This window comes from Hemitrygon akajei, chromosome 15, assembly GCF_048418815.1.
Source record: "Hemitrygon akajei chromosome 15, sHemAka1.3, whole genome shotgun sequence".
In the NCBI taxonomy this organism is placed as follows: Eukaryota; Metazoa; Chordata; class Chondrichthyes; order Myliobatiformes; family Dasyatidae; genus Hemitrygon; species Hemitrygon akajei.
Window position 1 is genome coordinate 56,034,588 of NC_133138.1, and position 144,179 is coordinate 56,178,766.

Here is a 144,179-nt window from a genome sequence, read left to right on the forward strand (position 1 = left end):
GACTGTCTGTTTAAATCTGTTTTTAATATTGCAGTTGCAATAACTTTCTCGATGATAAGTATTTTGAATGTTTATTTTAGTCATTTAAACTAATTTTTGTCAGATAAAGTCTAGGCAAAATATTAGGAGCTCTTTTTTTACACAAAAGATTTTGAAAAGCCCGGGGCAACAATGCTATTTATGAATTGTTTTTTTAAATCCAAATTTTGGTTTAATCGCACCCCCGGATGCTAAGAACATTGATTTAACATAAATGGTGTGATTAGCGTGTACGTTCATGCCGACCGCCGTAGGGAAAGGAGTATTACCGTGTTCCTGCCGATACCCGCGGCAAATAATGGAAAGCCGCAGAATCTTTTCTCCCCTTATACAAGCACCTGCAAGTGTATATCATTTCTACTAAATCATGGCATCATTCAGTTTATGTCTAAATAACAACGGTAGGCAAATTCCCTTCACCTCCCCCCGTTCGACCTAACCACTCGCAGGCGCGCCCGCACGGACACGCTGTTATTTAAAGGATTGTCAGTCACTTGCAGTGATTTAACTTTTACTGTTTGTGCAAAAACAGAAATGCTGGAAGCACTCATGCAATTAAGTAGCATCTGTGAAAAGAAAAAAACAGTTGAAGTTTAGGATCAGTGACTCTTCTGGTAATTACTCAGCTGGTAATGAGAAATAATGAGGATTGCCAAGTCCCTAGATAGAATATAGTGTCCTACTCTACGTTGGGCCTCCTTCCCCCACCCACCGGTAGTGGAGACCTTCCTGTAAAACTACTAAATACTATAAACTTTTATAACTCTATCAAAGACACATAACTGTAGTCCTCATATTGTTCCGAGATTAGATTTGTGGTTGAAACGGGTAGTACAGTGCCGATAAAAAGTATTCACCCCTTTGGAAGTCTTCATGTTTTATTGTTTTACAACATTGAATCACAGTGGATTTAATTTGTTTTTTTTTATACTGATTAACAGACTCTCGTGTCAAAGTAAAAACAGATCTCTACAAAGTGATCTATATTAATTACAAATATAAAACACAAAATAATTGCATAAGTATTCACCCCCTTCAAGTCAGGATTTAGTAGATGCACCTTTGACAGCAATTACAGCCTTCAGTCTGTGTGGATAGGTCTCTTATCAGCTTTGCACATCTGCAGTTTTCCTCATTCTCCTTTATAAAACTGCTCAGCTGTCAGATTGCATGGGGATTGTGAGTGAATGGACCCTTTCAAGTCCAGCCACAAATTCTCAGTTGTACTGAGGTCTTCCGGACTCTGACTTGGCCACTTCAGGACATTAACTTTGTTGTTGTTAAGCCATTCCTGCATAGATTTGGCTTTATGGCTTGGGTCATTGTCTTGTTGAAAAGCAAATCTTCTTCTAAGTTGCAGTTCTCTTGTAGACTGCATCAGGTTTTCCTCCAGGATGTCCCTGTATTTTGCTGCATTCATTTTATCCTCTACCTTCACAAGACTTCCAGGGCCCGCTGCAGTGAAGCATCCCCACGGTATTATGCAGCCACCACCCTGCTTCATGGTAGGGATAGTGTGTTTTTGATAATATTTAGTCAAAAGCTCAATTTTGGTTTCATTAGACCATAGAACCTTCTTCCAACTGACTTCAGAATCTCCCAGCAACACACACAAAATGCTGGAGGAACTCAGCAGTCTAGGAAGCATCTATGGAAAAAAGTAGAGTCAACATTTCAGGCCAAAACCATTCGGCATCCTGCATTTTGTGTGTGTTGCTCGGATTTCCAGCATCTGCAGATTTTCTCTTGTTTAGAATCTTCCACATGCTTCTGGCAAACTCTAGCAGAGATTTCATGAGAGTTTTTTCAACAGTGGCTCTCTGTTTGCCAGTCTCTTTTAAAGCTGTAACTGGTGAAGCACCTGGGCAACAGTTGTTGTATGCATAGTCTCTCCCATCTCAGCCACTGAAGCTTGTAACTTCTCCAGAGTTGTCAAAGGTCTCTTAGTGGTGTCCCTCACTAGTCCCCTTCTTGCATGATCACTCAGTTTTTGAAGACGGTCTGCTCTAGGCAGATGTGCAGCTGTGCCATATTCTTTCCATTTCTTTATGATTGACTTAACTGTACTCCAAGGGATATTCAGGAACTTGGAAATTTTCTGGTATCCGTCTGCTGACTTGTGCTTTGCAATAACTTTTTCACAGAGTTGCTTCGAGTGCTCTTTTGTCTTCATGGTGTATTTTTTACCAGGATACTGACTCCTCAGCAGTTAGACCATCCAGATACAGATGTATTTTTTACTGCAATCAATTGAAACATCTTGACTGCACACAGGTCTTCAAAATCAGATCTCTATTTAACTAATTATGACTTCTAAAACCAATTGGCTGCACCTGTGATGATTTGGTGTGTCGTATTGGGGGGGGGGGGTGAATACTTATGCAATCAATTATTTTGTGTTTTAAATCCACTGTGATTAAATGTTGTAAAATAATGAAACATGAAAACTTTCGGGGGGGGGATACCTTTTATAGGCACTGTATCTTTCAATAAAAAGGTTCTAAAAAAGCACAGAGGCTTCATATATCTGATATTTTGGTGGATGAAAACTATGGCTAAATGTGTGTTTCTGTTGGGATTCCTATGCCTCTTGTAATTTTTTGAACTGAGCAACTTGCTCTGTGTGCTGCCAATTTATTCTCCTAGACATAATAAGGAAAATGTTCCCGTGTCTGCCAGCAATTGGTTTGTGCAAAAGCATTGAAGTCAATTCAAAGTACTTCAGCAGCTGCTGGATCATAGCTCACAGAATTTAGCAACTGCAAAGATCTCCAGAAAGTATTTATTAAATTGTATCAACAGTTAATGAAAAACAAATAGAACTGCAGATGTTGGAATCTGAAGCAAAAGCAGAAATGTTGAAAGAATTTACCCAGTCAAACAGCATCTCTGGAAGAAGAAACCAGTTAACATTTAGGTTCTGTGACTTCCTCAGAACTGTTAGGGGAAGCAGGAATTATGGTTTTCAAAGCAAAGCTGGAGTTCAAGTGAGGTGTAAAACAATAGCATAATTGGAGAGAGGTTAATCTGTATCCAGGGATAAGCATGAATGCAGACATTTCAAAGAAATGGTGAGAAAGGGACAAAAGCATAACAATGGGAAAGGATAGCAGTTTACTGAAGCTGGAATATTCAAAGATCATTTCAAAGGATTGTAAAGTGCCTTGAGAAAAGATAATTTTATTTTAGAGATACAGCACAGTAACAGGCTCTTCCAGCTCAATGAGCTAGTGCTACAGTTACATCCATGTGACCAATTAATCTACTAACCCGTGCATCTTTGGAATGTGGGCTGCACTGTGGCGGTGAAGATATCATCAAACAGACAGTTCAGAATGGAAGTAGGATTGAGGTTTAAGATTGAATATTTATTACTTATTTACTATAATTATTATTTTGTTTCCTTTTCTTTTTTGTATTTAAACAATTTGTTGTCATTTACACATTGTGGTTTGTCCATTTTTATTTGTGTGCAGTGATTTATTGATTTTATTGTGTTTCTTAGCATTTCCTGTAAATGCCTGAATGAATCTCAGAAGAATATATGGTGACATATGCTGTATGTACATTGATAATAAATTTGAACTTTAAAGGGTATTTCATTGGCTTTTCACTTAGCTCTGAAACAATTAGACAATGAAGATACATACATCATGATGTTCCTCACTGACTACAGTTCAGGATTCAAAAGTATCACCCCCTCAAAACTCATCACTAATTTCTGAGTTCCTGGGCCTCAGTACCTCCCTATGAAATTGGATTCTCAATTTCCACACTGGTAGACTCCAGTTGGTAAGGATTGGCGACAATGCCTCCCGCACACTCACTCTCAGATCAGACTTTGATTGTTTTGTAAGTGCTCTGCCATACTGTCTTTTGAGAATAGCTACAACTGTTTGTCCCTATGAAAGATGTTAAGCCAACTGGTTTGTAGATTCATGATTTTCATATTTTTTGGCTGAAGGGATTTCTAGTGTTATTTTTCCATTTGATAGAATCCTCTCCATCTCCCTGAGTTCACTCCTCCTTTCCAATTTCAGATAATACAGCTATTCTGGGATATTACTTGTATCCTCTATAGTGAAGGTTCCTGCTTTAATTCATCCGCCAATTCCTTGTTTTCCATTATTGATTCCCCAGTCTTGAAATCAGTGGAATAAATATACTCTAACTTTCCTTTCTTACTAATTATTACATACAGTTTAATTTTTTTCCCATCCTAGCTGTCTACATAATAATTTTCTTTACTAATAAGTTTTCTTTAGGTTTGATCTCTTTTAAGTACAGATGGTGGATTCTCTACTTGAAGGGCTTATTCTTGTTGGTGAGCTTTCTTGGCTGTGGCATCTACGTGATTGGACCAGGACCAGATGATTTATGATGTTCGCTCCTGGAAACTTGAAGCTCTCAACCCTCTTAGCCTCCATACCGCTGATGAAGAGAGCAGCTTGAGCACCAACCTTCCTGAAGTCAATGAACAGTGGAGGGTGTCTGGAAGGCTGGAGTTACTGCCATGACTAGCCTCTCATAGCACTTCATGATGGTAAATATCACAGCCACTGGGCGATGATCATTTAGGAGTATTATTTTGTCTTGGTCACTCTGTAATAGGAAAGATGCAGTTAAACTAGAAAGAGTACATAAAGATTTATGAGGATGTTGCCAGGGCTAGAGGGCCTGAGTTATATGAAGAGATTGACTAGACTGATAGAGGTGTATAAGATGATGAGAGGCATTAATCTTGTGGATAGTCAGAGGCTTTTTCCCAGGGCTGAAAAGGTTGCCACAAGAGGACACAGGTTTAAGGTGCTGTGGAGTAGGTACAGAGGAGATGTCAGAGGTGTGGTGAACTACATATACCTGTCTGGACTGCTCCTGTGGCTCCTCCCACAGACCCCTGCTGACTGCTCCTGTGGCTCCTCCCACAGACCCCTGTATAAAGGCGATTGAGGCCTGGGTCCGGCCTCATTTCTCCAGGATGTAGTGTTGTTCATTCTTCCAGTCAATAAAAGCCGATATCTCGCTTCTTATGTCTCAGAGTGAGTTATTGATGGTGCATCAAGAGGTAAGTTTTTTACTCAGACACTGGTGAGTGCGTGGAATGGGCTGCCGGCAACAGTGGTGAAGGCTGATAAAATAGGGTCTTTTTAAGAGACTTTTGGATAGGTACATGGAGTTTAGAAAAACAGAGGGTTATAGGTAAGCCTAGTAATTTCTAAGGCGGGGACATGTTTGGTACAATATTGTGGGCCGAAGGGCCTGTATTGTGCTGCAGGTTTTCTATGTTTCTATGTATCTGTGTTTTTTAGTATATAGGGGAATGAAGGCAACCTCATAAAAATGTGTAAAATTATGAGAGGCATAGATAAGATGGATTGTATCAGTCTTTTCCCAGCGCAGGGAGAGACCAAGAAAAGGAGACCTAGATTGAGGGTCAAATGGAACATGAGGAGCAACTTTTTCACATAGAAGGTGTAGAATATATGGAACAAACTACCAGATGAAGTGGCTGAGGCAGGTACAATAGTATCATTCAAGAAGCACTTGGATAGGCACATGGAGTGACAGAGGGATATTAGGATGAATGCAAGAAATTGGGACTAGTTGGGTGGAACCATTGTTGTCATGGACTCACTGGGCTGACAGGCCTGTGTCCATGACTCTATGTGTGAGTGAATAGTCTGCCAGGAAATAATTGTGGCAATGGGATTAATGGAATTGCTTTGAGAAACAGCACGATTGCTTTGAGATACATTTCTGGTGGATTCTGCATGCCTGCAGCTCTCGTCCTCCCAGGTTATTGATTTGAGAACCACTGTCAGCGTTACCTCAATGAGTACTGTCGTTTATTTTGCTGATAGCACACACTGTAGCCAGTGATGGAGGAAATGAATGTTTAGTGTTGGAACAGTCTAGTAAGTCACTTTGTCCCGGATGGTGATGAGCTTCTTGGGAGTTGTGGGAACTGCATCTGGGAAAGTGCCTTTATGGAAAGGCTGGAACATTTCTGGGGATGAGTTCCTTACAGCCAGGTACTGATTTGCCCTCCTAGCCGCGATACTTGTGTGGCTTGTCTAGTTTGAGATGTTAATGCTGGTTCACTTGGGCAGTGGTAATCTACTGAATAGCATGGGTATGTTGTTAGACTCCCTCATATTGGAGATGATCATTTCCTTTCATTTGTGTGATGGGTATCAGCCCCTGCATGGATGTTGTTTAGGTCTTTAGGAAACTAGATTAATTTATTTTCTGAGGAACTAGAATGCTGGGAGTTTTGCAGATTCTGCAACTAGAAAATTCAGGCTAAAGGTGCCTACGTGGAACTTGTAGGCAGGCTGTCTGCAAGATGAACAGAACATTAAGTTAGCCTCAAAAGGCCAGATGTCCTTGAGGTGAAGGTTGGACATCAAGCCTATAGGGTGAGTGAGCAATTGATGTTAAGTAGAAAACATCATATAAATCATTTCCAAAGCATTACAAAAGGTCTCTTTTGTAATGAAAGTGAACATAATTACAAAAATTATTACCTGCTATTATGCAGTAGTATTTTTATAGCGTGGACTCAGAGAGGATACAACATGGAAGACGGATCCTTCAGCCCAATTTATCCATGCCAGCCAAATTGCCTAACTGAACTACTCCCATTTGCTTGCATTGGCTGCAGTCCCTCCAAATCTTTCACATTGATACTCCTGTCCAAATGTTCTCTTTTGAATGTCATAATTGTACCACTCTCCACCACGTAACTCATTCCATATACATAACATCTTCTCCATTTTAAAAAAAAATGCCCTTTAAGTCCCTTTTAAATCATCTCAACTCACCTTAAACCTATACGCTTTAATTTTGGTCTCCCATTTCCTGGGGGGAGACTATCAGTATTCGCCTTATCTATACCTCTCACGATTTTATAAACTTCTATAAGGTCACCCTTCAGTTTCCAATACTCCAGGGTGAAAAGTCCTAGCTTATCCAGCCACTTTTTGTAAGTTAATCCCTCCAGTCCCGGTAACATTGTTGTAATTTTTTTTTTTGCACTTTTCCAGTTTAATAATGTCCTTTCAATAAGCAGAACAATAAACAGTACGTAGTTCAAATTAGCCTTACCAATGTTTTGTACAGCTGTAACATGGTGTTCCAGCTCCTGTACTCAGTACCCTAAAAAAAAGGGTACTGAAGGCAAGCAGGCAAATGCCACCTTCTCCACCCTGTCTACCTGTATCTGCACTTTCGAGAAACTGTGTCTGTACCCATGGATCTCTCTGTTCCACAACACTCCCCAAGGCCTTATAGTTTAGAGTGTAAGTCCTAACTTGGTGTTCGTTGTCACAATGCAAGCAACATCTCATGCTTATCTGAATTAAATGCCAACTACCACTGCTTGACCTACTTGCCCAGTTGATCATAATCTTATTGTAATCTTGGATGACCTTATTCTCTGTCTATTATATAACCAACTGATTGGAGGTTCATGACCAGCACATTCCTGTGAGAACAAAAGATACATCCCTTGACATTCAGTGGCATCACCAACTCTCAATCCCCCTACTATCAACATCCTGAGGGTTACCATTGACAGGAAACTGAACTGGTTTAGCCATATAAACACTGTGGCTACCAGAGCAGGTCAAAGGCTAGGAATCCTGCTGCATGTAACTCACCTCCTGACTCCCCAAAAACTGTCCATCCACAAGGCTCAGGTCAGGAGTGTAATGGAATACTCGCCACTCCATCGATAGCTCCATCAACACTCAAGAAGCTTGACACCACCCAGTACAAGCCAGCCCACTTGACTGGTACCCCTTACACAAGCGTCCAATCCCTCCACCATCGACGAACAGTTGCAACAATGTGTATTATCTACAAGACGCACTGTATTAACACAAGTTCCTCAGGTAGCACCTTCAAGACTCACGATCACTACCATCTAGAAGGACGAGAACAGCAGATACTTGGGAACACTACTACTTGGAAAACCCCCTCCAAGTCACTCACCATCCTGATTGGAAACATATCACTGTTCTTTCACTGTCACTGGGTCAAAATCATGCAATTCTGTCCCCAACAGCACTGTGGGCATACCTACAGCAGTTCATGGACTGCAGCAGTTCAGGAAGACAGCTCATCACCACCTTCTGAAGGGCAACTAGTGATGGGCAATAAATGCTGGCTTAGCTGGCCTCATCCCATAAATGCATAAATAAAAAAAATAATAAAAATAAGGATAGCAAGGTTTGTGTACCTTGATGACAATATATATTTGTAAGTTTAGTCAAAATGAGAAAGAATGCATACTTAAGTTTAGGAAGCTCAATTCATACAAGGTCCTTGGAAAAAAAATAAAGGAAGCAGAAAAGAAGTTAAGCCAAAAATTAGGAGGGCTAAAAGGGGTCACAGCAAGTAGGATTAAGCAGAATCCCAAGGCATTGTATATCTGTATTAAGAGCAAAAGGGTATCTAAGGAAAGGGTATGTAAAGCCAAGGACAAGGAAGGAAATTTACAGTATATGTGAAGCTAAAGGGAGTGCATGGAAACTTTAATGAGTATTTCAATTTAGTATTTGCGCAGGAGAAGGACATGGTGAAATGAGGAACTGGGTATGTTCGTACTGGAGTATTTTGCAGATCTTCAGTGCTTTAAAAAAGGCATTAAGCTTGATAATTCTGTAGGGCTTAAGGAATCTATTCTAAAATACTGTGGGAAGCAAAGGAAAAGATTGCTGGAGCTTTGACAGAGATCTTTTTATCCTCTTTAGACACAGGTGAAATGCCAGAAGACTGGCGAATAGCCAGTGGTGTCACTTTGTTTAAAAAGAGCAACAGAGACAAACCGGGTAATTTTATGCCTATCAGCTTTACATCGGTAGTAGGGAAATGATTGTGGCAGGTTCTTAGGGACAGGAAAATAATGAACTTATTAGGGATGGTCAGTGTTGCTTTTGTGGGATGTGTCCTGTCTCACAAATTTGTTTGACTTTTTGAGGAAGTCATGAAAAGGAGGGTAAGGCTGTGGGTGTTATTTTCAGGGAATTTAGTGAACATTTGACAAGGGTCCCTCATGGTGTGTCGATCCAGATGATTAAGTCACATGGGATCCACTGTGGGTTGTAAACTGGATCCAAATTTGGCTTGGTCAAAGAAGGAATAGGGGTGTTTTCTGACTGGAGGTTTGAGACCATTGGTGTTCAATAAGAATCAGTGCTAGGACCTCTGTTATTTGGAACGTACAGCATATTCACAGCTTAGATGAAAACATAGGTGACTTGATTAATAAAATTGTTGGAGTTGTGGATGGCAAAGAAGGTTGTTAAGGAATGCAGCAGAACATAAATCAGTGGGAAATTTGGACAGAGAAATGGTAAATGAACTTTAAGGACCATCAATAAGGACTCTCACCATCCGGGATATACCCTCTTCTCATTACTACCTTCAGGGAGGAGGTACATGAACCTGAAGACTCACACTGAATATTTAAGAAACAGCTTCTTCCCCTCTGCCATCAGATTTCTGAATGGTCCATGAATACGAGATCACTATTCCTCTTCAGCATTATCTATTTATTTATTATTGTCATTTAAACTCAGTGGCCACCTTATTAGGTACCTCCTATAATTAGTGTCCTTCTGCTGCTATGGCCTATCCACTTTAAGGTTTGATGTGTTGTATTATCAGAAATGCTGTTCTCTGCACACCCCTGCTGTAACACGTGGTTACTTGAGTTACTGTCGCCTTCCCATCAGTTTAAACATTCTAGTCGTGCTCCTCTGACCTCTCTCAATAACAAGGTATTTTCACCCACAAATCTGTCACTTACTGGATTTTGTTTTGTTCCTTGCACCGTTCTTTGTAAACTCTTAAAGACTGTTGCATATGTAAATCCCAGAAGATCAATTGTTTCTGATACACCCAAATCACCTTATCTGGCACCCAAAATCATTCCACAGTCGAAGTTACTTAGATCGCATTTCTTCCTTACTCTGATGTCTGATCTAAACAAAAACTGAACCTTTTGACTATGTCTACGTGCTTTCATGCATTGAGTTGTTGCCACATGATTGGCTGACTAGATATTTGCATTAATAAGCAGGTGTACAGGTGTACCTAACGAAGTAGCCACTGAATGTATAGTAATTTGTTACGCCTGTGTGGTGCTGCTACAACTAAACAACAGATTTCACAACTGATATCAGTGACAATAAACCTGATGCTGTTTCTGATTCTGATTTAGACAAAGGTGATGTGATGCATTTCAGGAGATCAAATGCAAGAGTAAAAGATACTGTATTTGGCAAGACTCTTAAGAGCTTTGATGTGCAGAGGGAAATTGAAATGCAAGTCCATATTTCCCTGCAAGTGGCAACACATGTAGATCGTCATCATCATTATGTGTTGCATGACGTGGACGATCATGGTCTTCTATCTGCTGACTATGATTTTTCTTGGCAAATGTTTCTACAGAGGTAGTTTGCCATTGCCTTCTTCTGAGCAGTGTCTTTACAAGATGGGTGACTCCAGCTACTACCAATACCCTTTGGAGATTGTCTGCCTAATATCAGTTGCCACATAATCAGAAACTGTGAGATGCACCAGCTGCTCATATGACCTTCCTCCGCCTGCTCCCATGACTTCACATGACCTTGATCGAGAGGCTAAGCAGGTGCAACACCTTGGCCAAGGGTGACCTGCAGGCTAGTGGAGGTAAGGAGCATCTTACATCTCCTTTGGTTGGCCCCCACCAACCTACATGTAGACGATGATGATGGCTAGTTCCTTGCTTGCGATGATCAGGAGGGAATATGTCCATTGCTGTAGGACTTTTCTTCCCACCAGGTTCATGGTGTGGATCGGTGCACATGGACCGGTTCCACTCTTTAGGCCGGGGTTGTTCCACAATGGCACAGTGAGCTGCGACAGCTACGGTGACCACAAGGCTGTAGGTTGAGTATCGGCGTTTTTCTTCTCCTAGGCAGACTGCCTGGCAAGGCTAACAAGTCCCATTTACCCAAGACGTACAAAAAAGCTGGATGAACTCAGCAGGTCGGGCAGCATCCATTGAAAGGAGCAGTCAACGTTTCGGGTCGGGACCCTTGGTCAGGACCCAGGCTTGGAATCAGAGCTGTCCTTTTCAGAGGCTGACTGCTAACCAAGGCTGATAAGCCCAGCCTGCCTTCCCAGTTATACCGCTGGACACTCGGTTGTGCCATGACATAGCAAAATCAGTAAGATCAGGAACACCAAGTAAGAGCGTTCCTATGGCACAGTAGTGTAGGAGAGGCCATATGCAAGTGATCTCCTTCAGGGCAAACCTGACAGTGGTCCTGCAGCGATCACTACACCTATAAAGGAGAGGCCATGGAAGACACTTCACCTTTCTTAAGTGAGCAGGGTGTCCAGCCCAGGACTCAACACCTAGATAAAGTGGTACAAAGGCATATAACAGGCTTGCCTTTATAGGTGGGAGCATTGAGTATGAAAGTTGGGAAGTCATATTTCAGCTGTATAAGACTTTCCTTAAGCTACATTGGGAGTATTGTATGCAGTTCTCCAGAATGTTGGAGGCTGAGGGGTGATATGCTAAAAATATATAAACTTATGAGAAACATGGATAAGGTAGATTGTCAGAGTCTTTTTCCCAGGTTCAAATGTCATGTACAGGAGTACATAAGTTTAAGGTGAGAGGAGGGAAGTTAAAAGGAAATTTGCCAGGCAGATTTTACCCCTCAGAGTGGTAGGTGAGAGAAGTCCACATGATAGCAGTGATTAAGGGGTATTTAGGCAGCTAGACGACCATGCAAGGAAAAGAAACATGTTGATCACGTGCAGGCAGAAGGGATCAATTTAGATTGGCATCATGGCGGGCGAAATGCCTGTTCCTGTGCTGTCCTGATTTTCATAAACTATGTAATTTACCAACAAGTTGCAAGCATTTGTTGGAAAAATAAGTAAGGCATTAAAGTTCCCTAAGTTCCACAGGTTCAACGTAGAGTCTTTCTCCACAAATGCTGCCCGACCTGCTGATTATTTTCTGCATGTTATTTTCTTACTTTCCACGGGCGTTTAATCTTAAAGTATAAGCGTGTTCTTTATGTCACCCAAGCATTGTTATCATAATGCTTTACAGAACTAGCTCCGTTAACCAATAGGTGTTTCGCACACTTCAGAATCCTTGTGTGCGAAATGTCGTCGGGGTGGAGAGAGGAACATTTTCAAATATGTTTTAAAAAAAGGAAACTAAAGGTTGCTCAACCGTTACACCGCAATCCCGTTCGACACATTGGGGGGGGGGGGGGTATTGAAGTCGTGGTAACGGCAAAGACGCGAGATCTTCGGTGAAAATGATGTATTCCCTCTTAGGGGAATTACATTCCTCGAAAGGGGAGGATGTGTGAGTGAGTGTCCGTGTGTGGTTACACGGCACTTTGATGAAATCACAGGCGCTTTCCGAAGAGCGATAGATACGGAGAAGACGGGAGCTTTGAGGGAGCAGTCTGCAGACAGCACCACAGGAGCAGTAAGCTGACAGGTCAGTCTATCGGTGGCATCATCGCGGCGGAGCAGGATGCTCTCTCTCCTCATTTAATCTGAAAGCACCCCCCTCTTCATGGTGTTTTGATAAAAATCTGTCCCAATCCATTATTATCCAGTCTGACAGAGGTCAGTATGTTTGTAAAAATTTGTTTGTCGATGCCTATTACCTTCTATGTTTAGGGGTGATTAAATCAGATTTAGTTGATGTTTATTCTGCAGTGCTCCGCTGATCGAGGACCAAAATGGATGTTTTTATGAAAGGATTGTCCAAAGCGAAGGAAGGAGTGGCTGCCGCGGCTGAGAAAACCAAGCAGGGAGTAGCGGAGGCAGCAGAGAAAACTAAAGAGGGGGTTCTTTACGTCGGTATGTACAGACTGGGAACTGTCAATTTTAACCCAGCCGGTGTGTTTAGTAAGGTAATATCTTCACAACGAAACCTTCCTTTCGACAGTAACTGATAAGTGACTTCTATAGTTGGGATATGTATGATATACTAAAGCGTGTTTAATTAATACTCCAAATTCAAATTAATAGGAGCAGTTGCAAAAAAAAACCGTTTATATTTATTCTCCAGAGAATATTGTATTCTTCCAAAGCTGCTCTCGTTATTTGCTGCAGTCTGATTCAGTCTCAAAGGTCTTATTTCCGCTGAGCAGATGGACCAGCCATATGGCACTCTCTATAACCCTGCAAAGTATATCCTTTTTCCAAGGATATATTCTGTATACATCCATGAATATATATTTCTATGTATACATCCAACACATTTACTTCAGTGTCACTGCCTATAAAGCTAACAATATCATGGAGGCATGTAGCAATAAATATTAGTAAATAAAATAATCTGAGAAAACAATGATGGTTTCACAAAAACTCATAAAAGTAATGATATTTATATTCAATCTTCTCTCAGGGTCCAAAACCAAAGAAGGTGTTTCAAGCGTCGTTTCAGGTAAATTCAGCAGAATTTTGATGAATTTTATCAAATTCATAGAAGAGTTAAAATGTATAACAATCCAGAAGTTAAATTTTTGAACCAGCATCAAAAGCATAATGCTTCCTTCCTCGACATCAAGGACTGTAGATTGGCTTTAGTTCTACCTTAGGTAGGTTGTTAATGTTGATAATGTGATTAATCTATCAATGTGACCATGGAGTAATGTCAATAATTTTTATAGTTCAACAGAGCATGTGTGAAAATAATCTCTTGCCAGCAGCATGGCTTAGTTACAATGTACCTGTAGCTGAATAACTTGTTCTCCTGTACATTGTTAACAATGATTATTGTGTTGCAAACAGTGAAGTTAAATGCATGACTGAATTTCACTGCAATCAGGCAAAGCATTCCACTAAAAGGTTGTCTTCCAAATAAATGTGTTGGTGATTTAGTTTTTGCAAAAAGTGAAATTATTAACAAGTAGAAGCATGATACACTCGTGTGATTTTTGACATATGATATCTTAATATATTCATGAAGTATTATCTTATCCACTACCTTTTAAAATAAGTTAAAGTCTTGGACTTTATAAAGAATATGAAGTATTCAATTGACTTTTGTTGAAACAACACAGCAGTTTATAGACTCATTTGCAGGACCAATTTGAATTTGACTAATATCATAGAAACATAGAAAACCTACAACGTAATACAGGCCGTTCAGCCCAAAAAGTTGTGCCGAACATGTCTCTACCTTAGAAATTACTAGGCTTACCAATAGCTCTCTATTTTTTTTAAGCTCCATGTACTTACCCAAAAGTCTCTTAAAAGACCGTATCGTATCCGCCTCCACCATTGTTGCTGGCAGCCCATTCCACACACTTACCACTCTCTGAGTAAAACACTTACCCCTGATATCTCCTCTGTACCTACTCTCCAGCACCGTAAACCTGTGTTCTTTTGTGGCAACCATTTCAGCCCTGGAAAAAAGCTTCTGACTATCCATATGATCAATGCCTCTCATCATCTTATACATCTCTATCAGGTCACCTTTCATCTTCCATCGCTCCAAGGAGAAAAGTCCAAGTTCACTCAACCTATTTTCATAAAGCATGCTCCCCAATCCAGACAACATCCTTGTAAATCTCCTCTGCACCCTTTCTATAGTTTCCATGTCCTTCCTATAGTGAGGTGACCAGAACTGAGCACAGTACTCCAAGTGGGGTCTGACCAGGGTCCTATATAGCTGCAACATTACCTCTCAGTTCCTAAATTCTATTCCACAATAGATGAAGGCCAATACACCGTACGCCTTCTTAACCACAGAGTCAACCTGCGCAGCTGCTTTGAGTGTCCTATGGACTCAGACCCCAAGATTCCCTTGATCGTCCACACTGCCAAGAGTCTTACCATTAATACCATATTTTGCCATCATATTTGACATATCAAAATGAACCACTTCACACTTATCTGGGTTGAACTCCATCTGCCACTTCTCAGCCCAGTTTTGCATCCTATTAATGTCCCACTGTAACCTCAGACAGCCCTCCACACTATCCACAACATCTCCAACCTTTGTGTCATCAGCAAAACTTACTCACCCATCCCTCTACTTCCTCATCCAGGTCATTTATAAAAGTCACAAAGAGTAAGGGTCCCAGAACAGATCCCTGAGGCACTCCACTGGTGGCTGACCGACTGATAGACCAGACTGATGAAAAATCAATTAAATTTAGATTGCATTTACATTGTACATATCATTCTGTGTTCAAATTATTGTAGAAATAAGAGATATGAACAACATATTCTCAGTGTTTCCTCAACCAGATCAGGATGTATAAATCAAATTACATGTATAATTATGTGGAAGATGGAATAGATACATTTGTTGAGCACATGCTGAATGAAAGATAAAATTAAGGATACCAGTTCAAGATTTGGAATCTTTCCAGTACACTTCATTGCTAATTTATGATTTTGAGATGCCTACACAATGTCAGGAGACCATAGTTAAAAACATATTTCATATTCACAAGTATCGAGCCCTTTAACTGCCCAGGTTTTTGTTTCTACCACTCTAATGCAGTACTAGATTAGATTAGACTCTGCAACTTTTCTTTTACAAAGTGCTTAACATAAAGGTATAGCTGCAAACTAAAATGACTATACAAGTTAACAGCATGCTTTTAATGAGGGAAAAGATTCCAAATTGCTAATTTCTTTATTTTATTTCTCAGCTGAACATTTTGAACGGTGTATAAATCTTTGGGAGTTAAATTAGATGGCACTGGAAAATGAGACCTAGAATCCAAATAGAATTTTTACTGCCTGCTCATTATTATGGTTTCTGCTATAGTAGACAAAGCTAATTATATTTTTGAATGTCTTTGTGTTTCATCATGTGTCTTGGTGCTGTGTTTGAAATGCACAGAGTTGATATAAGCCTAATTCGTACTTTTTAAAGACAAAATAAATTATGGTTGGTATTATTGGTGGTAGTCATTCCAGAGATCTTCACAGTATATACCAGCATGTGTGTAGCTAGAATAAGCACTCACATTTTCAGATGTAGTAACAAGTTTTTGGTAGATGAGGAAGAGATGGCGACTGATTCTCTAACCATAGTGGACCTATATTCCTTCAAAGCAAATGATAGAGCAGCAGTGGTAAAATTGTAGTGTTGGCCAGAAAGAATGACAATCTTCAAATCAGTGAATTCAAATGAATCAAGGACAGTGGAAACAGTCTTTGTTCTTGCCGTGTGCTTGGGGAATGGAGGCTGCCATTTTGTGAAGACACTCGATTCTCCATTTTGTGAGCTTGACATGCTGGACTTGATTAGTGTTTTAAAGAGGACACAAAGACTCCTCAGGTAATCTGCTGGACTGCATTTCTGCATTTCCAAATAAGGAGTTGTTTGTGAGGTGTTCTTTGGTTGGCTATAACATGCAGACTTGTGAATGCCTGAGGTGATTCAAGCTCATTGCTGACTGAGAGCAAAGAGCCATGAGTCAGCAACCGTCCTTTGATGAGGAGAGGACAATAGATGGATGCTGCTTTGGACCAGAGCCAATGACCAGGTGTTAAAGGCCAGACACATGACCTGCGGCCAATGACATGGGAATTCAACATTTGAATTGATAAGCAATGGATATAAAAGTGGATGCTTTGCGCCGGTGGCGGTAACTTCGAAGAATAACCGTCGCAGACACAAGCGAGAAGAACCCTGTGTGAACACGTGGAGAGTGAGTCGGGACCACGAGGAACAAGGAGTGCCTGGCCAGCGTAAATTCCTCCGCCCGGGTAATACCTTTGCTATTCTTTGACTATCCAGGAGAGTCAGGGGTACTTAGCAGTTGTGCGCACAAGGTATTTAATGTATGAATTCACGTATTTGTTAGTTTGAACAATAAAGGTAATAGTCAGTAAATACCGATCTCTCTGTGCCTCACTCAGAATCGTTGGAAGAGGTAGAAGCGGTATCTCTCTCTCCTCTCCTTTCCAACAGTAGTATTGGGTTATGTGGGTAGAGCAGCTCCAAGCACATGAATGTGGTGAGACAAAATATGCAATGATCACACAAGCATTGTCAAGATCATTGAACAAATCTTCAAATGCCATATCTCCCCAAAGGAACCACTAGCCTTGCTCAATGCACATGGCCTTATCATTCACTACCAATAATCTCTATCATCTAGGGGCCTAAATTTCATTTGGTACATCATTTCCTCATGTGCTGCACCGCTTTCCAAGCATTATTTGCCAATCTCACAACTTTTTAGACTGCTAGGAATTCTCCCAGGACAGACACATAATCTAAACAACACATATTAACATATTTCCCTCTTTTATTTAAGAGAAGGCACCTTTCAATGAGCAGAAGCAAAAACTAGACAGAACTTGCTACCGAGAGGAGAGAATCCAAATCATAATTAGAGCTGTCAATAAAATGTCCATAACTAAAATTGATGATTATACCTAATCCTTCCCACTGTTCGCTTCTTGATGATTTCAAACTCTCCGATGATTAACAAGTGGTGCACCCAGCAACTTCATCTCAGTACTGCCCGTTCGGTTAGCCAGGAAGTCAAACCAGGGCAATCATTGACTCATACCAAGACAGGAAAATGAGTGCACTCCAACACTAGACCTAAAACTTGTCAGTAGTTCAGATACAAACTCTTCATAGCATTACCATAGAGATCAGCTTAGGAGTAGACAACTTCAAATAGTGAGTCACTGTACATAAATAGCCTACGGAGAGTGTATTTTGTAAATTTAAAAAGGTTTCAATTCTTCATTAGCCATGGCCATACACAGGTAAAAACAGTGGGCAAACAATCTTCTGAAGCAAGCTCATGAGTTTCCGTAATGAAATGCTTGATGCATTGCTAAGCTTGATCAAAAGTATGTATGTGATATCTTTGAGCTGCAGGGAGTCCAGTGATAACCTTGTAAAGGGCTTTGTATTGAGATTGGGGCCCTTCTTTCCTCTTGTGAAAGTGACAGAAACCCCACTTCAAAGCTAGCACACCCAATCACTATGTCTGGCTGGATGACTGGTATTTCAGTTACCCATTAAACAGAAGCAGAAGTCATCCATTACAAGACCACAAGACATAGGAGCAGAATTGGGCATTTCAGTTCATTGAGTCTGCTCTGCCATTCCATTGTGGCAGAGTTCTTAACCCTTTCAACCCCACTCTCCTGCCTTTTCTCCATAACCCTAGACATCTGGACTAATCGAGAACCTAGCAACGGCCACTTTAAATATAGTCAATATTTAGTCTCTACAGACATCTGCAGAAACAAATTTCATAGACTCACTACCCTCTAGGTAATGAAATTCCTCCTCATCTTCCTTATAAGTGGATATCCCTCTGTTCTGAGGCTTGCCCTCCAGTCTTGGACTTCCCCACTATAGGAAACAATATTTCTGGATCCATTCTATCTAGGCCTTTCAATATTTGATAGGTTTCAATGAGATTCTACCCTCATTCTTCTAAATGTCATCAAATGCTCCACATACATTAACCCTTTCTTTCCTGGAATCATTCTCATGAACATCTCTGGACCCTCTCCAATGCAAGCACATTTTCTTAGATAAGGGGCCCAAAACTGCTCACAGTACTCCAGGTATGGTCTGACCGATGCCTTATAAAGCAATACATCTTTGCTCTTACATTCTAGTCCTTTCCAAATGAATGCTAACATTTCATTTGCTTTCCTTACCGTCAACTCAACCTGCAAGTTATCCTTTAGAGAATCCTGCACAAGGACTCCCAAGTCCTTTGGCATCTGTTATTTTTTATTTTTTCCCCATTTAGAAAATAGTCCATGCCTTTATCCCTTTTACCAAAGTGCACTACCATACACTTCCATGCAGTGTTTTCCATCTACCACTTCTTTGCCCATTCCCTCATTCTGTCTAAGTCCTTCTGCAGACTCCCTGATTCCTCAGCACAACCTGCCTCTCCACCCATCTTCATATTGTCCGCAAACTTCACTACAAAGTTATCAATTCCAAACTCCAAATCATTGACATATTATCTGAATTTTGTAGTAGAAATTCAGATATTAACCATGCAAGCTCAAACTGGTACCATCATGGCCCTAGATGCAAGTGTTTAAAAGATTTTGTAGAATTCACAGCACTTCTACTGTCTGTTCTTGAGAATTGCTGAGACTTGCCTTGGGAAGTTGACAGTGAGTCTATGGAGCATGAATCTGTTGGTGCCTGCAGAACAGCAGTATACATGATTTCACTGCTGTCTTCTCTAATGACTGCTGTTTCTCATCTACCAGCCAGTTTGGGTACTACTGTTTGTGAGGAGAGGTGCAATCTCTCACTGAGCCTACTGGACATTCTCCCTACTGAAAGTCCGCAGTCTTCCCGGCTGCAGTCTGCAGACATGCCGTAGCTATTGGTAGAACACGAGGTCAAGGGAAGATGCACAGGGCATGAACTGGGACAAATTGCACAGTGATTAATTAAAGTTTGTATACAGTAGATTTGTCTCTGGATGGATGTCTAAATATAGTTTGAAAAGTTGATAGCATTGTCTTTTATTCTGTCAGTGCTCTCAAGCAAGCACTGATGTTCAGCAACAAAGAAAACAAGATGAAAACTGAATGCATGGTATAATCAGCTGTTCTCTGATTGCTCAGCTGGAATAAACTCCTATATATTGCCTTTTTTTTCTTCCTGTGTCTTTTTCTTCTCTTCCCATTTTACTTCTAATCCTGTGATTGTCAGGAAAAGTTGAGCTTATCTGATTGCCCAGCATTGTGCAAACTGATTAGGAGACCTACGAAATGCAGATTATGGATGACTTCTGCTCTGTTTAAAGGGAAGCTGAAATATTATCATCCAACCGTGTATTGTTTTTGGGTGTACTAGCTATTTGGTATATCACAAGGCTTCTTCATGATGGTTCAGTGAGCACTAGCATCATTTGAGGATGCCAGCAGTCTGTTTGATTAGTTAGCAGCTGGTTGGTTCTTGTTAAGGCACTTGTTGCTCTTATGCATTGATTTCATTCTGGACAGTGAAAAGATATCCATTGTTGTGACTGGCATAGTGGCTGAAAGATAAAGGTGTAACAGTAAAATCTGGCAATTGTAATGTTATATTTTTTATTTAGAGATACAGTACAGAACAGGTGCTTCTGGCCCACCGAGCCACACCACCCAGCAACCCTTTGACTTAACCTTAGCCTAACCACTGGATAATTTACAATGACTAATTAACCTACTAAGTGGCATGTCTTTGGACTGTGGGAGGAAAGCAGAGCTCCTGGAGGAAACCCATGGTCTTAGTTTATTGTGGAGGATGCCATAATTGAACTTTGAACTCCAGTGCTCCAAACTGTAATAGCATCATGCTAGCTGTTATTCTACCATGGCTATGTGTTGTATATAGTCACAGACGGGTTGCACTCTCCAGGAGTTGAAGTTTTTATGGTTAAGGATTATATCTGAATCTCTGACTTGGCTCCTTCAGGAAGTTCATGGTCTTCGGGAAGTTCATGCCGTGCATTGCTTTTTGACAAAGGAAGAAGTCAATTGTTATGCAGCACAAGCTAACTGTGACCCCTGTGATACCGCAGTGTTTATCTAACAGTGAAATGTAGCTGTTGTTTCTTGTTCTAGCTTGGAAGCAGCCTCAGCAATTTTTTAAAAAAGTGACAGTCATTCAGACCTTAACAGCTTCTTCAACATTGTCCGGCCCTAAATGTTACTGTTCTCAAACCACAGCAGAACCTTGAGGATGATGACTATCTTGTTGTGATATCCTTACCAACTCATAATGCTCTTGAAAATCTTGAAGGATGCAATCTGATCAGTTTCTACTGTTAACGATATTGAATTGCTCATGATACTCCTTTGTTAAAACTCTTCAAATAATAAATTCATTTTAGAATTGTTTCAGACACAAAAATCATTAAGAGGTATGAGAGATATTGGGAATGTAGTTACAAGTTAGATGATCAGCCATGATCTTTTTGTGTGGTGGAGCTGAATGGCCTTTTCTGCTCTTACTTTCTATGTTTCTATGTTTTATAACTCTTTCTTACAGGCTATCACATAAGTTGGGCTTTAGTTCTTTCTGTTTTCTCAAACAAAATCAATATTGCATAACCAGCTAAGGGCAGGCAGTCCATTTAACAATTTCCAGCATCTATAAATAAAAATTACATTTCTATTCCAAAATGATTTTTTCTTGAAATAAAACATCGATAAATGGACATAAACATTTAAAAGATCCTAAAAAGATAAACAGTTTAAGCAGTTCATTTCAAATTGATTAAAACAGTGTCATTTAGGAACTGAAATAAGATATGTTTTTTTAAATATGTATTAAAGCAATCTTGCTTGCTTTATAGTGGCTGAGAAGACAAAGGAGCAGGCCTCTTTGGTGGGTGGTGCAGTTATCACAGGAGTCTCAGCTGTGGCTCAGAAGACAGTGGATGGAGCTGGAAACATTGCTGCAGCCACAGGTCTAGTGAAAAGGGATGATTTCCCATCGGAAATAAAGGTCAGCCTTCATTAAGCATGTACACCCAACCCTCTACAGCTGCAATTACACATCAAAACCATTCATTATAGCTTTACATATGCTAAAAATAATAATGATGAACACCCAGCTTCCAAAGATTACACTACATATAAAACTAAAAATCTGTTATTTGGATGATAATAATATCCATAAGCAGTTTTTAAACATTTTGGAGTTTGAAATAAATTCTTGCTAATGATTTCCATATAATGGAAGTTAACATAAAAATTATTGGGGATTGGATCTATGGCATGCATTTTTAAGCCACTGTACAACTATCTAATGTTCAAAAATGTATTGATGTGTTCACATAGTTGGTCAGCAGCTTTGTGTATGCGCAGCTAAGCATTTGTAGTGGAACACAGAGCAGAAAGATCATGACTTTAACAGTCTGCATTAATGATTTGACATTAACCATGCTATCTTTGAGCTATACACTCCATCCAATCAACTTCCTTAATCTATTTATAATGCTTTCCCATTCTTGTTTTAAGTATCAGAGTTGCCAATATACCCTTTAGCCTGTATTTACTAACTGCTGCAGCTTAGAAGACAGTGAAATAGTTGTATCCAATCACAATAAGGGTAATCTGAGCTCATATGGCAGCAGTCCCACGCTTTCAAAGCACAACTTAAATCTGTTATCTTTACCATCTGTGCTTTGAGCAGAACTAATCATGGCCTAGCCTTCAGCAGATGAAAACACATCCCATTCGTGCCTCTGCCCTAAATGTTATGGACCTGAGGTCTCATCACATTCAGAGCCTCCTTTATCTTTGTTTTGAAGTATATCATGTCTCTAACCAGTGTCACTTTATCCTCACTGATTTCTTCCTCCTTCCTATAATTGGGGAAGTTCAGTACTTGAGCCTCTGAAGCGCAAAATGGAGAAGAGGTATTTGATATTTAAGGTAAGTAAGATGTACAAATGTACCTACGTCAACTTCAGCTTTCTGAATCAGAAGAAGTTGTGAGAATAAGGAGAAGTAAGGCAAGGAGAATTGGGTCTGTTGATATCCCATGCAATATCATGTACTATCCTTGTGAATAGCTGCTAATGTCCGCAGGTTATGAATAGCAATTTGATGAGTATGTGAGGTGAGCTGTAGGATGTGACATGAAGTATGGCGCTGATGGATACAGATGGTTAGCAAATCGGTGATGAATGGCACATAGTGTAGCAGTTCGAGCTGCTACCTCACCGCTCCAGTGGCCTGTCCTCTGCTGCTGTCTGTGCGGAGACTGGACATTCTTCTTTGCACATTCTCGCTGTGACTTCATGGATTTCCTTGAATATTTTGGTTTCTTCCCATATCCTGTGCTACATGGTTGCTGTAAAATATCTTTAGAAGGCATGATTGTATGTCTATGCTTGCATTGTGTGTGGGGGGGAGGGGGGAATGGGACCAAACTGCTTTCCTCTGTGCAGTAAGAAAATATGAGAAATATAAAAACATCAGAGTTTAGAGATTTGAACAGTGGATGAGGCTAGAGGTGAGAATAGTGAAGTGTGCTAGTGGAAGATGGACTTGGTCCAGATCACTAAATATTTTCTTAAAGCAATTTTCTGAACAGTGAAGTTCTCCATTCCTCTTTTGCTTGGTTTTCTGCAGATATTCTTGACAGTTCTCTCTTCCCACTGTGGATTCTCTGTGATTCTTTTCCATAAGACAGTAAACTTCAGTACCACTTCTAGATCATGTTTAGTCATTCCTCAAAATAGCATAGTCATGATTCACTTTGCACCATCTTTTGTAGCTACAATGATCCACTGTTTGAAGAAAGGAAAGATGCTTTTAAGTGGTTCCTGACCATTAAGGTATTGGACCCTACTGATAATTTATTCAATGTAAACAGTACTGGCTGAAGGCAGGCTATAATATTGTAACATGCTTACTATAAAACAATGAATGGGCATGGATTAATCACATACTTTTATCAACGCACTTATTTTAAGGTTGATCAATTTGGATCTAATTGTCTATTTCTTGCTGTAAACAATATCCAAAAAATTAAAATGCCAGCAGGGTCATTGTGTATAGTTTGCTTTTACTACAAAATATATTTCTCCTCCCTTAACATAGCATTCATTACAACAATAACTATTTATTAATTACAATAATATTGTTATCTATCAGAATTCAGGATCATAAATTATCAGGGAAAATGCATATTTTATACATGAACAAAATATTCTAATTGCTCAGCTCTGCACTTTGTGTGATATCTGATAAATTTGCCACTTTATCAGGTACCTCCTTAATAAAGTAGCCAGGGTTTGTGGTGCTGTAGTCCAACCACTTCAAGGTTCCATGTGTTGTGTGTTCAGAGATGCACTTCTGCACACCACTGATGTAACACGTGGTTATTTGAGTTACTGTCTCCTTCTTGTCAGCTTGAACCTATTTGGCCATTCTCCTCTGACCTCTCTCATTAACAAGGCAATTTCATCCACAGAATTGCTACTCATTGGATTTTTTTTGCACCATTCATAAGCTTTAGACACAGTTACATGTGAAAATTCCAGGACATCAGCAGTTTCTGAGATACTCAAACAACCTTGTCTGGCACCAGCAATCAACCCATGGTCAAAGTCAGTTAGATCACATTTCTTTCCCATTCTGATGTTTGGTCTGAACAACAACTGAACCTCTTGACCATGTCTGCGTGCTTTTATGCATTGAATTGCTGCCACATGATTGGCTGATCAGATATTTGTATTAACAGGCAGGTGCATAAGTGTACCTAATAAAGTATATAATAAATGATCAGTGAGAGCACCTGAAACCATATTGGATTGGGCATGGGAAATGCACTTACTTTCGCATTCTATTTAATGATGAAATAGAGTTTAATTCTCTTTTGCAGTTACAGAATTATTCATATATCCTGAATAAATAAAGTATATTGTATAAACCTACTTTTAAAACAGAAAAGGCATATCCAATGCCATTAACAATAGTTCTGACAGAAAAATAGCTAAATAAAAAAAACTTTAAAATAGGATTCAGATTTTAATGAAACTGCTGATCAGGTTATTACATTTTCAGCATTATCCTATGACCACCCCTATCTGAACACTAAATGAAAGTTGGGTAACTAACAACCCTGTTCTTTAAAAATATATATAGTTATTTGTCTACGTGTACATGTAAAACTACGGTATATTTTCTATATACTATACAACAGTTGGTATCAAAAGTGGATCTTTGTTGTTTACAAGTAGAAGAGTGCTTCTAATTATCCTGTTCCTTTGAACTGAAGTCTTGGCATCTTCAATCTGGTCTGGATTCCAGACCAAAATAATCCTTACATGTTGGGTTAGATTCAGACCAGCACATGAAGGAAAGTTGAGGCAGAACAAATGATTCTTGATAGCAGTTAAAATGTGTCAGTATTAGATGACAATATTATTTTCACAATCTTATGCATGGAGGCCTTTAAAAGTTCTTGAATATTGTAAAAAGAACTCATGAAGTTGCTTTCTTTGCTTACAGTTCTTAAAACATACATGTATATAAAAAATAACATGTTGCATGAACTGTATCATGATTGTCATATATTTGAGATCCTGCCCAAAAATATGCTTGGAAATTCAATGTCCCTGCCTCAGGAAAGAAGGACTAGACAGAGAATTACACCTGCAAAAATGCATAGCTCCTGTTTGTTGTCATCAAAGCCTTGGCTAGAGTATGATGCAGTAGGATGATAACCAAACTGTGGGTGCCATTTTAACAAGTGCAGAAGATTATCTAGGCATTAATATTTAAGAAAATAGCTGCATATTGTAACTTCACTACTAAGTTAGCTGCTCTGAACAATTCCAAGTAATAAAAGTTATATATGTCAGCCTTTGATGCTCTTAAGTTGAAATTTGAATTAGAATTGGTTTATTAAGTTCACATGGACCAAGATAAATGCTGTTCAGACAGATCAGATCATTACAGAGTTCATGATTTGAGGTAGAACAAGGTAAAACAATAAATTTGTAGAATAAGGTGTAACAGCATCAGAGAAAGTGCAGTGCAGGTAAATAAAAAGGGGCAAGATCATAACAAGGTAGATTGCGAGATCAAGAATTCAACTTATTGTATTAGAGAACCATTTCATAGTATTATAATAGTAGGATAGAAGCTATCTTTGAGCTTGGTGTATGTACTTCTAGGCTTTGATATCTTCTGTCCAGTGGCAGAGAGGAGAAGAGAGAATGTCCTGGGTGGGTGATGTCTTTGATTATGTTGGCTACTTCACTGAGGCAGTGAGAAGTGTAGACAGAATTCATGCAGGGGAGTCATGGAGGCTGGTTTCTGTGATTTGCTGAGCTGTGTCCACAACCTTTTGTAATTTCTTGCAGTCATATGCAGAGTAATTGCCATACCAAGCCACTATGCATTCAGATAGGATGCTCTCTGTGGTAAAAAATGCAAAGGTAAATGGGGAAATGGATACCCACATTTCTTTAGTCTCCTGAGGAAGTAAAGGCATTGGTGATTTTTTTTTTGGCCATGATGCCTATGTGATTGGACTAGGATAGGGTATTGGTGATGTTCACTCGTAGCAGCTTAAAGCTCTCAGCTCTCTCAACCCACTCAATCTCAACAGCATTGATGTTGACAGAAGTATGTGTACCATCCCCGTTCCTGAAATCAATGACAGACTTTATTGTTTTGCTGACACTGAGGGAAAGGTTGCTTATCCTGACTCCATATTACTAAATTCTCCAATGCCTTTCCATCCTTTGACGCATCATTATTTCAGATACAGCCCAATACGGCAGTATCATCCACAAACTTGTAGGTGGAGTTAGAGCTGAAACTGGCCATGTGGTCATGAAGGACAGGTAGTAGATCAGCGAACTTAGGATGCACCCTTGTAGGCATCACTGTTTAGACTAATTGTGCTGTTGCCTATCTTTACTGATTGTGATCTGTTGGTCAGCTGCAGAGGAAGGCATTGACTCCCAGGGTCTGGAGTTTAGTGTTGAGTTTGTATGGAATTGTAGTATTGAATGCTGAGGTCTGACTTCAGTGTCTTTTTTGTTCAGATGCTCCAGAGATGAGTGTAGAGCAAGGGAGATGGCATTTGCCATAGACCTGTTCTGGGGGGTTGTGAAATTGCAGTGTGTGGAAGTTATCTGGAAAGCTGGAGTTAATATGTGCTATCACCAGCATGAGCATCCTCATGAATCACTTCTCAAAGGCACTTGCCGGATCCCCTGGGCTGCATTTGTTTAGGCATGCTATCTTGTTTTGGTCACCCTGTTATAGGAAAGATGTGGTCAAACCAGGAAGAGTTATCTTGTCTAGGTTGGGTACCAGGATGATAGTGGCCTTCTTAAAGCAGGTGGGAACCAAAGAATGAAACAGAGAGAGGTTAAAAATGTCTGCAACTGCTCCCACTGGCCGACCTGTACAACATCTAAGGCGTGGCCAGGTACACCATCTCCAATGGCGACTGGGTTCAGATGCACTGGAGGCTTCTGTTCAAACAAAGGGTGCATAGAATGTGTTATATTTTTGGTTTTCTTTGCAAGAATGATTCTATTTACAAGAATGTTGGGAAGTATTCTACAATATTATGAATCAAGAAACAAACAGTTGTTTACAAGTTGCAATTGCTATTAATCTCCTCAGTGGCTAGAGCAATAATAACAACACCACAGTTTTCAGAATGGTTCAGGATAACTGTGACCCCAACATTTGTATAACATCATAGCAGTGCAATACAAATAGCGGCATGATGATAGGGAGAATCATTTGATATTTGCTTTCAATTTCACAGTCTCAAGCAAAATCTTGTTTGAATCCGAAAAGAAAAAGCTGGCGCAAATACAAGACAGTAAAGAAAAAACTAAGGAGATCAAGGGGAGAATTTCCAAAAGAACATCATGTGAAGTATATCAAATCTAACAGCAAACTTTAACATGAATTAAAGAGAAATCCTATAATATCTAACAGCAAAATTTCTGTCAACAGCTGTCAAAAATAGTTATATATTAATATTCAAACACGAGGACATCTGCAGATGCTGGAAATTCAAGCAACACACACAAAATGCTGGTGGAATGCAGCAGGCCAGGCAGCATCTATAAGGAGAAGCACTGTCGACGTTTTGGGTCGAGACCCTTTGTCAGAACTAACTGAAAGGAAAGATATTAAGCGATTTGAAAGTAGGATGGGGAGGGGGAAATGCGAAATGATAGGAGAAGACCAGAGGGGGTGGGGTGAAGCTATGAACTGGAAAGGTGATTGGCAAATGGGATACAGAGTTGGAGAGGGGAAAGGATCATGGGATGGGAGGCCTAGGGAGAAAGAAAGGGTGAGGGGAGCACCAGAGGGAGATGGAGAACAGGCAGGGTGATGGGCAGAGAGAGGACTACTGTCAAGATGAAGCCACACTCAGGTTGGAGGAACAACATCTTGTATACCGTCTGGGTAGCCTCCAACCTGATGGCATGAACATTGACTTCTCTAACTTCCATTAATACCCCTCCTCCCCTTCTTACCCCATCACTGATTTATTTATTTTTCCTCTCTCCCCTTTTTGTTCTCTCTCTGCCCATCACTCTGCTTGTTACTATAGATGCTGCCTGGCCTGCTGTGTTCCACCAGCATTTTATGTGTGTTACATATATTAATATTGATCAGTCCAACATACGCCAGTGATATTTATTACTGTGTTTTATAACTAGACAATCGTTTTGTAGGTGACTCTCATAAAAGCTCTTCATGAGATTGTGGTCTTCCAGCTTCCAAATAGTGAATGACACACACAAAAAGCTGGAGGAACACAGCAAGTCAGGCAGCACCTATGGAGGGGAGTAAATGGACTACATTTCAGGCTGAGACCCCTCAACTGGAGTGAAAATGAAGGGGGTAGAAGTAAGAATATGAACGTGGGGGGGAGGGGAAGGAGTAAAAGTTGACAAATGATAATACTTTCAGATACTACTTTTTTTTTGTTTAGAAAGGTCCAATTTACCTGTCAGGAGGAGGTTATTTAGGTAATATAATAAACAGGCTGGATATTTAACATGATATGTTAGCCATATAAAAGTCACCTACTGTATGTAATGTAAAATAGTGCTCAAAATGGCCAAGGTATTTGAAATATATACAGAACAAAACCCAATTAATGAAATATGCTGACTTCCAAATTATCGGGAAATACATACTTACAAACTCTTATGCTTAATTCCTGGATAATGAAGTACCCAACTTGAATACAAATAGTATTTGCATCGCTTTCTAACTCTTTTTAGCCTTCCAAAACTAGCACAACCTAATTTATGAAATATTTGCTATAGTTGGCAACCATGTGCTACAAAGTATACCTAAAATAACAATTTGCAGCACACGCAACAGATAGCAAATTAGACTGCTAGATATAATTCAAGACAATGTGACAAATAATTTTGGGATGATAATATTCTGTGAATTAACAGAGGCCAACTATAAAGAGGGATACTTATATCCATGTTTCTTGCACCTTAGAAATATGTTAATACCGGAAATGACAACTGGATTGTCACTGATAATAGCAGCATTTAAGTGAACGCCTGTGACCAATCCAAGAAAATAGCACGTTCCAGTATTTATAACTTCTGACCATTATCTTTATCATTTTATTCCCATAAATAACTGATATGTTATGGAGTCATCAAATCATACAGCATGGAAACAAACCAATCGGGCCAAGTTGTTCGCTCCAATAGTAATCACGTCTCCCAGCACTTTCTCCACAGTCTTCAGTGCCCAAGCAATGCGAATGCTTGTCTAGACTTTCCTTAAATGCTGTCAGCAGTCCTGCTTCATCTACTCTCCTGGACAGTGCATTCCAAGTACTTAGCACTCCCAAATCCTATCCTGTTTGCTGCTAATCTTATCTTCCCCAGCTATGAGTGTACTCAATCCATACTCCTCATAATTTTATAAACCTCTCTTAACCTCCTCTGCTCCTTGGGGAACTGAGCTAGCTTCTCTGATACAAAATTACTTGCAATACAATGAAAACATTAATCCATTTAAGGACAAAATATCCTGTCTAAAATACATCAATAATAAGCCCTGGCAATTAAAACAGTACACATTATCAGGTGAGTAATTTCAATTCAGATGCTTTATTTAAAATATGCTTAATTGGCATAATGCAGAACAAAATTCATACTCAGGAAGAAAAGCAGCTCTCCAAAGAAACACTGAGAAATTGAAACATTACTCTGAAATCCAGGAAGAAGCACCTTTGCAGCAAAAGGACTTAAGATAGTTAAAGTGGGAACTCAAAAATTGCATACAAATTAAAAGAAAATGTCTTGAAACAAACGAGAGACAATCTGCAGATGCATCTGCTCTCAGGATGAGGCTTTAATTCCAGAACAAAGGAGATGTCGTCCTTCTTCAAAGAAAGGGGCTTTCCTTCCTCCTCCACCATCAACACTGCCCTCACCTGCATCTCTGCATCACACATGACTGCTCTCACCCCATTCTCCAGCAACCCTACCAGGGATAGGGTTCCTCTTGTCCTCACCAGCCTCTGTATCCTGCACATAGTTCTCCGCAACTTCCACCATCTCCAGCAGAATCCCACCACCAAGCACATCTTCCCCCACCCCCTTTCTGTGTTCCACAGGGCTCACTCCCTATGTGATTCCCTTGTCCATTCAACCCTCCTGGCACTTACCTTTGTAAGCGGAACAAGTGCTACACCTGCCCCTACACCTCCTCCCTCACTACCATTCAGGGCCCCAAACAGTCCTTCCAGGTGAGGCGACACTTCACCTGTGAGGCTGCTGGGGTCATATACAGTGTCCGGTGCTCCTAGTGTGGCCTCCTCTGTATTAGTGAGACTGAACGTAGATTGGGAGACTGCTTCACTGAGCACCTACATTCTGTTCACCAGAAAAATCAGGACCTCCCAGTGACCACCCATTTTATTTCTATTCCCTATTCCCATTCTGATATGTCTATCCATGACCTCCTCTGCTGTCGCGATGAGGCCACACTCAGGGTGTATGAACAACACTTTATAACCTGTTTGGGTAGACTCCAACCTGATGGCATGAACATCGATTTCTTAAACTTCCATAATGCTCCCCCCTCACCAACTCCTTCACCATTCCTCATCCCCTTTTCCCTCTCTCGCATTATCTTCTTGCCTGCCCATGGCCTCCCTCTGGTGCTCCTCCCCCCTTTTCTTTCTTCCATAGACTTCTGTTCTCTCCTATCGGACTCCCCCCCTCTCCAGCCCTGTATCTCTTTGACCAATCAACTTTCCAGCTCTTTACTTCACCCCTCCCCCTCCCGGTTTCAACTATCACCCTGTGTTTCTCCCTCCCTTCCCCTACCTTTTAGCTCTACTCCTCCTCTTTTTTATCCAGCCCTGCTGAAACATTGACTGTACTCTTCCATAGATGCTGCCTTGGCCTGTTGAGTTCCTCCAGCATTTTGTACATCTTGAAACATAATATGTCTTGTTAGAATTTGTTCAAGTTTAATTGTCATTCAACCATATATGAATACTCATGAATACAGCCGGACAAATCAGCGTTCCTCTGGGGCCAAGGTGTAAAAGCTAGTACCAACACCACAAGGCACATGTAGCACATAAAGATAGCAGTGAACATACAGTCAGAAAATCAAGCACACAGCAGTCTGCAGATAAACACAATCCAGCTTGTCTAGCACCAAGCTAACACAGAAGGGCAGCACTGACAGGAGGGGCTGGCCCCCAATCCAGTGTCACCTCAGCTTGGGCAGCTGCCACAGGCGACAGTGTGGCATGAGGCCTAGTTCCCACTACAACTGAGGCCACGCAACTGCCCTGCCATCAGATCTCACCAATAAGCCAGTGGAGTGGACTTGCAGTATTCTACATTATCTATGGCCAACAGGATCTTATGATCACAAGAAAAATATCCAAGACAATCATTGCACCGCACTTTCACACACTGAATCCAATGCCTTTCTATAGCAGGCAACAATGAGGTCCACAACAGGTCCAGCTCCACCAACTCCTACGCTAACCATAATACCATAAGACAAAGGAGCACAAATAGTCCCTTCTTCTCATTGAGTCTGCTCCACCTTTCCATCATGGCTGATTTATTATCTCTCTAAACCCCATTTTCCTGCCTTCTCCCCATAACTTTTGACACCCTTATCTTTGTTTTAAATATAACCAATGACTTGACCTCCACAGCCATCTGTGGCAATGAATTAGACAGATGCACCACCCTCTGGCAAAAGAAGTCCCTCCTCACCCCTGTTCTAAATGGACATCCTTCTAAATCAGAGGGTCCTAGACTCCCCCACAAATGGAAACATTCTCTCCACATCCATTCTATCGAGACCTTTCAATATTCAGTAGTTTTCAGTGAGATCCCCCCCGCCATTCTCCTAAACATCCGCTGAATACCCACCCAGAGCCATGAAATGCACCTCATATGTTAACCCTTTCATTCTGAGGATTATTCTTGTAAACCTCCTCTGTATCCTCTCCAATGCCAGCACATCTTTTCTTATATAGGGAGCCCAAACTGCTCACAATACTCCAAATGTGGTCTGACCTATACCTTATAAAGCCCCAGCATTACATCCTTGCTTTTATATTCTAGTCCTCTTGAAATGAGTGATAACATTGCATTTGGCTTCCTTACTATCGACTCAACCGGCAAGTTAACCTTTCAAACAACTCACTGATAGGGCAGACTTGCAGTATATGAAGTTTTTAATGTCCGGCAGAGATGTTTAAAAAAGACAATAACATCTTTGGTTGGTCCCATAGTATGTCTTTTTAGGTAATGTGAGTAGATTTCCAGAATGGTATCTGCAATAGAGGCATTTATTTGTGATCCCAATTGGACCAGTGTCATATCGATAGAAAGGTAAAGGTGTCTCCTCTAGTCATTGCCTTCCACAACTACACAGAGCTCTGATATGATATTGTTTTGCCATTTTGGAGCTGAACAGAGACAAAGGAGACACTGCAGATGCTGGAAATCGTGATCAACATACACAGAAAATCCTGAAGAAACTCACCACATCAGGCAGCAGCAATGGGAGGAAATGAACAATCGATGTTTGAGGACTTGATGAAGTGTCTTGGCCCATTATGTCAACTGTTCATTTCCCTCCAGGAATACTGCCTTACCTATTGAGTGCCTCCAGTATTTAGTGTGTATTGCTTGGAGTTCAACACTCTGGCTAACCTCCTCACACAACTGACATTTCAACAATCAATAGCTGATTTAATGTACTTGTATGTTAGTTGCAGGTTAATTCCTAGTTATTTCAGGGACTGTAATACTGGACTGAAGGCTATTTAGCCAACATCAAATAGTTTTCACATTCTAAGTATTATCATTCATGGCACATTTGTAAAAAATCAAGTTCTAGTTCAAGATTTTGTCATTCAACTGTATACGTAAACAGCTAAATGAAACAGCATTCCTCAGGGACCAAGGAGCAAGCACAGTACATATATCACATATACCACATAAAATAGGACAAGAGTATTAACAGATAAAGGTATTTTGGAGATGCACAAGTTGACATAAAATGCATATATGACATACAGTATTATTTCTTTTGGCCCTGTCATAAATAATGTGTACCAAACAATAGCAGAGTGTTCAGAAGTCTTACAGCCTGGGGAAGTAGCTGTTACCTGGCTTAACAATTCCTTCTCTTATACCGTGGTACCTTCTGCCTGATGGTGGGAGGTCAAACAGATTGTGAGATGGATGTGAGAGGTCCTGGACAATGCTGAGGGCTCTGCGAACACAGCACTTCTACTTATATGGGGGGCTGGGAAGAGAGACCCTGATGATTCTCTCAACAGTCCCCATAGTCCGTTGCATGATATTGCAGTCAGATGCCTTGCATTTTCCCTGTCAGACAGTGATACAGCCGGTCAGCACTTTTGATAGTGCTCTGGTAGATCGTGGTTAGAATTGGGAGGGGGAGCACCACTTGCCTCAAACTCATCATGGAAGTGGAAGCTCTGCTGTGCTTTCTTGACTAAAGAGGTGGTGTTGAAGGACCAGGTGAGAGCGTCCATGATGTGCACTCCAAGAAACTTGGTGCTCCTGACTCTTTCCACAGAGTCATTGAAATGCAGTAGGGAGTAGTCAGCCTGCAGCTTTCTGAAGTCCAAAATCATCTCTTCAATCTTGACATTGAGACTCAAGTTTTTGTGTTCACACCTGTCCTCAAGCCATGCTGTCTCCCCTCTGTATGCTGACTCATTATTGGTGCCGATGAGGCCAACTACTGTTGTGTCATCAGTGAACTACTACATCATCATGATGTAGTTAGCGCTGGATCTAGTAACATAATACTTGTATTAAAAACAGAAAATATCAAAAACACTCAGCAGATCAGGCAACATCTTTTCCCAATTCTTTTGCATTTCTAAGTTGTGACTTGTAAATGGTGAACGTTTTCTTTTGGGAAGTTGAGAGGCAAGTCATTATCCCAGCTTCTGATGTGGTCTTGTGTTCCTGAGCTTGGACTCATTATATTTCTGTTTAATGCCATTCTGGATATCAGCACTGATAAATGCTGGAATATCAAGGAGAAGTTTTCAGCCACTGTTGATTGATTGCCTGGTACTTGTGGGCAATATCACTTGCCATTCGTCAGCTATTGCCTGAATATTGTCCAGCTCTTGTTGTTTGCAAAATATGGTCTATTTCATCATCTGAAGAGTTGTGATTGAAACTGAACACTGTGCACTCATTGGTGAGTATTCCCCCTAATGACAAAGTAAAAGATCAGGAGCACCTTGCCCACCATATTGCAAATTTACTTCTGTTCCCAATCAATGCAATCACCTAATAACATCTGTACCATTTCAACTACAGCCATAATTAGGTTTCTTGACAATAAGTTTGCATATCTCATTCATCACACTGCTGATCACACATGTAAGAAGCAGATGTATTATGACAACCATCTCCCTCCACAAAATCTGATGGAGTACAGCATTAGAATGTTGAAACAGTGTTTCTGCTGTTGAGTTTACCAAAGGGGTACTACTTACCAGAGCCAAAATGAACATTCCTGGTGCCTGCAGCATTCTGCCCAAAACTTTGATCATTTATTCCCCTCTATAGATGCTGCCTGACCTGCTGAGTTTTGTGTCTGTTGCCAAGGATGAGTGGTATCAGCTCATGAATTTAGGCTTAGCAGGGTAGTAGATAAGGATCTTGGGAGGTCTGGAGATTCTTAGATCCATCCAACAGGGGTCAAGGATTGGAATTTGTCCGTCCCTCAAGTCCCCTAAAGAGCAGTGGTTGGAGAGGTGGATGGTACAGATTAACCTATGCTCATTATCATTATGTGTTGGTAGTGGGAAGCCTGAATGTGCAGGCAAGTATCTCACCAAAAGGAAACGGGCCAGACTTGGTTTTCTGGAGCTGAGCTGGGACCTATTGAAAACCACTTTGCTTTAGTTTATATACACCTTGTTGTTCTAATGTGCTCAAGACAGACTCCCCTCAGAACAGTGTGATCTAATTTCCACGGCAGTCCCTCATAGGAGAGCTTTGCCATCACGTGCTGCTATGATGTGGAAAACATAGTGACAACACAAGTACAATTTGCCATTGGAGTTGAATTTGCAGACTGCCATTCTCAAGCTGAAAATTATTCTAATCACATTCCACCTCATGAAAAAAATATTTTTATATGCATAGTGCTGAAAAAAGTGTTATATATTCCAATTTCTTGGCAATAATTTCTAGTTACACTGCTGCATTGTGAGGCAAGGTATGATTCCTTTGACAACTAGCTGTAAAGAAAACAGATTTGCATTTAATATTTTTAATGCAATTACTCTGGCCTTGGTGCTCTTCGTGCCCAAGAGAATAATTTCCTCAAGTTCGTAGAGAATGCGCCTCAGAGAATATCACCACTAAGCACTCAAGCAGCTCAATTAAATAGACTTCATGCTGGAGACCAGTTCTTGTTTTTAAATAGATAAAGACTGCTAAAAGATTTTTCTTTACATACTTAAGTACTGTTCTCATAGTGTGGTTAGGCTTCTAGGACTGGATTGAAATCCACCATTCCAAAGAAAACAAGAATGACTTAAATGTGATACAAATGATTAGCACCATCTGCTCCTGCTAATCACTTCAAATTGTTTCTCATCAACCTCAGTTCCACAGGAACAAACCTGCACTGACCCTTTGAGTATTGAGCTTCCTTTTAAATTTTCCAACACAAGCTTTTTTTTTCCAGTCAAGTAGTTACAATCTTAAGAAACTGAAATAAGAATAATGCGAGGTTTATAAAATATGTTGAATTTTATGAACATTTTATTAATGTGCAGAATATATCAGAATCATCAATATAATTCTTAAACACTTATGTCAAACAGCATCTCTTGGAAAGAAATAAAGTAATGCAAAGACATCTTGAATGAAGGGTCTTTGATCTGAAACATTAATTCAGTTCTTTCTCTTTCCACAGATCCTTCCTAACGTGATGACTTTTTCTAGCATTTTCATTCTTTTTAATTTTCAGTATAATTGTTAAGTCTTTATAGTGGGGTTATACTCGGGTTTTAAATTAGAGATATTATAAAGCTCTATAACATCTAATCAATGCAGCACCTTTATAATGCACCAGTGGAACACTATCTAGGATTGAAGTGGTAGCTCCAATGGACAACTTGAATGTACACAGAACACATCAGATCTTCAGTTTCTATTGGAAAAGGGTTGATATTTCTGATAGTGTAAAACCAGTGTGAGTTTTACAGATAAGCTGTAAACGAGTGAATGGGACACTCAAATAATAAGAACATAGGCATAAGAACTTTAATTTTTTTAATTTAAAATTTCTGTTTTTATTTTAACAGTAGCTGCATTTTATATTTTTATAGTTTTGTTTGCCTTAATTCTTTTGTTCCTTTTCAAATGCATTGAATATTTTAAACTGATTACATATTTTTGAGATTTTAAGTATTTTTCATTTATTTAATTAATTATTTCTTCTTTTTTTTAACATATTCTTTAATTTCTCCTGAATGTCAAGAACATTTTTGACAAGTTTGATAGATAGCAAAGCTGGAAGCAGAGGTTTAACACAGTAAAACCCATCCAAGAGGCACACAAAGGTCAGACAATACTGTGAAAGTGATCAGGTCAAGTTCCTCTCAGTCAGTGTGAGTTCTTCATGAAGTCAGAATTAGAATCAAGTTTATTATTACTGACATATGACATGAAATTTACTATCTTAGCAGCAGCAGTACAATGCAATACGTAATATAGTCAAGTCAATCCAATCAAGTCAATTCACTTTTATTGTCATTTCGACCATAACTGCTGGTACAGTACATAGTAAAAATGAGACGTTTTTCAGGACCATGGTGTTACATGACACAGTACAAAAACTAGACTGAACTGCGTAAAAAAGAAACAACACAGAGAAAGCTACACTAGGCTGCAGACCTACACAGGACTGCATAAAGTGCACAAAAACAGTGCAGGCATTACAATAAATAATAAACAGGACAATAGGGCAAGGTGTCAGTCCAGGCTTCGGGTATTGAGGAGTCTGATAGCCTGGGGGAAGAAACTGTTACATAGTCTGGCTGTGAGAGCCCGAATGCTTCTGAGCCTTTTCCCAGACAGCAGGAGGGAGAAGAGATTGTATGAGGGATGCATGGGGTCCTTCATAATGCTGTTTCCTTTGTGGATGCGGCGTGTAGTGTAAATGTATAGAAGAAAAAATACAATATATAATAATAATAATAATAAATAAATTATGGTATATGTACACTGTATTGAATAAATTAGAATTGTGCAAAAAAACAGAAATAGTATATGTATATTAAAAAAGTGAGGTAGTGTCCACGGGTTCAATATCCAGTTAGGAATGTCAAAGGGGGAGAAGCTATTCTTGAATTGCTGAGTGTGTACCTTCAGGCTTCTGTACCTCCTACTTAATGGGAATAGCGAGAAAAAGGTATGCCTTGGGTGCTGGAGGTCCTTAATAATGGACGCTGCCTTTCTGAGACACCACTCCTTGAAGACGTCTTGGGTACTTTGTAAGCTAGTAGCCAAGATGGAGCCAACTAAATTTATAATCTTCTGCTGTTTCTTTTGGTCTTGAGCAGTAGCCACCCACCCCCACCCCCATACCAGACAGTGATGCAGTCTGTCAGAATGCTCTCCATGGTACAACTATAGAAGTTTTTGTTGACATACCAAATCTCTTCAAGCTCCTAATGAAGTATAGGAGTTTATAACTGTCGTGACTACTTTATAACTGCATCGATATGTTGGGACCAGGTTAAATCCTCAGAGATCTTGACACCCAGGAACTTGAAACTGCTCACTCTCTGCACTTCTGATCCCACTATGAGGATTGGTACGTGTTCCTTCGTCTTACCCTTCCTGAAGTCCACAATCAGCTCTTTTGTCTTACTGACGTTGAGTGCCAGGTTGTTGCTGTGACACCACTCCACTAGTTGCCATATCTCACTCCTGTACACCCTCTTGTCACCACCTGAGATTCCACTAAAAATGGTTGTATCGTCAGCAAATTTATAGATGGTATTTGAGCTATGCCTAGCTACACAGTCATGTGTTTATATAGAGTAGAGCAGTGGGCTAAGCACACATTCCTACATGGATAGGTACATAGGATGGTAGGGGTATGGACGGCTGTGGTCCAGGTACAGGTCAATAGGTGTGGGCAGTTTAAATGGTTCAGCATGGACTAGATAGGCCAAAGGGCCTGTTTCTGTGCTGAACTTTTCTATGGTTCCATAATTCTAAATTGGATGCTTTGTTTCCTACATCACAACAGTGTCTTTTTTTTTATTAGCTTAGAGTTGAAAGTGAACCAGGGCAGGGTGGTATAGATTTATAGGTAAAAAAGTGGCTGAGACAATCAGAACAAATGGATTAAATTAACAGTGTTAGTGATATGTTACATTAAATCGTCCATTAATTGTAAAATAATTCAAGACACCTTGTGGTGATATGCTAAATATATCTTTTAACTTTCAATCTGCCAAAGAGTCACAGATTTTCTCCATTTTGTAAAGTCTCTTTCTGCTCCCAAATATCTCAGGTACTACTCCATGCCACCAATCACTGATATATTGTGGTCTTAAATCTAATTACCTACATGAAAATTACCTGATTTATATTCAAATGAATCAATAGCATATTGTCTCCCTAGATTTAGATTCAACTAAAGATTGTCACCTTATATACTTAATAAATCACTAAAAATCTTTTGTGTCTAACACTATCACATTTGCACTTGTAAAGACTATTTGGTTTTAGAATTTAACTGTTAATGCAGTCATTCTATTGCATCAGGAAATAAAGGGGCCAACATTACAAAATCAATACAAAGTTATTAAAAGTCCAAAACTAATAATATTGAAATATTTGACAGCAAATGTGTAATCAATTTGTTATTTTTAAAAGTAATCATAATAGATTCAAATCAATTCATGCAGAAATCCATTTGTTCATGGTTGGTTGAGATTTTAAACAGCTACCAATACCTCTTGCTTTAAATTGTTAAATCAATTCTTAATTTTATTTTCACTACAATGACTCCCATTAATAATTCTATGTGAATTTTTATATCTTCTTTCTAAAAATGCAAGTAGATGGTATACACCTTGTGTGTTGAGTTAAAATGATAGTTTTAATTGTATCATCCTACTAATGTATAAACTCGTGAATGAATATTTACATTTTTCTGTTACAACAGCCTGAAGAGTTTGGGCAAGAAGCTGTTGAAGAAACTGTAGGGGAAGTTGCAATGGAATCAGAAGGCGGAATTGAAGCTGAAGCATATGAAGAGGCTCCACAGGTAAAATAATTGCATATTTAGCTACAAATGACACGTGAACATGCTGGTGAAATTACTGTATTGGGATGAGCAGAACTGAAATCTTTCAATAGGTTTTTCGCTATTTCTAGTTAAATAAACAGGGTAAAAACTGAACAGAATACATTAGACAATGGTTTTTAAATGAATAATTTTAGTTAACAGTTCATTGAAAGTGATAGAAGACATGTAATCAAATAGAATGACCTGCAAAAATGATTTATTAAATCTGCATCATGAGGTAAATGATGGAAAACTCCTTATGAAGTAATTTTATGCTCAACAAAACTATTTTTAATCCAAGTATTAAATCCATTGGAAAAAACTTGTTCATATACTATAGATTTATGATTATTTAATTACACATGCATAAACCAGTTATGTTCTTATAAAGCAAAAGGTATTTCATGAACAGTGTATCCCATTGATAATCTGTGTTAGAATTCTGCTAATACTGAAAACAGTACATTCAATTTATCAGTGCAATGCACATGCGTTCTGAGGCCCTCTGCAATGCTGGCCCTAACTCATTTGCCACATCAAAACAACTGAGGGCACAGAGGCAAAAGCTATCCCCTCCTGCTTTGCCTTTTCACTCCAGAGTATCTTACTAGACATTCTGAAAAGGGAAATTGTGGTCACAGCCAGGTGCCACCAGGACCTCAGTGGGAAATAAAGTTAAGTTGTCCGTGAAGCATTTTTTCTGCCTGTACTGCTTAAGAGGCACCATATGAAAGAGGGCCTCTTCTGGGATCTTGTGCTTTGTCATCTTTCCTTTGGAAATTCATCACTGTAACCTGTCAGTCGTAAGTTTTCATATTGCATTGCACCGTAGATAAAATACTTCTCACACAATATGCAAGACTTTGTGGCTAAGCTCAGATCCAATGGCATCCTCAAATTTGCCGCTAACAGTAACGTTGTTGCATGAAACACAGAAGGCAAGATAAGTCACCTGGTTGAGTGGAGCCGCAAAATCTCTTGCTTAGCATCAACAAAGCTGAAGAGCTGGTTGCTTACTTCAAGGGGACAGGGGGCGAACACACACCAGTCTGCATTGGGGTTTCAACGGTGGAGTGAGTGGTAGCTTTAAATTCCTGCATGTTAACGTATTTGATGATGTGTCCTGGACCCAGCACGCAGATGCAGTCATAAGGAAGGCATACCCAGGTCTTTATTTTCTTAGGAAGTCAAGGAGTTTCGGCTTATCATAGAACGCTAACAAACTTTTATAGATGTATCGTGACTGGTTGTGTCATGGTTGGTACAACGAGTAGAATGCACAAGAATGTAAAAAGCTGCAGAGAGAAATAGGTTCTGCCCCAGGTATCAGGGCACAACACTCCCCACCACTGATAATATCTATAGGTGATTCTGCTTCTTCAAGAAGGCAACATCTATCATCAAAGATCCCCACTGTTCAGGCCATACTATCTTTTCGTAACTACAGGAGGTACAGAGGCCCACGATTACCACCAGGTTCAAGAGCATTTTTTTCCCTTCAAAAATTCAGTACTTGAACTAACCAGCAAAACCCTAATCACCTAATCACGACAGTTTAGCTACACTATAATCACTTAAATAACTCTGCATTAAAATTGACTTTTTTTGTTTAGTTCTAATTGTGTTTTCTTGAAACTGATGTGTGTAGAAACAGCTTTTTACAGAGGTGGTGAATCTCTGAAATTATTAAAGGTGGAGGCTTGTTTATTGGGGGTACTTAAAGAAGAAAAAGATAGATTTCTGGAAGATTGGGGAACCAAGAGTTTTGGGGAAGTGGCACTAAAGAGGCACTGAGGCTTCGGGCAGATTATGCTTGTGCTGAGTGTCTTACTCCTGCTTCTATTTACTTATTGTTATGGTTCCAACTTCAAAACATTAAACTCATTCAAATGAAAAGAAGAGAGCTGAGAGATGCAAGTCTCAGTTTCTCCTTTACTCAAGGTGCACACATATCAGGTGGTAATGTTATGACATAAGCCATTCACGTATTTTTACATATAACCCATGGTGAATTGTTTAAACATACAAGAATGCATAATCAAACAATATATTTACAATAATACTCAAATACTACCAAATATTAAATACACAATACTCCTCCCTGCTTGGCTATAAACTCCAACTCAGTATAGCATGCATCTCAATTATATACACACTATACTACATAATACAACTACTATACAGACATCCACAGCATAGTAAATTATAAATTGTCCCATTCAGGCCTAAAGATTTAATCACTGTGAAGGATTTCTTGCTCTTGAGGGATAACATCTTTCCAGACAAGGGAGGTCATTAAACTTGGCAGGTAAGATGAAAGAGCTGATTGTGGGACTTTGGAAAGCCTAGAACAATGGAACACAAACCACTCCTCACAGAGGGATCGGAAGTGGAAAAAGTGAGCAGTTTCATGTTCCTGGGTGTCAGTACCTCTGAGGACCTAACCAGGCCATAACGTGTTGATACAGCTATAAAGAAGGCAAGATGGTGGCTATATTTCATTTGGAGTTCGAGGAGATTTGTTTTGTCACCTAAAACACTCGAAAATTTCTACAGATGAACCATGGAGAGAATTCAGACTGGCTGCATCATCGTCTGGGGGGGCGGGGGGTAGGTGCTACTGCACACGATTGAAGAAAGTTGCAGAAAGTTGTAAAAGTAGTCAGCTCCATCATGGGTACCAGCCTCCAATGTATACAAGACATCTTTGAGGAGCGGTGTCTCAGGAAGACTACACCACCGCCCAGGACTTGCCCTCTTCTGATTGGTTACAATCAGGAAGGAGATACAGAAGCCTGAAGGTACACACTCAGTGATTCAGGAACCGCTTCTTCCACTCTGGCATCCAACTTCCAAATGGACAGTAAACCCATGAACACCACCTCACTACTTCTTTAAAATTTATTTCTGTTTTTGCATTACTTATTTTAACTTAACTATTAAATATACATATATATACTTTAATTCAGTTATTTTCTATATTTATCATGTATTGCATAGTACTGTGTTGCAATGTTAACAAATTTCATGAAATATGCCATTATTTAATCTGATTAAACCTGATTCTGATTTTTACATATAACCCATAGTGAATCATTTAAATGACCAAGAATGCCTAATTGAACAATAAATTTACAATATTACTCAAATGCTACAGAAATATTAAAATTCACGACATGTGTTTGTTCTTATGAACCAGTGAGGTACTATAAAAATGTACTAATGACCAGGGACAACATTAACTCATTAAATGCTACCTGTAGTTGTCACAGGAGAATGAAATCATATATACATGTTTGGTCTGGACATTGAAAGATAATCATCTGTGAATTGACTGGTTGAATTTCTTGAATGACATGAAGCAATGTGAAAATGTGTATTAGAGAAATAAACAGCTCTGCCAGATTGAACTCCTTGTCTGTAATTCCCTAGAAGATCATGTATAGATATAAAAATCTATACAACTGAGAAAGCATTTTAGAAATGAGTCTGATAGTACACTAATAATGTGATAATATTCTGGTACTTATTGACTTCAAACTGGCTGAAACTCACTGTAATGATATTTATTTGGCCTACAGGTAGATTGTTCATATCATTGAGGATGAAATTGCTGACATATTGTGTCTACTGTATCAAAGAAGGTCTTGCACAGTCAGAGCTCAGAATAGATGAGAAAAATATCTCACAAACTGCAAACCATTGCCCAGAGCTATCACATCACTATACTCATAAAACAATATATTTGAATCACCAAAGGTATTCAAAAAGTAAGAACAAACATGAATGATTAAAAATATGTAACTTTCCTTCCTTGCATCTGTAAGATCTCCATAAAAATGAATTGGTTTGTGGATTCCACACCAATCGAACCTTGCATAGGAGTCACAATCAGATTCCTCAAATGCAAATATTGGAGAATTCCTGAAAGGCTGTGCTCCATCGGTGAATACTCTGTATAATTGTCCTAGTTTAAACCATGAGAAATAAAAAGGAGCAAAAAAAAAGAGACATGCTGTAGGGAAGCATAAACAAAATAGGAAGTACTTCTTGCACAAATTAACAACAGCAGTTGATTTCCCTAAGGGCATTTTATTATGATGTTCAAATAGATCAATATTACAAAATGGTGAGCACTGAAGCCAGCAATACTCAAATCGTTGTCAGTGATATCACATATTTTTAACTGTTATCATACTTGCAAACAGTAAAGTTATGGTTAATAGGGCTTTAAGCTTAATATTATGGCAAGATTCATTCTTAAACTTGGCATGATATTTTGTTATTCTAAATGCCAGTTCTTTTCCATTGCCAGATTGGAAGTAAATTAATTTCTTCAATTAAGTCTTCCAGGTTGCACCAGATAAATGACCCTGCATAGTGAGAAAATAAAATGCTGATACTGATCAAAGAGCAAAATGGAAAAAGATACATTTTGGGAAAGGATAGAATGAATTCCTTATAAATTATTGAGAAAATTAAGTAAATATATTTTTATTAGCTCAGTTAAGCACCATAAACGCGTTTGAGGAGGATATCGTAGTAATGACCATAATGCTGAAAACTTTTACTCAAAACAAAGGACAAGTTTTTCACAGTTCAGGGAAGGCCAGCATTTATCAGGGGAGGATGACTTCAATATTTTAGATGGTTAATAATCAGGCTCTAAAGATTGTATGTTGAATAAGTGAAAGGAAGTCTTTATCCATAAATGAAAAGAAATTATTTCTTCCCAATGAGGAGGCAATTTTTTTCAATCATGAAGTTCCTGCTCCATAATTAGAACATCTATACATTTAAAATATACCACAAAATATGAAAGATATACATGTTATCCTATGTCAATGTTCTGTAGTGAATTAAATTAGAACATAGAACAGTATAGCACATATGTAGAACTTCTAGCCCACAATGTTGTGTTGGAGTAATTAAACTAATGACAACTAATTAAACTAATCCCTTTAACTAGCATATCCACATCCCTCCATCCTCTGCATATTCATTATACTTTATTGTCACCAAACAATTGATACTAGAGCGTACAATCATCACAGTGATATTTGTTTCTGTACTTTGTGCTCCCTGAAGTACAAATTGAAGTAAATATAATAAAAATTTTAATTATAAATAATAATTAGAAAAATAGAAAAGGGAAAATAAGGTTGTGCAAGTCAGGTCCAGATATTTGGAAGGTACGGCCCAGATCCGGGTCAGGATCCATTCAGCAGTCTTATCACAGTTGGAAAGAAGCTGTTCCCAAATCTGGCCGTACGAGTCTTCATGCTCCTGAACCTTCTCTCGGAGGGAAGTGGGACATAAGTTGTGTTGGCTGGGTGGGTCTTGTCCTTGATAATCCTGGCAGCACTGCTCCGACAGCGTGTGGTGTAAAGTGAGTCCAAGGGTGGAAGATTGGTTTGTGTGATGTGCTGGGTTATGTTCATGATCTTCTGCAGCTTCTTCCGGTCTTGGACAGGACGACTTCCATACCAGGTTGTGATGCACCCTAGAAGAATGCTTTCTATGGTGCACCTATAAAAATTAGTGAGCGTTTTAGGGGACAGGCCAAATTTCTTCAGCTTTCACATACCTAAAAGCCACACACATCTCCTTTGACCCTAGCCCCCACACTACTCCATCTTAAACGCATGCCCTCTAGTATTAGGCATTTTGATCTTGGGAAAATGATACTGGCTGTCTTTTGGCCTCTCATAATTTTATAAACCTCTATCAGGTCTCCCTTCAACCTCCACCACTCCAGAGAAAACAACCCTTGTTTCTCCAAATTCTCTTTATAGAACATGCCCTCTAATCCAGGTAACATCCTCTCAGAATCTTCAGAATCCTCTCCATAATTTTCACATCCTTCTGAAAGTGGGTGTTCAGAATCAAATGCAATACCCTAAATGCAGCCTAACCAGTGTTTTATAAAGCCACAATACCCATTTACATAATTCTCATTTTATTCTCTCCACATTCTCATTAAATCTGTTACACCAGGAACAATTTATAATGGCCTGGTAAGCCATCAACCTGCCTCCCCTTAGATGTGGAAGAAGCTGCATCATCCACACAATCACAAAGAGAATGTGCAGACTCTGCTCGGACATCACAGAGGTTAGGACTGGAATTGGGTTGCTCAAACTGTGAAGCAGCAGCCCTACTACTAGTGCCACTTTGCCACTTAAATACAATAGCAGGGCAATCAAAAATATTAAAACCCATTTACCCCTATGGAATCACTTATATGACAAAGCAGCAATGCACTAGTTAGTGCTGTCCTTGTTATTAACATCTGAGTACAACGCAACACTCATTGGAGTGACAGTCTAGATTTGTATCAAATTGTCTGGAAAGGTATTTGGACTCATTACCTTCTGACTGAGAGGTAAAAATAGTACCCATGATTAACACAAGTCTGGAAAGAACCAGATAGAGAAAAGTATCTGCTTCACTTCTTGGCAGATATTGCTGTAAGATTTGCCCAGAGCAGTTTACAAGGTCTAATGATTTTTAATTACTCCATTGGTGGCATTCATTCCATCATTACATCAGAAATGAGAGGTTCTCTGATAATATATTGTTCAGTTCTGAGTGCAGCTCCTCGCCAAGTTAAAAAGTTTATACTTGCATAAAATACAACCTGGGTAACAGTTAAGATAGGTCCAATAAATGGCAATGTAATATTTGTGCCATGCAAGTGTTAGGTAATAAGCATTTTCAACAAGGGGGACTGTGATGACTCCCCCTTGACATTCAGTTGCAATATATCTCTCACAATCAGCATTCTAAGGGTCAACCTTAAGCAGAAGCTAAACTGGTCAGGTCAGGAACTAGATATGATTTATCAATTAACTCATCTCCTGACCTTCCAGAGCTTTTCAAAGCTCAAAGTAAATTTATTATCAAAGAACATATCTGTCACCGTATACAACCCTAAGATTTGTTTTCTTCCGGGCATGCTCAGTAAATCCAAAAACCACAATAGAATCAAAGAAAGTCCACATCAGCAGGGCAGACAAACAAGCAATGTGTAGAAGATAACAAAATTGGCAAATACAAAAGAGAAAATAATAATAAATATATATGCAATAAATATCGAGAACATGAGATGAAGAGTCCTTGAAAGTGAGTCCAAAGGTTGTGGGAGCCATTCAGTTATAGGGCAAGTGAAGGTGCCCTGTAACTGAATGGTTAAGAACCTGATGGTTGAAGGGTAACAACTGTTCCTGAACTTGGTAGTGTGAGTCCTGTTGCTCCTGTATCTTCTTCCTGATGGCAGCAGGAAGAAGAACGCATGTCCTGGTTGGTAGAGGTCCCTGACATGGATGCTGCTTTATTGCAAAAGAGCTCCCAGTAGATATGCTCAACAGAGGAGAGGGCTTTATACATGTTGGACTGGATCATATCCACTACTACCTGTCAGATTTTCCATTCAAGGGCATTGTTTTCCATACCAGGCTGTGGTGCAACCAGCCAGTCTACTGTCCACTACACATTTACAGAAGATGGCCAAAGTATTAGATGTCATGCTGAATCTTTGCAGACTTCTAAGGAAGTAGGGGTGTTGCTGAGCTTTCTTCATAATTGTAGTTACGTTCAATGCCCAGGACAGATCCTCTGAACACTGAGGAATTCCACCATTCACAGCGTATATGCCTGGTTAGAAATGAATTAATCTGCACTTGACTGAATGTGCCATATCACGAGCACAAAAGAAGTTTGACTTCTACTAGCATAAAATAACCCTGATTTCTTGTCTCCCCATTCACCATCTTACGAAAAAAATCCTCCCTTCTTGTACCTGTGCACTTTGGCTGCTGTGTTTACTATTGACAAAAGACAATGCAGGTAAACACCAACATATCTTGACAGCATCACTGAAGCCATAGTCCAGAGCACATTGAAACACAACAACTTGCAAGGGCTCCTCCAAATCAAATGGTCAACATTGCTGCATCAGAATCTGCAAACCTTACCAAATACTGTCATGGAAGTGTCTTCAGCAAATTCAACACTGGTGCACCTCAAGGATGTACACTTAGTCCAATGTTCTACCTTCTCCATGCACAATACACTGTGGCTAACCATCGCTCAAACACCATCTATAATTTGCTGATAGCACCACTGTTGTTGGCAGAATCTCAGATAGTGATGAGGAGGCATACAGGTGCAAAATAGATAGGCTGGTTGAGTGGTGTCACCACAACGACTTTGCATTCACCGTTAGCAAGACAAGAAACCGATTGTGGACCTCAAGAAAGGGAAGTCAGGAGAACATACACCAATCCTTCACGGTTGGCGGTGGGAAGGATGAATGGTTTCAAGTTCCTGGGCATCAACATCTTGGTGGATCTATCCTGGTCCTGGATGAAGGTATACCAGCAACTACTCTTTATTATGAGTTTGAGAGATTTGGTATTTCATGAAAGACTCTAGCAAATTTCCAGAATAAAGTACGTACCGTGGAGAGCATTCAAACTAGTTGCATCACTGTCTTGTATATAGGTACCAATGCACAGGATTGTAAGAGGATTCCAAGGGTCATAGACTCAACTGGCTCCTTCATGGGCTCAGGCCTTTTCAGCACTGAGGACAACTTCAAAAGAGTGATTTGAGATTTTGGTATACATCATTAAGGACATTCACCATCTGTGATATGTCCAGTTCTCATTACTACCCTCATGAAAGATGTCCAGGAGCCTGAAGACACAAACTCATTGTTTTAGGAACAGGTTTCTTTCCCTCTGGTATCAGATTTTTGAATGCCCCATGAATCCATGAACACTAGTACCTTGCCATTTCTTTTTGTGCACTATTTATTGTAACGTATAGTAATTTATTATGCTTGCACTGTACTGCTTCCACAAAACAACAAATATCACAAATAATGTCAGTCACAATAATCTTGGTTCTGATTCAACAAAGACACAGCAGTGGCTCAGCACCAGTGAAATGGCAGTTTGAAAAAGCAATAAATGATTACCATGCCAGCATAATCTGCATCTCATGAATGAATATATTAGGAGAAACATCCCTTCTCATATGAATGAAACTCTTTAGCAGCTGTAAAATGTGGCAAATTTACAAATTCAAATCTTCAATTCAGAGGATAGAAATGCAAAATTGTAGAACAATAAAATCTTTTTCCATCTGCTCAGTACAATATAGCGTTATTTAAAACAGCTTGAGTAGTAGGATCTGTGAATGCAGAAGGTTATGAAGCTCACTGACTATTTACTAAAGGATGCCATTAATTGAATAGGCAGGGGCGGGGACAGTTGGCGATAGTCATGAGTTCCAGCAGGAAGTAAGTTCTGGACCCAGAGTTTGTTTGGGACTCATTGAATTGCAGCAGCCACCCTATGTGTCACAGTGCTTCAAGCATGCATTCTATGTAGGTTCATCACACTCAGAACAGGTCAGAAGAGGTCTTGCATAAAAATGTGAGAACCATGCATTTCCATGGGATTTCTTGAACCACAGAATGGGGAAGACAAGCTTTGTAAAGTTGTGTAAATATCCAAATGCAGGATATTTTATATGAAACATAAATGCTGGAAGTACTCACATGGAGAGGTAACATGTGTGGAGGGAGAAACAGTGCTATGACCTCAGGTCAGTGACATGTTAAATGAATTAGGAAAAATTAAAAATGAAACATTTTTTGAGTTGCAAGGAAGAGCAACAGGTGGAGAGAAGAAAGGGTATATTTGAGTGGAGGCCAAGTGAATCTAAATCTGAGTAGGGTCAATAACTCTACTGGGTGTTTTTTATAGACCACCCAATAGTAACAGGGACATCAAGGATCAGATAGGGAGACAGATTCTGGAAAGGTGTAATAATAACAAGGTTGTTGTGGTGGGAGATTTTAAGTTCCAAATATTGATTGTCATCTCCTTAGAGCAAGGGGTTTAGCTGGGGTGGAGTTTGTTAGGTGTGTTCAGGAAGGTTTCTTGACACAATATTTAGATAAGCCGACAAGAGCAGAGGCTTCACTTGATCTGGTATTGGGACATGAACCTGGTCAGGTGTCAGATCACTCAGTGGGAGAGCATTTTGGAGATAGTGATCACAATTCTATCTCCATTACCATAGCATTGGAGAGGAATAGGAACAGACAAGTTAAGAAAGCGTTTAGTTGGAGTAAGGTGAAATATGAGGCTATCAAGCAGGAACTTAGAAGCATAAATTGGAAACAGATGTTCTCAGGGAAATGTATGGAAGAAATGTGGTAAATGTTCAGGGGGTATTTGCATGGGGTTCTGCATAGGTATGTACCAATGAGACAGGGAAAGGATGGTAGGATACAGGAACCGTGGTGTACAAAGGCTGTTGTAAATCTAGTCAAGAAGAAAAGAAGAGCTTACGAAAGGTTCAAGAAACTAGGTATTGATAGAGATCTAGAAGATTATAAGGCTAGCAGGAAGGTGCTCAAGAAAGTAATTAGGAGAGCCAGAAGGAGCTACAAGAAGACCTTGACAGACAGAATTAAGGAAAACCCCAAGGCATTCTACAAGTTTGTGAAGAGCAAGAGGATAAGATGTTAGAGAATAGGATGAATCAAGTGTGGCAGTGGGAAAGTGTGTATGGAACCGGAGGAGATAGTAGATGTACTTAATGAATACTTTGCTTCAGTATTCACAACAGTAAAGGATCTTGGCGATTGTAGGGATGACTTATAATGGACTGTAAAGCTTGAGCATGTAGATATTAAGGAAGAGGATATGCTGGAGCTTCTGGAAAGCATCAAGTTGGATTAGTCACCGGGACCAGACGAGATGTACTCCAGGCTACTGTGGGAGGCAAGAGAGGAGATTGCTGAGCCTCTGGCAATGATCTTTGCATCATCAATGAGGACGGGGGAGGTTCCGGAGGATTGGATGATCGCGGATTTTATTCCCTTATTCAAGAAAGGAAGTAGGGATGGCCCAGGAAATTATAGGCCAGTGAGTCTTACTTCTGTGGTTGGTAAGTTGATGAAGAAGATCCTCAGAAGCAGGATTTATGAACATTTGGAGAAGCATAATATGATCATGAACAGTCAGCATGGCTTTGTCAAAGGCAGGTTGTGCCTTACAAGCCTGATTGAATTTTTTGAGGATGTGATTAAACACATTGATGAAGATAGAGCAATAGATGTAGTGTATATTGATTTCAGCAAGGCATTTGATAAGGTACCCTATGCAATACTTATTGAGAAGGTAAGGAGGCATGGGATCCAAGGGGACATTACTTTGTGGATTCAGAACTGGCTTGCCCACAGAAGGCAAAGCGTGGTTGTAGATGGGTCATATTCTGCTTGGAGGTTGGTGACCAGTGGTGTGCCTCATGGATCTGTTCTGAGACCCCTATACTCTTCGTGATTTTTATAAATGACCTGGATGAGGAAGTGGAGGAATGACACAAAGGTTGGGGGTATTGTGAATAGTGTGGAGGGCTGTCGGAGGTTACAACGGGACATTGATAGAATGCAAAACTGGGCTGAGAAGTGGCAGATGCAGTTCAACCCAGATAAGTGTGAAGTGGTTTGTTTTGGTAGGTCAAATGTGATGGCAGAATGTAGTATTAATGTTAAGACTCTTGACAGTGTGGAGGATCAGAGGGATCTTGGTGTCTGAGTCCATAGGACACTCAAAGCTGCTCCACAGGTTGACTCTGTGGTTAAGAAGGCATATGGTTCCTTGGCCTTCATCAATCGTGGGATTGAGTTTAAGAGCCAAGAGGTAAAGTTGCAGCTATATAGGACCCTGGTCAGACCCCACTTGGAGTACTGTGCTCATTTCTGGTCGCCTCACTACAGAAAGGATGTGGAAACCATAGAAAGGGTGCAGAGGAGATTGACAAGGATGTTTTCTGGATTGGGGAGCATGCCTAATGAGAATAGGTTGAGTGAACTTGGCCTTTTCTCCTTGGAGCGACAGAGGATGAGAGGTGACCTGAGAGGCGTACAGGATGATGAGAGGCATTGATTGTGTGGATAGTCAGAGGATTTTTCCCAGGGCTGAAATGACTAGCATGAGAGGGCACAGTTTTAAAGTGTTTGGATGTAGGTACAGAGGTGATGTCAGGGGTAAGTTTTTTTATGCAGAGAGTGGTGAGAGCGTGGAATGTGCTGCCGGCGACTGTGCTGGAAGTGGAAACAATAGGGTCTCTTAAGAGACTCCTTGATAGGTACATGGAGCTTAGAAAATAGAAGGCTATGGGTCAACCTAGGTAGTTCTAAGGTAGGGACATGTTCAGCACAGCTTTGTGGGCCAAAGGGCCTTATTGTGCTGTGGGTTTTCTATGTTTTCTATGTTTCTATGACACAGTAGCTGGTTTTCTGTCTGAGAGACAATACTGAAAGCTTGTTTATAGCAGCTGATTATCGAAGGAAGTCGTAGGAGCCATGCATTTTTTCTATCTACATTTTATTCTGTTTTACTTTCTTATTACTCATTACGCTGTTGGTGTTTAGGGCAACAATAGTGAAGGGTAAGCATGGCAAAATCAGGGAACCTTGGCTGATGAGAAATATTAAGGCATATATTAGGTTTTAGAGGTCGGGATTGAGTAAATCCCTTGATGATTATAAAAAGATTAGGAATACCTCTGAGAGGGAAATCAAAAGGACAATGTGAGTATCCCAAGAGGTTCTATAGTTATATTAAGAATAAAAAGGGGAGACTAGAGAGAGAGTACAGAATATCCCAATAGAACATACCTTGAGACGCAGTACATAGGTGGAATTTTTAATTAATATTTCTCTTCTTTGTTAGTGAGGAGAAATTTGTGGTTGCTTAAGAGAAAAGAGAGACAAGTGGAGATGTTTTGGAGGACATCCATACTACAGGGAGGAATGTATTTGCTGCTTTACAGTGCATTACGGTGGATAAATCCACAGGCCTGATCAATTGCATCCTTGGACCTTGTGGGAGGTTAGAGGGGAAATTGCAGAGGCCCTTGCAGAAATATTTACTTTATCATTAACCATTGAAGTTCCCAAAGACTGGAAGATGGCTAAAGTTGATATGTTGTTTAAAGGCCAGGGAACCAGAGGGAAAGTTACTGTAGGGAATTCTGAGAGACAGCATCTACCAAAATTTGGGTAGTCCAAGACAAAAGGGACTCAACATGGCTTTTTGTGTGGGATTTAGGAGTACTAGTCCATAGTCTGTTGAAAGCAAAATCACAGGTAGACAAACTTGTTAAAAAATTGTTTAGCATATTACTTTGATCGGTCAAGACTCTGAGCATAAAGGTAGAGATAATATGGTGTAGTAATTTATCTTATTTCGAGATACAGCACTGAACAGGCCTTTCCAACCCAATGAGCTGCACTGCCTACACCCACCTATTTGATCCTAACCTAATCACAGGACAATCTACAATGACCACTTAATCTACTAACTGGCATGTCTTTGGAATGTGGGAGGAAACTGGAACACCCAGAGGAAACCCACGTGTTCCCAGAGAGGAACATACAAACTCCTTAGAGTGCGTGCCAGAATTGAACTCCGGACTCTGACACTTCAGCTGTAATACCGTCGCACTAACTGCTACACCACCATTGTGCCTCTTTTAAGTCTGTAAGTCATTGGTGAGGTTAAACTTGGAATGCAGTTTTGGGCACACTGTTATAGGAAAATGCAATTAAACTGGAAAAAGTGCAGAAAAGATTTACGAGGATGTTGTCAGGACAAGAGTTATAGGGAGAGGTTGGCCATCCTAGGTCTTTATAGCCTGGAATGTACGAGAATGAGGGGTAACCATATAGAAATATTTAAAATTAGAAGAAACATAGATAAGATAGATAGATAGTAATAGTCTTTCTTCCAGTGTAGGGGGGTCCAAAACTAGGGGGGCATAGACTTAGGGTGAGAGAGGAAAGATATAAAAGTGACCTGAGGGGTAATTTTTTTCCATGCAGATGGTGGTGACTATGTGGAGTGGGGTGTCAGAAGAAGTGGTTGAGTTACTGTTGGTACAATGATATCACATAAGAAGCCCGTGGATAGGTTCATGGAGGGGCAGGGCTTGGAGTGATATGGGCTGAATGCAGGAAATTAGGATTAGCTGGGTAGGCACTGCGGTTGGCATGGAATTGTTGGGCTGAAGGGCCTGTATCTATGCTGTATCATTCTGTATGACTCAAAGAAAAGGCAATTCTGAATGACAGACATCTCAAAATAAAGAGGAGACAAAATACATTTTTTGCAGGAAATCTTCCTACTTTCTGTTCTACTGTGCTGAAAGAATGTAATCCCAATAAGTGTTATTCCAAGCAACATGAAAGCATCACTAATTCAATGAGATACTAGACAAAATGTAACACACTAGACAAAGGTCTTTTACCACTGTAAAATGAGTTTGGCAAACTCGATTATTAAGCTGTAGATTAAACATAATTAAATGTTTCACACTCCATCAACTAAAGCTGTTCCAGTTTTATTTACGAAGGGATTCATAATTTCCATCATAACATGATTTAACAATGATTCTGCTGAATTATTCTACATCAATTCTGCGGTAATTATTGTAGTATCTCTATTTGGGATCTCTCTCAATCATCTCTGTGTAATCCAGCAAGATCAATGTGGATTTTTAATTGAAATAAGGTTGACGATCATCATTCATGTTAAAGAAGAGTAAATTTAAAGGCTCCTTCATGCAATTCACAAGTAGGAAAAAAGAGGACGTGCAGTATATAAAAGAATAACAGTGGTACAGGTAGCAGAGCTGGTGCTTTATGTCCCAGTGACCTGGTTCAATCGTGACCTCAAGTGCAGTCTGTGTAAATTTGCATATTCTCTCTGTGACCTCGAGGAATTCCTCTGGCTCTTTCAGTTTCCTCTGCATCCCAAAGATGTATAGACTGAAGGATAAACTGTCCACTGTAAATTGTCCCTGCTGTGTAGATGACTGGTAGAATTTAGGGGATGTTACTGGAAATGTGGGGAGAATACATTGGGATTATTGTAGGATTAGAGTAACTGGGATGGAAATTGATTCCATAGACTAAAAGGCCTCTTCTGAACTGTGGGCAAGAAAATTTGCAGAGTAACAGGAAAACAAACATTCAAAGAGTTGTGCAGGAAACAATAAAGAGCCACATAGTAAAAGTAGCAAAATAGAGACACTACAGCTAAAGGGTAGATGAAAGTCAGAATATTTTTGCCATGATATCAAAAACAAGAAGGCATGGGTTTAAAGTGAGAGGAAGGAGTTTTAAAGGGGAGTTGAGGGAATTTTTTACACAGAGAGGGGTTAATATCCATAACTCACTGCCAGAGGAACTCAAAGGGTCAAACACAATTAGTTATATTTGAGAGATATTTATATAGGCATTTAAATGAGCAAGGCATAAAATGATTTAGAGCTAATGCGAGTAAAGGAATGAAAGACACCAAGACAAGTGTAATTCTTAACTGGAAATGCCCGGTTAAATTCCCAGAGTGGCGTAGAAATGATTGCTATCAAATAACATTTTGGAAATAATTGCTGTCCTTTTTACTTACATGATACTAAAAAATGGTGTCAAGTTCTGAACATCTGGGGAATATCCCCTGACGTTGCAGAAGAAATTTATTTTATAAAACTGTCAAATGTGAACTGTGCTTCTAGTTTTCTGCAGGATTTTAACTGGTAAGGCAAGGAAGTCACTTTTGACAGCAGGTACTCACCCTGTGGAACAACACAATTCTGGCAATGTTTTCTTCAGGTTTCATATATTCCCTTGTGCAATAGGAGGCCATAAGGCCATCAACTCTATACCATCTCTCAGAACAATCCCATCTGTCTGATTCCTCATGTACTTCCTTGTAATTCTCCTACCACCCATCCACATTTAGGGTAATTTACAAGTAGCCAGTTACCCTATCAACTGGCATATCTTTGGGATTTGAGTATTTTAGTATACGCATATGATTCAGAAAGTTAACAGCGAGTTATCTTTTATTGTGAGAGGTTTTGTATGCAAAAGTGGGAAGGCTGCAATTCAGCTCTCTGGAAGATTGTTAAGACCACACCTGGGATACTGTGTATAGTATTGGTCTCCTTATTTAAGAAAAGATATAAATGCATTGGGACAGCTCAGAAAGATTTGCTCTATCTGCAAATGGCAGGTTCTGTCATGAAGAAAAGTTTGACAAGCCAGGCTTGTATTTTTTAGAGGTTGAAATAATAAGAGGAGACTTCAGTGAGATAGCCTGTTGTGCGATTTGACCTCAGGTCTCTGGATTATGAGCTTAGAAATTAGACCATAACCTCATAAATCATAGGAGCAAAATTTAGGCCATTCAGATCATTGAGTATGCTTTACGATTCAATCATATTCTCCTTCCTTCTCCCTGTAGCCGCTGTCAATATCCTCCTTGAGGAACAGTTTATCCTTGACTTCCAGTTTTTGCAATGAAATGTGCAAGACACACTGGACATCAGATGCTGGCATACCTGACCTCCCACTATACAAACAGTTTGATTTTAAACATTTTAACAGAATTATAGAAAATGCAAGTGCTTTTAAGAGGTTTGTTCATTTTGCATTATTTTGTGGCTAGAATTAGTTACTAATTTAAAGCTTATTTTCCAATTTTTTAATCAATTTTTAAATTGTTTAAATCTAGCTGATTTTTAAAAAGTGTCTCTGATTATTTGAGAAGGTTAAAGATAGTTAAAAAAGGTCTTTGACTACAGCAGTCCAGAAATTGCCAGCTGATCCAGAGGCCCCGAGGCCTAGCTAATGCTTACGGCTTGCTCTGCTTCAGAGAACAGCCATGTCTTCCGGGTCCAGGAGTTAATTAGTCCCACAAAGCTTCAAAATGAGAGCTGCAGCCAGAAGAAAGGTGCAGGACCAAAAATACATAGCAACCCAAATCAATCATGATCAGGGCCAGTGACATCCATGTACTTGCTCTGTGAAATTATGGAATGCTAATTGTAAGTCCAATATTTCACCTCCACCTCCCCCAGTGGTAGCATTTTCATTTCTGAGGTGAAAGGTTGGATTTTACAGCCTTTCTCTAGTGACAAAGCACCTAATTTAAGCTAACACTTCTCTGCAGTACTGGGGAGAGGTGCACTGTCTGGAATAAAGTGTTGCAGTGTGTCTCAGATAGGCCTCTGTTAGAAACATATTATATTAGAGTAGTATTTAAAGTAGACATTAAAATCCTCCAGGTACCCTACCTTTAGTTTACTCTCCAACCTACAAAATAAAACAAAGACAGATAATGTGGTCATTCATTTCATTGCTGTTTTCTGGAGCTCATTGCACACAAATTGGCTATGGTCTTTCCTTCATTAGATAGTGATATTTTATTGGCTGTGATATACTTTGGGAGCTCTGGATATTGTGAAGAATTTTATATAAATACATGACTATCCTTTCTCATTTTAAAATATTTTAAACCAATTTAAATCAGATTATGTTAAAGAGTTTGATTTGCATTATCCCATCTGCTACTCCTTCGTCAAAAACAATCAACAGAGAACTCCAGGGCAGATGATTGCTCTGCTGTGAAGCAATCTGCCACACTGGGTGTAATGCTGAGGCTTTATAAGGCATTGGTCAGTCTGGGAGTATTGGGAGCAGTTTTTGGCCCCTTATTTAAGAAAAATATTATGTTGGCATTGGAGGGGGTGCAGAGGAGGTTCACAAGAATGATACTAGGAATGAAAAGGTTAACATATGAGGAGCATTTGATGGCTCTGGGCCTGCACTTACTGTCGTTTAGAAGAATGACGGGGAATATCATTAAAAACTATCGAACATTAAAATTCTGGATAGAGTGGATGTGGGGAGGATGTTTTCTATAGCGGGTGAGTCTAGGTCCTGAGGGCACAGCCTCAGAATAGACAGACATCCATTTAGAACAGAGATGAGCAGGAATTTCTTTAGCTAGAGGATGGTGAATCTTTAGAATTCATGGCTATAATTGGCTGTGGAGGCCAAGTCATTGAAAATATTTAAATCAGAGGTCGATAGGTTTTTGATTAGTCAGGATGACAAAAGTTATGGGATTGAGAGAGTTAATAAATCAGCCATGATTAAATGGGCCAATTGGCCTAATTCTGATCAAATGGCTTATTTTTTCAAACTCTATGGTGCTCATGGTGAGAAAGGCACTCCCAATCAGATGTATTAAATACAGTAGGAGCCTCAGTGCTTCAACATGCTGTCCTTATGGCCGCCGCACTGAGATGAGATTATCATCCTCCTTAAATGTGTGTTAGCCAAGAAGTATTGGAAAGACATGTCGTAGTCTTTGTCAGTGTTCATGCTGAACAACTGCTTGATGCAGGAACTCTGCTCCATGGTCATTCAGACAAGCACCACCTGCTTCTGGAAGTTTAGTGAAAAATAATGTATGGTCTGCCTGAGAACTGCTGCTCGTCCAGTACGATGACCGAATATTGTGGATGGGCAGATTCTATAGCCCAGGATAAAGGGATGAAGGGTTGTGTTGAAGCATGGTGCAGCTGTCAAGTTGTCTCTGAGCAGAACAGTCATAGTGTAAGGCTCTCCTGCCATTGCAAATTGAGGGGCTGAAACCCATATTTAAGAAAAACACTAAGACTTCCAGCTGAAGGAATTTATGTGAAACAAGCATGCAATGTTGTAACTAGAGTAATGAGCCTTGAACTGAGAAATTCACATGTGATATAATTACAAACTGAATCAAGGAAGCAACATTTTTGAAATAATTGGAAAAATCATATTATTTCTAAGCACATTTGAAAAACAAATAGGCAAGTTAAATGTAATATTAGGAAAATGTGATCATAGAAAGATATAAGATTTTTGCAAGCATTCAAACTGTCTAGTGTTAAAAGTAAATAAACTTTATATTTGTTGGATCAGATTTCAATATCTGCAGTCTACTTGAAAAGCAATGCTGTGGGTTTAATTTTAAAAAACAGAATGTGAGAGAAATTCTATTATTGGTTTCAGCATATCAACATTTCCTTGAAAGGACTATTCAAGCCCAAGATCCTAGTATTTGCCCTTCCGAGAAATATGATTGACATGTTACATTAATTTTCCTGTCATGATGCAAATTTGTACACTGCTGTTAATATAATATCACATTGTCCTTCACAGAATCCTGATGAGCTTTGCTTCTGCATCCATGAGCAGAATATTAATTATTTGCAGTGGAAATTTCTAGATAATTTTAATGCTGCAGTGACTTTCAATATTTTCTTTCATTGTTGATTGCATCTGCAATGAATAGATACTCTCTTATCTGAAACTCGTATGACTCAGAGGCCTAATTGTACAGTTCTAAAATTCACTGAAAATTTTAAGTTTTTAACAACTGACTTACATGTAGCCCCACAGAATATCTCTGGGAAAATCAAATTGCTTTTTTTTAACCAAAGGAATGAAAGTAATCCTAAATAATAGATTACAACATTCCCTTTGCTTATACGCCAATTAAAATTCTTTAACTAAAATGAAGAGGAATGAATGAATTATTTTCAACTCTGTCTTGCCAGACATTTTAAAGAAAGACATTCAAGTATCCTAGAAGACCAAGGCGAAATAGTTGTGTGGCTAATGCATGACCCTACAGCAAGATCAATTCCCATAATGTCGTGACATTATTCTTCCTAGCATGAAATTCACCATGCAACTCTCACAATGAGCTTTAGGGGCTGCTTAGCCTATTTTCATTCATGTGTTCTAGCATTCTAAATTTCTAAATATTTTGTATTTAAAATGATCAGTCCTGGACCCAGTCTGCCATTTGGAACTAACACCTATACTACCCATCCGGCCTCCACTCATTTACATTTCTGCCTACACTCATTCTCTCTCTTTCTTTGTCTGCAGTCCACAGCTCAGTGTGATGAGGCCTCAGATGAATTAGTCCTAAGGCCCCATTCTGGAATGTCTGGCTTTTAACACTATTTAACTGACACACAGAAACATTTAAAGATTCGGGGCTGAAATATGCCTGGTCAGAAGTAGTTCCTCAAACTTCAGTGAAAAGGCCGAAGTGACCAAAGATAGAGGTCACAGTGAGAATGGGATGGACAAATAAAACTGTGGGAAACACAGGGTTGACTGTGTGGATTGAAGGGAAGTATCCTGCAAATCAGTCAGCCTGTCTTTGTTTGGTTTATCCAACATGGATGAAACAATATCATGAGTTCCTACTGCAATACTGTAAAATGAAAGATTTATGTACAAGTGAATTAGTGCCTCATCTGGAAGTACTTACAATGTTAAATCAGTCATTCTTTTCTTTCTCACATTATTTGGTATTTCCAACAATCTTGCTTTTATTTCAAAGCTTCAGCAACTGCAGTGATCTTATTATCACGCAGTTCCACCCTTTTTGCTTTCTTTCCGCTGTTCTCGTTCATCTCCTTTTAACTACACGTCTGTCGGGGCTATTGAAACAAACTAATGCTACTGCAGGTGACCACACCGGTATTTATCATGGATGATGCACCTTCCAATCAATCCAACAAGAATGTTTCAAAAAGTCAAGGAAATGCATTCGATCCTTTATTAGCAACTATCAAAACATATAATCTTGAAGCGATTAAACTTATGAAACTAAAGCTAGCAATATTAAATGTACATAAGCAGACTTAAGCAAAGTTAAAGAGATATAAGGTTGGAGGGCTTCAACCTGATGGCAGGAACATCGATTCCTCGAACTTCTGGTAATAGCGCCTGTGTGGTGAACTAGATATACCTGTCTGACTGCTCCTGTGGCTCCTCCCACAGACCCCTGCTGACTGCTCCTGTGGCTCCTCCCACAGACCCCTGCTGACTGCTCCTGTGGCTCCTCCCACTGACCCCTGCTGACTGCTCCTGTGGCTCCTCCCACAGACCCCTGTGACTGCTCCTGTGGCTCCTCCCACAGACCCCTGCTGACAGCTCCTGTGACTCCTCCCACAGACCCCTGCTGACTGCTCCTGTGGCTCCTCCCACAGACCCCTGCTGACTGCTCCTGTGGCTCCTCCCACAGACCCCTGCTGACTGCTCCTGTGGCTCCTCCCACAGACCCCCCGCTGACTGCTCCTGTGGCTCCTCCCACAGACCCTGCTGACTGCTCCTGTGGCTCCTCCCACAGACCCCTGTATAAAGGCGACTGTGGTCTGCTGCTCTCCCTCATTTTCCCAGGATGTAGTGTTGTTCTTCCAGTCAATAAAAGCCGTTATCTCACTTCCTAAGTCTCAGCGTGAGTTATTGATGGTGCATCAGCCTGGCCCCCTTCACCATTCACCATCCCCTTTTCCCTCTCTCGCCTTATCTCTTTGCATGCCCATCTCTGGTGCCACAGCCCCTGTTTCTTTCTTCCAGGGCCTCTGTCCCCTCCTATTAGATTCCCTTTCTCCAGCCCTGTATTTCCTTCACGAATCAACTTCCCAGCTCTTTACTTCACTTCTACCCCTCCCAGTTTCACCTATCACCTTGTGTTTCTCCCTCCCCTCCCCCCACCTTTTAACTCTACTCCTCATTCTTTCCTTCTCCAGTCCTGCTGACGGGACTTGGCCTGAAATATTGACTGTACTCTTTTCCATGGAGTAATGGAGTTGAGCACAGGTTCATTTCCTGCTCCGGCGATGGCTGCCCCCACTGTACCTGCATTCTCACAGCTCAAGTTCACTGAATTCTTTAGGCAATCGTACAATCACCAATTCATTCAGAATCAAGAAAATCCTCCTGTTTGACATCCTTTCCTTTAAAACAGACTCTTCCAATCAACTTCTGCTAAATGCTGGATAATTACTCCAAAATTAACCCTGCTCCAGCTTCTGATCCTAACTTGTGCACCTTTCTTATCCTTTTCCATCACTATCTTAAAATTTACAGAATTAAGGTCAGTAGAGCCAAAATACCCCTTAGCTAATTGCTTTGAATCATTTCCAAAGATGAAGTCCAGTATTGCACCCTCCCAAGTACGGCCCTTTACATATTACCTCAGGAAACTTTCCTGGGCTCACTTCACCAAACTGCCTTGTCTAGGCACTCAACCCTCTTTGTGGCACAATCATCATAGGGGAAATTTAAGTTTCCTACTAATATAATGCTCTTATTCTTACAACTGAGAGCAATTTCTTGACACACCTGCTCCTCAAGCTCCCGCTGACTACTGGGGGAGGGTGAGGGGAGGTACTCTTCCCCTCTAATACATCCCTATTAGAGTGACCCTCCCCTTGAAGTTTCCAAGTTCTCTCCATATAGACTCACCAGACAATGCCCAAAGAATGTCATCTAAGTAATGCTGTTATATCTTATTTATCAAACTGACCACAAACAAACCCTACCCCCTTTGTTTACCTGAACCTCTGTAATGCCTGTATTATCTGTATTTTGGAGTATTGAGCTAGCAGTCCAGCCCCTCACTTAGCCACATTTCTGTAATGGCTACCTCATCTCAGAGCCAATCCACACTCTAAGTTCATCTGCCTTACCACTAAATCTTGACGTTGAAATAAATGCAGTTTATCTGAGTATTCCTTGCCTTTACTGTGTCTCTGGCTATCCTGCTTACTAAACTTGCTCTCACTAGCTACTGCTTTAATCAAGGAATTGCTCTGAGTTCCTGCCCTCCCTCCTCCCCACCCACTAATCAGTTTAACCTCACCCAAGTAGCCCTAATAAATTTCTCTGCAATGTTTTCGGTCCTTCCCTGGTTCAAGAGCAACCCATACCTCTTGTACTGGTCACCTCTACCACAGAGGAGATCTCAATGGTCCAAAAACCTGTATCCCTGCTCCCTCTACCAGCTCCTCAGCCACAATTCAGAGTCAAAGAAAAGTACAGTACAGAAACAGGCCCTTTGGCCCATCTAATCCATGTCAAAATCCTTAAACTGCCTACTCCATTAACCTGCACCAGATGGATGGATGTTCCGTCCATATACCTATCCAAACTTTGCTTAAACGTTGAAATCGAACACAAAAGCATCATTTGTGCTGGCAGCTCTTTCCATGCTCCCATGACCCTCTGCACAAAGAAGTTTCCCCTCATGTTCCCTTAAACTTTTCACCTTTCACCCTTAACCCATAACCTCTTGTTGTAGTCCCAAACAACCTCTGTGGAAAAAACCTGCTTGCATTTATCCTATCTATACCCCTCATAATTTTGTATACCACCATCATATCTCCTCTCAATCTTCTACATTCTAAGAAATAAAGCCCTAACCTATTCAACCGTTCCTTATAACTGTCATCCTCCAGACCCGGCAACTTTCTTGTAAATTTTTCCTGTACTCTTTCAAATTTATTTACATCTTTCCTATAGGTACATGACTAAAACTGGCCTCACCAACATCTTATACAACTGCAATATAATATCCTGCAATATAATACTCTATATTTTGATTTATGAAGGCTGATGCACCTAAAGGTTTCTCTACAAACCTATCTACCTGTGACAGCACTTTCATCAAATTATGGACCTGTATTCCCAGATTTCTTTGTTCTACCACACTCTTTACTGCCCTACCATTCACTGTGTAAGATGTATCCTGCTTGGTCCTACCAAAGTGCAACACATTGTACTTGCCTGCATTAAATTCCATCTGCCATTTTTTAGCCCATTTTTCCAGCTGATCCAGATCACTGTGCAAGCCATGATAGCTTTCCTCATTGTCCACTGCACCCCTAATCTTGGTGTCATCTGCAAATTTGCTGAACCATTTAACCACATTATCATCCAGATCATTGATATAGATGACGAACAACAACAGACCAGCACCGATCCCTGTGATATTTCACTAGTCACAGGCCTCCCGTCAAAGAGGCAACTATCTACTACCACTCTCTGACTTCGTCCACAAAGCCAATGTTTAATCCAGTTTTCAATCTCATTTTGAATGCCAAGCGACTGAACCTTCTTGACCAACCTCCCATGTGGGATCTTGGTAAATGCCTTGCTAAAATCCATGTAAACAACATCTGCTGCCTTGCCTTCATCCGCTTTCCTGGCAACTTCCTCGAGAAACTCCATAAGATTGGTTAGACATGACCTAACATGCACGAAGTCATGCTGACTATCCTTAATCAGTCCACGTCTATCCAAATAATTATATATCCAGTCCCTTTAATACCTTCAAATAATTTTCCCACTACTGATGTCAGGCTCACCAGCCCATAATTTCCTGGTTTATTCTTAGAGCCTTCCTTAAACAGTGGAACAACCTTAGCTATCCTTTAATCCGCTAGTACCTCTTCTGTCACGTCTTCTGTCACTAAGGATGAATTAAGGATCTCTGCTAGGGCCCCAAGAATTTCTGTATTTGCCTTCTGAAAGGTCTGAGGGAACACCTTGTCAGACCCTGGGGATTTATCTACCCTGAGTTACCTCAGAATTGCAAACACCACCTCCTATGTAATCTGCATAGGGTCCAAGAAGCCACTTTGCCTCACTTTTATAGACTCTGTGTCCGTCTTCTGAGGAAATGCAGATGCAAAAAAGTAATTAAGATCTCCCCCATCTCTTTTGGCTCCACATGTAGATTACCATCCTGATCTTCCAGAGGACCAATTTTGTCCCTTACAATCCTTGTGCTCTTAACATATCTGTAGAATTCCCTAGGATTCTCCTTCACCTTGTCTGCTAAGGCAAACCCATGGTCCTTTCTTAAGTGTTCTCTTGCATTTCTTATACTCCATAAACATCTCATGTGTTTCTACTTGCCTATACCTGCTATGCACCTCCTTTATTCTCTTGACCAGGGCCTCCATATCTCTTGAAAACCAAGGGACTCTACACTTGTTATCTTTACCTTTTATTCGGACAGGCACATACAAGCTTTGTACTCTCAAAGTTTTGTTTTTGAAGGCCTCCCACTTACCAAGTGCACCCTTGCCAGAAAACAGTTTGCCCAATCCACACATGCTTGCTCAGTTCTGATATTACCAACATTGATCTTTGTCTGATTTAGAATCTCAACCTGTGGACCAGACCAACCTTTTTGAATATTCAATTTGAAACTAATTGCATTGTGATCACTAGGATGCAAAGTGTTCCTTACACAAACTTCTGTCACTTGCCCTGTCTCATTCTCTAATAACAGACTAAGTATTACACTCTCTCATTGAGACTTCTATGCACTGATTAAGGAAGCTTTCCTGAACACATTTCTCTTTCAATATTTTTAATAGTTTCTGCATAAAGGAATACAGAGTACAAGAAGATATATAAGTCAAAAGAAAAGAATAATATAGTACCAAATAACAGTTACAATCACAAAACCCTGATTTCATAAAAATTAAATTAAATCGTAATATTGAAATATAACAATTTTGTTATACAGGAAAAAAACTCTAAACCCACTACCAAAGTCAGAGCTGTTAAGAAAAGCAAGAAAAAAGTGAAAAAAAAACCCTTGTTGTATAATGAAATATATTATTAGCCACCATCTGTACTTTTACAGCAGTCAATGGTTTTGAAAATAACTCAGAAATGGTCCCCACGATGTATAAAAGTCTTGGCTAGATTCAAAAACTGAACATCGGACCTTCCCTAAATTTAAGCATGACATAACATCCGGTAACCATTGAGTGTGAGTAGGCGGAACAGCATCCTTCCATTTAAGCAAGAGCGCCCTCCTAGCTATAAGAGAAGTAAAAGCCAAAATATGCAAATCAGGTGTCTCCAAAATAAAGTATTCTCCTCCAACAGTACCAAATAATGCAGTCAAAGGGTTAGGCTTAAAATTTACGTTGAAAAGTACCGAGAAAGTTTGGAATACTTCCAGTATCTTTCAAGGCTCGGACATGCCCAAAGCTTGTGAATTAATGAAGCTTCTCCTTTATTACATCTATCACAGAAAGGGGATATATCCGAATAAAAATGAAATACATTATCTTTAGACATGTGAGCCCTATGAACCATTTTAAATTGTAAAAGGGAATGATGGGCACATAACGATGATGTGTTTTGGGTAAACTATATTTAGCTGAAATTTGCTGAAATGAAAGAAGACTTCCTCAAACAAACAGATCCTGGAAGCATTTAATACCCAATCTATCCTATTCTTTAAAAGCTGAATTGGTCATTGAAGGTTAAAAAAAAAATTAAAACAAATGGGACTAGACAAAGAAAATCTCAATAGACCAAAGAATTTCCTAAATTGTACCCAGATCCTCAAAGTGTGTTTAACTACCAAATTTTCAGTTAGTTTACTAAAAGATAAAGGGAGTGAGGATCCAAGAAGAAAAATAATAGAAAATTTATTAACAGAGTTAGCTTCTAAAGAAACCCATATCAGACAGTCCTCACGGTTAATATATTATGTCCAAAACATAAGATCTCATATATTGACTGTCCAATAATAAAACCCAAAGTTTGGTAAAGCTCAACCTCCATTCTTCTTAGATTTTTGAAGATGGACTTCATTTAGTCGAGAATGTTTGTTTTTCCATATATAAGAAGATATAATGGAATCGAGAGAATCAAAAAAAGTTTTAGGAATAAAAACAGGTAATGCCTGAAAAAGGTATATAAATTTAGGTAAAATATTCATTTTAATAGAGTTGATTTGGCCAATCAAGGATAACAAAAATGGCGACCAATTTGATAGTGTCCTTTTTACAAAATTCAGTAAGGTAAGAAAATTTTCATTAAATAGATACTTATAATTCTTGGTAATTGTTACACCCAAATTGGTAAATATGGGTGTACCTAGAACTAGACAAGTTCGTCAGTCTGTACTGACTGAACATTGCTGTGACATTTTCCCTGACTCCACCCCTCCTGCTTTAATCCTTCCCATTCTGTTACATCTAAAACAATGGATCCTGGAATGTTGAGCTGCCAGTCCTGCCCCTCCTGCAACTAAGTCTCACTAATGGTTACAATGTCATAATTCCAGGTGTTGATTCATGCTCTGAGCTCATCAGCCTTTCCTACGATACTTCTTGCATTGAAATATACACAGCTTAGTGCACAAGTCGCAACATGATTTCTGACTTTGTCTGAGATCTTCCCATCAACTGTCTGCAGAACTTCTGTTCTATTGACTGTTCTGGCACGCTGGTTCCCATCCCCCTGCAGCTCTAGTTTAAACCTCACTGTGCAACACTGGCATACCTTCTCTCTAAGATGTTAGTCCCCTTCCAGTTCAGGTTCACACTGTATCTTCTGTACAGGTCTCACCTTCCCTGGAAGCGAGCCCAATGATCCAAAACCCTTATGCCCTCCCTTCTACACCAAATCTTTAGCCACTTTTGGTACCTAAATGGACAATAACTTCTGGCTGTTTACCCTCCCACTTAAGAATGCTGGGGACGTGATCCGAGATGTCCTGGCCCCTGGCACTTGGGAGGCAATCTACCATCCAGGAATTTCATTCTCATCCACAGAACCTCCTTTCTGTATCCCTAACTAATGAATCCCCTATCACCACAGCTCACCTCTTCTCTCCCTTTCTCTTCTGAATTACAGAGTCAGACTGTGTCAGAGACCTGACCGCTGTAACTTTCCTTCGCTAGGTCATCTCCCCCAAAGTGATATACCTGTGGTTGAGGGGGATGGCCACGAGGGTACTCTGCAGTAGCTGTTTAACCCCTTTCCCCTTTCTGACTGTCACCAGTTTCCTTGGTCCTGCATCTTGGGTGTAACTACCTTGCTGTATGCCCTACCTACCACACCATCAGCCTCCTGAATGATCCGGAATTCATCCAGTTCCAGCTCCAACTCTTTAACAAGAGCTTTAGAAGCTGCAGCTGGATGCAATTCTCACAGGTGTAGTTGTCAGAGACACTTGAGGTCTCCCAGCCTTCCCCCATACTGTGAGCAGCATTCCACTATCCCGCCTGGCATCTCTTCTGTTCTAACTGAGCAAATGTAAAGAAGGGGGTCAAAGACTCTACCTACAGCATTTTTTATAATCTTCTCTGACTGAAGCCTCTCTTCACTAAAGCCTCAAAGAGCTGAAGCCTCAAAATCTCCACTCTAACTCTGTCCACTCCAACGATGACCACTGCGATGATGGCTTCTCTGCTTGCCCCGCCTTACTTTAATTTGTTCTTGTCGATCAATCCCAAACATTGATTGGCTGCTGCTCAAAGCTGTAGTCGATGCCTTTTCTTCTCGATCAGCAAACCTGAGTGAAATTACATCTTCTCAGGCTTCCAGTCTCTCCAACTGGCCATTTCACAAAGCCAATCTGGTTTATCATTCTATTTCTGACCTCAGTAGCATGGGACACCAGGAGTAATCTGGAGATCACTACCCTCGAAGGCCTTGAGTTTCTCAACTAGTTACGTAACTCCCTATAGTCATGCTACAGGACATCATCCTTTGTTCTACCTATGTCTTTTGTTTTAACATGTACAGTGACCTCTGGCTGTTCAACCTCCCCTTGAGAATTTTCTACAGCCACTCAGAAACAATCTTGACCCTGGCACCCGGAAGGCAACGCACCATCCTGGTGCCTCGTCTGTGATCACAGAATCTCCTGGCTGCTTTCCTCACTCCTGAGCCTGCTATCACCATTGACCTGTCAGACTCCACCATCTGAGCCTCACAACCAGCCATTGTGCTAGAGACCTGACCACTGCTGCTAGTCCCTGAAAAGAAATCCCCCTCAAGAGTATCTGAATGGTATACCTGTTAGTGAAGGTAATAGTCACATGGCAACTCTGCACTGACTACCTATTCCCCTTCCTTTGACTGGTCGTCACCCACCTATCTGAAGCCCATACCTTGAGTGTGATCATTTCAGTAGAAGTCTCATTTATGAGGTTCTCAGCCTCCTAGGTGGTCCTGAGTGCATCCAACTCCAGTTCCAGTTCCTTCTCCCACTTTGTCTGGAGCTACATTTGGGTGCACTTCCCACAGATGTAGTGATCAGGGAAACCGTGAGGTTCCCTGACTTCACACATCTTGCAGGAGGAGCATTCCACTGCCCTGACTTCTTCTTCAATGGCATGTTTAGCAAATATGTTTCAAGTTATGACTGCTATTCAGTATTTTGTACTACCTCAGGCATCTTCCCCTGAGGATAATATACCACAGATTATTCAATGGAAGAACACACCAGGCCAGTGAAGAGAGACCAGTGATTTACTCAGCTGAATCTACATTTTTTTTGCATGTCCATGTGTTTCAAATTTTTGGAGAATTGATCTCTATAATAGGATTACCGTATGTATCTACAATTAATGTTATTTCTAAATTTAATTAACCATGGTTGAAATGCAGGAAAGTAAAGCTCAGGTATAAATTTTCTTAAAATAGGCATTGTCATTTTAAACAAGGGTAGAATACTGACACTAATAATATTATCAATCGGAACTGGATAAATGTGCCATAAAACAAACAACTGCATCAGTCATTTCTACTTCTCACAGCAGTGCAATTACAAATGCTAGCATAAAATATCATAGCTATTAAACAAGTGCTGACAGCCAATAATCTTCTTTCTGGATTTCATCTCCTTTATATTGCCAAACATATTTTCTGATATCAATAATTATGGTGTGCAAGGTTTTAAAATTACAGTGGTACACTCTATGTTTTCCTGAAATATAGTGATTGGTTACATTTTGATGAACGGCATTGGCAAGTAACAAGCACTGTAAGAAGAGCAGCTTTCTTAGTTGCAACTGACCTACAGTATTTTCAGAAAGAATCAAAATTGTGTTAATTAAACCAAAAAAAAACAGAATGCTCAAAGAATTCAGCAGCTCAAGCAAATTCCATGCAGGCAAAAGGTGTAACAGAACACAACAAGCAACAAAACAACAACAGCAAAATAGGCTCCTTTCCTCTCTCCCATCCACAAACATGGATGGTCCTCCAACTCCAGGATAGGCCTCTAGACTCCAGTAACCAAACTCAGTGAGTGGGCTTCGACTTCCAGATTTCCAATTGCTTGGGCTTCAGTCTTTGGTATTGCACCCCAGAGTAGCCGATGATAAGACCCCTAACTCCAGGCATGTTCCTCAATGGCCCTCATGCCTCCCAGACCCCACCAGCCTGGGATAGGCCAACATGCACAGATGTCTGTTAAACTCACTGATGGATAATAGAAGAAACAAATAAAAATGACTTTATCTCAGTTTCAAGTGGACCAATATTACTTTGTTAATTAAGGTTCTTCATTTATTATTCAAAGCAAGTTTAAAGAAGAATTCAAATATTATCCCCTCCTTTCTCCATGCACATGTACTTAATTCTATGGGGTCATATATCTGCGATCTTGTTGCTGCCATTTAAATCTCTGTGCCAAATACTCAAAACTTGACATACAAGGCCCGTCAGCATTTTGACCAACCCCAGTGGAGTAGTGAATGCAACAAATTGAAAAAGAAGCAAAAGAACAGAAGTCTCTATTCACACCGCATAATAACCAATATATATCAAAACATTGTAATAAGAATATTAAAAAATCAAGATAATGAAAATGCATTCATCCCAGTGAAGCTTTTATTCTCTGCTACTGGGCCATTTGTATTCTGAAGCTCTGTAATACTCCGAATCCCCTTTGGCACATTCTGAACATACTAGTCTTCTATTAGATACATTGATCAGATCAGATTTATTATCACGACATATGCCATAGAATTTGTTTTCTGCAGGGATCGCTCCCTACACAACTCCCTTGTCCATTCTTCCCTCCCATCCCTTCCCACCAATCTCCCTCCTGGCACTTATCCTTGCAAGCGGAACAAGTGCTACAGCTGCCCTTACACTTCCCCCCTCACCACCATTCAGGGCCCCAGACAGTCCTTCCAGGTGAGGCGACACTTCACCTGTGAGTCGACTGGTGTGGTATACTGCGTCCGGTGCTCCCGGTGTGGCCTTTTATATATTGGTGAGACCAGACGCAGACTGGGAGACCATTTTCGTTGAACACCTACGCTCTGTCTGCCAGAGAAAGCAGGATCTCCCAGTGGCCATACATTTTAATTCCACATCCCATTCCCATTCTGATATGTCTATCCATGGCCTCCTCCACTGTCAAGATGAAGCCACACTCAGGTTGGAGGAACAACACCTTATATACCAGCTGGGTAGCCTCCAACCTGATGGCATGAACATTGACTTCTCTAACTTCCGTTAATGCCCCTCCTCCCCTTCTTACCCCAACCCTGATATATTTTTTTTGTTTTTTTCCCCCTTCTTTTTTTTAATCTTTCTCTATCTGCCCATCACTCTGCCTGTTCTCCATCTCCCTCCCACTGGTGCTCCCCTCCCACTTTCTTTCTTCCTAGGCCTCCTGTCCCATGATCCTTTCCCTTCTCCAGCTCTATCCCTTTTGCCAATCACCTTTCCAGCTCTTAGCTTCACCCCACCCCCTCCGGACTGCTCCTATCATTTCGCATTTTCCCCTCCCCCTCCTACTTTCAAGTCTCTTACTATCTTTCCTTTCAGTTAGTCCTGACGAAGGGTCTCGGCCCGAAACTTCGACAGCGCTTCTCTTCTCCCTATAGATGCTGCCTGGCCTGCTGTGCTCCACCAGCATTTTGTGTGTGTTGCTTGAATTCCTCGTGTTTGCCATAGAATTTGTTGTTTTGTGGCAGCAGTACAGTGCAAAAACATAAAAAACTATCATTTACAATAAAAAAAATAAATATAGTATACAAGGAATAGTGAGGTGTTGTTCATGATCTGGTGAGAAATATAATGGTAAAGAGGAAGAAACTGTTCCTAAAACATTAAGTGTGCGTCTTTAGGCTCCCGACTGTAGACTTCAAGAAGAGGAAGTTGGGAGATGCACATCAATCCTTATTCAGTACTCAGCAGTGAAAACAATGAGCAACTTCAATTTCCCATGCATCCACATCTCAGAGGGTCTATCCTGGGCCCAACATATCAATGTAAACATGAAAAAAAGATGACAGCAGCTACACTTCATTAGAAGTTTGAGATTGGGTATGTCACCAAAGATTCTAGTAAATTTTTACAAATGTACTGTACCATGGAGAGCTTTCTGACTGCTTGCGCCACCACATGGTATGGAGGCTCCATTGCACCTTTATAGACTCAGCCAGCATAAGCCTTCCACCATCAAGGACATCTTCAAAAGGTGCTTTAAGAAGGCAGCATCCATCATTAAGGACCCTCCCATCTACTACATGTCTCCTTTTCATTACTGACATCTGGGAGCAGGTACAGGAGCCCAAAGACGCACACTCAATATTTTAGGAACAGTTTCTTCCTCTCTGCCATCAGAATTCTGAATGATGCATGAATCCGTAATTACTACTTCAGTATTGTCTTCTCCTATTTGCACTTTATTTATTTTTCATATACTTCTTATTGTAACATATTGACTTCATGCTGCTGCCACAAAGCAACAATTTTCATGATAATGTCTCTGTGATAATAAACCTGATTCTGATTCTGTACCTTCTTCCTGGCGTTAGGAATTATCTATAGTTCCTTTATCTGGAACTGCACCTGCGAGCGAAAACCCTGTGGTGAAAATCCGGATAAAGGAGTATGCTGGTGGACCTGTTTAGACTGTATACACCCATAGGTAACCCAGCAAGAGAATCCACCAAGATTTAAGCTTTTTGTTAAAGGTTATCTTTATTTTCCCCATAAACATCAAAACATAATGTGAAATGTGTTGTTTGCATCAAATCAAATCAATGAAGTTAGTTTTGGGTCTACCATCACTCCAGCAGAATATCCAATACTGCATGGGGCTAAGGTTGCCAACAGTCCCACATTAACTGGGATGCCTCGTATTTTTAAAGATAAATTGCTTGCCCTGTACAAAATCAGCTACTATTCTCCTTCCTCTCTCCTCTCCTTTTTTATTCTGCCACCTTCTCCCTTCCTTTCCAACCTTGAAGGGTCTTGGCCCAAAATGTCGACTTGTTACTCATTTCCATAGATGCGGCCAGCATTTTATGTGAGCTACTTTAGTGAGCTTGCTGTGGATCAGAATATTTTTGCCTTGCTAATCCTGAAGATATATGGTAATTCCCTATGGGAAGATCATTGCAAGATTGGTTACTCTGTTCAGGTGAATTAATTTACTGTTGACAGCTAAGCACAGCAAGCTGCTGGTAGGATTGTATTGACATTAGTCTGGGACAAGAGATCAGAATTTTTGCTTCATGCAGAAACCAGAAGAAAGTTTGTAACATTTTAAATGGTCCAAAATTCTTTCTCAGCTCCAGTAGTTTTTTTGATTCTCCGCCATGATGGATTGGTGCAAGTGGATTACTTGTACCTCTTAATTTCTGCATCCCTTCCAGCCTTCTGTGCAGTTCTTTATCAATGATTTTCTTAAAATCTGTATAGATAATGTACACTGTATTCTTTTGATCATAAACAATCCAGTCAAACACAAAAGAATTTTTACACGTTTGTACAGACGTTCCTTAATTAACTCAAACCTTCCTAAATTTTTAATAGTTTTTTCCTTGATTATTTTTCAAACTACCTGCTTTGTTGTTACTTTGAATATACTCTTATCCTCTCATGGACAATTTTCAGATTTGACACTTTACAATCCTGCTGTGGGCACAGCCACAAAGTAGCGGAGGTCTGAGATCAGAGTTTTCCTTCTCCTAGATGAGCTGCCAACCACAGCTGACAAGCCCCATCTGCCCAAAACGACCGGTATTAAGGCATCAGTAACCCTTCTTTGATCCTTCTCCTGTCAGTAGAAACAGCTCTGCCACACATAGAGACCAAGAGCTGGACTTGGTTGTCGGAGGGGCTGCCTTGCGGCTATACCCATTCATTGAGAAGGCTTCGGGAATAAACCCCAAGGAAAAATCTGGAGCTAGAGTCACCAAAGCAGTCCTATGATACGTTCAACGCTGGCTGGCAACGCTGCTGGTGCCAAACTGTATCGGCCTCTGCTGTTCCTTTGGATTCATCAGCTGTGTGGCGTTAGGGTGGCTGCTACCTAGGCAACAGTTTACCCTCCATATTGTACTGCCCTGGCTTGCACATCAAGTAGACAGCTGGGATACAACATCCTGTCCAATGGAGAGCCTCACAGTTTACTTTGTTTCACTTTGAGTTTTCCTGACACAAAGAAAACAGTAGGTCAGAGTTTTGGCCAAGAATTGCAGCCAGGATTTTGCATTTAAAGGTGAACAGCAACAGCAATCACTATTAGCAAAATTAAATGAGAATATACTTAAAAACAAACAGTATCATTCCAACAAGTACTTTCAGAATCTGTATGGAGGAATCTTCCTAGTGAGGGCAACCAAGCCCAGCTAGGATAACTTAGACCACAGTCTGTGCCATGTCCCACCGAGACAGCTGTCAAAGCCTCTTTACTGTGCAGGGAAGAGTAGGAAGAGAAAAGAGAGCAAAGAATGTGAGTGAGAGCAAGATGATACAGAAAGGTAAAGGAGGGAAGCCATGAAGAGAATAATGACGGGATTGTGGTGAGCAAGCTGGAGGTAGAGTCGGAGAGGGAGACAGAGAAGGGGAAATAAATGGAAGTAATATCTGTCATCTATCCCTTCATGCACCGGATATGCCATGCACCTATAGAAAGCTGGCCATCCCATACAAGCCATCTCTTTCCAACATAACTTACTGTCCTTTGGTACCTGACCTCTACGTCTTAATTCCCGAACCAAATAGCAATTGCCTTGGAGTCTCCTGATAGCACAACAGCAATGCTTTTAAAGTTAGAAACAGAGCAAATTGAAACATTCTGCAGTGATATTCCCAGTGGGAACTTCCATTGTCTATCTCTACAATGCTTTTCAACAAAGTGAATAAGCCCCACTCATAATAAGCTCAGACTACACCAGTTCTTTATTAATGTAATACTATAGTGACAGCCTAGTTTAGGTACCCTTCTTACCATCCCCTTCTATACCCCTCTGCCCGCACAGACACCCTGGACCCCACTATGCTCATTACCTACCGTACTTACCTTGTTGTGTGGCTTCTAGTCTGTGGAATAATATAATTGCCTGAAATCAGGAAGTAACTAGTGGCATTTTGATGAAGCCCAGACTTCACAATTGCTCCAGCTTATTCTCGCTGGAATAGCGATCTGCCTAATGCATGACCCCAGTCAGTTACTCGAAAGGTACAATTGCCTATTGAGAGCAAAAGTATAAAACATAGATAGAAATGAAACTGATGGACAGGGAAAAGCCAGTTGGTTAATCAAATCTCTCCCATAACATGCTGGCTGGAACAGCACTTTTAAACATTTACTCTTAGCATACTATCCCCAAACAAAGAATTTGAAAAATGGCTAAAGAAAGCTTGCTTGCCTATTTACTGAGACAAAAACATGTTGCATGGACAGGTATTAAGATGAGGATAAAAGATAAAATTTGCAAAATAATAAATGAGCAAAGGAATTAGGATTAGACACCAGGAGAGTCATATTTCATGACAAATTGATGCATGTTACAGACTTTGATATATTCTGTAACAGGATTAAAAATACCACTGACGCAACTGAAAGGTTGATTGATGCCTATGAAAAGGAAACAGAAGCAGAAAGGATTAAGAGGATTGTCTAAAAACAATAGGAGGATTGTTAATTGATCTGTAATGGAAGTGAAAATCCAGAATTTTACATTTAAAATTAGTAATTATATTAGCTGATGAAATAAAATATTTTTGTTTGGATTTTTGTAGAGGATGAGCATTATTACTTTTCACTTGTACTCTACTATTTAGCATTTAATAAATTCATTTTGATTTAGAATCTTTTGGCATTTAATAACACAGCAAATTACAGGATCAAACTATGGCAAAGCTCCGATATTCCACCGATGATTCAAAAGTTCAGATGATTGAGGTTCAGATTTACATTTATTTATCACGTGTACCTTGAAACCTACAGTCAACTGTGCCATTGTTGTTTACAACCAACACAACCAAGGATGTGCTGGGGGCAGCCCGCAAGTGTCACCACACATTTGGCTGTCAACATATGCCCACCGTGTTCAGCAGAACAAAAATAAATATAGAAAATAATAGGTGACCAAGCCACAACAGCAAAACAAGCCCCATTCCTCCCTCTCAACCATCCACCCACCCACGCACATACACAGTTCTCTAACCCCCCCCCCCAGGAGAGGCCACTTTTGGTCTCCATCAGATTCATGGATTTGCAGACATTGTGCTTTGATTTCTCTAGCAGACTTGCAAAGATTCACAGACTTGGGCTTCTGACCATTGAGCTCAACTTCCAGACTCCTGTTGGACCTTTGGGTTTCAATCTGAACATCTGATGGACCTTCTGGCTTCAGTTTTCAGTATCAACCCTGGACTCATGAATGGCAGTGAATGAGGACTCTGGATGAGGACCTGAATTCCAGGCCTTGAACCCTAGACTCACTGATGATGAGACTCGAACCCCAGTTTTGATTATTCATGTGCCTAGGAAGTCACCATCACTCATAACTCCTACCTGTACGGAACTCTGATCCTGCAACCTGCTGATGGCTTCTCGTCTGCCGGCCCGACAGTCAACCACGTCCACTTTGCTGGCCTTCAAACACGGAGTGGAGGTTTAGCCTCAGGCCTGTCCTCTAATTCCCCACATCCCTGTCCCTAATCCCTAAACTGATCCTAACCCTCCTCTCTGTCCCCAAGTCTATCTCTATGAACATCAGAAACCCTAAAGACCAACAAAATCTGAGGCACAACTACATCAGAGCAAGAAAATGCAATTTGTTTTTCTCTAAAGAGGATATGCATTTTTCTGCATTTTGTAACTGGAATTACATACAACTCATCAGTCATGGTAAAATAAAGTCTTCTATAGTTTTGATTGTGGCGTAAGAAATTTAACCATGATTTCCAATTCTTCATATAGTAAAGGAATGGCAAACATATATTCAAATTAACTCTGAGAAATTTATCAAGCTGTAAATAAGCACTGTAATATTTATAAAAATGGGTAGATCAAAATGTCAAACTAAGATAATGGTGGCTGCAGTGAGAATTTAAAAATTTGGCTGTGTTATTGTGATTTCTCTATGTTGTCGAGCTTTGGGATTCACATACTTTTTCGGTAAATAAATTATTTATTCTGCTATTTTCTAAGCCATCTCCTAAAATTAATATTTATTAGCTCTTGACTAATTTCATTCTTCAGGTAAAGGATTACTAATGTGAAGCGTATATTTGGTTAAATGCCAATTAATTTTTGTACAACCTACTGTAAATCACTGGCATTAATTTATTCACATAAGGATAATCCAAGAATTTCACTGCATATTTTATATATGTTCAGGTATAGCTCATCCACTTCAAGGCTTGATGTACAAAAATCAATCGGCATTTGAGTGTACAGTAAATGGGGCAAATATCAGATTTTGTTTTTGATAATCATCTAATTGTGTAAAGGTTTATTTTTAGTTTGCAATATAAGCTAAAAGACCCTTTAAAAGTGCTGTCCTCCCTATTTGGGACCAAAATAATACAAAAGGTTATGAGCTACTGTTTTGTTCCCTGGAGAGGGTGCATTATGTACAGCCTTTTTTTCTCAGAGATGTATATAATCTTGTTCAGTCACATAGAACCTCAGAATAGCTAATTCAATTTCACACATGAATGGCATCAGTTCTAAGTCAAGTTCAAGGAGTCTGAGTACACAAGCAACTTCAACTTTCTTTCATGTCACACCTTCCAATATTGTGGCATCTTCTTAAAGAGTTTGTTAGTAATTATGTCACCCAAGATCGAGTGATAGGAGTTTGTACCCAGTCATAACCCTCCCTGTCCCCATTCATTTGGTACTTCTTTGGGCAGCCAGATTTCAGGGTAATCAGAAAGAAGTCCCTGCAAAGGACTGTGAGAACAGCTGAGAGGATTATAGGATCTCCCTACCATCCACCAGGGACATTTATCAGGAGTGCTGTGTACGCAGGGCCCTTAGTATTACCAAAGATCACACCCATCCATCCAGCATCCACTTTGACTTTCTACCATCAGGCAGGAGACTACAATGCATAAAAAGAATGGTCAGGATGAGAAACAGGTTCTTCCCCCAGGCCATTAGGCTTCTGAACTCCCTGCCACATCATATTCAAAATGTTCTGTACCTTACAATATTTAATATTAGTGCACTTTAGTTTGTTATTTATGTGTGATTCATCTGTAGATTTTATCCTTACTTTCTTCATAAGCTTTCGTGTGTTGTGTTTAATGAGTACTACTGTCCTTTAGAGCCTGGTTCCGAGAAACATTGTCTCATTTCCATTTACATTATGTACATGTATGTAACACTTACCCAACAGGCTGGTATATGTCTAGGGGAAAAGGAGATCCAGCCACTCACCAGCCCCACCTCCCGTACACGCAGGTGCTGTGAGAATCAAGTTTATGCCGCATGTACACACACAATATCAAATTCACACCAGATACCACTATGGAGTACACTTTAAAGATTTTACTGAAACTAAAAGAGTACTATGCAATACAATATATATGAAGGAAAAGAAAATAAAGTAAAAGGCGCCAACTTATCAAAGTTCAGTCAGTTTAGTGCACATCGTTGGAGCTCAACCATCGAACCATTCGACCCCTCGTCACTTTCCTCAAACCTCCATGTCCTCGCACCTGGGACCACCCCGGTGGTCGACCGAGCAGTGCAGCGCACGTCCACCTTCTTCGGCGTCTTCTTCCCAACTCCCCTGAAAAGACCGCGAAACCCCGCTCCCAGATCCACAAGACAAAAAAACATTCCCCATTGGTCAACAAATGAATACAATCCCAATATCAGCAACTCTAATGCTAAATAACTGCGAGAGAAAGCACTTATCATAACAAAGGAGCATTCCTACTCTTAACAAAACAAAGAAGCCATTTTGATTAACATACACAGTACATTGTACATTCTACACCCACCAGCAAATGTCATGCCCTCATGACATTACCAGAGTTCCCCAATGCTTCTTGCAAAACACAAAACCCAACCCAGGTGCAGAAAGCAGCGAAATAACTACCCAGAGCAGTAGAAATCACACTCGGTTCTCCCGGCACCACATATGTCAACTGCTCCAGGGGGCACCTACTTCTCTGAAATCTCCATACCCCTTCTACCGACCCTTCCGCCTCAGACCCCGCGGGGGACAATCCTGTCAGACCTTCATCCTCCCCCTCACTGGGCTCCCTCTTCACCTGCGAGCCCTCTGCCTCAGACACTCCAGGTCTACCTGTCAGACCTTCACCCCCTCCCCCACGGGGTTCCCCCCTCACCTGTGAACCCTCTGGCTCACGTTCGGGTTCCACCCTCTCTCCCCCTGCGCTGGCTGCCTCTCCATCTGACCATCAACACCTCCCTCCTCTCGCCCAACTCAGTAGGGGAAGGGCCAGGAACCTCCTCTTCTGGTACTGGAGTGCCAGCGAATGGGATCAGGGGCCACTCATCTGAGTCGTCATCTTCCGAATCGGTAGCCATTTCCGGGCGAGGGACCCATCCCCGCTCTTCAGCAGCGGGCTCTTCCCTTGCTCCGCGCCCTCGCAGAGTCCTTGTACTAGGCACAACCTCCCACTCTGGCTCCTTGTCCACCCGCACCGCTTGACTCAGGGGCAGCAGGTGATTCCGATGGAGTACTTTGATAGGCCCATTCCCATCCTCAGGTTTCACCTGGTAAACTGGTAGATTCAGCATCTGGCTCTCTATTACATAGGGGCTGGCCGCCCATCGATCTGCCAACTTGTGCTTACCAGGGAGTCCCAAATTCCGTAAAAGGACCCGGTCGCCCAGCAATAATTGGGCAAACTTCACCTTTTGATCATATCTCCTCTTATTCCTCTGATTTTGTTTGGTAGCCGCCGCCTCGGCCAACTCGTACGCCCTCTGTAACTCCCTCCTCATATCGGACACATACTTTAGATAGGGCTTCCCGGATAATTCACCCACTTCAGCCCCAAAACACAAGTCAATGGGCAACCTCGCTTCCCGCCCGAACATCAGATAATAGGGCGAGTACCCTGTAGCATCATTGCGAGTACAATTGTAACAGTGAACCAATTGTCCAATATGACGACTCCACTTATTTTTCTGTCCAATCTCCAGCGTCCCGAGCATATTCAGTAGGGTCTTGTTGAACCTCTCAGGCTGAGGATCACCCTGTGGGTGATAAGGGGTAGTCCTGGATTTCTCAACCCCAAGCATAGTCAGTAATTCATGGATAAGGCGGCTCTCAAAGTCCCGCCCCTGATCACTATGGATTTGCCTGGAAAGGCCATAATGAACAAAATACTTCTCCCATAACACCTTCGCCACTGTCGTTGCCTTCTGATCCTTAGTGGGAAATGCCTGAGCATAGCGAGTGTAATGATCGGTGATGACTAAGACATTTGTGGTGTTGCTGGTATCAGGCTCAATCGACAGAAAATCCATACATACCAGGTCCAGAGGTCCCGCACTGTGCAAGTGCGACAGTGGAGCCGCCGACGCGGGCAGGGTCTTCCTCCAGATGCAACGACTGCATCCCCTACAGTATTCTTCGACCTCCCCCCTCATCCGGGGCCAGTAGAACCGGTCTTTGAGTAATCCATGGGTCTTTTCCACCCCCAAGTGTCCGGAATCATCATGTAAGGCCTGGACTACAGTCTGCCGATACTTCTCCAGCAGGACCAGTTGCCAACGGCGGGGTTGGTCCTGAGGTGCTGTGACCCGGTACAAGACTTGGTTCTTTAACTTTAACCAAAGCCACTCCTTCAATAACAGAGGCACGGACGGGTGTTTCGCTTTCTCAGCCAACGCCACATCCCCCTTCTCTACCGCTCTCCACACAGTGCCAAGACCTGGGTCATTTTGCTGAGCAGCTGCCACTTCTCCCAGACTCAGTTCCAGCAACTGTTTAGTCTGCAGTGCAGTCAGGTCACAGTAAGCTAGGGGTATGGCGTCGTCAAAAACCCCCAAATGGCCCATGGCTCGCTCCAGCCTTCCTCTTCCCTCGGCCTTCACCGTGATAGCAAACTGACACATAGCCTTCACTCCAGGGGCAGGGACAGTCTCTCACTCCTCGTCCTTCTCCTGTTCCCCCAGCTCCCGACGTGACAAAGCATCCGCTTTGACATTCCTGCTTCCTGGGCGGTACTTCAGGCTGAAATCATATACCGACAAGGCTGCCAGCCACCGATGTCCTGTGGCATCCAGCTTAGCCGAAGTCAGGATATAAGTGAGAGGATTGTTATCCGTTCTCACCTCAAACTTGGCTCCGTACAAGTAATCACTCAACCTGTCCACCACCGCCCACTTCAGCACCAGGAACTCCAACTTGTGAGTGGGATAGTTTCTCTCAGATGGCGACAAGCTTCGGCTGACAAAGGCTACCGGTCTCAATGCTTTGCCAAGCTCCTGGTACAGAACAGTCCCTAGACCCTCTCGGCTGGCATCCATGTGCAGCACATATGGCTTTTGGGGATCAGCAAAAGCCAACACCGGGGCCTGGGTCAGTGCCCTTTTCAAAGATTGGAATGCCTCTTCACATTGATCATCCCATCTCGAACCAAAAGGTTCCACCGGGTTCCAGTATCCTCCAGCGTCTTGCCTCCGGTCCCCCTTCCTTTACTTTCCCAGCGGGGGATAGCCACACAACAGCTGAGTCAACCGGTGACACATTTTAGTGTATCCTTTCACGAATCAGCGGTAATACCCATAGAACCCCAAAAATGAGCGCAGAGCGCTCACTTTCTGGGGTCTCGGCCAGGTGGTCACGGCCTCTATCTTGGTTGGATCAATAGCCACTCCCTCTTGCGAAATGATATGGCCAACGTAGCTGACCGACGACTTGCAGAACTGGCATTTGTCCAGGGAAAGCTTCAGCCCTTCCTCCTTAAGCCGGCTTAATACCTTTAACAGCCGCTCTTCATGTTCCTCCAAAGTCAATCCAAACACTATCAAATCGTCCAGGTACCCCAGCACCTCCAGCAGATTCATAACCCGCACAGTCCTCTGCATGAGCCTCTGGAAGGTGGCTGGGGCCCCCGATATGCCTTGGGGCTTTCGTTCGAACTGAAAGAAACCCAGCGGGCAGATAAAAGCGGTCTTCTCTTTATCGCCTGCACTCATTGGGATCTGGTAATACCCACTTCTTAAATCCAGCACACTGAACCACTTCGCACCGCTCAGGCAGGCCAACACGTCCTCGACCCTTGGGACAGTATATTGATCAGGGACAGTTCACCGATTCAAAGTCCTGTAGTCAACACACATGTGCACTCTCCCATTCTTCTTCCGTGCCACCACTATTGGGGACACATAGGGACTTCGGGACTCAGCTATGATTCCGGCTTCCTTCAATTGGCACAAGTGCTGCCGCACATCCTCAAGATCTGCCGGAGCCAGCCGCTGGGATCTCTCTCAGAACAGGGTGTCCTCCGTCACCCGGATGGTGTGGCGAGTGCTTTTGGAGCAGCCCACATCAAACTCGCTCCTAGAAAAAACAGCTTCCATCTTCAGCATCTTCTCCATTAGCCTGTGTTTCCACTCCGGCGACACAGGGGAATCCCCGAAGTTAAAGACTTCAGCGGTCAGCTCCCTTCGATGCTCTGATCCCTCCCCGTTAGGGGTCCTGCGGCACTAGACATTATTGTCACCGGAAACAGATGTGCCAGCGGCATTCCCCTCTTAAAGGTGATTTCTCTTGCCGTGGTGTTCCTGACACTTACGGCTATACGCCTTGCATGTACCATCCCTGGTCTCTGCACTTCGAGCCTCACCAGCGCCCCCGCCGGAAATCGTTTCTCCCCTTCAAGATTGTCTGGGGCGTCTACTAACAGGGCTTCGCTCGTCGGCATTCCGGGGAATCTGGGGGTCCCCATCACGAGTGCTACCTCCCTGGTCGTTTCACCTTGGGCCTCGCCTGCATACACCACACCGTCCCTCGTTTACACTCCAGGTCCAGCCCTTGGGGGGCAACCCCTTTTTCGAATACCACTTGAAACACTGGATGCACCGAGAGGGTCTCCAGAAAGTGTTCCCCCCCTTTCTCCTTACAAGCTCCCAGGAGCCGTCGCACAATGGGGGAGTTAGTCCCCACCAGGAGGGCAGCACCACCGGTTTCCACTGGGTCCGGACACACCCACACCAACACCAATGTCTCAATGGCTTCGGACACTCCCACATCGCCCTCCGAGAACTCCAATCTCACCGATAGGTACCCATCGTACAGGTAATCACCCTCGCTCACACCCCAAATCTTCAGAGTGTCAAATGGGGTTACGGGCAAATGCTTTAGATATTTGTTGTAGAACGACCGGTACAATAAGGTCACCTGCGATCCCGTATCAAGAACGGCTTTTGCATAAACTCCCTCTATCCATAGACACACACTGGCACGGGGTCCTACCAGCCCATCCAGAATAGAGGCTTGGGCACCCAGTGGTCCCCTGGCTGATCTCTGGGAACGTGTTCCTCCAGAGGCTCCAGTCCGTTCCCTCACTGAGCCTCTCCTAAGTTTACCGACACCTCTCCCTTCTTAGTCGCAGAGGGGCTTGCCCTCTGCGGGACTCCTTGTCTCTCACAATCCCACCGAAAGTGTCCCTTCTCTCCACAGCAATAGCACACCCTCGGCCGCCCACAGTCCCACCTGAAATGCCCCTCTTTCCCATAGTTAAAGCACATGCTGCCCACCGTCCCTCCTCTCCCAGGACGGCCCCCGCTCCCAACCCACTGCACGGGCTGCCCTCGGGAGTGGGTACCTTCCCTGTCTTTCCCCTCCAGAGGGGGGTCCCTACTCCCCTGGGGGTTTTCAGTCCTCCACCCAGCCACCACTTCCTGTATCGCTGAGGATCGCTCCCGGTGGCCTGAGCCCCTTTTCCGCCCCAAAGCTCTCTCTTCCTCCCGCACCTCTCTAATCAGTTGCCCGAAGGATGGAGGGGGGCCCTTTCTATAAGCCTGCCGGATAGTGCACGCCACCTTGTCCTCCAGAGAGCCACTGAATATCTGACTCATCCTCATGCTAGCCACGTCAGGCGCCTTCACTACCCCCCGGCGCCGCAGCCCCGAGAGCATCCCCTCCATCCTAAATATGTACTCAGAGAGCTTTTCCCCTTTCCGTTGTTCCAGGCGTTGGAACTCTGCTAAAAGCAGCCAGGGTTCCCCTGACAACCCAAACGCTCCCTCCAAAACTTCTATGCATTCCTCCACTGAAGCCCCAGGCTTTTCAGCTTTCAACTCCCGGACTGTTTTGGCTGCCGAACCCCTCAAACTTCCCACCAATCGCTGCCTCTTCTCCTCCTCCGAGCCTGGCCACTCCTCTAACATCAAAGACGTATGCTCGATCCAGGTCTCATAGTCCACCTCCCCATCCGGGGTAGGCTTGGCTCCTGAGAACACCCCCAGCTTCAGCCGTGGCCTCTCGGCCACTCCCGCCAGGGAGTTAAGTGTGGCTCCCAGCTCCAAGGCCTCCACTGTCCCTGGGGGGGCGGGGCCTAGTCACGCCTCCCTCCTCTGACCTCCCTTTACTAGTGACGGGCACCTCTCTGGGGGCCACTTCTAGTTCTAGCTCCTCCTCCAGTGTCTCATCATCCTCATCCTCACCGAGCAGTGCAGCGCACGTCCACCTTCCTCGGCATCTTCTTCTCGACTCCCCTGAAAAGACCACAAAACCCCCGCTCCCAGACCCACAAGACAAAATAACATTCCCCATTGGTCAACAAGTGAATACAATCCCGATATCAGCAAGTCTAAAGCTAAACAACTGCAAGGGAAAGCACTTATCATACAAAGAAGCATTCCTACTCTTAACAAAACAAAGAAGCCATTTTGATTAACATAAACGGTACATTGTACATGTATTTAATAAATGTGACTTGACTTGAGATGGGCCACAATCCCAGACAAAGTGAATAATTCTTGTGAGGGCAAAAAAGGTCATATTTAGAGGCTAATGCTGTTCCCAGCATTTATGATGAGTGAATTCAAACTTAGTAATGATAACATCAGCTGTGGATGAACTGTAGTTACAGCATATGATTTCAAATGAGTAAAGATGAAATGTGATGATCTTCAATATATTGTGGGAAACAAATTCTTATTGGGAAGGTAATGTATATCTACTTTCTTTTCCTTTCTAGGGGGAATATGAAGAATATGAAGCAGAGGCATGAGCAGGAATTTAAAAAGAAAAATTGGTATAAAACAATTACTCTAATTGTCTTCTATTGATTCAATGATTCTTTAACTTTTTATTAATTTGTTATAAAGTGTAAAAGGATTATTTGTTAGTCATAATGTTGTTATAAGATTTTAACTGCTACAGCTTATTTATTGACTTTCTCCCACTACAATGAGACCTTGACTTTGTAGAGATGACATTGTCTGTGAACTGTTTCAATATGATTTCATGTGTTTAAGAAGGAAAAATACTATTGCAGATTTCAAGTTTGAATTTCAAATTAAATAGCTATCTAGCTGTACATTGCTTGTTTGTGACTAAGTATTTCATACTAATTTTTATACATTATTGTACTTGAATGTTGTTTTACTGTAACAACCAAATAAGAACCAAGTAGAATCTTTATTATACTGAATTGTGGTGTAAAAGTGTCCAGCTGAGTCACAAATCAAACAAACAGAACAAGATATGTCTTCTTGCGGAAAAGAATGCCCACCTGTAAATAAAGCAATAAAATTACAATTAGTCTCTTTCTGTAATATTCCTCTGGAAGAGAAAACTAACAAACAATTGATTGACTCTTAAATCAAACATTATTCTTATACTGAGTATATGTCAGCTGTGAACATAGAATATAGAACATGGAATATAGAAGTTTGGGCCTTCCACATTGATGTTATGCCAGCCGTTTAACCTACCCCATGATCGTAAAACATAGAACAGTGCAGCACAGGAACAGGCCATTCAGCCCACAGTGTTGTGCTGAACCAGCTAAAAGGCAAATCAAAAACACCCAAACATTAATCCCTCCTACCTATACAATGTCCATATCCCTCCATCTCCTTTCATCCATATGCCTATCCAAAATTCTCTTAGAAGCCTCTAAGGTACCTTCCTCTACTGCCATACTAGACAGCACATTCCAGGCATCCACAACTCTCTGAGTAAAAAACTTACCCCTCACATCCCCCTTGAACCTACCGCCTCTCACCTTAAGTGCATGCCCTCTGGTATTAGACATTTCAACCCTGGGAAACAGATACTCTCTGTCCACTCTATCTGTGCCTCTCATAATCTGATAAACCTCTCAGATCTTTCCTCAATCTCTGGCACTCCAGAGAAAACAAATTTATCCAGCCTCTCATGATAGTATATGTCCTCTAAACCAGGCAGTAACCTGTTAAACCTCTTCTGCACCCTCTCTAAAGCCTCACCATTTTCCTGTAGTGGGGCAATCAGAATTGTATGAAATACTCCTGATGTGGCCTAACCAGACTTCTATAAAGTTGCAACATAACCTCTTGACTTTTGAACTCAAAGCCTCAACTAATAAAAGCAAGCATCCATAAGTCTGCCTCACCACCTTATTGACCTGTGTAGCCTCTTTCAAGGGACTATGAATCTGGATCTCGAGATCTCTCTGTTCAGCAACACTGTTAAGAATCTTGCCCTTAACAGTGTACTGTCTCCTTGCATTTGCCCTACCAAGGTGCAATATCCCACATTTATCTGGGTTAAACTCCATCTGCCATTTCTCTGCCCATAGTTGCAATGGATCTATATCACACTGTATTGTTTGAATCCAAACAGCCAATTCGCCACAGACCCAATGCATATCAACCTTCTGGATTAGCTTCTCATGAGGAACTTAGTCAAACATCTTACTAAAATCCATGTAGACAACATTCGCTGCCCTACCCTCATCAGTCTCTCTTGTCACCTTCTCAAGAAACTCAATCAAGTTGGTAATGTTACGTACCCCGTAACTGGGTGTCAGACCAGCAAAGATAGAAGTATCCATTGGAGTCTGGTGGTACCAAAACTAAAGATGTTTATTAGTAAACTGCACAATACAGTATCAAAAAAACAAATATACATATAAAACAAGTTAGCAGTAATAAACCTAAAAGTGTAGGAATAATAATAAGCAATAATAAACAAGCTCTATCGATGTCTAGGGGTAAATGAATTGTCATAGACAAGTATAAAGTTCAGTTCAGTTCATGCGTGCTGAGGTAGTTATGGTTGTTGTGTAGTAATCGTTGGAGAGAGAGAGAGAGCGAGAGATTAGGCAGCTGCAGCAGGCAAACCTTCTGTGGCTTTCTTAACCCATCATGTCGTTGTGGCCATTCAGTTATGACCCCTCTGTCCTTCAGCAAGACTATTCTTCTGTGGTAGACTCGTCACTCTGGCATGAGTGGACACACACACAAGTCCCCACCGACCCTGCCATAACACGGCGAGCTTTATTGACCGATCTCCTGATTCAGTCTCCGAAACCCCCACCTTTCTGTGGGTTCACAACACTCAGTCAGTGTCCGCTGGTGTGTCTGAAGGGTGTCTCTCCAGACCTGTCTTTTATCCCTACTAACGGGGTCTCAGCTATCCATCAACTCTGAATGACCGTGTCCATCAAAACAGGCCACTCCTGCTGTCTCCTGAGGAATGTTAATGAGCAAAGTAAAGTCCTTGTAGTGAAGGGTAAATAATCCAGGAAGAGTCAAAATACAATAGACCAACAGTCTCACTCTCCCTCTTATCTGTAGCAGATGTTCTTGCCTGGGCGTCATCTCTCTCTCTCAGTAGCAGCATAGCATCAGCAATAGTTCATAGTTCTCGGGAGGGGGGGTGGGAATGGTTAACTCTGCACCCCATTTCCATCAGGTCTGTTTATCACTCATAACAGTAAAACGCAACCTGCCTCGCACAAAGCAATGTATGTGTGTTTGTGTTCGTGTGTATGGCCACATGAATAAAACCAGAAGATAGCAAATGAACAAAGGAACAACATTTGCCATCCTCCTAACTTATGGTATTATTCATGGGGCCAACGAAGATGCAAAGACCATCTTCAAAGACCATTTTCCTTGAGTATATCCTGTGCAGCCCTGTACACTTATTTGTTTCAAAAGTTCAAGCACTACCTCTTTTTTCATGTCAATGTGCTCCAGTCTGCTCCAAGCCTACCTGATATTCATCAAGATCCCTTTCACTACTGAACACCGAACCAAAGTATTCATTAAGGACTGCTCCTACCTCCTACAATTCCAGGCGCATGTTTACCCCTTTATCCCTGATCTGTCCTTCCCTCACTCTAGTCATCCACATGTTCTTCAAGTGTTTGGGGTTTTCCATAATCCTACTCACAAATACATTTTCACATTCCCCTTCTAGATCTCCAAAGTCTCTGCTTGGTCTTATTTCTGGCTACCTTATAACTCTCAAGAGCCTTGGCTGATCTTTGCTTGCTAAAAATTAAATATGCTTCCTTTTTCCTATTGATTAAAATTTCCACCTGTCTTATCAACCATGCTTCCTTCAGTCTACTATCCTTTCCCTGTCTCAGGGGGACAAATATATCCAGAACCTCATGCAAGTGATCTCTAAACAACCTCCACATTTGTGCATTAGTGCATTTCCCTGAGAAGATCTGTTTCCAATTTGCACTCATAAGTTCTTACCCTCCACCAATTAAATATTTTCCCATGCCATTTGCTCCTATCCTTGCCCAAGTCTATGTTAAAATTTAGGGAGTTGTGGCTGTTGTCTCTGAAATGCTCACTGACTGAGAGATCTGACACATGACCTGGTTCATTGCCTAGTACTAATTCCAGTATGGCCTCACCACATACTATGTCAGGAATCCTTCCTGGACCCGCCTAACAAGTGCTGTCCCATCTAAATCTCTTACAACTAAAAAGGTGCCAATCAATAATAGGGAAGTTGAAATCATTCAAGACAACAACCCTGTCATTTTTGCACCTTTCCAAATTATACTTGCGTATCTGCTCTTCAATGTCACTTAAGCTTTGGGGGGGTGTGGCTTAAGGGGCTATAGAATATTCAAAGCCTCAAAGGGTGGGAATAAAGGGATTCTGTTCTGGTTGGTTGCCAGTTACTAGTGGTGTTCCGCAGTGGTCGGTGTTAGGGCCGCTTCTTTGTACATCGTATATCGATGATTTAGATTATGGATTAAATGGTTTTGTGGCTAAGTTTGCGGGTGACACCAAGATAGGTGGAGGATCAGGAAGTGTTGAAGAAACGGAAAGGTTGCAGAGAGACTTGGTCAGTTTAGGAGAGTGGGCAAGGAAATGGCAGACGAGATACAATGTTGAGAAATGTATGGTTGTACATTTTGGAAGAAGAAATAATCGGCCAGATTATTATTTAGATGGGGAGAAAATTCAAAAATTGTAAGTGCAAAGGGACTTGGGGGTCCTCGTGCAGGATATCCTAAAGGTTAACCACCAGGTTGGATTGGCAGTAAGGAAAGCGAATGCTATGTTGGCATTCATTTCAAGAGGAATAGTGTATAAGAGTAAGGAAGTGTTGATGAGGCTGTATGGGGCACTGGTGAGACCTCATTTGGAATACTGTGTGCAGTTTTGGGCTCCCTATTTTAGAAGGGATGTGCTAATGTTGGAGAGAGTTCAGAGAAGATTAACGAGGATGATTCTTGGAATACAGGGGCTAACATATGAGGAGCATTTGTCCGCTCTTGGACTGTATTCATTAGAGTACAGAAGAATGAGAGGAGATCTCATAGAAACATTTCGAATGTTGAAAGGATTGGACGGAGTAGATGTGGAAAGATTGTTTCCCTTGGTGGGTGAGTCCAGGACAAGAGGCCACAGTCTTAGAATTAGAGGGTAACCATTTAAAACAGAGATGAGGAGAATTTCTTTTAGCCAGAGGGTCATGGATTTATGGAATTTGTTGCCACATACAGCTGTGGAGGCCCAGTCATTGAGAGTGTTTAAGGAGGAGATTGATAGGGTATTTAATTTGTCAGGGTATCATGGGATATGGAGAAAAAGCTGGAAATTGGAACTAGATGGGAGAATAGTTTAGCTCATGGTGGAGTGGCAGAGCAGACTCAATGGGCCGAATGGCCTACTTCTGCTCCTTTGTCTTGTGATCTTGTGACCTTGTGATTCTCCTCCTGTTCCTGACTTCCATCCACACTGACTTAGTAGACATTCACTCCACAATGTCCTCCATTTCTGCAGCTGTGATAGTACCTCTAAATAACATTGCCACTTCCCCACCTCCTTTCCCTCTTTCACTATCCTATTTGAAATATATAACCCTGAAACATCAAGTAGTCACTTAGACTTGTGACAGCTAAGTCTCTGTAATGGCCACAACATTGTAATTCCATGTACTCCTCTTTGATCTAAGTTCATCACCCTTGTTCTTAAAACAACTTACATTAAAGTAAACACATTTCAAACCATCCAGCTGACTGTGTTTATGCCCGATCCACTGCCTATCCTTCCTCAGCATCTCTCTGAAAAATGCTCCTATCTTTGCACCAATCAGATTGCCCCATCATCTGGCCTATCACATTGGTTCCCATTCCCCTGTGAATTTTGTTTAAACCCTTCCCAACAGCTCTAGCAAACCTGCCCACAAGGAAATTGATCTCTTTCAAGTTCATGTGTAGAACATCCCTTTTTTACAGGTCACACCTTTCCCAGAAGAGATCCCCGTAATCTACAATCTGAAACCTTGTCCCCTGCACCAACTCTTCATCCACACATTCATCTGTCAAGTTATCCTATTCTTATCCTCACTGGCATGTAACACAGGAAGCAACCCAAAGATTATGACCTTTTTCGTTTGTTACGTACCCCGTAACTGGGTCACTTACCAGCAAAGATAGAGAGGTCCGTTGAAGTCTGATGGTACTATTTTTAACAGTATTTATTGGTAAAAATACACAAAAATAATATCAATGCAAACATACAGATAATATACGTTGTCAATACTAACTCTAAAAGTGCGGGTATAATAATAATCAATAAGAAATAAGCTCTATCGTTGTCTAGGGGATAATGTATTGTCCGATGGAAATATAAAAGTCACTTTAGTTCATTCAGGCTGCAGCTTTTTGGTTGGAGAGAGACAGATTTTTGAAACTTGCCAGCTTTTCCTTTTCATGGTGTCGATCCTTCGAAATTTTGTTGGTGGTGGCCTCTTCTTTAGCTAAACCGTCTTCCGTGGTAAGGCCCGCCAATTCCGAGGCAAATGGAAAAGGACGCACGTGGGCCCCCCACCGGCTGTCGCTATTAAACGTTGTCACGGGATTTCTAGCGTTTCTCCTGGTGCTTCTAAAGGGGTTGTTCCCCAGACCCTCTTTTATCCTTACTCACGGGGCCTCAGATGTCAATCAGGTTGGGATGATGCAATCCCTCAACCAGCCCACTCTGGTCATTCCCTGAGGGCTTCAATGAATAGTACAGTACTCAATACACAATTCCGTCTCCAAGAGCAATGGCCGGTATCCGTGGCTTTGTCTTGCTGAAGGCAGGACACACATTCCAAACCCTTGAGGATTCTCTCTCTCTCATTTCCTGGTTCCCAGACCCGAATTAATAGCGATCTTGCGATTCTCAAAAAGGAGGGGGCTACTTTGTACCCTTCGGCCCCTCAGAGTTGTGGCACATTCGTAACACGTTTCATTCCTAGCACTCTATATTCACTCTTTAGCCCTCTTCCCTTTCCCTAGCTATGTCATTGGCACCAAGGTGTGCCAATACTTTGACTGCTCACCCTCTTCCTTTAAAATCTTGTGAACCCAATCCTTGACATCCCTACCCTGGCACCTAGAAGGAAGCATACCATGGGAGAATCTTGTTTATGTCCTGTCTGTTCCCCTAACTACTGTTAACTAATCCCCTATCACTACTGCTCTCCTCCTCCCCCTTCCCTTCAGAGCCTCAAATCCAGATTCAATGCCAGAGGTATGGCCACTGTGACTTGCTGTAACTATTGGCGTCTTGAAGATGGTGAAACAGACGTATTACTGGTGAGTCCTGAGCAGTGGCCGCTGATGGCACCCAACCCTCCAGGCAAAGCCTATTGTATCTGGACTAAGCATTCACGTCCTCAGATTCCACCTCCTTTTCAATTTGTTTCACAGTTACAGATGGTGGAAATATCCACAGTGATGTTCTCCTCCCCCCTCACAGCAGCTAAGCCCCCATGTTTTTCCCCTTTGAGATAGATACAGTCTGGGCAGCTGGTGAATGAGAGCAAGGATGATGCAAATGACAAAATACAACCACCCAATTTAACACTCCCACCACATGGCACTTTGTCAAAATTCAGAAGTTAGCTTAGAGATGGGATCCTGGTGTGGTGAATCATTAGGACTGAGTAACTGACAGCAAGAACAGGCGGAAAGGACGACACAGATCCCAGCTCTCCAGGAAGCCTCTCCTTACGCAATTTCACTGGAATGAGATCAAAAAAAGCATTTCAATAGGTCTGGCCATGGCAATTGAGCATGCACAAAATAATATCTAGGGCTCAAGTTAGCCTGCCTAAATGCATGCAGAGGGCACACGTCAGCGACTTTGCATAGTGTTGAGTGCAGAGCTTGGAGATTAAAGTAGAGAAATTATTGCCAGCTTCATTTGGAGACCCAGTCAGAATGCAGCTTCTGATGATTAACGCTTCAGCTTTCTCTGCAGGAGAATCAGGAGCAGCCTGGGGCCTAGGGACAGCAGAAAGAGAAGAGACTTAAAGATTTTTAAAGACGGGCTTTATTTGTCACATGTACATCAAAACATTGAAACTTATAGTGAAATGCATCCACAAACAGAAAATCTGCAGGTGCTGGAAATCCAAGCAACACACACAAAATGCTAGAGGAACTCAGCAGGCCAGGCAGCATCTGTGGAAAAGAGTACAGTCAACGTTTTGTGCCAAGGCCCTTCAGTAGGACTGGAGAAAGAAAAAGATGAGGAGTAGAGTTAAAAGGTGGCAGGAGGGCAGAGAGGAACACAAGGTGGTGGGTAAAACCAGAAGGGGGAGGATTGAGGTAAAGAGCTGGGAAGTTGATTGGTGAAAGAGATACAGGGCTGGAGAAGAGGGAGTCTGATGCAAGAGCACAGAAGGCCATGGAAGGAAAAAAAGGGGGGAGGAGCACCAGAGAGAGGTGAAGGGCAGGCAAGGATATAACGTGAGAGAGGGAAAAGGGGATGGGGAATGGTGAAGGGGGGAGGGGCATTACCAGAAGTTCGAGAAATTGATGTTGATGCCATCAGGTTGGAGGCTGCACAGATGGAATATAAGGTGCTGTTACTCCAACCTGAGTGTGGTCTCTTCACAACAGTGGAGGAGGTCATAGATAGGCATATTGGAATGGGAAAGAGAAGTGGAATTAAAATGGGTGGCCACCGGGCATCGTTTGTGTTGAGGATGTGCTGGGGGCAGACCATGCTTCCAAGTTGTAGCATGCCTACAACTTACAAACCCTAACTTGCACATTGTTGGAATGTGGGAGGAAACCGGAGCATCCGGTGAAAACCCATGCGGTCATGTGGAGAGAAATTCCTTTCAAACAACAGTGGGAATTGAACAACAATCTTACTGCTGGCACAGTAGTGTTATACTAACCACTATGCTACCATGATGTCAATCTGTCATGCAACATCAGATTACTGCCAAACAAACCCAGAATGGAGTTGGGATACCGCTACTCTAAAGGGCTTTGAAGGTATCCCAGGAATCTGCCCTGCAACTGAATGATATAATGAGTGGCGCACTGCCTTGAATAGCGAATCTGCAGAATTTCCCGCAGTGCCGTCCCATCATTGTACCAGCATCTGCACGTCCAACAACCTGACCAGTGTTGATGTTCAGGATGAGAATGTAGCATCTAAAGCTGGACTTACTAGTCCTAAAGTTCGTCCAGGTCATTCTCTGGAGCTACCCAGTCCCTCTTCCGCTGAAAGCCAGCAATCATTTACCAGACACAAATGTAGGTACCATTAGACCAGTAAAAGGCAAATGAAGGCAATCAATATTGTAATGTACGAGTGTGATCAGCTGTGGTTGCACTTAAACAATTACTTCATGAGTACTGCATGTCTTTTCCAGGGCAGTCTCGGAATTAAGTTGTTGTCAGAGCATGGCTGCTCTATCACATTTAATTCAAGCAGAATGACATTTTACCCATGTGAAATATTTCCTGCAATGGATTTAAGAGGCATGGCAGCTGTAAATAGCTGTTGTCACCCAATTTATTTATTGAGGAGGCTCCAATCTGGAGAGTACAGTGGGCCGTTGCAGAAAGGAGTTTTCTGTAGGCAGGGTAATAACTATTGAATGGCAGGTTTGTTCACGCACAGGCTGGTTGCTGAGGAAGTGAAATCTGGTGTGGTGCATTTCCAAGTTAACATGTGCGCGTTCAGGAGGGAGACCCTGCACCACAGCAATGCTGCAGTCTTACGCTGCTGCTTCCTGGAAAAAGAGAAAATGAGTTCAGGTCTGTTGTTTTAACTGAGAGTTTCAGTGATTTTCCTCATTGAACAGTGGCGAGCAAACATCAGATTTCTGCAAATCTAACCACCTCCAACATGGGAAGATTCCAGAGCAAAAGTTCATGCCTTCAGTGACCTGGAAAGTCATTGGTAAATTCCACCCTGTGGTTACAGTCATTACATGTGTTCTTCCAGCTGCTGAATACTTGGATGGAGTGTTGGTCAAATAAGTACACGTGACTCAGATCATGATTGTATACTGCCTTCATGAACTTCCTGCTCGACGTACTTCCAGCAGACTTTAACTTCACACCACATGTCTGCCATTTCTAACAAGACAGTCATTGCAAATCGTGGCATGAGTGCACACGCATCCATCTGTCACTGTATTGGAACAATGACAGGACCCACGTTTACTACAGTTCCAATTCTTCAATCGAAAACTTCTTGTAAAATACAGTTATACGTAGAAATTCTTTAAAAACAAATTTTAATTTTTTTATTGAAACAAATGGTGTCTATTGCAATATTCTGGGAATAACATATTAAATAGAGCTAAAATACTGAAAAATGTGAATGAATCACAGATCAGAAACAGATCTATGAAGTATGTATAAAGCATTTCTGTACCTGTCTTTTCACAAACGTCAGAAAAATATATAGCTATTATTGGGTTGTATAATATCAATTTAGTAGCCACAAAGTTGTTTAAAATGATGCATATGTGATCATGCTGAGAAATGATTATATCTCAGAATGGCTCTACTGCTACAGTGCCAAAGTTACAGCATAAATTTATGTCTCTCGCTCCAATGCATAAACATTTACTTTAATATTAAAATGAAATTGAATTGGAAAACACAAATCAGAAATTTATTACATAGTCTGCAAAGCAACACACACAAAATGCTGGAGGAACTCAGCAGGCCAGGCAGCATCTGTGGAGATGAATAAACAGTTGACGTTTTGGGCCAGGATCCTTCTTCAGGACTGAGAAGTAAGGGGGAAGGTGCCAGAATAAAAAGGGGAGGGGAAGGGAAGGAGATCAGCTGGAAGGTGATCGGTGAAGCCTGTTGGGTGGCAAATGTAAAGGGCTGGAGAGGAAGGAATCTGATAGGACTGGACCAAAGGAGAAAGGGAAGTAGGAGGGCACCCAGGGGAAGTGATAGGCAGATGAGAGGAGGTAAAAGGCTTAATCAATTCCATAACAGAACTAAAAAATGGACTTCTCTCGTGTGAAGTACATTTCTCAGTGTGAAGTATTATGCATATTCAACACAAACTGAGATAGATACAAACTTGGACAGTCAAGGGCAACAAAATGCCAGCTTCTGCATATTCTGGCTCAATCTGAGAATGTCATTCTAAGGTAGCAGGTAAATTCTCTACTGTGTATTGGAAGAACAAGTTTGAAAAACAGTTAAAGGTGGAAAAACACACACGATTTCACAACTCAGAAATTAGATTACCAACTGGTACTGAAATAAAATGCCTCAATGGCTGTGCTGCTTCCTGATTGCTCCAGAGACCTAGATCAATCCTGACATTGTGTGCTCTATGTGTGGATTTTGCACATTCGCCATCTGACTTGGTGTCCTACTGGATGATTGGTTAATTGTCCACTATTAATTGTTCTTAGTGTTTTATGCAACACTGTGTATTGTTGGTCTGATCCTGTGTGACTGGTTGCCATACTTGTTATGAGAAAAATATAATTACTTACTGTTAATGGGCCATCAGAAATTCTAGGTATTGATAGGAGACAGTGACCGGAAAAGTGCACACTTCTGAAAGCAAGTTTTGATTATAGGATGAGAAAATGGAAATATGAACAAAATATTCACACAAGGATATTTAAAAATTCAACATTGTGTTACGATTTGCTGGGATTTGTTGCGTCCATTGTTATTTGTCATCTATATCAATGATCTGGATGATAATGTGGTAAATTGGATCAGCAAATTTGCTGATGATACAAAGATTGGAGGTGTAGTGGACGTGAGGAAAGTTTTCAAAGCTTGCAGAGGGATTTGGACCAGCTGGAAAACTGGGCTGGCAAATGGCAGATGGAGTTTAAAATGGTTCGGCACAGCCAAGAAGGGCCAAAAGGCCTATTTCTGTACTGTAATGTTCTATGGTTCTATAGTTCTATGATTCCAAATTTCAGATATCAAAACCAAATCAAATTCCCTTATAATTAGAATATACGTGACTTCTATTACTCTAATTTCTTTAACTTATTAGATCTAGTTTTATTCAATATTTAAAGTTTTACAGTCTAACATTAGCTTTTTTTATTTATCCCTATTTAGTTAGAAAGCTAATTGAGTTCCTATTTTTTAAGTATTTTATCCATATAGTTTCTGTTCTGGGGGTTTCACAGTAAGTAGGGTGACAGGAGAACCAAAGCAATGGGAGGAGCTGATGAGAATGAGATTGGTGTAAATGTTTGCTGCATGGATATCGGGGTTTAGAGCCCTTTTCCATGCTGTAGGACTCTATAAAGGTAACTTTCTTATTATAATATCTAACCGTCCACTAATACAAGTATTCCAGAAGTTTACAATATTACATTAAATGCCAGCTGAGAAAATAAATATGTAAAACATTGCTATATAAGGTTAACCATTAGCCTATCTATTTGGTAAGCAGGATCACCAATTAATGCAGTTCACACCTAGTCTAACCCATATGGTATTCACTGTCGTTGAATTAGAGCTCCATTAGATCGAGCAGCTGTCTTTCTCGGACCAACCCATTGAAAATCAGATGATGCCACATTTTCTGGCACTGAGTTATATCACGAGCTGTTCAGTATTCTAGAATGCTAAATCTGCAATTCCATTTAAAACTGCATTCGTTTGCAAAGAAAGATCAAATGAAAATACATGGCTAAGCTGTCTTTACTGAACACTCTACTAATCTCTTTTATTTCCAAAACATTCTGCTTCGTTAGTCATGGTTTATCAAGCCTCTGCCTTAGGGCAGAGACAGCAAAACTATTAAACGCAATGTGAAGTTGCTGCTAGCTCACTCACTGCATTGAGCAAGACAGAGCAGAATAATATGGCAGCAATAAAAACATCGATTGAAGAGCTGAAGAGCAGAACACAAACGGCTGCAAAAGGGATGTCAGGTACAATAGGTTAGTAACTGGGCAAAGAGAACGAATGGGGGGGGGTGGATGTAGCACATTAGGAAAGTATAATAATGTTACTTTTTTTAATAGTTAAACTTCTTCCTCACCTTTTAGTGGAGGCAGCTCAAGAAGCAGTTCAGCAGGTGGCCGAATCATCCAAGGACACCACAAAAACAGGTGAATTGAGTTCTCCACACCTTGACGATTAGCCTATCACAAACATTATACCGTATCATAGGGCAAAATTTCTGTACTGTAATGGGATACAAGATGAATGAAATTAATAAAAATACTTTAAAATATATATTAATGCAATAAAATTATAAAGTGGTCAACATTTTTGTGAGGAAAGCTTTATAGCATAAGATTCTGTGGTATATATGGTATCGTCGACAAATATTTTAATGCGTTCAAATATCATCAATTGAAATTTTCAGAACAATTCATTGTAGAATTTAAACAGAAAATGTTGGAAATACTCAGTAGGTCAGGTCGCTGCTGAGAGAAACCAATAGGCTTAATGCTTAAGTCAAAGGCATTTCATATTTTTGAAGGCCATCTATCTAAAGCTAGCATTTGGCACTAGTAATGACTCACTGCTAAATTGAAAAGAAGTTTCCGACAGAGACGTCCTCCCCAAAAGCATCAGTTCTGCAGAGTATTTGGAATCCATCACTTGTGATGTCTACAATCTGGCTGAGCAGATAGTTACATTAAAGAATTCTCTCAGTTTGTTAAAAAAAATGGCAAAAAGTGTATATTTTATAATTAACTTATCAAACATTATAAAAGATGCCTCCATATAATTGCACAGGCACAGGACAGCATCAAAGTTCTAGAAGTGGGAGTTGAAATAATACCATTTAAATATTTTGAAATATTCAGGTGAAGAAATTATAACATAAAGGTCTAGTTGGTTGCCAAATCAATTAATTCTTAAGTCACAATGTTTAACATTTTCAGGATACTTTACAGAGGAACTAATGTATAAATGGGATGAAATTAACATCAGATCAGGTTTCAGGATCATAAATATGGGGAAGGCTGTAGATGCTGAAAATCCAAAGCAACAGGCGCAAAATGATGGAAAAACTCAGCAGCTCAGGCAGCATCTGTGGAACTGTTTTGAATCAAGATGCTCTGACCTACTGAGTTCCTTCAGCATTTTGTGTGTGTTGTTCAGGATATCTGTTGTAAACTGCACCTACATGGAAATGTGAACTTCCACCAATTGCAAGAATGGCAATGGATGTAATTTAACTGGAGAAGGTTCATCGGGAATTTCAGCTCTAAGAAGAGGCAAGTTGGGCTGTTTTTTTCCTTGGAGAAGAAAAGGCTAAAGAGGGGAAGAGGATAGATATATATTAAATTGAGGGGCAGAACAGAGGTATATGGCATTAAAATATTCCGCACGGCAAAGGTGTCAAAAATAGTGGGGATATGTTTAGGGTAGGGGGTTGGAGGTTTAGGAGTAACTTGAGGAGGGTATTTTTAATTCAAAGGCATGGTTGGAATCTGGACTGCCCTCCTGGAAGTGGGTGTGGGTGGTTAAGCAGGTACTCTTATAACATTTAAAATGTATCTAGACAAACATTTTAATTGCAAGGCATAGAACACTAAGATCAAATGCTGACAGATGTGATTAGATTAGTTGACATGGGCCCGACATTTAAAGGGGCTGTTTTGTGCCGAATGACCCCCCCTGCTTCTACAACACAAACAGGTTCATCATCATCACTCTACAGAAATTAGTCCATTAATCCTGTTCTTCTCTCTCTAAAAATACCAGCTTATCAATCGAATATTTCTAGCACTTAGTGTTCTCATTTAAGAATTCACGATTATGAGTTTAAATCATTGTAGAATTATTCAGTTTCATTGAATGGTTTAATTTACTGATGAATATTTTTTTTTAAAAGCTTTTAATATTCCTTCTGGTCTTAACTATAAAACCATGACTTACAAAATAGTAATGTATTCTGACTGAAAATATGAAGATTAATCAATTATTATTTTAATAAATATACATAAATAATGTTGAAGTTTTAGTTGTGAGGGTGAAAGAATCAAAGTGCTTCTCCTCAAGTCAGCCCTAGCTGCATTACTGAAATTGTAGAAACACTGTTTCATATATATAAACTTGCCTATATTTCAAACCATTATGTACTTTAAAGTATCACATTCTTTCAAATACAAATAGAAAAACTATAAAAATACAAAGGTTAAATAGTATGTGAAGAAATAAAGTCAAATTGATTGCAAACCTTGAATTATTATTATTTTTACATTTCTTTCTTGACCACCACTTTCTGTATGAAGTAGTTCCATAAATCTTGCTGTTCAAACATTGTTATTTAATTTTTGCGAACCTACGTGTGACTACCTTTTGGATTTTAGGCTTAATCTGACAAATACATTGTTATTGGAAGACAGAAATTATAATTAAAATTAACACTGGTTCTACTACAAATGATTTATTGATTTCTGAGCCTGCACTAAGTAATACAACAGATGGTTATCACAACCAGTGCTCATTCAACTTCATCTATCATTGGGCAATAACCCACAGTAGGACTCTTTGTCAGTTTTTCCTTCGTAATCCAGGAGTCCCCAGGCTTCTACCACCTAGTTTCTAGCCAACTAATTATAACCTATCATGAATCAAAACTGACAATTCTGCTAGTCCTTTTTGGCTCGGATGGTCACTAGAAAAACTCATTGAAGTATTTCAGAAGTGTAAGCCATTATAGGAGAGAATCTGAAAGTGACTATGTTGAAGTGCTGAATACTAATTACTCAAATTTGTTTTTATGTATGTCTATAGCCACTGAAGAAGCATCAAAGCAAACACAAACTGCTATCGACTCTGCTGCTTCCAAAGCACAGGACAGCATCAAAGTTCTTGGCCAGAGGCTTGTTCAGAAATAAACTTTTGGCTTTCTTTTTGCGAAATTGAGAGGTTTCACATATAGTACCATTCAATTCTGCACATTAGATATATTGCATTAGATATAATACTCAGAAAACTAAAAAATATCTATAGAATCCTTAATGGAGGAATCTTACTAAATGCCCTTTGACAGTTAAAATGTGAAGATAGCTTGGCCTTCTGTTTATTTCAATATCATTACATTGTAAAAGAGCAAAATAAAGATAGTATTTCACATACTAACATAAGAGAAATCAAATCAAAGCCGAACATTTGTCAAAAGCAGGAAATGAATACATATTAAAACAACATTGTACCTTCACAAATTTAATAAAATAGTAAAATTTCTTAATTACATGAATCCTTCCCTTGACCTAGCACACTAAACAAGGTTTTACGTAAGTTCTGTAATGTCAGAGGAAAAAGCCACTAAAGCATTTAAGTAAATGTTGAAAAGTCCTTCATGCTAAGCTATTGAAGGTCACAAGTGGCATTCAATTATGTTCAAATATACTGCAATAGAATATTCTAATATCTTCAGCCCTTTAAGACTGAAATGTCATCATTTCAGTATGTGACACTTTTACTATGATGTGGCAAAATGAAATTTGGTAAGGAATATAAAGTGAAAGGTACTTCTTCCTCAGAGGTGAAAGAATATGCAAACTTAATGCCTTTCTACTCTTTCCACATTATTGAACAGTAGTATAAAATCTCATTTTGAATAATGTCGTCTGCTGATAAAACTAAGGGGTAAGTGTGCTAGAAAATGCAAAATTTCCAACAAAGCATTGACATGCAATGATATCAACAGCAGTATATAGAACAAAGGAATAGGAAAAGCACATTAACAACTCACATCCTATTCATTAAAAAGACATTTGCATATCTCTTATAATCAATCACTTTTGTATTTGTTGAAAAATAGAAACATTAGGGAATTGAATACAGCACCTGATTGTGACCCATTTAGATTTCATTAACCCAAAATATATTTCATCATTTAAGAAATATGGCTTGTGCACAAAATGATATGATATTATTGCAAATAATCCATTCTCCTGACATTGATGGATAATCTTATTGTATTGAGAGCTCTGAATTCGATCATGATTTTATCATTATAATCACTTAAACTGGTACTGGAGGAAGTTCTAACTCTAAATTTAAAACTTCCACACTTGGAACTTGAATAATTAAAGAAAGGTTACTGATGGAAGCCTTGAAGAAATCATTAATTGAAATCACTCTTTCATATTGTTAAGATTTCACACTAGTGATTGGTCCTTCATTTTCTATCTGTTGTATCCTTGGATACCATAGTGAACAGTTTCTTCCTTCTCAATAGTTATCAAAAGTGTTATGTTAAATATATCATAAATTATTCAGATTTTGTCTATTTCCTATAAAAGAATTAGATAGATATGGAGATTAAATAATATTTTTGAAAATTTGATCTAAATTTTAGTATTAGAGATTTTTAATTAAAAATTGTGTGTGGATGTTCCTCAAAAATATTTTAATTTTAAGAATCCTAATGAATGCCTATTAGAAATATTATATTGCTGCATTTAAGATTACTCAAATAGATGTACAATTACAAGAACCTTTTTCTACATATTGTTTTATAAATATCTATGTATAATATTGAGGGCCAAATGTACTGTTTGTCAAAATGATGAAGAGGGATGCAGGTCAAGGGGGCAGAGATACTGAGCACGGGGTTACTGTTTATTCAGGTTTCTATTTATAAAGGTGCCAGCAGTCAGTCTTCAAATCATTCTTTTCAGACCCATCCATCTGCTTTAAATTTTAAATAACCAAAGTAAGAAAAATAGAAAAAGCTGAACCAGAATGTACATTTTATAAAAAATGCTATATTTGATAGTAAAGATTTTGAGTACTGTACTGCTTAATACATTTTAGTTTTGGCATCAAAATCATTTGGCTTTTGTTTGTATTCTATGATTGAATTTTTATTAAAGGATGAATTTATTGCTAAACTTTGTATTGAACCATGTATACTGTAAATCCTGAAGTTAAAACCTAACTAACTTTCCTAGATTTAAGGCTCATGTAAGATTATTAATTTAAAAAATCATATTCACCGTTGTACTGAATGCGAATGAATATTCATTGTATATTTGAACTATGGTTTTGAAAAGGTTATGTAAAATTTCAACATATAAATTTCTTGTTATTTTGATGATTTTAGATATTTTATTACTAATGTTAAATTCTTTCACTAACAACAGTTAATTATGGAGAGGTCTACCAAAAATTATAAATATTGACAGTGGGAAGTAGTTTGTAGAAATACTGCATTATGAATCTTGTGGCATTCTGCTTGGAAGAAGAACACCATCATGAGATAATGAATCAAAATTCTCAGTGGTGGCATTTAAAATAATGCAGGCAATAGCGTTGAGGCGATTTTTCACGCTGAACCTCTTGTAAGAAAATTAGTTTTTAATATTTTCATCTTTATCAACAGATGGAAGAGACTTCCAGCCCTGCAGTACAGGTTAAAGTGCAATTTCTAGCCCATTGACCCACTGTAACCTCCTGCCTCTCCTCTGACCCATGATGATATTGGTATAATTTCATAAATTATTGAATCTTGTACTCAAATGTTCACTTTTATAATAAACAGTTTGCATATAGTGTAATACAGGCTGTGAAATGTATGTATCCTCCCTGGCAATTAAAAAACACACCACACACACTTAAATCAGAATCAGGGTTGATATCACTGACATATTCGTGAAATATGCTGTTTTGAGCAGCAGTACATTGCGATACATAATAATGATAAAACATATCAATTACCATAAGGGACATTGGCTCCATATGTCTTGAGAGACGATGGTGTGACACTTTTTCTACTGGCTCTTGGTGTTGTAGACTTGGGGCTATTTGCGCTTTCTAGAGTGGCTTTCTAGAGCAGAGTGACCGTCTCTTTCACCGCAGCTGAAGGTGAAGGAGGAAGGTGCCCTGGGTGATGCAGCTCTGGATTTTCTTCCGGCTCTCTTGCTATCTCAGCACATTGTACTCTGCTTTTGACTACAGCCCTCCATGCTGTCCGGTCTTCAACTGTTTCCTCCCATGGGCTGAGGTCGATGCCTGCCAGCTTCATGTCACTCTGGCAGACATCCCCCGTAGCGGAGGCATGGTCTTCCTCGTGGGTGGTGACCCTCCCTCAGCACGCAATGCAGCACGTCCTTGGGAAGGTGGCCCTGGTCCATCCGTTTGACGAGGCCCAAGCTCCTGAGGCCTCTGTGGCTGAGTAGTGTGTGAATGCTGGAGGTGTCAGGCTGCTGTAGATCCTCTGTGTTGGTGATTCTGTCTTGCCTGGAGATGTGCAAGATGTGCCTGTGGCAGCGTAGGTGGAACGGGTTTAGCCTCTTCTCTTGTCTGATCTATGGCGTCGAAGCCTCACGGGCGTAGAGGAGGGTGCTGAGCACACATGCCTGGTACACACGCAGCTTGGTGTTCTTTGTCAGCTGGAGATATCTGTAAAAAATAAGTAAGCAGTGCAAAAAGAGATTTAAAAAATCAGGATAATTAGCTACTATGTCCAGTTTGTTGTTCACTGTTTAAAAGAAATAAAATAACTGTCAAGAAGAACTTTGGCCTCGTCTGGGTTTGATCATTTTCGTTCTTGTTCATCTGCACTCTCACAAAGCACAACTCCACAAATCTCACTCCACTTCTTCCCACCTGCAAATTCTCCAGCAACTTTTGCATTGTGACAATACACACAGTTAATACCAGTTTCTGTATTGTACATAAAAATTTCTTGTGGCTGCACGTTCCTGACCTCATGAGCTTTTGATGTAGCAGCTTCTCATGTTTCATTAAGCCATTCCACTTTAAATGAACTAGCAGTTCTAATGCACTTCACACCCTTTGCTTCTTTGGAATTCAACATAGAGAATCAATAACTTCTTCAATAAAAACTGTACCAAATAAGCCAGTTCTAAAATCTGCAGAGAAATCATTGCAAACTCCATGTTGTCAACACTGTCTGCCTCAGAAACCAGAAAGAGAAATGTGATTGTGCACAATCTTGAAATATACTTAATGTGCCAACAAGGTAAAGGGTGACAACCTTTTGTGCGCAGTTTAAATTCCTTTGTGCGTGCACTCACCTTAGAGGGAACAATGCTTATCGTGTTGGATAACCTGCAGATCAACCCTTTTCAAGTTATTTACATAGTTCCAATGCCCATTGTGAGTCTCTTTTGAGACTGCTACTACCCAGTCTCAGCCTGGTACACCAGTCCCAACCACAATCTCAGCAGTTAATCATGAATTCAATCTCCACCCTAGACGATGACTACTCCACTCCCCAACCTGACCTTCAATGTCCCAATTCCATCCTTCTTCCCAAAATGAGGTTCTGATGCTCCATTCTTTGGCCTTTTAGGTCCTTCTCCACCAAACATAGTCATTTTACTTTGATTTCTGAATGGTGATTTACACCAGCTTCACTAAAACACTAGTGGTGAGTAACATCTGTGTATTACATTATTGTGCGCTATAATCATCTAGAAACTGGTAACCTACCCTGCCTTGGTGTATTAGACACCAAAGGACTATGAGGGTAGCACAAAGAAAGATTAGTAAATGAAAGGATTTATTCAGCAAAATTTTGGACTTCACCCAAAATGTTGCTGAACTAATGGCATAAACAGAAGGAGGGCATTCTCATGGAATTAATCATTAGCAACATCAGCAATTCTATAAAGCAAATTTATAACTGTCATTTTTTCCAGTTTTCAAATGAATTACACTTAACAAACTTCATTTGTGTTCAGAGAAACAGAAATTTTCAGCACACAAGCTACTGTAACAAGGGGTGTAAACCACAACTGTCAGTGTTTGTTTATCAATTAGACCACAATGAAGACTAAACATAGCACCAAAATTTAAAGTATAATAGTCCTTTGCATTTTCAAAATGCAGAATACAACTCTCCAGTTAAAAATATCTTTCTTATTTCACTTGACACTAAACTATTTTTTGTAATTTTTTTATTGAAGTTCATCATCATCAAACATTTCCATAAGATGTATTTCAGATATTGTACATATATATCATATAGTCATATATGCCACAAATCTCCACATAATATTTATTGGAGGGATACACTTATAGAAAAGAGAGGAAAGAAAGAACAAGCAAAAGGAGAAAACTATGTACAAATAGGGAGTGATTTTTTTTTACAACATATTCATTGATTTGTGAGAATAAAATCAGGCCTATGAGGTGTTACTTATGTAGTTAAACCATTTTCCCAGTATGAATCAAATTGTTCGAACTTATGATTAACAGATGCTGTAAGATACTCCATTTTGTAAACGTCCATTGTAATTTCCATCCATGCATTGAAGGTTGGGCTCTCCTGTGATAACCACTTCCTGGTAAGAGTCTTTTTACCAGCCACCAGCAGTATATTCATTTAATGTTTATCAAATTCAAAAGCCATTGAAGCATTTTTACTCTTGATTCTTTCAAAGCACTGCAATTTTTTATCAGAATACAATATAGGAAATGACAAATTATTGTTCTAGCTACAGGTTTATTCATTTTACTGGTGGGTATGTCCACCATAGAAAATTTATTTAATGCAGGAAATAGTTTCTGAATGAGTAACATATTGCAGAACTTAAAGTGGTTTGAGTCGTAAGCCCATCAGAATCAGTACAAAACATTGTCATGTGTTGGAGCAAATATTCCGAGGGTGATCAATTTTCCTACTGAAAATTCTTTTCCAGGATTGTCCATGAACCAAAATTTTAAAAAAAACATCGGAGAAGATTATAGAAACAAAATATTTGCCTGATATAATTTTTGACAAATAGTTAAATTTATATTTTCTCTTAAAATTCTGTATTCTGTAGACTAGTGACTTCAAAATAAAGTATCTAATTCTCTTACTAGTTCTAAGGATGTCAGTAAGTATTTTGTTACATATTTTGGTTTAGAGCTTTTAGTCACCAAGGTCAGTTTAGATCAGAGATATTTATATCATCAGAGAAGTTTTATAAATGCGTTGATCTTGGAACGTGGGCAGTACTAGAAAGCCAGTAGTCATGTACATTGTTACTTGCCCTCAGGGCATTAAGAATTAAATATGTAGAGGATTCAAGTTGTAAATGGGCCAAACCAGACCCTTTAGTTAATGGTATGGGTCCATGGCATAAAAAATGGTTGGGAACCCCTGAGCTAAACAATGCCAGATTTCTTTCCTGAAGAAAGCAGACATACTAACTAGATTCTGAAGACACTCTGATAACAATCATTGTTTATTGCGATTAATCCACAAATTATTAGCTTCATTAAATTAAGCTTTTGATTACTTTTAAGGAATTTCTGAGCATGAGCCCCAAGTAAATGTTCAAAATATTTAACTTTAAATTATTTAAATTTATTTATTAACTTTATTTCTCCTTTCACATTTTATTGTGAACATTTGGAGTTCTGTACCCTGGATGGTTGTGAAGAAGGTCTAGTCATTGAGTTCAGTCGAAACAAAGCTGGTAGATTTCTGTATAATCAGGGAATCAAAACATAGAGAAATGGAACTGAGGTAAGAGATGATCTATAAAGTTGACGAATGGCAATCAGGCTTAAAGAACCAAATGACCTATCTTGCTTCAGTCTCTTCTGTTCTTATATAACAACTTGCCTTGCATTCACCATTACCTCAAATACACCACGTGGTCTGTACCAGCCTTTTTTAGACAATTAAGTATTGTTCTGTATTGCCAAATAACAACATACATAGAGCTTTCCTGCAAACTGGGAAGGAAATATGTCAAATTTAACTAGTCTTCATTAGATAGTTTAGAACCTAGTTCAAATTGTAAGCAGAAAGCTGGAGGTGACGGAAATCTGGAATAGAATAGAAAAAGCATTGTCATGTAATGTTATTCCTATTTTCACAGTTCACTGAAGCTTCCTGTTCTGTTGTATATTTCCGATACTTTTCCCCTTTTCAGTTTATTATAAATTCCTTACCTTATTATTGGTTAAAATTGAATTAATATAAAATAGCACATGATTTTAATCTGAATATACTTTCTCCTATTATAACATGGTTCATTGAAGGAACTTAAATGCGGACATATTTTTGTTAAAGGAAGTAGAATTGCAAATTCATCCCTATTTGGTTGTCATACATATGCATTTTGATAGTGCATGCATGTTGGCTTAGCTTCCAAAATATTGCTGCTTCAACATAAATGCAATATAATTCTAGAAGCAGAATACAATGGTGATACAGTGCAAAACCACATACCTAGTTCTGAACACTGAGAATACATTTTAACTCACTATGAAATCTATTGTCAATACATTTATTATGGTAAACAAAAAGAAAAAAAAAAGAAAATGCTGGAAATCAAAGGGAAACAAGATGCTATACTCAGCAAATCAGAATGAATATGCCAGAAGAAGAGACAAATTTGCACTTTTGTTAATTATCTTTTGAGATTAAAATTTGACAGGTTCTGCAATGTACAGGCAACTGGTCAGTTAGATTATCATCCATGTGATTAGGGTCAGATTATTTTTATTGAATTGCATATTGCATGAAATGGTCATATTTTGAACAAAAACATTGAATTATGCCTCTCAAAAACAAGTGTCTCTTACTGATACTACTTCAGATAGAATGAATGTCTCCTTTGGAAAAGACTTTCTTTTTAATCTCTCCTGCAGTTTACCATATGTTAACGTAGTCTGAGAGAGCCAGCAGAATCTCCAAACAGAAGGCTTCGGAGAGCAGGAGCCATATGCTGTAAATACACAGTCCTTTCCATTAACTCTATTATAAGTATACATCCAGGCAACATTTTAATTAATGTATTCATAAATGACATGCAGTACTAATCTATAGGCTGCAGAATATGTGGATATATAATATTTAGGAACCCAGACTTCTATTCAAACACTAAAATGGTGCCATATGGTAAGCTGCTTTTTGTTTTTTTTTCCACCAAGAAATTATTTTTATGTGCGCTCAGTGTGAAGAATTGTGCACATTGTAATTTCTGTACTAGTCTTTTGCATGGTTGAATACATTAGCAAAGCAGAATTGCAGGAATCTGCTTTGAACCACAAAGCAATGTGCACTTTATTCCATCATGACTGGAGCTTTTAAAGTGACTGCACCTCAGCTTAATACATTGGAAGTTGTGAGATGGCTTAAGGTGAATTTGAGGAGCTAAGGATACCACCACTTTACAGATGTTGTTGGAAATCAATGTGTGGAGGATGATACATACAACAAATTTGACTATCTTTAGTCTCCCTCTCATCCTAACGTTTCAGAATGTCTCATCTAAATATGGATCAGCTCTGGGGGTCCATTCTTGAATCATAAATCCTTGCACCTATAACAGACCTCTGAACACAGTAACAGTTAAAGCCGTACTTCAAGGTGACATGTAAGCAGATTCTTATTTGCATACTTTTAACCTACATTATTACTTTGCCAAGTATCTGTGGTCCAGTGTAGATTCAAGATAATTGATGTCACTACTATATACAACACAGGGACACGTAATGGGTACAGAAGCATGCAAACTCCTGTTTCACTAGGATGATTTGTGCTAAAGGTTTTGAACATAAAGCAAATGCTTTTTTTATTACCATCTTTCATATTTTGAAATCTAAGGCAATAATGTTGCTTTCCTAAACCAAGGTGGAATATTGTTAAAAGCAATTTACTTTTGACAGCATTAATTCCTCAGCATCGTAGCAGTTATTATTTAACTTTAAATCACAGATTAAACAACAGTTTGAAACAATCCTTCAAACGTATTAACCTGTGGGCATACTGTTTTCAAAGTGCTTGCCTCCATATTATAATTTCAGATGGCATTTAGTAAATGTCATGATATTTACATTATAAACTGTTTTTAAAGTATGACTGAATTGCTGTCATATTTATGTTTATAATGAATAAAAAAGACAGGCATAGGAAAAGTGATGTTTTGTAATTGAAGCTCAACCCTCTGGCATACTAACTCACTTATTCAGCCATATACAAAATAACTATAAACACAAGAAATTCTCCAGAAGCTGGAAGTCCAAAGCAACGCACACAAAATGCTGGAGGAATTCAGCAGGTCAGGCAACATCTATGGAAATGAAAAAAACAGTTGGTGCTTCAGGCAAAGACCTTTCTTCAGGACTGGAAAGAAAGGGGGGGAGATGTCATAATAAAAAGGTGTGGGAGGGGAAGGCTATCTGGAAGGTGATAGGTGAAGTCAGGTGGGTAGGAAAGACGAGGAAGGGCTGGAGAAGAGGGAATGTAATAGGAGATAGGAGAGGAAGGTGTTATGCCCTTGGCCCCCTCCTTTGTGAGAATCTCAAGAACCCTAGTCAAGGGGGGGTCAGCTGACCCAAAAGAGGAAGAGACGTGCTGAATAGACACAGGGAAATGGGAGAGAGAGAGAGAGACCACGTTCTCCCAAGAAGCAGAATAAAGGTGACATTGACTCATGGAGACCACGTGAAAAGCCCTTGGGCAAAGTGGGCTGGTTGAGAGAGAGATCGCATTACCTGCAACTTGATTGACACCTGCGATCCCGTGAAGAAGTATAAAGGAGGGTCTGAGGGGGGGGAACCCTCAGACGCACCCAGGAGACACCAAGGAAGCACGATATCGATTCCCGTGGGAGCGGGACGCCATTTTGAAGGAAGCCACGTGCATTAGATTCCGAATTCGAATCTGTGGCTAGAACCAACGAAAGACTGCTTTTAACTAACAACGGGGAAGTCTGCTCCCCTGATTCCAAGGATTTGCTCTGCCAAGACGACGGGCAAGTGTTTATCTTTTCTAAATCATCTCTCTCTCTCTACAACGTGAAAACCCCAGCGGTTCCCGAAAGGGGAAAGCCTGACTCTTTATATTTCAATTGGACTCAGTATTACTATAGCCCAGTCTATAGTATTAAACTATAGAGCTTATTTCTGATTGATTATTATTACACCGGTGTTTTAGATTGAGTTTTGACGATGTATATGATCTGAATGTTTTGTATTAACCATACCCTTGTGCCCTTTTTTTGAATAAAACATTTGAAAATAGTAGCATCCGACTCAGCTGATCCATCTATCTTTGCTGGTAAGTTACCTGGTTACGGGGTTACGTAACAAAGGAATGTGATAGGATACGAGAGTGGACTATAGGAGAAAGGGAAGGAAGAAGAGACAAAATAACTAATTGTTGTGTTCTCATAGGATACTTGAAAAATTGCCACTTTATCAATAATGAATTCAAATCTCTTTGTTTTCCTGCCAAGCATACCTCCATGCTTTGACTAAATATTTCAGAACTTTGATACTTTCTTTAAATTACAGTGGCTGGCTGTCAGTTATGTCCGATGATGACATGCGAGAGTTTTTAAAGTGGAAAGGCCATTGCAGTGGGGCAGTTCCACTCTCCACCTCAGAAGTCTGGATCCAGTGGTACGACAAGCATCACAACTGGGGTCTTCCTCGGTTGCATTGGATCACCATGGCTTCTTTTGTGCCTCATCAAGTCCTTTGCTCTCCCAGGATTGGTGCAGAGCCACTCCTGGCCATCGGAATTGCCCTGTAGATCTCGTCTGCCCAGTCCGCCAGAGCTGACTTTGCATGCTAGCACAGGCATGTCCTTATCTCACTGGGCTGTGAGGCCACCAGTTAACCTCACCTCGTTACCCTGCCTATCAAAGCAGTGTACCGGGGTATGGCCGCTGTCGCGTGCAAACAGCTACCTGGAGCTACAGGTGAGAGCTGAGCGTCCAGTGGAGTCCAAAGGTGAGTGTGCTGCCCAGTGTATGGGGTATCCAGGGAGGGGTGGCACATGTGGTGAAGGGGCTTGTCATGACCTTTAAATCTGTAAATCATCTGTCAAAAATGATCTATTTCCTTGGACCAAGCAGACAATACTTAGCCCCAACAGACAAAGAAGACAGACATGAGATGATTTCAATATTTCTGATTTCTCTCCGGTGATTTCTCTTAAAGGGCTGCTCATGGTGTAAGGGCATATACAGTATTTAGCTGTGTTGCTTACTGTGAACACACACTATTCATCAGGAGCCAAGCACATAAAAAATAACCTCAAGCAACAAGAGGATTTATGGCATCCGAGGAAATGTAGCTGAAAAAGTATCATTAAGAAAAAGAGAGTGAAAGATAGCAAGAAAATATAAATAACCTCAAACCAATCAAGAAATTTTCTTTAAAAACACTCCCATTTTAAATGAGAATCTGATTAGCCCTAGTTAATTGAATCCTGATGAAGGGCCACAGCCAAAAACATCAACATTTGATTCCCCTTCATAGGTGCCACCTGAGCTGCTGAATTCATCCAGCACTTGTTGTGTTGCTCCCCCTCCCCATTTTATATCTCACCAGATTTATTATGTATGGCTACAAGTGACTGAAAGATTTCCTTTCATTGCAATTTGGATGTGCATTAAAACGCTCTATTTGTGAGGCCAACAGATAATCAAACAAGTATTGAAGTGATACATGATTTTTTTTCATAATTTAAAATACTAATTGGGATCATTTAAAACTAACTCATTGAGAGAAATCTACAGTTCATTTCTCACTTCTATGCCCCCTCTACAATCCAAAGCTGAACATTTCAGCTAATGTTCTTTCCTAAATTCAAACATTCAACAGCAGGCAGGAATGTATTAGTGTGGTGTTGCTTGAAGGCATCGATTCAAACTAATGTACTCATAACTGTATGGATTACAAGGAGTTTTCCCATTTGGAGGATGTCCAAAAGGCATGCAGAGCAAGATAAGAACTGGAAGATGAAGAGGGAAAAGAGCAAGGCCCAAAAATACAACTGCAGATGCTGTGGATCAAAGAATACACACACAACGCTGGAAGAAATCAGCAGGTCAGGCAGCATCCATGAGAAAAGAGTAGCCAACATTTCAGGCCGAGACCCTTCATCAGGAATGGGGGGAAGAGAGGGCCGAAGCCCAGCAATAGAGATAGGGGAGGGGGTAGGGCCTAGAGGTGCCAGGTGGAAAACCAATCAGAGGAAAGATAAAGGGGGGAGGGGGAGGGGATAAGCATGAAAGAACTGTAGAGATAAAGAAGCAGAAATTTGAAAGGGGAGAGAGGCAGAGAGGGACCTGGGATAGGGGAAGGGGGAGGGGGAGGAATAACCGGAAATTGAAGAATTCAATGTTCATAACACCAGGTTGGAGGCTACCCAGACGGTAGATGAGGTGTTGCTCCTCCAACCTGAGTTTGGCCTCATCATGGCAGTAGAGGAGGCCATGTATGGACATATCTAGATGGGAATGAGAGGCAGAGTTGAAGTGGGTGGCAACCGGGAGATCCTGTCTATTATGACGTAGGTGTTCGACGAAGATAGATGAATAGAGCAAGGCCATTCCTATCCGGAGTTTTCAGAGACCAATTATCCTACTCAGAAAAGAATGCTGTGCAAGTTGCCAGTTCTTCAGTCAAGACGTCCTCACTGAAATCAGCCACCTGCAGCAACCGGAATCCAAAGACGTGGAGAACAAATATTAACTGTTACAAGATGATAAACCATTGAAGAGTGCTGACTGCACATCGTAATTAATCATTAGCAAGCACAATTGAGAACAATGAGCTTATTAACCCCAATCAAAATAGCCATGGTGAATTTTGGTACGAAACAACTTAGTTCCCATTGAATTGCTCATGATTTTAAAAGGAGGAAAAAAGACTTTGATGTGAATGGAAATTAAACAAAACAGAAAAATTCAAGTTGGCCTCCCAGTTTTCTATTACCTTTAATAATAGCACATATTCCCATGTGGAAATATACAGAGATTCGAAGTACATTTATTATCAAAGTATGTGTGCAGTGTACAATCCTGAAATTAGTCTTCCTCACAGCCAGCCACAAAACACAGAGCTATGGAATCTACCCATTCAAAGAAAAATATCAAACCAACCATTCATAAAATGGTCAAAGATACACTGCAAAATGTTTTGAAAATCTGAAAAAAGAATTATTCTGTATTCAGTATATAAGAAAATAACTATAATATTTTCTGGCTTTACTCATACATGTCCCTTTGCTCATTCTAAATGTTCTTATCCTTATGTTCTCAGAATCATAATCACTGACTGATATGATATGAAGCTTGTTGCTTTGTGACTGCAATACATTGCAAAGACATAAAATTACTATAAATTATGTAGTAAATAAATAGTGCAAAAGTAAGAACAAAATGGTAGGGTCATGGGTTTATGGACCATTCAGAAGCCTGATGATAGAGGGAAGGAGTGGTTTCCAATTCTTTGAGAGTGGGTCCGCAGGTTCCTTGATGGCAGTATCAAGAAGAATGCTTCTCCCGGCTGATGATGGTCCTTCGTGATGAATACCACCGTCCTGAGGCACCTTTCTTGAAAATGTCCTCAGTGGTGGGGAGGGTTGTGCCCATGATGGAGCTGGCTGAGTCGATACCCTCTGCAGCCTCTTGCAATCCTATGCATTGGAGCCTCCATACCAGGCTGAAATGCAACAAGTCAGAAAGCTCTCCATCATATCGCCATGGAAATTTACATGTGTCTTTGGTTGGTAACATACCAAATCTTCTCAAACTCCAAACAAAGTAGAACTGCTGGCGTGCCTACTTCATCATTACAACAATGGTTGGAACCAGGGTAGATCCTTCAATATGTTGACACCCAGGAACTTAAAGCTGTCCACCCTTTGATCAGCTGTCTCCATATTGAGGACTTGATTTGTGTTCTCCCTACCCCTTCCTCAAGTCTACAATCAATTGCTTGGCCTTGCTAACATTGAGTGCAAAGTTGTTGTGACACCGCTCAATTGGCCAATATATCTCATTCCTCTACACCTTCTCATTACTATCTGATATTGTACGAGCACCAGTTTTGTTGTCTACAAATTTATTGATGATGTTTGAGCTGGGCCTAACCAGCCAGACATTGGTGTAGAGAGAGTAGAGCAGTGGGCTAAGCACACACCCCTGAGGTGTGCCTGTGTTGATTGTCTGCATGGAGAAGACAGTATTACTAATCTCCCAGTTATGTTTGTCAAAGTGACTGTCGTCTCCCAGTGAGGAAGTGCAATATATAGGATACAGAACATAGAGGAACACAATGTTCTGCCAAACTAATTAAAATAATCAAATGCTCAAATCAAACAATCACCATGTGTACCTCCTTCCATTTCCTCCACATTCATGTGGCAGCCTAGGAACTTTCTGAACACCTTTATTGTACTTGCCTCCATCACGAGCCCCAGGCAGCACCTTCCAGGCAACCACCACTCTGTGCTAAATGCTGCCCTGCACAACTCCTTTTAACTTACACCCTGTCACTTTAAATACATGTCCTTTAGTGTTGGACGTTTCAACCCTCAGAAAAAGGCACTGGCTATCTAATCCATCCGTGCCTTCCAAAGTTTGAAATCAAAAGTAAATATATTATCAAACGATACATGCATGTTTCCATATACTACCGGAGATCAATTTTCTTGTGTGTTCACAATAAGTACAAAGAAACACAACAGAATCAATGAAAAACTACACACAAAGATGGACAACTAACCAATGTGCAAAAGACAATAAGTTGTGAAAATATTAAAATTAAAAAAGAATAATCATATTAGATTAATAAGTAATAAATAATTTTGAATACTGGAGCTGTGGAGTTGTGGTAAACCATGTATACTTGTCTGGACACGCCCCTCTGCTGACTGCTCCTGTGGCTCCTCCCACAGACCCCTGGATAAAGGTGATTGTGTCACTGCTCCTCCCACAGTCCAGGGCAGTCATCCAGCATGGATGTGCTCCATTTTACTGCTAATAAAAGCCTTTCAGTATTTACTCTACTTCCAGTCTTTTGGAGTTATTGATAGTGCATCAATTTTATTAGCAGTAATTTTAAGGCATGGAGCACATTTTGAGGCTGACAAATTGGACATCGACCGGCTTACACCTGAGGCCGGCAATGCTTTCGAACTCTGGCTAGCCTGCTTCGAATCATACCTGGAGGAGATTGAAGTGACCGAGTCCGCCATGAAGCGCAGAGTTCTCCCCTCCAGGGTCAGTCCATGGGTCTACTCGATGATTAGAGACTAGCCGAGTTACAACAGCACGATGAGTGCTCTCAGAAGACAATACCTGTGGCCAGTAAACACCGTCTATGCACGACATCGCTTAGCGACGTGGCAGTAGTGGGCCGGAGAGTCGAGCGCTGAGTTTGTCTGGGCCCTACAGACACACATGCGGGCCTGCGATTACCGGGGGCTGACGGCCGAACAGCATGAGGAGGTCCTAGTAAGAGACGCCTTCATCAGAGGGACCAGGTCAGCGTATGTGCATCAGTGGCTGCTGGAACATGCCGATCTTACCTTACATTCGGTGATTGAGCTGGCCGACACACTGATGCTTTCCAGGCACACGATCTCCTGACGGCCTCGTGGACGCTGCAGACCCCGCAACACACTGGCGAATCGACCATGGTTGCTGCCAGTCACGAGTCCATGGTGTTACTTCTGCAGACTCGAGAAACACCCCCAGAAGCCACCTGCTCCAGCTGCGGAAAGAAGGGCCACTTCGCCAAGGCCTGTATGTCCAAACCACGAACGGAATCGAGCAGCGCCGTGTACGAGGCATGGGGTTGCCATCTTGCCTGCCCACCACCGCGTGCGAGGCATGGGGGTGGCCATCTTGGTCAGCGCCACCTCGCACCGCCTACGACCCACGGGTGCTTACCGGGCACCCCACCATGCCGGACCAAGACAGCGATTCAACTCTGGCCTCCGTGACCCTCGACCAAAGCGCTCCCCACCAGCTCGCAAGGTCAATGGTGGACATCCTGGTGGAGGGGTACAGGACTAGCTGCCTGTTTGACACGGGCAGCACGGAGTGTTTTATCCACCCGGACATGGTGCAATGTTGCGGACTCATGACACGGCCGGTAAGCCAAAGGGTCACCATGGCTTCTGGGTTGCATACAACAGACATCCGGTGGGGCGGGGGGGAGGTTATGTAGCGACACTCGTGGTGCAGGGCACAGAATATCGAGACATTACATTACTGGTCATGCCTCAACTGTGTGCTCCTGTGCTAATGGGGCTCGACTTCCAGAGCCACCTGAAAAGCGTGACAATGGAGTATGATGGGCCCCTCCCACCAATCACTGTCAGAAATCCCCAGTTTTGTGGGACTTCGTCATATACCCCGCTACTGACCACACACACACACACCAACCCGCACATCCCACCCAGCACCATGCCAACAGCCGCGCTACAGACACCATTTGCGGCCTCTCCACCCTCAAGATCCCTCCCCCACCGCAGTTTGCCAACCTGACCCCCGACTGTAAACCTGTGGCAACTAAAAGCAGAAGGTACAGCGCGGGGGACAGGGCCTTCATTAAGTCGGAGGTGCAGCGGCTGCTCAGGGAGGGGATCATTGAGCCAAGCACAAGTCCTTGGAGGGCGCAGGTGCTCATTGTTCGGAATGGGGAGAAAAATAGGATGGTCGTGGACTATAGCTAGACCATCAATAGGTCCACGCAGCTTGACGCGTACCCCCTACCCCGCATCGCGGATATGGTCAACCAGATAGCTCAGTACAAGGTGTACTCGACTATAGAAATAAAATCCGCTTACCATCAGCTCCCCATCCACCCGGAGGACCGCCCTTACACCGCCTTCGAGGCAGGCGGCAGGCTTTATCACTTCCTGCGCGTCCCCTTCGGTGTCACGAATGGTGTATCCAGAGGGAAATGGACTGGATGGTGGACCAGTGCTAACTGGAGGCCACGTTCCTGTATCTGGATAACATCACCATCTGTGGTCACGACCGGCAGGATCACGACAACAACCTCCAAATATTTTTTCCAAGCAGCAAAATAATTTTCTGCTTCAACTAACAAAAGCAAGCATGCTACTTGCTTTCTTCACCACCCTATAAACCTGTGTAGCTACATCCAGGGACCTATGACACGGTGGTCAGCAGCACAGGAGCGCCGCAGGGAACCGTACTCTCTCCGGTCCTGTTCACCCTGTACACATCAGACTTCCAATATAACTCGGAGTCCTGCCATGTGCAGAAGTTCGCTGATGACACGGCCATAGTGGGGTGTGTCAGGAATGGACAGGAGGAGGAGTATAGGAAACTGATACAGGACTTTGTGATATGGTGCAACTCAAACTACCTGCGTCTCAATATCACCAAGACCAAGGAGATGGTGGTGGACTTTAGGAGATCTAGGCCTCATATGGAGCCAGTGATCATTAATGGAGAATGTGTGGAGCAGGTTAAGACCTACAAGTATCTGGGAGCACAGTTAGACGAGAAGCTAGACTGGACTGCCAACACAGATGCCTTGTGCAGGAAGGCACAGAGTCGACTGTACTTCCTTAGAAGGTTGGCGTCATTCAATGTCTGTAGTGAGATGCTGAAGATGTTCTATAGGTCAGTTGTGGAGAGCGCCCTCTTCTTTGTGGTGGCGTGTTGGGGAGGAAGCATTAAGAAGAGGGACGCCTCACGTCTTAATAAGCTGGTAAGGAAGGCGGGCTCTGTCGTGGGCAAAGTACTGGAGAGTTTAACATCGGTAGCTGAGCGAAGGGCACTGAGTAGGCTAGGGTCAATTATGGAAAACTCTGAACATCCTCTACATAGCACCATCCAGAGACAGAGAAGCAGTTTCAGCGACAGGTTACTATCGATGCAATGCTCCTCAGACAGGATGAAGAGGTCAATACTCCCCAATGCCATTAGGCTTTACAATTCTACCGCCAGGACTTAAGAACTTTTTAAAAGCTATTATTAATGCTTTTTGAGATAGTGATTTAGATGCATATCATATTTTTTACTGAGTTAAGTACTGTATGTAATTAGTTTTGCTACAACAAGTGTATGGGACATTGGAAAAAAGTTGAATTTCCCCATGGGGATGAATAAAGTATCTATCTATCTATCTATCTGTCTATGGACTTGGAACCCAAGGTACGTCTGCACATCAACACTGTTAAGGGTCTTGCTCTTCACTGGTTTCCTTTGTTGAGGATCCAGTTGCAGAGGGAAGCCCAGGTTTTGAAGCTTTGCAATTAATATTGAAGGAATATTGGTATTGAATGCTATAATCGATGAACGACAACTTACATAAAGATTTATTTAGCGATACAGCGTGCAGTAGGCCATTCCAGCCATTTGAGTCACACCTGCCCAGCAACCCCGACAAAGCTGATTAACCATAACCTAATCACAGGACAATTTACAATGGCCAATTAACCTACATGGTACATCTTTGGACTGTGGGAGAAAACCAGAGCACCTGGGAAAACCCATGCATTCCATGGGGAGAACGTAAAGATAGCGGCGTAATTGAACTTTGAACTCCCGAATGCCCCTAGCTGTAATAGAGTTCCTCTAACCGCTATGCTACCGTGGTGTCCTACTGTTGTCTGACAGCTAAATCTGAGATGTCAGAGAGACCCTGAAACATGAAAAAGTTGTTCCTGCTCTCCCACTGCACCTCCTTATCTGCTGTCCATTTTCCTCCACAGGCACTGCCTGGCCCACTGAGATCCTCCAATAGGCTATTATTTTTACCTCTCATGTTTATGAAGGATATAAGTAATATAGTCAATTCAACTCAATAATGCTTGTTTGTATTCTTATATAATTACCGATATACAAACGTTTGTACATGCAATTGTTCAATTGTTCAGTGGGGTTTCTAATGGTTATAGTTCCTCTGTGTTTTTCTGGAAACTTCTTGGCTTTAGTGGTGTGCATCGTATTACTTAAGTAGGAGCTATCTTATTGGCTAATTGTTAGCTATGGAAATTCAAAGGAATTAGCAAACTGGTAGAAGAGCACCAGACCATATTGGATCAGTCTCTTTGACTCTTTCTTCCCCCAGCTCTGCTTTTGCTCCTTGCCATTTTCCTTTCCTTGTTCCTTTGTTCTTGTAATACTTAATAAATGACAGTAAGCAATAAGATTAAACACAAAGTACACTGCAGACGCTATGGTCAAAACAACATGTACAACACAATGGAGCACTACCCATAGTGCTTTCCCCTTACATTCCTTCTTCACCTCTCCTGCCTATCGCTTCCCTGCTTCCCCTCCCCCACCCCTTGATCTTTCCTCTGATTGGTTTTCCACCCTCCCCCCACCTTCTTTATAGGGCCCCTGCCCCCTCCTTCTTCAGTCCTAACGAACGGTCTCAGCCCGAAACGTTGACTGCTCATTTCAACGGATGCTGCCCGACCTGCTGAGTTCCTCCAGCATGTTGTACAAGCAATAAGATTTATGCTTCATTCATTACTTCTGAAGAACTATTTCTTTTCTATATTTGTCATGTATTGCATTGTACTGCTGCCGCAAAGTTAACAAATTTTATGACATAAGCAGGTGATATTAAATGAAGGTTCAAAGTTCAAAGTAAAATTTATTATCCGAGTACCTACATGTCACTACATATAACCCTGAGATTCTTTTTCTGTGGGCATACTTCGCAAATCTATTGAACACTAACAGTAAACAGGATCAATGAACAACAAACTATGCAAATATAAATAAATAGTAATAAATAATGAGCATGAAATAATAAGGTAAAATAGTCCTTAAATGAATGTAGTTACAATGCCTATGAAAAGTAATAGACCCCCCCCCCCCTTGGAAGTTTTTATGTTTTATTGTTTTACAACAATGAATCACAGTGGATTTAATTTGGCTTTTTTTGACACTGATCAACAGAAAAAAGACTCTCTTGTGTCAAAGTAAAAACAGATGTCTACAAAGTGATCTAAATTAATTACAAATATAAAACACAAAATAATTGATTGCTTAAGTATTCACCCCCTTTAGTTTAACACACCATCACTGGTGCAACCAATTGGTTTTAGAAGTCACATAATTAATTAAATGGAGATCACCTGTCTGCAGTCAAGGTGTTTCCATTGATTGTAGTAAAAATACACCTGTGCCTGGTAGGTCAGCATCCTAGCAAAAATTGCACCATAGAGACAAAAGCAACTCTGCAGAAAAGGTTATTAAAAAGTACAAGTCAGGAGATAGATACAAGAAAATTTCCAAGTCACTGAATATCCCTTGGAGTACAGTTAAGTTAATCATCAAGAAATGGAAAGAATATGGCACAGCTGTAAATCTGTCTAGAGCAGGCCATCTTCAAAAACTGAGTGATTGTGCAGGAAGAGGATTAGTGAGGAAGACCACCAAGGGACCTATGACAACTCTGGAGGAGTTACAAGCTTTAGTGGCTAACTTGGGAGAGACTGCGCATATAAAAACTGTTGCCTGGTGCTTCACCAGTCACTGCTTTATGGAACAATGACAAAGAGAAAGCCACTGTTGAGAAAATCTCACATGAAATCTTGGCTAGAGTTTGCAAGAAGCCATGTGGGAGACCCTGAAGTCAGCTGGAAGAAGGTTTTAGGGTCTGATGATACCAATATTGAGCTTTTTGTCCATCAGACTAAATGCTATGTTTGGCATAAGCCAAACACTGCACATCAATGAAAACACACCATCATTACCGTGAAGCATGATGGTGGCTGCATCATGCTGTGGGGATGCTTCACTGCAGCAGGTCTTGGAAGACTTGTGAAGGCAGAAGGTAAAATGAATGCAGCAAAATACAGGGAAATCCTGGAGGAAAACCTGATGCAGTCTGCAAGAGAACTGTGACTTGGGAAAAGATTTGTTTTCCAGCAAGACAATGACCCCAAGCATAAAGCCAAAGCTACACAGGAATGGCTTAAAAACGACAAAGTTAATGTCCTAGCATAGCCAAGTCAGAGTCCAGACCTCAAAGTAATTGAGAATTTGTAGTTGGACTTGAAAAGGGCTGTTCACTCATGATCCCCATGTAATCTGACAGAGCTTTTGTAAAGAATGGGGAAAAATTGCAGTGTTCAGATGTACAAAGCTGATAGAAACCTATCCACACTGATTCAAGGCTATAATTGCTGACAAAGGTGCATCTACTAAATACCGACTTGAAGGAGGTGAGTAATTATGCAATCAATTATTTTGTGTTTAATAATAATAAATTTAGACCAGTTTGTGGAGATTTGTTTTCACTTTGACACAAAAAATATTTTCTGTTGATCAGAGTCAAATTAAATTCACTCTGATTCAATGTTGTAAAACAATAAAACATCTCAAGATAACATTTCATGTAGATGTGCTCAATGGTTGGGAAGGTTTTACCTGTGATGTATTAGGCTGAATCCATGACTTTTTTTTTTAGGATTTTCCACCCAAAGGCATTGGTCTTACCATACGAGGCCATAATGCAGCCAGTCAGCACACTTTCAACCACGCATCTATAGAGGTTTGCCAAGGTTTTTGTTGACCTGCTGAATCTCCACAGACTCCCGAGGAAGTAGAGGAGTTGAGCTTTTTTCATAATATATTTATATGATGGGTCCAGATCAGGTTGTCTGAGATAGTGATACCCAGGAATTTAAAGTTATTGACCTTCTCCACCTCTGATCCTCTGATGACGACTGGCTCATGGACCACTGGTTTCCCTCACCTGGTCTACAGTCCGTTCCTTGGTCTTATTGACATTGAGGGAGAAATTGGTGTTATTACACCACTTAGCCAAATTTTCAATCTCCCTCCTACCTCAGAATACAAGAACGTCCCTTAGTATAGAGATGTGGAAGAACTTCTTTAGCCTGAAGTTGATAAATCTGTGGAATTTATTGCCACAGGTGGTGTGGAGGTAAGTTATAGGGTATAGCTAAAGCAGAGTTTGATAGTTTCTTGATTAGTAAGGGTATCAAAGGTAACAGGGAGAAGGCAGGGAAATGAGGTTGCGAGGAATTTTCACCCAGAGAGTGGTGGATATGTGGAATGCTCTGCCTCAGAAGGCAGTGGAGGCCAAGTCTCTGGATGCATTCAAGAGAGAGTTAGATAGAGCTCTTATAGATAGTGGGGTCAAGGGATATGGGGAGAAGGCAGGAATGGGGTACTGATTGTGGAGGATCAGCCATGATCACAGTGAATGGCGGTGCTGGCTTGAAGGGCCGAATGGCCTACTCCTGCACCTACTGTCTATTGTCTAAATGCTGCTTGAACCACTGATTTCCTCCAGCAGGATATCTTTGCATTTTCTTATGATGTCCCATTGACCTCAGAATTGGATGCCATTTAGAATGTGCTTCTAGGTTTTTACATGAAGTTGATCCTCTTTGTCTAAAATTTCATTGAGGTAGTTCCTTATGCTTGCGACTGCTTGTGAAAACAATTTAACTGTGGATGAGTACAGCAAGGTCAAATGTCATCCTTTGAGGGACCATCAAAGGAAGCTTTTCTATAAGGTCAAGCATCAAGGTATGTTACGCAAAGGATTCAAGGAATGACTCAGTAAGGTAGAAAGACACAGACTCCAATTATCTTCTTAGAGCTACAAAATTCTCTTTCTTAGGAGTAAATAGCAAGCATTAAAATTCTTACCTAGATGTGCACAGGGCCCTGTCTCCACAGCACATCTTCCACTTGATCTGTGGCACCATTCAGCTTCCAGTCTATCAGTGAGGCTTTCAATCCCCAACCGCTCTACTTTTATACCCACTCCACTGATATAAAATGCTGCGGTAAGTGGACTAATGCACTCGCACCAGGTCAAACCACTGAAACAATCACTCCTTGGTACCAAACCTCCCGAGTCCCTGCCCTTGTGTTCCAGTGACTTCATATTTTCACAGTTGGATTCTCACGTCGTAATCAAAATTTCTGCCTCGAGTAACATACACCCAAGGCCACAGCTGTAAAGACTTTCGACAAGCACAAACATTAGCCCTTTGCAATACATTCTACGCCTCAAAAATCACAACCCCAGCGTTTTAATACAACACTTGAAATCGCCCCACCGTATTACAAGCAAATCTTAAAACCACTAAGCATAAAAGCAAAACGGCTATAGTAACATCCCAATACATCAATATCCTGGCACACCAAAGGACCAGGGTATAATAGTTATATAACTGGTCTCCTACCTTATGTGTCTTTTGTACCAACCGTTAGATATGGTCAGCCAAATCTGTTACATTTTCAGACCCTTCAGGGATGGATGGACAACACTCCTGACCTGTTATGTCGCAGGAACCTCCTTCCTCTGCCAGGATATAATCCAACGTCATTCTGTTCTGTACAGTCACTGACCTCACGGCTACCAGTCTGGCCGAAAGCCACATCAGCAGCCACTTTGATTGCTCCAAAGCCGGGACACAGTCTTGATGGCTAATGCCTCCATGGCTAAGGCCATCAGGATGACTTCCCTTGATAACAGGGCAGTACCATGCAGGAGAAAAGCTATCATCCAGAACTGATCGGCCTCTGCGATACCACCTTTCTGATGTTTCGACTTGTGGGTCAGGAGATCACTGTGATTCACATTCGGCACAACACACTGCAGGTAGCAGCAGCCAGACCGCCTCGTGGGGAGCAAAGGGCCATCTCGGAGCCATATACCCATGTTCAACGTGGGAAGCAAGCCTGCCTCAAAGCAGTATACTCTCACCATAGTAGTGCCACACTGCTGTGTACCATTAAGATGCATAGAGGTACACGAGCAATTCCCCATTGGAACCTACTCATCATAACGGCAACGGCAATTATTCCTGGATCGTGGTATTACATTCAGCATTGGTACTTTGGTCTTATTCTGATAATATGCCAGTACATAGCATCATTTAAATGGCCCCCCTTTTACAGTCCCATCAACAGTCATAGCTGACAAGTTCATGATAAATTTGTTCCATGCCCAGTACTCGATGTCATTCAGAGAGACATGGTTCAGCACTCCCAAGTCTGAGCGCATTGAAATACAGGAGCACATCCAACACTTCTACATGTTCAGACAATACGCATATTCCTACGATATTTGGAGAAAGGTACCCTGGTCTTCCAGAAGTGCCATGCATCATGCATGCCTGGCCCCTGCACCACAAGCTCCCCCTCTCCGGCAGTTCAGCTGCCTCCCAGTTCTGAGGTATCCATATGGCCATGTTCATTTGCCATAGGACCATGCATGCTGTTTCTCTGCCAGGGTTAGGTCATCAAACAGTTTGCCCCATTGTATAGGTGAGGGGTCAAGGGCCACAACCTCATCAGAAGGGCAGGACAGGGCACCACCTGTTCGTGGAGGTGTCTCTCCACATCAGGGCCTTTCTCCACCCAATCTGCTGGGTACCATTTCCACTTGAATATAGAAGTATACAGAATAAGTAGATGATCTTATAGTGCAGATAGAGATCGGCAGGGATGATGTTGTGGGCATCACTGAGTCATTGCTGTTAGACGATCATAGTTGGGAGCAGACCATCCAAGGATGTACATGGTATTGAAAGGGCTCGCAGATAGGCAGAGGGGGTGGGGTGGCTCTGCTGGTAAAAAAAAAATTAAATCAAATCCTTAGAGGTGACATGGGATTGGAAGATGTATGATCCTTTGAGTAGAGTTAAGAAATTGCAAGGGTTAAAAGAACTGATGGGAATTATGTACAGGCCCTCAAAACAGTAGCCAGATGTGGGATATAAATTTCAGCAGTAAATAGAAAAGGCATTTATAATTATGGGTAAATATAGAGTCAGGTAGCACAATGGTTGGAAATGGTTGAGGAAGGATAATGAGGTGCACCATTTGGTTTCTTGGTGATAGAAAAAATCAGTCTTAATCCCTAAAAGCATCATAAATACAGTATATGCAGACAGGATAAAGAGCATTGCATCAGAAATCCAGAGTTCAGCAGGTAATCAGGCTTCCTGCTGTTTATTTAGTGAATGGCAAAAGTTATGCTGCCTGGCCTGCTGAGTTCCTCCAGCAATTTGTGTGTGTTTTTTGACAAAAGTTTTTGCTGCACTTAATACTTTTGCCTCAGATTGCTTCCAAAGCAATTGCAGGTGTTATAATGCACACATTCAAATCTGTACTGTACATATGCATCAACTGCGCAACCATTACCTGTACAATGTAAAGTTAAAGACAATCTAACTCAAGCTGTGCATAGGGATTCACAGAGCAATGGATTGGATGCTGGTAAAAACTGTGCTGCTTGAATCCTTACTCGCAGAATTAATTCTTCAAAGTTCAAAGTAAAAATTATTATTAGAGTATTTACATATCACCACATACAATCCTGAGATTCTTTTTCCTGTAGCATACTCAGCAAATCTATAGAATAGCAACTGTAAACAGGATCAATGAAAGAGCAAATGTATAAAAGACAACAAACTGTTGTAATGCAGATATAAATAAATAGCAATAAATAACAAAAGCATGAAATAACAAGACAAAGAGTCCTTAAACTGAGATCATTTATTGTGGGAACATCTCAATAGGTGCAATAAAGAAAATGGAAGGAATTTCCATTCATTTATTAAAGAGGTCATGTTGGTAAAAGAAAATTTGCCTATAGTTCCTTCTGAGCAGTTTACAATATGATATGGAATAAGATTGGATTTATGCTGTATGTAATGTCAAGTTGAAATGGGAGGCTGCATTATACACAGCTTTACTATATCCCAGTTCAAGATTGGAACAATAAAGAAAAAATGTATCCATATGTATTATCTTTCAGGTGATCCTCATGTTCTGTGTCCTTGAAAGAATGCTGCCTCTGGCCAATTTAACACTTAAAACACACCATTGATGCAAAGTGGAAATCAGCAATTCATAGTGTTTGTAATAAAGTAATTAAGGGGAAAATAAGCAACAGGTTGGGAAACTAGACCCTTAAAAACTATCAAAAATAAAGAGATGGAACCGTATATGGCCTTCAATGAGAGAACACATTTTTACTGGCAGTAAGTCTTTGAAATTCACAGACTAAGTGTGAAGATAATGCAATCACATCTGGCAAGGTTGTGATCAAAACAGCAGACAGGATAGCAGGTAAAACTTACCCAAGAAAGAACAGTTAAAATTTCAAGAAAATACACAGGGAAGGGAAGACACACCATTTCCAAGTGAAAGAATTCTAGAATAATAAAATACAAGTTAGGGCCACAATTTTCTTTCAATACTGTCTGTGTCTTTATAAATCTACATTACCATCTATCCTCTCTATATGTTAATAAGCCAGATGTCCAACCACAAGCTTTAATGTACTAGAATATTCACTACAATTATGATACAAGAAGATGTAATTAGATTCAGATTCTCATTAGGACTGTTCATGCATTTACTTGACATTATTTGAACATCACCTCTGGGACAAGAACTTTCATTTCCACATACAGAAGCTAAAATGGATCATAATTGTTAGCAAAAAGATAGATTTAACATTACGTTTCTTTAGATCTGTGTCAAAACAGTCAAAACCAGTACAACTCCAGTCATTACGGTTCATCACTTTATGAGCTCGTTGATCATTTTGCAGTAAAATTGACTGTTTATTTTGTTCTAATTATGTTTTTGTAATTGCACTGTTTCTTGTAAAAAGTATGCCTAAATTATGTTTAATTTACAAAGTTTGTATCTATTACTTGTGAATGCTGCTTAGACAATGCCTGTGATGCTGGTTCTAGTAAGATTTTCACTGCACCTGTATATTGAACACCTGAACTTGTACCCATGGCAATACATTCAACATTGGGTTTGAAAAACTCCCAAAATATTATGCTCAGCATCTGATGAAGCAACATACTTTAAATAAACTACTTTAATTTGTGACAGTGTAATAAGAAGCTTTTCATATTCATGACATTTATGCTTTAAAGTCTTGTGACTGTTCAAATATCAGTCCTCTGAAAGTCCTTTGAAAATATGGAGTCCTTCTCCTCTCCAGATCTTCAACCATTTATTCCAGTTTATTATTCCAATTGTGGTTTCTATTTTAAGATCTATTATACTATCATTCTATTCCAATAGAGATATAAAGGGCATGATCTCCTTCATGCACCAATTCCAAGAGAAATCAAGACACATCAAAACTACTGCACGTGGCCCTTTTCTGGCCTCACTAATAACGTTGACTCGGCCATTCTTGAGGAACTTAAGCCTGATGACAGAACAGCTCTCAGAGCAGAAAGTTCATCTTAGACATCAAGAGGACAAAGTTCTATACACAAGAATTTCAGGGGCATCTATCTACTTCCCCCTGCTGTATGTAGCTGGGCATCAATGGCATTTCTGACTGTGCAAGGATAAAACAGCATTGACTGTCCCAGTGACAAATTCTTCCCTCAGAATCAGAATCAGGTTTATTATCACCAGCCTGTGACATGAATTTTTTTAACTTTGCAGCAGCAGTTCAATGCAATACATAATATCGAAGAGAAAAAATAATAATAAATCAATTACAGTATACATATATTGAATAGATTAAAAACATGCAAAAAACAGAAATACTGTATATTAAAAAAAGTGAGGTAGTGTCCAAGGGTTCAACGTCCATTTATGAATCAGATGGCAGAGGGGAATAAGCTGTTCCTGAATCACTGAGTGTGTGTCTTCAGGCTTCTGTATCTCCTACCTGATGGTAACAGTGAGAAAAGGGCATGCCCTGGGTGCTGGAAGTCCTTAATAATGGACGCTGCCTTTCTGAGACACGGCTCCCTGAAGATGTCCTAGGTACTTTGTAGGCTAGTACCCAAGATGTAGCTGACCAGATTTACAAACTTCTGCATCTTCTTTTGGTTCTGTGCAGTAGCCCCTCCGTACCAGACAGTGATGCAATCTGGCAGAATGCTCTCCACAGTACATCTATAGAAGTCTTTGAGTGCATTTATTAACATGCCAAATCTCTTCAAACTCCTAATAAAGTCTAGCCACTGTCTTGCTTTCTTTATAACTACATCAATATGTTGGGACCAGATTAGATCCTCAGAGATCTTGACACCCAGGAACTTGAAACTGCTCACTCTCTCCACTTCTGATCCCTCTATGAGGATTGGTATGTACTTCTACGCATAATCTGAGGCATGCAACACAAAGCCAACATGAAAACTACCCCTCTCCCAGGTGAACAGACATGGTCTGTAACAGCCAACGGCTGGGCCAGAAAACACGCCAGGCTGAGTGCTCAGGCAGTGGGCCCACCAGCTCACTGATGTCTTCACGGGCATCTTCAGCACTTCACTCATCCAGACTGCTATCCCCACATGCTTCAAATCAGCCACCATCATCCCTGTACCAAATAATTCTACACCTTCAGAACTAAATAACTACCATCCAGTGGCACTGACACCAATTATCATGAAATGCTTTGAATAGGTGGTAATGGCACATACGAAAAAAATCAATTCCTGTCACAATGGTTATTCACCAATATGCTTACGGAGAGAAGCTCCCTATGACAGATGCCACAGCACCTGGTCCTGACACACCTAGAAGACAAGAACATTCATGTCAGAATGCTGTTATGCAGAATGGACCAGCTCAGCATTCAACACTATTATCCCACAGACCATGGCAAACAAGCTCCTACTCCTTGGTCTAAGTACACCAGTCTGCAACTGGGTGTTGGACTTGCTTATTCAACAAACCTCGGCTGATCAGGATGCACAACTGCTCCTCCCTACCCATCATCCTCAACATGGCTGCCCCCAGGGCTGTGCACTGAGCCCATTGCACACTCTGCTCACACATGACTGCATGGCCAAACACGTTGTCAAGTTCACTGTTGGCACGACAGTGGTGGGGGTCATCACCAGCAACAAAGAAATGGCTTACAGAGAAGAGATGGAAGAACTCGGGGCCTGATGCCAGGCAATTAACTTCTTCCTTAATGTCAGCAAGACAAAAGAGATGGTTATCAACTTCAGAAAACTCGCACAACTCACTCCCTCTTTACATCAGTGGCACGGCAGTGGAAACTGCAAAAGTAGTTTCAAACTCCTGGACATGAACATCTCACACAACCTCTCATGGTCCCAGAACACATCCTACACAGTCAGGAAAGCTCACCAGTACTTCCGTTTCTGAGGGGGCTGAAGAGAGTTGGACTATGCACATGCATAGTGCAGTAGAGAGCATCCTGACAAGCTGCACCACTGCATTGGGGCGGAAAGGAAAGCCCTGCAATGGGTAGTCAAAACTAACCATCGCATCACCAGCACCAGGCAACTCGCCATCAAGGACGTAAATACAGAACGGTGCCAGAAAAGGGCCAGTAACACCATGAAGGGTCCCACCCACCCAGCTCATGGCCTGTTTCTCCCAATACCATCAGGGAGGAGGCTATGTAGCATCCATGGTAGGAGCACCAGACTCGAAAACAGTTACTTTCCCCAAGCAATAAGGCTCACCAATGGCCCCACCCACTAACTCAGCTCTGAACACCCCCTTCCACCATAACTTTATCATTTCCTGTCAGTTGCCTTACATATAGACACTTGTAGGCCTGGCATCTCTTTATGAATGAATGAATGAATGAATTGACTTTATTACTTACATCCTTCATATACATGAGGAGTAAAAACCTTTATGTTACATCTCCGCCTAAATGTGCAATTTATAGTAATTTGTAATAAATAGTATGTACAACAGAACAGTCAATATAAGATAGAAATACAATTAAATCATCCCAGTGGAAGAAGCTGTCCCGGAGCCTGTTGGTCCTGGCTTTTATCCTGCGGTACCGTTTCCCAGATGGTAGCAGCTAGAACAGTTTGTGGTTGGGGTGACTCAGGTCCCCAATGATCCTTCGTACCCTTTTTACACACCTGTCTTTGTAAATGTCCTGAATAGTGGGAAGTTCACATCTACAGATGCACTGGGGTGTCCACATCACTCTGCAGAGTCCTGCAATTGAGGGAAGTACAGTTCCCATACCAGGCAGTGATGCAGCCAGTCAGGATGCTCTCAAATGTGCCTCTGTAGAATGTTCTTAGGGTTTGGGGGCCCATACCAAACTTCTTCAATCATCTGAGGTAAAAGAGGCTTTGTTGTGAATTTTTCACCACACAGCCAGTATGTGCAGACCATGTGAGATCCACGTTGATGTGTATGCTGAGGAACTTAAAGCTGTTCACCCTCTCAACCCCAGATCCATTGATGTCAATAGGGGTTAGCCTGTCTCCATTCCTCCTGTAGTCCACAACCAGCTCCTTTGTTTTTGTGACATTGAGGGAGAGGTTGTTTTCTTGACACCACTGTGTCAGGATGATAAATTCTTCTCTGTAGGTTGCCTCATTATTATTTGAGATTAGGCCAATCAGTGTAGTGTCATCAGCAAATTTAATTAGCAGATTGGAGCTGTGGGTGGCGATACAGTCATGGGCATACAAAGAGCAAAGGAGGGGGCATAGGACACAGCCCTGAGGGGCACCTGTGTTGAGGGTCAGAGGGATAGAGGTGAGGGAGCCCCTGCAATCTTACCACCTGCAATCAATGTATATAAGCTACCTTGTGTATTTATATTTATTGTTTTTTTTATTATTGTATTCTTTATATTATTATGTTTCTTTTCTATGCTGCATCAGAGCCAGAGTAACAATTATTTTGTTCTCATTTTCACTTGTTTACTGGAAAAGAGATTAACAATCTGGAATCCTGAATATCATTCCCAAATCTGGTAGTGTAAGGAAATATGTCTCCTTCATATGTCTTCTACAAGACAGCAATCTAAGCTGTGACCTTAACTAATGAATTCACAACATTGTTCTTCTTTCTTTTAAAGAAACACATAGAATAGTGGATGCCCAGAGGGTGGGAGGGGCATTTAAGAGACTTTTAGACAGGCACATAGATGTTATGGGCTGTGTAAGAGGGAGGATTTAAATTGATTACGGAGAAGGTTTATATAGGTCGCATATCATGGGCTGAAGGGTCTATGCCAAGCTATACAGTTCTATGTTTCATGTTCAATAAACCTAATCTCAATGGAGACTGGTGTTGATTAAGATTGCACCATTACCTCAACAACTTTCTTAATGCTGTACCTCAATCAAAGCAAGATCCGTGCTGTTGTGGAGCCAATGTAGAAGGCAATGAGGAAATGTTACCACTCATATCTTCTCCCCTTCACCCCAACTTCAAACATCCTGATGTAGTACATAATTTGTGTATAATACAGAAAGTGAGAGAAGAGTGACTCTTCTCTTCAACCATTGAAACTAAGTAGGTGAGGAAGCTGAGAGATCCAAGAAAGAGAGGGACAGTCAAGTGCCTCACCTTTAGTGGCTCTGCTTATCCACAAAAAAATACTCACAATACTGTCATTAAGTAGAACTTCCCTATGCCAGAGAAGCTGACATACTGTTATCATGATGTGGATTGTCTTGGTTCGACAGCACAAAGTAGCTGCCCAGAAGATGTTTAACTTTTTTTAAATTTCCTGATCTAAAATGCACTCATCATAGCTATGATTGACATTCTATTATGCTTAATCACGTGGAATATAATTGAGATATTGTGATGTTGTAAAATAATAAGATTAGATCACAGGCTGTTGGAATTTACAAGTTGTATAACATTTCATCGCATAGTCGGGTAGGGAAATTCACTGATGGTCATACAATGTTCTGTTTCACTCACAGCTGTTTAGTCATTGAAACAGTCAATGCCTGCATGCAGCAAGACCAAAGCAACATCCTAGCATAGGCTGATGAGAGGCAAGTAATACTCCACAAAGCTGCCGAGCAAGTTCAAAATAAATTTATGATTTAAGTATGTATATGTTACCAAATACTACCCCGAGATTCGTTTTCTTGCAGGTATATACAAGGAAAAATAGGGATACAATTGAATTGTATGAAAAACTATAGGAGTCACCATCTTCATTGACAAAGAGTCAAACCATGTACACTTGATATAGTGTGGTGCTACTGCCATCGAGTAACATCCTGGATGTTACCTTTGACCAGAACCTCAATTGGACCAATCACTTAAATATTACATTAATAACATCAGATCACAGGCTAAGCACCCTGTAGTGAATGACGCACTCCAGACACACCGAGGTTTTCCCACCATCAACATTGCACAATCAGGGGCCCTATGGAATACTCTTCACTAAATGGGTGCAGCAACAACTCCCAAGGAGCTTAACTTTATACAGGATAAATCAGCCTGCATCATTTTCACCCATTAACCATGCTATATTCAGTATATATACATGTTGTAGTGGATGATGTTCATTCAGGTTGGAGAGATGGACAATATATTTTTTTCCCTCCACTGTGATACTATCCGCTGCGACTAAACCAACAGGAAAGTATGATAATATTCACCAGAACAAGAAGATATGGTTCATCATTTCTTCTCAATGAGACATTTAGGGATGGGCAAAAAACACATCCAGAAAAATGAATTTAAAATATTAAACTGATGTTTAAAATGAATAAATACTGATATATTTTGAGAGCCTGAGAACTAAATTTGGACCACAAATACAATATTAATTTTATTTTGTACTGGCCCAAAAGTCATGGACACCTGTTAAAAATATCCAAGCACAGTGGGGTTATTTTCGATTGAATTTTTAATTCTAAGCCATAGATGATCTTACCACATATGGTAGGTACACCGAGCCATTTGATTCTTTGACAATTTCTGTGTTCCCACTTACACAGTGATGCATGGCTGAAAAAGGTTTTACCTTGGTTTGGAATTGGCTGTATTGCTGTACTCTGGTGTAGGTAAAATCTTGAATATCTTAGCCAAGCAACTGTACTATCCATTGTTATTTGAACAAGTCACTAGCTTTGTATTTTTTTGTGTGAACTGCATTATTATTTCATTGAAAATAATATTGAATGATTTTATAGTTTCCTTTTCTAAAATAGCTCCTATTTTAGATTTTTGGTGCAATTTTGAAAAGACAATGGGAAAAATCCAAATCAATACTTAGCCAGTCTATAAATATGTTCTTGCAATCTTTGTTTCCATGGAAGCAACACAAATCTGTCTGCAACTTGCACTAATTCACAATTCACAGGCTATCTATTCCACACCCCATGCTGCTGAATGTTTTGCATGTAGGCAACACAAGCACTATTAAACTTGACAAAAACAAACTCTAGTCTAGTTTTTGTTCATTCTCATTTTCCACAATTTGGTTTTTTTGTTGAGAATAATTGGTCCACTTTTGTGTATTTTCTCAAAATAATAATGAGTACACAAATTTCTACAAAATATCTATCATTCATTTAATACTTAGCCTTAATACAGTCACGAACAAAGAACAAAGGACTACCTAATATGCCCACCAGTGCAGTGAGCAAAATGAGATTTTATTGCTGTCAAAAATAAACCATGGTCTCACAATTTAATAGTGAACCGTTTGGAAAATATTCCCTTCAGCTGTGAAACACTGACCCCCGGTGGTAAATACACATTATTTCAGCATTTCATTTGCTCCTTTGGACTCGGCACCAAAAGGACAATCCAAAAGGAAGCTGCTCACTTGCATTAATTGCCGATTAGGAACTCTTTCAAATCAATAGCGCTTAGAAAATATTAAACCTTTGTCAAGAAGCAGTAAGAACGAATAGATAAGCAACTGTATGAATCAGAATCAGGTTTAATATCACTGGCATAAGTCATGAAATGTGTTGCTTTGCAGCAGCAGCATATTGCAATGCACAATAAAAATATAAATTATAATAAGTGTATGTAAAAAAATTTAAATTAAATACATAGTGCAAAGGAAGAGGAAAAAATACTGAGGGAGTGTTCATGGATTCATTGTCCATTCAGAAATACGATGGTGGAGGGGAAGCTATTCCTGGAACATTGAGTGTGTGTCTTCAGACCACTGTACTTCTTCCTTGATGGTAGCAATGAGAAGAGGGCATGTTCTGAGTGATGGGGGTCCTTAATGACAGATGCCCCCTTTTAGAAGCATCACCTTTTGAAAGTGTCATCAGTGCTGGGGAGACCAGACCCACGGTGAAGCTGGCTGAGTTTACAACTTTCTGCAGCTTTTTACAATCCTGTGCAGTGGCCCCTCCATACCAGGCGGCGATGTAACCAGTTAGAATGCTCTCCATGGGACATCTGTAGAATTGTAACAACACAGGTAGGTCTGAGCACAATTGCAGACAGAGATAACAAAAGCATTGGTCAAATGACTTTAAAATTTACTTCAACATTCAGAGACGCTCAGGACAACTGTCTTGCCACATTCACTTGTTCAGATTCCAACTAAAACAAACAGCAACTTAAGAGCTCACTGAAAAGGCTTCAGATCAGCTGTCTCATAAAATGCAAGGCTTCAGGAGAAAATCAGGCAGTCAGTCCACAAATCAAAGGGGGTTTTTCCACAGGCTAGATCCCAGTTAAGTCTTTTCTCAGTACTGACACAGTAATTCCACAGAGAATGACTAAGTCTAGCAGTTGATTCTAACAAGCAGAGCAAGTATCAAGACTGAGCAACTGATAGACACAGCCACCAGCCTTAGACACCTCACAATCGATCTCAAGTGTGTCCATAAACCAATTGAGATTCCTCCCAGTCATTAGGATGAGGATCTCTGCCCAGTCAGGTGACATCATTGCTCTTGGAGGTGTGGAGGTGCAGTGCCACCTGCTGGGAGCTTCAAGCATTACAGCAGAAACCCCCTCCCCCACCCCACCAACCACCCCCACAGCCGAATCAAGGCGGCCCAGGAGAGTCTGGGTGATCACGGTGGAAATTTCTAATGAAGGACAGGTCCTAGATGTGAAAAGATAGTACCCAGGAGCATTCCTCTGGACCATAGCCTGCCCATTCCACAAGGTATTGGATCCCCTGGCCCACCCAGCGTTAGTTAAGCAGCCTCTGAATGAAGTAGACTGGACCATCTGCAACAAAGCTGGAAGGTGGAGGTTGGGAAACAGGAGGAGACAGAAGAGAGGTGAAAACTGGCTTAAGGAGGAAGACATGAAAAACAGGACTCACCTGGAGTGATCTCAGTGGGGTCAGCTGATAACCCACTGGGTTAAACCTTCTCACTATCCTCAAAGGTCCAACATAGCCGGGCAAGAGCTCCTTGTATTCTGTACATAGGGGCAGATACCATGTAGGCAATCACACCCGCTGACCAGGTTGGAAGGAGGGAGCCAGTCTGCATCAATGGTCGACCTGGTGTTGTTGGCACGGAGAGGCACGACAGAGTGCTATTTTGGCTTTTCGCCAGCCCCTTCTGCACTTTGCCACTGCAGTGACCTCTGGCTGCTGTCTCGATAAAAATGGATGAACAAAGCCATACTGGGCTTCAAAGGCTGACATACCCATTGATGCATTGGCCAACTGATTATGGGCCATTTCAAAACAGCGTCGAGCTCTAAGACCCTGGGTTGTCTGAGGCAAAACAGCGCAGGTACTTCTCCAGCTCCTGATTGATCCTCTCAGTTAGCGGATAGAAACTTGAGGACAAACTCACAGAGGTGTTGAATAGTGAGCACAAGGTCTTCCAAAATCTGGAGGCAAACTTTGGGCCCCGGTCGGACACAACACCCTCTGGAATTCCACGATGCTGCTCCACCTGTCATCTCCAAGGCCACCATCTCATTGGCTGAGGGCAGCTTGAATAGCAGAACAAAATGCGCACCCTTGGCAAAACGGTCAACCACGGCTCAGATGACTGTGTAACCTGACAAGGGGAAGGCTGGTGATAAAATCCAAAGGCACATGGGATCAAGGATGTTGGGAAATGGTAAAGGATGCAGGAGGCCAGCTGGAGCTTGTGTCAGTGTCTTCTGGCTGGAGCAGGTCACGCAAGCCTGAATGTACCCAGTTACATCCTCCCGCATCCAAGGCCAACAGGAGTGACGTTCCGGGGTGCCCCACCCTAGGCGGGTCGTACACCCACTTCAGCAAACAGTAGCTGAAACAGAGAGGCACCCTGGCAGACCCCCACCGGGGTCAGGATCCACCTGTTGGGTTGCAGGATAGAGTCGTCCAAAGATAGCCGTTCTTGTCCCATCACCCAAGTAGGAGGGATGCTGTTCTTAGCCTTCAGCTCCTTGGCAGATTGGTGCGAGACCTCGTCCGCCTTTGTATTCTTAGATGCTAGACGAAAGGTAAGGACATACTCAAATCTGTTAAAAAAAACTGAGCCCAACTAGCCTGATGTTGTAATGATACCAGCCCCCTCCTTTGTGAGAATCGCAAGAGCCCTAGTGAAGGGGGGGGGGCAATGACCCAAGAGAAGAGAGAGATGTGCTGAAGACCACGTGTAAAGCCCTCGGGCAAAGTGGGCTGGTTGAGAGAGAGATTGACACCTGCGATCCCGTGAGGAAGTATAAAGGAGGGTCTGGGGGGGACGACCCCTCCAGATGCACCAAGGAGACACGATAGCGATCCCGTCGTAGCAGGAAGCCATTTTGAAGGAAGCCACGTGCGTTAGATTCCGAATCGGGAGTCTGTGGCTGGAATCACGGAAAATCGCTTTTAACTAACAACAGGAAAGCCTGCTCCCCTGATTCCACGGCTTTGCTTCGCAAGGACCCAGGCAAGTGTTCCTTTTCTCACCAATCTCTCTCTCTCTCTCCAACACGGGAAACCCAGTGGTTCCCAAAAGGCTGAAGCCTGCAGACTTTTGAATGACTGTTATATTTCCAAATGGACAAGATATTATCCCCTAGACAATGATAGAGCTTATCTCTGATTGATTATTACTATACCTGCGCTTTAGATTGAGTATTGATGACGTATGTTATCAAAATGTTTGTATTAATTTTCCTTTTGTGCCCCTTTATAAATAAAAACGTTTAAAAATGGTACCATCAGGCTTCAGCGGACCTCTCTATCTTTGCTGGTAAGTGATCCAGTTACGGGATACGTAACAACGTGGGGGCCTCATCTCAAGATTTGAAACCAAATTGGGAGGGCAGTGAATTGGGTTTGTAAGTCAAAAAAAAAATTTTTTTTTAAATTTGGATCTGGTACGCGGGTAGCCAGACGGAAAACCAGCAAAGATGGACGTGGATGAATTTATGAAAAACCCGACTGTGGAGGCGCTAGAGGCGGCCACCAAATCAGACTTGTTAAATTTGGTGAAGGGATTGGACCTCGCAGAAGTGAGGTCGTCCATGAAAAAGCGGGAGGTGCGAGGGGCCATAACTCGGTATTACATTGGGAAGAAAGTGTTCGAAGCTGAGGTCTTGGAAAATATCCCTGAAAAAGTACCAGCGAATGGGATGGATCAGCTAGAGTTGGAGAAATTAAGGTTGGAACATGAATTTAAAATGAAGCAGCTGGAAGCGGCTGAGAGAGAGAAAGAACGGGCTGAGAGAGAGAAAGAACGGGAGCAGGAGCTCCAACTAAAGGGGTTAGAGGTGGAAAAAGAGCAGGACCAAGCTGAAAAGTAAAGACAGCATGAAATTCAGCTAAAAGAGCTAGAAGTAGCCGAGAACGAGAGGGAACGAGCCGAGAACGAGAGAGAACGAGCCGAAAAGCAAAGAGAGTATGAGGAGAGACGAGAACAGAGGGAACATGACTTGGAGATGGAGAAGTTAAAGAAAGAGTGAAGAGATCTAGGGTTAGATCGAGATGAGAGGTTTAATGTTAATCGGGAGTTGAGGGTAGTACCTCCATTCAAAGAGTCGGATGTTGATAGTTATTTCTTGCTTTTTGAAAAGGTGGCAGTAAATCAGAAGTGGCCCAAAGAGCAGTGGGTGGCGTTGTTACAAAGTGTGTTAAAGGGGAAGGCACAACGAGCATATGCGGCCTTGGCCGTTGAGGAAGGGGAAGCGGAGAATTATGCCAAAGTAAAGGAGGCCATTCTCCGGAGTTACGAGCTAGTACCTGAAGCTTATAGACAAAGGTTCAGAAATTTACAGAAAGGGTGGAATCAAACGTATACCAAGCTAGCCTATGAAAAGGGTGTGCTCTTGGACCGTTGGTGCACTGCGGAACAAGTGGACGGCGATTATGGGCGTATCAGGGAGTTATTTCTGATTGAGGAATTAAAAGGATGTGTTCCGGAGGAGATCCGGATGTATTTGAATGAGAAGGCGAATAAGTCCATCTCAGAAATTGCTAGGTTCACAGATGAATATGCCCTAACCCACAGGATAAAGTTTTCCTCGCCAAAAGGTTACCCGAGAGACCGTCGGAACGGTAGGGGAAGTCTGCCGGCTGAGGCAGAGGTCCCGCCGGGAGCTAGTGGTAAGGTTGAGGGGGAAAGGCCAGGCGGCCCGAGATTTCCGGGCTTGACCTGTTTTAATTGTGGGAAGGGAGGACATATTGCCTCCAGGTGCTTTGCTCCGAGAAAGGAGCCAGAAACAGGGAAAGCAGCAGTCCCTATCGGGTGTGCTGTGGTAATCAGTAAATCGACGAGAGAGCCCCGGGTAGACAGAGTATGAGAGGGGTCAGAGATTTAGCTGTCACCCGGAACCGTGTCCGTGAAGGGGGGAGACCCACCCATTCCTGTCCGAATCTGGCGAGACACCGGGGCGGAGCTGTCGTTGATCTGCCGTGAGATACTAGATTTCGGTCGGAGAAGGGGAATGGTCACCGTGAAGGGGATAGGTACAAGAATAGAAATGGTGCCCCTACATCAGGTAATTATGGATTGTGAGCTGGTATCTGGACCAGTCGAAATAGGGGTGCCATCAGAATTCCCAAGAACTGACGCGGACGTCCTCCTCGGAAATGATTTAGCCGGGGGGCAGGTTTGGACACTTCTCAAACAGCCTGTGAGGATTGCAGCCCCGCCCCTCGCATCTCCAGTCTGTACCACAGGCGCGAGCATTCGCAGCCTGTTGAGAAAGGCAGCTGAGAAAGCGAGCAGTTTAAATCTGGCCAGTATTGATTTGACCGAGACGGTTCTACCGACCCTGTACCACGAGGGTTCTGAGGGGGGTAAACCGAAGAGTAGTAAAGTGAAAGGGGTTAAGGGAGAGGAGCGAGATCTTCCCTTAGCGAAGAGAAAGGTCCTAGAGGTAGGAAATAAGGATGAGAGACGGAAAAAGCTGTTAAAAGGTCCAGAGTTGGACATGGATGATCTGTCGGGGGTGGCAGCCCTGTTTGAAGAAGTTGAGAGTTATCAAGGTGTTCCCGATGATGAGATGAAGGCAGTCCTAGACGAAAAGGATGCCATTACCTTGGAGAGGTCTGCTGGGTTGGCAGACGAGGTTGTTTCAGCCCGCGGGGTTGAGTTTACTCCGGAAGGGAGTTGCCCAGAGAGGAACTGGGAGGATCCGGGGAAGTTAGAATTTGGACCGGGTACGGGTATTGAAAGCCTGGGAGAGGCAGATGTCCCGTTTGAGTGTGTCCAAGATGTGGATGCACGTGGTACTGAACCTAATAATGGAGCTCAGAAAAAGTCTGAGGTATTTGATTCAGTTGAAAAGGAATGCAGTCCCTGTGGGTCAGATGGACTGGGTTTAGTGAAGACAGGGTTAACCCTGGTAATTGGGGGAAGGGAGGATTCCCAGGTGTTGGTACACGAAGGGGTGGTGAACCTTAAAGTGGAACTCAACCATGGGGGAATAAACATTATTATTGAAGGGAACGGGAAGTTTGTAGTTCCCAAATCGAATGAAGAAAATTTAAAGTTTAGATTGGTGTCAGAAGAAGCAACCAAGCTACAGAAACGAGGGCTTGGTAACGCGGTGCCTGCGCATCGATTACAGGTTGATTTGGAATGTAAAGGTGCCCCACACGCTGTTGTTATTCAAGAGAGCGCTGTGAAAAAGCCGAAATTTAAATGCGGCCTGAGGGAAAGGTTCGAACTGAAACCCATCAGCCTGCATGGTCCTGACAAAAGGGCTAGTCACCTGGGGAAAATTACAGAATTGGGTGGAAATGGTCTAAGTGGTGTTGGTAAGATGACCCCGATGAACGAGACGGGCGGGAGTTCACCACGCCAAATTACTCAAGTTCCCCACGGGGGGACTCACCGAAAAAGAGGCGATGGTTAATGAGGATGACATTTTTAAACAGCAAAGCAGGTTGTATGGGGTTGCGCCAAAGCCTGTGAATAATAAAGACAGCCCCTTTGGAGACCTGCCGGTGAAGTGAAACAACCGAAATGATTAGTATTTGCATAAACTTTTGTAGATGCACCTAAGCTAAGATCACACCTCCTTAGTTTTGTTGCTGAAGAATAAATAAATAAATAAATAAATAGGTGGTTATTGAATTGAAGTCTGACGCTACAAGATTTTTAGTATGGTACGCGATGTTAAGATATTAAAGAAAGGGACACTGTAATCGTTAACTGTTTAGATACTGACTTGAATGTATAACAGTAGTACTCTGTGAAAAGAAAAGCTTGTGTATTGTGGTAGACTCAAAAATCCTGTAAGACTCTATACCACTGTTTTTAACCGCTGGTAAAAAACGTTTAAGAGGGGAGGTGTTATGATACCAGCCTCCTCCTTTGTGAGAATCGCAAGAGCCCTAGTGAAGGGGGGGTCAATGACCCAAGAGAAAAGAGAGACGTGCTGAATAGACACAGGAAATGGGAGAGAGAGAGACGTGCTGAATACCGCGTTCCACCGGGATGCAGAATAAGGCGACCTTGACTATTGTCTCATGAAGACCACGTGTAAAGCCCTCGGGCAAAGTGGGCTGGTTGAGAGAGAGATTGACACCTGCGATCCCGTGAGGAAGTATAAAGGAGGGTCTGGGGGGGACGACCCCTTCAGACGCACCAAGGAGACATGATAGCGATCCCGTCGTAGTGGGAAGCCATTTTGAAGGAAGCCACGTGCGTTAGATTCCGAATCGGGAGTCTGTGGCTGGAATCACGGAAAATCGCTTTTAACTAACAACAGGAAAGCCTGCTCCCCTGATTCCACGGCTTTGCTTCGCAAGGACCCAGGCAAGTGTTCCTTTTCTCACCAATCTCTCTCTCTCTCTCCAACACGGGAAACCCAGCGGTTCCCAAAAGGCTGAAGCCTGCAGACTTTTGAATGACTGTTATATTTCCAAATGGACAAGATATTATCCCCTAGACAACGATAGAGCTTATCTCTGATTGATTATTACTATACCTGTGCTTTAGATTGAGTATTGACGATGTATGTTATCAAAATGTTTGTATTACTCTTCCTTTTGTGCCCCTTTATAAATAAAAACATTTAAAAATGGTACCATCAGACTTCAGTGGACCTCTCTATCTTTGCTGGTAAGTGATCCAGTTACGGGATACGTAACAATGTGAATTTAATCGTTTGGCCTCCCTCAAGTACTGTAGGATCTATCTTATTCCAGTATGCCTCATCTTCATCTGAGATACTGAGATAATTGTTGTGTCATTGGCAATTTGAGCTGTGTCTAGCCACACAATTGTAGGTATAGCGTGAGTAGAGCAGTGGGCTAAGCATGCATCCTCGCTGTTTGTCAGTGTTGATCGTCAACGAGGAGGAGATATTATTTCTGATGTGGTCTCCCAATGAGGAAGTCAAGGATCCAATTGCAGAGAGGTACAGAGCCCAAGGTTTTACCGGTTGTTGATTAGAACTGAGGGTATGATTTTGTTGAATGCTGAGCCATAGTCAATAAACAGCAGCCTGCCTTGGGTATTGCTATTATCCAGGTGATCCCTGGCTGAGTGTAGAGCCAGTGAGATTGGATCTGCTGTAGACCTATTGTGGTGATAGACAAATTACAGTAGGTCCAGGTCCTGGCTCAGCAGGAGTGGATTCTAGCCATGAGAACCTTTCAAAGCACTTCATCACAGTAGATGTGAGAGCCACTGGGTGACAGTCATTGAGGCAGCTCATCCTGCTCTTCTGGGGCACTGGTATGATTGTTGTCCTTTTGAAGCCGGTGGGAGCCTCTGACTGCAGCAGTGAGAGATTGAGGATCTCCTTGAACATTCCCACCAGTTGGTTGATACAGGTTTTCAGAACCCCACCAGGTACACCATCATGACCTGATGCCCTGCAAGGGTTCACCTTCTTGAGAGATGTTTTGACATTGGCCTCCGAGACAGAGATCACAGGATCACCAAATGCTGCAGGGATTTGCACGGGTGTAATTTTATCCTCCCTTTCAAAGGGTGCTTAAAAGGTGTTCAGCTCATCTGGGAGTAAAGCAGCATAATCATTCATGATGTTAGATGTTGCTCTGTAGGAAGTGTCAGCTTGCAAACTCCGCCAAAGCTGACATGCATCAAATTTCATCTCTAACCTCAATCAGAATTGGTTTTTTTTGCCCTTAAAATAGCCTACTGTAGGTTGTGGCTGAACCTCTAGTATATTTCTGGATCTCTAATCTTGAATGCCACAGATCTGGCCCTCAGGTCTCCTGGTTCATCCACAGCTTTTGGTTTGGGTATGTCCAGTATGTTCTCGTAGGCACATACTCATTCATACAAGTCTTGAGGACACTGGTGCCAACTTTGGCATATTCATTCAGATTCAAAGATGAATCACTGACTTGTCTAGTCCACCAACTCAAAGCAGTTCTATAAGTGCTTCTCTGCCTTCTTTGACCATACCTTCTTGGTCAGCACCATTGCTGTTGTGGTCTTTAGTCTCTACCTATATGCTAGGAGTAGAAGTACAGTCAGGTGATCGGACTTTCCAAAGTGTGGGCATGGGATAACATGATCAGCATTCTGGATGGTGGTATAACAGTGGTCAAGTGTGTTGGCTTCTCTAGTTCCACAGGTGATATGTTAATGGTAGTTGTACAGAGATTTCTTCAAGCTTGCCCATTTGAAACCTCCTGTAATGATAGAGAAGGCCAGTTTCGTGCCTGCTGATTAAATTGCTGAAATTCCCTAACGCCTGCCTGACATTAGCTTGAGGTGGAATGTCCACCATCACCAGGATGCTGGCGGAAAACTCCCTCGGTAGATAAAATGGATGACATTTGACCGCTGGATGTTTCAGGTCAGATGAACAGGACTGAGACAGAACTGCTACATTGAGTTAGACATTAAGCATATTCCACTTCCTCCCCCTTTAAAAAGCTCAGCTAACCTGTCTTTTTGGAGAATCGTGAAGCCATCAAGCTGCAGTGTCGCTTCCGAACTGGCAGATGATAGCCATGTTTCCATGAAGCAATGTACACAGCAGTCCCTGATATCTCTCTGGTACAGCAATCTTGGTCTGAAATCTTTCATTTTATTTTCCAGAGACTGTATACTTGCCAACAGGATAGTCATGAATGTGGGTCTATAACCTCTGTGTTTCAATTGTACTTGCAGACCAGCACTCCATCCCCACTTCCGTTTCCTTAAAGAAGAACTGCGACCCGAGTCTGCTGTCTGAGGTTTTCCAATTTTGAGTATCAATAGACTTTTTAAATGTCTTAAAATAGTGCTGCTTACTGACGTACCCATGGCTGTGACTGTGGATTTCAGCTGTAGTAGTCCTAAATGGGAATCTTTGATGATTCCCTTTGGAGCTCCATGCTAACAATCATCCCTCAATGGCACCATCTTTATAACCGAGTAGTTGTGGATCCATTATTCTAACAATTCATTCAGGTCCCATTAAAATGTTGATGTCGTTATTTGAAAATGTACTAGAAAGTTGTGAAAAAACCATACGATTCTAGATTAATATTTCATTCATTTCCAACATTCCAAGACACTTCTCTTTACATACCATTAAACATAAAACCATTTGCTAAGTCCACAAATCATAGCTGGGTTATCAAATCAGGTGTGAATTGCAGTCTTACTCCCCTTTTTTGTTGGATAAACTACCCAGCCTTTCTTGCTGCAAGTGTGGCAACTCCTACGTTCAAACCATCTGTCGAATGCTACATTAGAAATGGGGGAAGCCGATAATTAATTGACCAAGTTGGGGACAGAAGAAATGCTCTCTTCAAACTACTCCACTTTGTGCTTCATACACAAGTAAACTTACCAAGAGAATACCTACCACGGGTAAATTTTGACTGATATAATGGATTGATCTGGATACCTGGTCAAATTCTGAAAGAATAATTTTTATGAGGGTTTTCAATCCATTTTGTTGTTCATTACCTGCTCACCACAAAGTGATAGGTTATGTAGCATCCAGTGCCAGCATCAAATCCAAGAGTGATTCCAAAAATTTCTAGGTTTTTGTGCAGGTTAATCAATAAAGTGAGAATTGGAATCCTGAGTGATACTTCCCTTCACAATCTCAAACCTGCTGCAGTACATTGGCTTCTGACTCGGGTAAGACTATGTACCACTGCTCAGACCAGTGATAGAATATTGGTCTGGATGACTCATAATCACGTCAGAGCATAGATCTAAATATTAAATGGAACAACTTACCAGAAGATTGCCTGGCAAGAGGCACATGATTATAGGTCCTTGAATAACTCTGTGTCTGTGCTGAATAAGTGTATAGCTTTGTAAATTCAGCTGAATGTCTGTGAGCAGGCTATGAAGTAAAATTGTAAAAGGATTGTATGGGGGTCATTGAGATTTTGTAAAATTTTACAGTTGTTAATGAAGTTATTTCTATACCCTCAATTGATACTGAAGTGTTTATTGTATCTTTATCTAAGACTTTTAACTGTGAATTCAGGAAAC

The 144,179-nt window shown here is 41.2% G+C and overlaps 2 protein-coding genes across 4 annotated transcripts; both read left to right on the forward strand.

The window, feature by feature from the left end:
- The first annotated feature begins 12,350 nt into the window (after positions 1-12,350).
- Positions 12,351-84,724, forward strand: sncb (synuclein, beta). 2 transcript variants are annotated; one of them, XM_073068001.1, is made up of 6 exons: positions 12,351-12,562; positions 12,787-12,930; positions 13,481-13,519; positions 21,390-21,541; positions 39,307-39,408; positions 84,383-84,724. In XM_073068001.1, exons 2-6 carry the CDS (start codon positions 12,810-12,812, stop codon positions 84,413-84,415), a joined length of 447 nt encoding a protein of 148 aa, XP_072924102.1. In that variant the 5' UTR covers positions 12,351-12,562; positions 12,787-12,809; the 3' UTR covers positions 84,416-84,724. The 2 variants fall into 2 exon arrangements, with proteins under 2 accessions (XP_072924102.1, XP_072924103.1); XM_073068002.1 differs by having other exon boundaries at positions 12,562-12,693.
- An 11,905-nt stretch (positions 84,725-96,629) lies between these two features.
- On the forward strand, positions 96,630-102,432 carry adirf (adipogenesis regulatory factor). 2 transcript variants are annotated; one of them, XM_073067597.1, is made up of 3 exons: positions 96,630-96,831; positions 96,949-97,011; positions 99,659-102,432. In XM_073067597.1, exons 1-3 carry the CDS (start codon positions 96,762-96,764, stop codon positions 99,760-99,762), a joined length of 237 nt encoding a protein of 78 aa, XP_072923698.1. In that variant the 5' UTR covers positions 96,630-96,761; the 3' UTR covers positions 99,763-102,432. The 2 variants fall into 2 exon arrangements, with proteins under 2 accessions (XP_072923698.1, XP_072923697.1); XM_073067596.1 differs by having other exon boundaries at positions 96,644-96,840.
- Positions 102,433-144,179: the final 41,747 nt, after the last annotated feature.

What these genes read in the sequence shown, in the direction of transcription:
- sncb (XM_073068001.1), top strand. Translation starts at nt 12,810, where the DNA reads ATGGATGTTTTTATGAAAGGATTGTCCAAAGCGAAGGAAGGAGTGGCT. An exon ending in ATTTCCCATCGGAAATAAAG is followed by an intron (nt 21,542 to 39,306) that starts GTCAGCCTTCAT and finishes CTGTTACAACAG; the next exon opens with CCTGAAGAGTTTGGGCAAGA. An exon ending in CATATGAAGAGGCTCCACAG is followed by an intron (nt 39,409 to 84,382) that starts GTAAAATAATTG and finishes TTTCCTTTCTAG; the next exon opens with GGGGAATATGAAGAATATGA.
- adirf (XM_073067596.1), top strand. Translation starts at nt 96,762, where the DNA reads ATGGCAGCAATAAAAACATCGATTGAAGAGCTGAAGAGCAGAACACAA. An exon ending in AGGGATGTCAGGTACAATAG is followed by an intron (nt 96,841 to 96,948) that starts GTTAGTAACTGG and finishes CTCACCTTTTAG; the next exon opens with TGGAGGCAGCTCAAGAAGCA. An exon ending in CAAGGACACCACAAAAACAG is followed by an intron (nt 97,012 to 99,658) that starts GTGAATTGAGTT and finishes GTATGTCTATAG; the next exon opens with CCACTGAAGAAGCATCAAAG.